General features: G+C 43.6%; 5 protein-coding genes across 15 annotated transcripts; 4 read left to right on the forward strand and 1 right to left on the reverse strand.

Moving 5' to 3' along the window:
* Positions 1-2,211: 2,211 nt before the first annotated feature.
* On the forward strand, positions 2,212-11,629 carry LOC118400284 (nuclear transcription factor Y subunit alpha-like). 9 transcript variants are annotated; one of them, XM_052473500.1, is made up of 9 exons: positions 3,639-5,092; positions 7,466-7,612; positions 7,747-7,878; positions 8,069-8,177; positions 8,379-8,521; positions 8,606-8,782; positions 9,009-9,116; positions 9,938-9,967; positions 10,869-11,629. In XM_052473500.1, the coding sequence occupies exons 1-8, from the start codon at positions 4,955-4,957 to the stop codon at positions 9,947-9,949; spliced, it is 966 nt and encodes a 321-aa protein (XP_052329460.1). In that variant the 5' UTR covers positions 3,639-4,954; the 3' UTR covers positions 9,950-9,967; positions 10,869-11,629. The 9 variants fall into 9 exon arrangements, 8 of the variants coding, with proteins under 8 accessions (XP_035652865.1, XP_035652864.1, XP_035652868.1 ...); XM_035796972.2 differs by lacking the exons at positions 3,639-5,092; positions 10,869-11,629 and adding exons at positions 2,212-2,484; positions 3,488-3,603 and having other exon boundaries at positions 9,009-10,478; XM_035796971.2 differs by lacking the exons at positions 3,639-5,092; positions 10,869-11,629 and adding exons at positions 2,224-2,484; positions 3,485-3,603 and having other exon boundaries at positions 9,009-10,478.
* Positions 11,630-11,871: 242 nt separating this feature from the next.
* Positions 11,872-72,461, forward strand: LOC118399875 (S-adenosylhomocysteine hydrolase-like protein 1). 2 transcript variants are annotated; one of them, XM_052473502.1, is made up of 17 exons: positions 11,872-12,407; positions 40,841-40,952; positions 41,046-41,189; positions 44,678-44,778; positions 48,400-48,502; positions 50,444-50,538; positions 50,672-50,778; positions 50,870-50,986; positions 57,050-57,113; positions 57,454-57,542; positions 57,629-57,699; positions 58,201-58,295; positions 58,490-58,588; positions 58,706-58,774; positions 67,172-67,250; positions 69,005-69,125; positions 69,323-72,461. In XM_052473502.1, exons 1-17 carry the CDS (start codon positions 12,219-12,221, stop codon positions 69,327-69,329), a joined length of 1,662 nt encoding a protein of 553 aa, XP_052329462.1. In that variant the 5' UTR covers positions 11,872-12,218; the 3' UTR covers positions 69,330-72,461. The 2 variants fall into 2 exon arrangements, with proteins under 2 accessions (XP_052329462.1, XP_052329463.1); XM_052473503.1 differs by lacking the exon at positions 11,872-12,407 and adding an exon at positions 27,301-27,445.
* Positions 72,462-77,164: 4,703 nt separating this feature from the next.
* Positions 77,165-86,434, forward strand: LOC118400285 (striatin-interacting protein 1 homolog). 2 transcript variants are annotated; one of them, XM_035796978.2, is made up of 21 exons: positions 77,165-77,499; positions 78,183-78,252; positions 78,359-78,433; positions 78,527-78,661; positions 78,810-78,930; positions 79,073-79,141; positions 79,225-79,331; positions 79,423-79,550; positions 79,662-79,844; positions 79,972-80,192; positions 80,344-80,409; positions 81,121-81,184; positions 82,839-82,910; positions 83,025-83,099; positions 83,206-83,303; positions 83,387-83,513; positions 83,693-83,793; positions 83,889-83,955; positions 84,153-84,257; positions 84,375-84,579; positions 84,782-86,434. In XM_035796978.2, the coding sequence occupies exons 1-21, from the start codon at positions 77,389-77,391 to the stop codon at positions 85,030-85,032; spliced, it is 2,451 nt and encodes an 816-aa protein (XP_035652871.1). In that variant the 5' UTR covers positions 77,165-77,388; the 3' UTR covers positions 85,033-86,434. The 2 variants fall into 2 exon arrangements, with proteins under 2 accessions (XP_035652871.1, XP_035652872.1); XM_035796979.2 differs by having other exon boundaries at positions 77,175-77,499; positions 84,785-86,434.
* A 12,587-nt stretch (positions 86,435-99,021) lies between these two features.
* On the forward strand, positions 99,022-105,388 carry LOC118400287 (potassium voltage-gated channel subfamily C member 2-like). The gene is made up of 3 exons (XM_035796980.2): positions 99,022-99,790; positions 101,914-102,790; positions 102,891-105,388. Exons 1-2 carry the CDS (start codon positions 99,200-99,202, stop codon positions 102,757-102,759), a joined length of 1,437 nt encoding a protein of 478 aa, XP_035652873.1. The 5' UTR covers positions 99,022-99,199; the 3' UTR covers positions 102,760-102,790; positions 102,891-105,388.
* A 1,092-nt stretch (positions 105,389-106,480) lies between these two features.
* On the reverse strand, positions 106,481-114,075 carry LOC118400288 (sodium-dependent neutral amino acid transporter SLC6A17-like). Its single transcript, XM_035796981.2, has 4 exons — positions 113,643-114,075; positions 112,234-112,393; positions 111,873-112,035; positions 106,481-111,734 (listed from the first exon to the last, which is right to left on the reverse strand). The coding sequence occupies exons 1-4, from the start codon at positions 114,073-114,075 to the stop codon at positions 111,390-111,392; spliced, it is 1,101 nt and encodes a 366-aa protein (XP_035652874.1). The 3' UTR covers positions 106,481-111,389.
* Between the last annotated feature and the right edge of the window lie 30,104 nt (positions 114,076-144,179).

The raw sequence follows: 144,179 nt of genomic DNA on the forward strand, positions 1-144,179 counted from the left end.
TCCTGTATTTGGCTCCATCCATCTTCCCATCAATTGTAACCATCTTCCCTGTCCCTGCTGAATAAAAGCAGGCCCAAACCATGATGCTGCCACCACCATGTTTGACAGTGGGGATGGTTTGTAAGGGTGATGAGCTGTGTTGCTTTTACGCCAAACATAACGTTTTGCATTGTTGCCAAAAAGTTCAATTTTGGTTTCATCTGACCAGAGCACCTTCTTCCACATGTTTGGTGTGTCTCCCAGGTGGCTTGTGGCAAACTTTAAACAACACTTTTTATGGATATCTTTAAGAAATGGCTTTCTTCTTGCCACTCTTCCATAAAGGCCAGATTTGTGCAATATACGACTGATTGTTGTCCTATGGACAGAGTCTCCCTCCTCAGCTGTAGATCTCTGCAGTTCATGCAGAGTGATCATGGGCCTCTTGGCTGCATCTCTGATCAGTCTTCTCCTTGTATGAGCTGAAAGTTTAGAGGGATGGCCAGGTCTTGGTAGATTTGCAGTGGTCTGATACTCCTTCCATTTCAATATTATCGCTTGCACAGTGCTCCTTGGGATGTTTAAAGCTTGGGAAATCTTTTTGTATCCAAATCTGGCTTTAAACTTCTTCACAACAGTATCTCGGACCTGCCTGGTGTGTTCCTTGTTCTTCAAGATGCTCTCTGCGCTTTTAACGGACCTCTGAGACTATCACAGTGCAGGTGCATTTATACGGAGACTTGATTACACACAGGTGGATTGTATTTATCATCATTAGTCATTTAGGTCAACATTGGATCATTCAGAGATCCTCACTGAACTTCTGGAGAGAGTTTGCTGCACTGAAAGTAAAGGGGCTGAATAATTTAGTTTTTTTTGTTAAAAAAGTTTGAAATATCCAATAAATGTCGTTCCACTTCATGATTGTGTCCCACTTGTTGTTGATTCTTCACAAAAAAATACAGTTTTATATCTTTATGTTTGAAGCCTGAAATGTGGCAAAAGGTCGCAAAGTTCAAGGGGGCCGAATACTTTCGCAAGGCACTGTACCTACTTGTTAACAAAATGAAGGAAGTTTCCTTTAAAATGATTCATAAATATTATCCTGCCAACCACTATATGAAGAAGTTTAAAGAAAACATCAACTCAAATTGTTCCTTTTGTAAGGACCTTGGCATTGTTTGGCATTGTATTGATGTAAGAAAACTGTGTCAAAACATCAGTAGATTTATAATTGAACACATTTATGAAGATCTTACACTATTGTGGAGATGTACTGCTTGAATTCTTTACCTACAATAGAAATAAGCTGAAACATTTTTATGTAATTGATTTAATTATTATTTTGGCCAAATTTCGTATTCACAAAAGTAAATTTACAAACAAAACATCCCATTTTCTAACCTTATAAAAGGCTTTGTGCTGCGTTCACGTACTAGTCGGAACTAGGAAACAAATTTCCGAAAGGCTAACTGGTTGAACACGGCACGTGTATAACTACAACCAATTATCAAAAGTCGGACATTTCGGAGTTGCCTAGTTCCGACTGGTAGACAAACGCGGCAATTGACTCGCGCCAATAGTATTACCAAAGACATGAAGACAGGCTGAAACTGCTTCTCCAATATAAATCCCTGATCACGCTTGTAGGCATTGTCATGGCAACGTTGGTCTGCTAAACTCATGCGCAGAGGTACGTCATCGGGTGTAAGGGTCGTCTTGCGCCGAAATGCGCACGCCGTCAAATCAAAGTAATAACATGTTCAACAACTTAAGAAATCGTCTCGAATCGAAGCCTTTAGATTTCGAGAAAATGAAAAACTCAGGAAGAATGTTTTCAATGGTTCACTTCTCAACCCCAAAACCCTGGCATGGTTTGTCGCGCGCGTTCCCGGAAATCTCGCGATGTTGCGCCTTTTTATTATTTTTTATTATTCATAATACAAAAATCTATTTACATTGCTACATCAAACATGTCTAGCAAACCAAACACAGGTATTAACAATACTCAAACATACAAAAATATATAAATAAAATACAAAAAAGAAACAATTTAAGTGCAATTATATTCACTTTGAAAATATCTTATTATAATGATTCATGGCGATGTTGCGCCTCCGGGTTTAGAAACTTGTTCTTCGGACGTCATTGAACACGTGATAATGTTACATAGTGCTTTGAATACTGCATCGGAGCTTCAATATCAATCATCCCATCACTAAAAATGTACAGTTGTCCCTCCCTTATGAAAAATGGTGGTGCTGTAGGCTACTCCATAAAGCCATCAGTTCCCGAAACCTTGGCCAAAACTTTCAGCTTCACCTCCCTCTCGCTTTATACTACACAACGCGCATGTGCATATATCGTGGGTTGGAGAAGAAGACGCTTGTTGTTGGTGGTAGTTTTTCATACAAGTGCCATTTTGTCTACATGTCGAGAGCGCCGTGATTGGATTTTGTGTGTGGGTATTGGAGCCAATCAGAGAAACCGGGCGGCGGACAAACGGTGAGAGGTTGCACGGCTGAGGAGGAATGTGATCTGGTAGCAGGGGATTGGTGTGTCATTGACCAACCAAATTACTAACTCCACTAGTTAAATGCTAAAATTAAAAGCTAGCTGGTTAGCTAAAATATAACTAAACCTTAACTCACTAATCACCATGGCTCATTGTTAGCTGCCTGGCTAGCTAGCTCTGTAAGATAACAAACGTTAACTAGTTACTAGTTATGTGTGGTGGCACAGTGACAAATGCCTGGTTGGGTGAGAGACAACAATGACCAATGACCAATATAGCTAGCTAGAATGCCACATGAAAACATAAAACAATATTCGAGGAGGTGCGTGACTCGTGAGCTAGCTAACGTTACTTAACTGGTCTACTGACTATTGGGCTGCTGCATACTCAGTTGAAAAATTTGACTAAAACCGTCAGTCACTACACTAGTAGCCTGTGATCAAAGTTGACATACCAGTTGTCTAGGACAATATTGTGATTTGGCAGATATATTTGTAATTTGTCTTAAAGTGGCAAGAAGAGTAGCCTATTTCTTGACCACCAAACAAACCATGTCCCTGGGCTCTGTCCAACTTATCTGCACTGATCTGAAAGAGCTGACCAGGTGAAAGCCTGCCTAATGATGAGATGTTTTTCCTGTCAACAAGTATTTCCAGATCAAGGGAAGGAGAGGACAGATTTTTTGACAATTGAAAATGAGTCCAAGAGAGTAATTTGTGAAGGCAGTCATATTCATCATGGTACTTACATGTGATTGTAGTATTTATTGGCACGATTATTATGAGCCTTAGCGAATATGACCTTACAAATTATAATAATAATTTGATAACAAGATAGGACGTCCTGTTCCATTTGTTCCACCACCATACTGTAAATGTGTTAACCTGTTGCTGAAATGCCTCATACATTCTTACTTAAGAAGGTGAAATTATCTTACTATCTGATCGAGGATAGTCATCTCATGCAGTTATGTGCCCCTCACATCTGTAGCAGTAGACTGAATTGAGGACTTTCAGAGTTCATTGACCATGGAGCAGTACACTACCGCCACCACATCTACTGGGGAACAGATAGTGGTTCAGACTGCCGCTGGGCAGATCCAACAACAGGTAAGAAGGAAGAGTTTGTTCACATCTGTTATGTGTGTTTGTGTATTGGAAGGGGTTTAGGAGAAATGTACCTACGGAAGAATGTTAATGCCATGAGTTTGGGCTAGGTTGTGGCTTTACTCATTGTGTGGTGAAAGTTCCTGGGCATTGGCCACAGTAGCTGTGTGTTAACCCATTCATAGAAGCAAACTACCTTTAGCGCCTATTGTATCAACGTCAACAAAACAAAGGAGATGATTGTGGACTTCAAGAAACAGCAGAGGGAGCACCCCCCTATCCACATCGACGGGACAGTAGTGGAGAGGGTAGTACGTTTTAAGTTCCTCGGTGTACACATCACGGACAAACTGAATTGGTCCACCCACACAGACAGCATTGTGAAGAAGGCGCAGAAGAAATTCTGCTTGTCACCAAAAGCACTCACAAACTTTTACAGAAAGAGAGCATCCTGTCGGGCTGTATCAACGCCTGGTACGGAAACTGCTCCGCCCACAACCATAAGGCTCTCCAGAGGGTAGTGAGGTCTGCACAACGCATCACTGGGGACAAACTACCTGCCCTCCAGGACACCTACACCACCTGATGTCAAAGGAAGGCCATAAAGATCATCAAGGGCAAGAACCACCCAAGCCACTGCCTGTTCACCCCACTATCATCCAGAAGGCGAGGTCAGTACAGGTGCATCAAAGCAGGGACCGAGAGACTGAAAAACAGCTTCTATCTCAAGGCCATCAGACTGTTAAACAGCCACCACTAACATTGAGTGGCTGCTGCCAACATACTGACTCAACTCCAGCCACTTTAATAATGGAAATTGATGTAAAAAAAAAAATGTATCACTAGCCACTTTAAACAATGCCACTTAATATAATGTTTACATACCCTACATTACTCATCTCATATTTATATACTGTACTCGATACCATCGACTGCATCTTGCCTATGCCGTTCTGTACCATCATTCATTCATATACCTTTATGTACATATTCTTTATCCCTTTACACGTGTGTGTATAAGGTAGCAGTTGTGGAATTGTTAGGTTAAATTACTCGTTGGTTACTACTGCATTGTCGGAACTAGAAGCACAAGCATTTTGCTACACTCGCATTAACATTTGCTAACCATGTGTATGTGACAAATAACATTTGATTTATTGAAGATTTTAATCTTCTGGCCAGGGGAGTTTTGTTAAGAGCCCCGACGACGTTCGTTCTGAATGTTAAAATTCATCGCTTGCAGTATGGTTTTGGAAACATAAGGAACGTTTCTTCCATATCAGCAAGAAGAAAAAAATGGTTAAATTAGTACACACCTTTTATAGGTTTAGTGTTCCCACGTGGCCATATCTCCATGTTACAGCTCTTGTTTACGGAATACAGACAGAAGACAGGAGACCTGTTCGTATTAGCTATCGTGCGAACACCTGTGTGTAAGCGGTTCGTCAATTTGAGGCACACACAGCATATGAATCTGTGTAAAACTGTTACAGTAAGTGTATATTCTTTATTTCAAAGAATATTTATTGCTGATATGAAAGATAATGGGCACATCATAATGTTTCGAAAACCATTTCCTAAGCTATGATTATTGACATTTTTAAACGGTGTCAGAATTGTTCACACGCAGACAACCGTGGGCGAAGCTAACTGCTGAAAACCATACGGAGAACACCGATCTCTGGCACAGTGACTGCGGTTCAGTTGCAAGCTGGGCCCCAGGCAGCCACCGGCTGAGGCCAACATGTTCAGACACTCCTATTAGTGTTGGGACCGCCGAGGTCCTACCATGTCTCTACCCCATTTACCCAGTTTGTCTCCCTGCTGGCGATGCTTTGAGTCATAATCCACAGTCCCCGCGGTTATATCCGCAAGACGAGTGGGTTTAGGGTCAGGTTGAATAAAGAGAAAACACCTTAAATGTATAATTATTGTGCAATGTATTATGTAAAGGCTACATTGAGGTTTTTCATTCATTATTTTAGGTTATCTGTTATTAGTGTGTATGCCTAGGCCCAAAAGCTTAACTGTAAGCGAGCCAAATAGCCTATAGGCCAGTTGCCAAATGCTTTTGGGAAAGGGCAGAAAAAGTTAACAACAATCCACAAAGGCATAAAGGACACTCTGAGTTTAATTCAATAAGATAAAAGCTGCAAAATTGTGACTTTAAAATAAAGAGAAGGGAGGGACAGAAAAGTAATGTTTGGGAAAGATTTGGTGAAGTGGTAAAAGAGGATGATAGCAGTGCCATCTATGTTATGCTTGATGATAGGATATACAAATTTGACAGTCACAAGACAGAACTTCAAATAGGCCTATGGCATATCAATGAAACTGTAGCCTACTGTTCGGATGGGTTAAATGAAAACTGAAATCTGGACACTGACTGTAGGTCTATAACTTCTCACAGCCTTACTATTAACTCTTGCAGAATTAAGTATTTCTTGCAGTAAAATTATACACCAAATGTAGGCTACATTTCGACATGGGAACATGAGTGGCGAAATATTATTTAATTCTTTCAGCATCTTGAGAGAATGCGAATGTGCAGTTAGATACTGTCTGTGGAGTGCTATCTTTATCAGCATCATAAAAGCTGATATTATTTCAAACACATAAAATATGCATCCAAGCCAAACTGAAATCTATTTCCTTACAGCAGATCAAACTGGTGTCATTTGGACATTTTGTACAGAAAATCTTTTCAGTTGAAAAAAAAAAGAAAAATCATTTTCTCTCCGGTCCGTCTTTGTTCCACGAAAGAAGCAGATATGACAGAGAACTTTACCGATTGAAGCATACATTCTATCGATTTATGACAGTATTCTGGTGAGCAAGGGTCTTCTAGGGCAACTCATAATGACAGAAGAAAAGCTGCATTATAATTATAAAAAGATGACTAACCAAAATGTCAGAAATTAAAATCAGAAATATATCTAAATCAGGCAACAACAACAAATCCTGAACCCCCATCAAAAAATAGTTCTGCAGTTTCTGACTGTAGCCTACAGAGCATTTTTTTTATTAGTGAGTTAAGGTCTGGTGCGAACTGCAGATTTTCACCTTATCACATATAGTTGGGCGAATTGGTTATTCGCCAAATGCGAGCGAGTGTGGGTGAATAAACCACGTAACACTGCTTCCTACATGTCGCCTCATCATATCCTCTGGGCCTCACTGCTACACTGTTGTGTACAGGTGCATGTCAACATTTTTGACACTACAGCCTCCTGTGTTCGTAGTGTTGCTGTCAGCCAGGTTGAAAAACTACATGCATGTCCCTCTCCAATATCAATCTTGCTATCTGTATTGTCTTCAGTCTGAGATTGTCAATTGTGTTATTCTCACATTGTCCAACAGGTGGTACAGTTATACCACAATCAAGTCATGAATCTATAGATATATGTGTATTTTGTAACCTACAACAATATTCTGAGTGGCATAAAATGCTCTCCTTGCTGAGTTTAAGATTGACCAGACTCCTACATTGCCTTTTCAAATCTCAAGTAAATATCCCGGTGAATATAGCATACACTGAAATTACAGTACACTCGGACCCTATTATGATTCCCTTCTTGTCATTTGTGTTTTCGTGTGCGCTCATTCAGCATCTTGTGGAGATCAAACTATCACAGCACCATGTTTATCTGTTTGCCGCCCTCTGGCCTGTTTTGTTCTGTTTTGTCTGTCTGTGGTCAACATGTGCTGCATGGAAGCTCTGCTGTGATGTAGAATGGTTGTTATGCATGGTTGCAGTTCCATTAGAGATATCTTGAATTAACCTCACTCTCCTTTCCATGTCTCTTTTACAATCTCCCACCTTTTTTCTATGTCTTTCACTCCTTCCTTCCCCTCTCTCTCCTAGGTGCAGGGTCAGCCTCTGATGGTGCAGGTCAGCGGTGGTCAGCTCATCACCTCATCGGGCCAGCCCATTATGGTCATGGGGGGGCAGGGAGGGCAGGGGCAGACCATCATGCAGGTGCCCATGTCTGGAGCTCAGGGGCTCCAACAGGTGACTGAACTGTTGTTCAACTGTACATCACACCTATCTGAAACCTAGCAGACATGTCTCTCTAACAAGATATTCCTGAACGAGATATGATAAAGCAGACTGGCTGATAAAGATTGTCCTGCTCTCTGCTGTAGATCCAGCTGGTGCAGCCAGGTCAGATCCAGCTCCAGGGGGGACAGACTCTACAGGTACAGGGTCAGCAAGGCCAGACCCAGCAGTTCATCATTCAGCAGCCCCAAACTGCTGTGACCGCAGGACAAAACCAGGTATAGACACTCACACACTCTTTATACAATATTTTGGTCTGTAATAGAACACATACTCGTAGTTTCCATTGTTCAGAAGAGGCCCACTTGTACATTTTTATGTAAATAGCTGTAATGAATAAAACATATTATGGACACCATAGAATCCCACCACACTGGGTGGTAATGATTGTTGATGTTTGTTTCTCAGGGCCAGCAGCAGATTACATTACAGCCGGGGCAGCAAGTGGCTCAGACTGCAGACGGCCAGACCATTGTGTACCAGCCAGTCAATGCTGATGGGTCCATTCTACAGCAAGGTAACACGTTCACACTCATAGCTGGGATCCCTACTGTGTGTTGATGGATGCTTAGTGTGCTGGCTATTGTCCCCTTCTGTTGATTATCAGCTGATTTAGAACTGAATCAGTGGCTGTATGCAAAGTGGTTCACACTCCACACTTCTGGATCACTAATCAATGATAGCTGATATTAACTTAACCCTTTTGCGGTTCCCCCAGGTATGATTACCATCCCTGCCTCTAGTCTGGCTGGTGCTCAGATTGTTCAGGCAGGCAACAGCACCAACACAACAAACAGTAGTCAGGGTACAGTGACCGTCACACTGCCTGGCAACATGGTCAACGCAGGTGGCATGGTCATGGTAAGGTCCCTAATGACATTAATACAGACTTGTTGGCATGTGTGTATGCTATGCATCAGTTTGACCAGTGTGTGTATGTGTTAGATGGTTCCGGGTGGCGGTGGCAGTGTTCCCACCATGCAGCGTATCCCCCTGCCGGGAGCGGAGATGCTGGAGGAGGAGCCTCTGTATGTCAACGCTAAGCAGTACCACCGCATCCTGAAGAGACGGCAGGCCCGCGCCAAGCTGGAGGCAGAGGGAAAGATCCCCAAGGAGAGGAGGGTGAGTGTCTGTGACATGAGCAGATGTATATATGTGTGGTTGTTGTTTTTATGAAGACAGAGAACTGCTGGGAGTGTGTTTAGACACAATATTTGTCTATAAGATTCTATGTGAGTTTGAGAGGGGGAATATTCCAGGATGACAGTTTTAGGATGAGGAAATGGTGTGGGCAGTAAAGGATGTGTTTATGTGCTTGTCTGTGAATGTGGTTTTACTTGTCCCTCAGAAATACCTGCACGAGTCTCGTCACAAGCACGCCATGGCGAGGAAGAGGGGTGATGGCGGACGCTTTTTCTCGCCGAAGGAGAGGGAGGAGATGGCTCTGGCCATGCAGGTGAGGAGGGCTCAGGGTGCCCTCAAACAAGAGGACGTGTTTGGAGGTGTTGAACTCAACTCTAATTGGCAACCTACTTCTGTTGCCTCCCTCAGCTAACCAACAAGTAGCAGCCATTTCCACCCCTCACTCTGTCACATGTCCACCGCAGCCACTCATTTCCCCTGCACTCTTAAAATGGTCATCATTGCTATCTTTGTATGTTTTTATTAGATTGGTTACCTTGTAGTTTTGTATCAAAGAATAGTATAGTTTTTTACAAGTTATGTTTTTTTTGTACTTGCTTGTTTTTTGAGTATATAGACAGGGGTGCTTTTAGATGCGGGCATATTTTTTTGTGTACCTTCTGTTTTTCTTTTGATGTATTCCAGCCACTTGATCCCTAACCATGTCTCTGGCAAACCACACTGAGTTCAAAAGCTCGTTCTTTCACATAGAGCTGTACATACTGACCACAGGAGGCTGCTGAGGGGAGAACACCTCATAATAATGTCCAGAACAGAAACAGAGCAGATGGAATGGCATCAAACACCTGGAAACCATGTGTTTTGATGTATTTGTTACCATTCCAATTATTCTGCTCCGGTCATTATCACGAGCCCATCCGCCCCATTTAAGGTGCCACCAACCTCCTTTGATACTGACTCAGTAAAATGTTCTCCAATGTCGTTTGAAATGTGTCTTGGCTTCGTTTGAGCTCTTGTTGTAAGCTGAAGAATGTTGGAATGTTAATGTTGCTTCCTTGCTGTTGTGTTTCCTTGTTAAACTTGTACCATGTTGTAGTGTAAACATCTCTGCTAACACCTGTGTTCATTTAACAGCTGCAGGGCTAGGATGGGAGTGGTGTAAAGGTACTGTATGAATTTAACACAAGATCACTATAAAACAAATATTTACTTTCCTAACCTTTGTCAATGCTGCTTCATATTATGAATGTCTTGGGTCAGACCCACCCCTCATTGTAGGTTGATTTATCCTCATTTTAAATATTAAACATGGTGCTATACATCCAACCATCCTTGGAGAACGAACAATAAACACCAATGCTGAACATACAGTAATTATACACACATTAAGCCTGAATTTGCAGCAGTTTTATATATGCCCACGCAAGGTTTTATTGAGAAGTTGGTAATGGCGAACCACATGTAACAGATTATGAATGAGGCTGTGTGTGTTTTCTGTGTATAATGTTTGTGTATGATTTCTGTTTTCTATTAGTTTTTATGATTGCTGACATTTTTCTGCGACTGCCACCTGTCTCATTGCCCATCATTCACATTTGTGACGTGTGTGTATACAAATAAACATGTCTCTTTCTGTTGGTATTGTTTTTAATATGAATAAAGACTTGGCTTTCAAGCTTTTCTAATTTTTTTTTACATGATGAAAAATCTGTGTCCACTAAACTAAAAATACTATTCAAAACAATTAAGATGTTTGAAAATGATGGATTTGATAAATCAATAAAATATTTACCAGTTTCTTGTAATGGCACATAAATGAATCCCTATCTAATACATTCAGCTGTGTAGATGGAAAAATTCATTTTGACCAATAACATAGTATCACCTCCCAGACCAAATCCTAACAAAAACATTAGTGAGCATTTAGATTAAGGTATAGTCTGATTGAAATCTAACCCCCAGACTGGATTATACTTTGACACTTTAGCAGCTTATACCTGGGAGAGATTCATGTTGTTGTGGCATGGTCATTACACAGGCTGACCAACCGCTCCTCTTCCTCCAGGTACAGGCGGCCCAACCACATGCTAGAGAAGAGGCAGTCGGGCAGGTGATCTGTGTGTCATAACCTCTAGAAGACCTGTGAGGTGTGTGTGTGCTCATGTGTTTGTCTCTGTGAGAATGGTTGCGGAGGAGTTGAGATCAGATGTCCCACACACCAATCAACCAGTGCTTTCCAACCAGTCCCAAGTCCCCTGTCTGGTAGAGAGCAGGACAGACTGGGTGAAGAGATTGCTAGCACACAGAGATACTGCACATACAGATATACTGTAACCATGGTAACACTGGAGAACAATTGGGCCTTCTGGAGGGAATGTCTTTTAAGAAACAGCACAAGTTCTACAAGAAAGTTTCTTCCAAAGCAACCTTGACTTGTTTCATGTCAGTTACTTTTATCTCTGGATGTGCCACAAGAACTTGATCAATAAACACACCATCCTATAGGCCACAAGTCCAAAGTGGTTATGATAGCCTTCTTCCTTTCCTGATGCTCTTCAGAAATATTAAATAGTTTTTCTTTTGTAAAGATAAGTTGTGTCCTCTGGTTCATGATAATATGCAACTATCATCACTTATTTTAAGGCTTTCAGACTTTTAAAAAATGATTTCCTGGTTATTCTATTTGAAAGGAGCAATAATCAAATGCCTAATTACCTGCATCAGTTTTTTATATTGTGTTGTAACAGTCTTGTAAGAGTGTAGATACTTTTAAAAAGCGTTTTAGCAATTATTTTATTGCATAAATAAAAGGAAACATCAAATGTTCTGTATGTGTTTAGAATGCCTCTGAAAATACAATGAATACATTTTCCGACTTCCAACATATTTTGTTTTGGAATTAATATTGCCAGAACTGTACTGTACACATACTGTATGTACACTGCATGATTTGACCAAATGCCCATGTCGCCTATACCTAAATCCGCCACTGGGGAGTAGGCTGGGAAGCTGATTCTCAATCAATGTTTTTAGAGCAACCTCAACAACGAGATGCTTGAGCAAACGAAGGCAGAGGAGGCTCGCATCCCCCGCCCACAATTTCAGGTGACAGCTAGGCAAAACAGGCCGTTCACAACTTGCTGCACGCCAAGGAACTGCGCAGGCAACAAACCGTTTTATGACAGCAATTACTACACTGTAGTTTGTAAATATAGAATTGCCAACTGATACACCAAACGGCTGTTAATTAATTGTTTCTAAATCGTGTGAATTGCAGTCTTCAGCTGCACAAAACAATCCCTCTTCCGCAATATACCGAACAGTGGGGAGAAACTCGAATCCTGTAGCTAACTTAACTAACGTTAGCTATACCACGGGCTAACGAATTTGTTGTACGTTTTAATTACTTATCGAAATGTCGGACACTCCGGGGGACGGAAAGTTGGAGCTGAAACAAGCCAGCAAAGAAGTAAAGGAGAGCGAGAATGTGGCTGAAAAATACTCAGCCATGACCGTGAGCAAGAACAGCGAAATTACCATGGGTGAACTGTCAGTGTCGTCTGCTGCGTTCAGTGCGGTCCCTATTCACAAACCCGTTAAAAAGGTAAGACACATTCATTACGTAGCTAGCTAGTGAACAACTTGCTACTTATGAGTTGATTTGGTTTCTTTTATTGTCTGGGTGGTCATCACATCATGTCCCATTTCAGGATGTCCCTTCTAAGCCTAACGTAATTCACATATGTTCACTTCGTTAGCAGCTTCTGAAGTCCAACCATTCATTTTCAATGCATTTACTATTTATTGTATGTGAACGCTGTTGGTGCAGTACGTCAGCCACCCCCATATACCCAGAGTAGGGCACAGTGTTAGATTAATTAGATTTGTTGGTCACAGGTTGTCAGCTACAGTTAGGCCTAGTATGCATTTGAAGTGAGGAAACTTCAAACAAACACATCTGCACACTTAATTCAACTTCAAGATCCCATTGAGAAGGCAGTACAGTACTTATTAGCAGTCTGGGGGCGATTCCTCAAGAATGTAGAGCAAAAAAGGAACGTGACTTTTTTGGGATTGTCACAAAATGTAATTCATAAAATGGTCCTTTGGAGGAATGCGTATTGACATATATTTGACATTTATATTTTAAAGCCTATTGAGAAATAATGAATCAAAGTTGGCCTATTTAAGACAATTTGACCCTACCCAGGAGCATTGCAAGACACCATTAATTACTGTTGAACTTAATGTTGTCATTTGAAACATCACTATGTTATAAAATCAGTAATACATTTCATTATGCAAGATCTAAATGTACATTTTATTATATGGTTTTGAAAATGATGTACATTTATATCACATTTATATTCAATGTAATTGTATTTTGTTGTTTTTTGGGGTACTTTTTACCCCTTTTTCTCCACAATTTTGTGATATTCAATTGGTAGTTAGTAGATGTCGACCGATTATGATTTTTCAAATTCGATACCGATTATTGTAGGACCAAAAAAAGCTAATACCAATTAATCGGCCATTAAAAGAAATAAATGTGTTTGTAATAATGACAATTACAACAATACTGAATTAACACTTGTTTTAACTTAATATAATACATCAATAAAATCAATTTAGTCTCAAATAAATAATGAAACATGTTCAATTTGGTTTAAATACCGCAAAAACAAAGTGTTGGAGAAGAACGTAAAAGTGCAATATGTGCCATGTAAGAAAGCTAACGTTTAAGTTCCTTGCTCATGACATGAGAACATATGAAAGCTGGTGGTTCCTTTTAACATGAGTCTTCAATATTCCCAGGTAAGAAGTTTTAGGTTGTAGTTATTATAGGACTATTTCTCTATACCATTTGTATTTCATTAACCTTTGACTATTGGAGGTTCTTATAGGCACTTTAGTATTGCCAGTGTAACAGTATATCTATCTTCCGTCCCTCTCCTCGCTCCTTGGGCTCGAACCAGGAACACATCGACAACAGCCACCCTCGAAGCAGCGTTACCCATGCAGAGCAAGGGGAACAACTACTCCAAGTCTCAGAGCGAGTGACGTTTGAAACGCTATTAGCACGCACCCCGCTAACCAGCTAGCCATTTCACATCGGTTACACCAGCCTAATCTCGGGAGTTGATAGGCTTGTAGTCATAAACAGCGCTGTGCTTACGAAGAGCTGCTGGCAAAACGCACGAAAGTGCTGCCGACCACCGCTCAGTCAGACTGCTCTATCAAATCATAGACTTAATTATAACATAATAACACACAGAAATACGAGCCTTAGGTCATTAATATGGTCGAATCCGGAAACTATAATCTCGAAAACAAGACGTTTATTCTTTCACTGAAATATGGAACCGTTCCGTATTTTATCTAAGGGGTGGCATCCATAAGTCTAAATATTCCTGGTACATTTCACAACCTTCAATGTTATGTCATAATCAATTAAAATTCTGGCAAATTAGGTGGCCCAAACTGTTGAATATACACTGACTCTGCGTGTAATGAACGCAACGGAAGTGACACAATTTCACCTGGTTAATATTGCCTGCTACCTGGATTTCTTTTAGCTAAATATGCAGGTTTAAAAATATATACTTCTGTGTATTGATTTTAAGAAAGGCATTGATGTTTATGGTTAGGTACACATTGGAGCAACGATACGCACCACATCGATTATATGCAACGCAGGACACGCTAGATAACTACACATGGTTGATGATATTACTAGTTTAACTAGTGATTATGATTGATTGTTTGTTATAAGTTTAATGCTAGCTAGCAACTTACCTTGGCTTCCACTGCATTCACGTAACAGGCAGGCTCCTCGTGGAGTGCAATGAGAGGCAGGTGGTTAGCGCGTTGGTCTAGTTAACTGTAAGGTTGCAAGATTGAATCCCCGAGCTGACAAGGTGAAAATCTGTCGTTCTGCCCATGAACAAGGCAGTTAACCCACCGCTCCTAGGCCGTTATTGAAAATAAGAATGTGTTCTTAACTGACTTGCCTATCTAAATAAGTGTAAAAAAACACTGACTTCCGATTTGTTATGAAAACTTCAAATCGGCCCTAATTAATCGGTCGACCTCTTGTACAGGTGCATCAAAGCGGGGACCGAGAGACTGAAAAACAGCTTCTATCTCAAGGCCAACAGACTGTTAAACAGCCATCACTAACATTGAGAGGCTGCTGCCAACATACTGACTCATCTCTAGCCACTTTATGAATACAATGTGTTGATGAAGCTCTTAATTTGGCTTTTGGGAAAAACACGAGATGAACTGTTACAAAAAAGACCCGCTAAAGAACACTCCGTAATGTTCACAACCACATATACTTTAAATTTGCCAAAAGTGGGAGGTGTCGTCAAACCCTGGCATATTTTATCATCGGACCCAGCTTTGCCGGCTGAATTTAAAAATCCACCACTTATTGTGTATAGGAGAGGTCTATTTACGCAATAAATTGGGTCATGCCATCTTCCAGCCGCATTAAATGTCCATGTGGGCTCTGTCAGTAAAACCTCCCGCTCTCTCAAACAGAGAATTAGTGAACATAAAAGAAAGAAACGACAGGGATTATCCAGTCGCAGTACATTTTAATGACCTAAAGTATGACATTTCTAACTTTTTAAAAATATTTTGTGGCACAGAGAAAGTTAAGATATCAGACAGGGGAGGTGATATTAATAAAATTCTTGAGTAAAAGAGAATGTTTTTGGATTTTCACCCTCCAGACATTATTTCCTAAAGGACTTAACCTCCTGGAACTACCCATCCCGGATCCGGGAGAATTGTCATCAACTACACTAATTAGCATAGCGCAACGGTCAAAAAATATTACTAGAAAATATTAATATTCATGAAATCACAAGTGAAATATAGTGAAACACAGCTTAGCCTTTTGTTAATCACCCTGTCATCTCAGATTTTGAAGTTATGCTTTACAGCCAAAGCAAGACAAGCGTTTGTGTAAGTTTATCGATGGCCTAGCATAGCATTATGTCCAGCTAGCAGCAGGAAGCTTGGTCATGAAAATCAGAAAAGCAATCAAATTAACCAGTTACCTTTGATGATCTTCGGATGTTTTCACTGACGAGACTCCCAGTTAGACAGCAAATGTTCCTTTTGTTCCATAAAGATTATTTTTATACCCAAAATACCTCCGTTTGTTTGTTATGTTGAGAAATCCACCGGAAATAGCGGTCACGACAACGGCGGAAAAAAAATCCAAATTATATCCATAATATCGACAAACATGGCAAACTTTTAAAACTTTTTTATAATCAATCCTCAAGGTGTTTTTCAAATATCTATTCGATAATATATCAACCGGGACAATTGGCTTTTCAGTAGGAGAGAGAGGAAAAATGACTACCTCTGTCTTTTACGCAAGAATCACTCAGAGCCCTCAGCTGGCCACTTACGCAATGTAGTTGTTTACGCTCATTCTTCAACATAAAGGCGTGAAACTACGTCAAAATGCTGTAGACACCTTAGGGAATACGTAGAAAAAGGAATCTGGTTGATATCCCTTTCAATGGCCAACAGGGGTGCATAGGAACACAACGGTTTCAAAATAAGAGGCACTTCCTGATTGGATTTTCCTCAGGGTTTCGCCTGCAATATCAGTTCTGTTATATTCGCAGACAATATTTTGACAGTTTTGGAAACTTTTTAGTGTTTTCTATCATAAGCTGTCAATTATATGCATATTCAATCATCTGGTCCTGAGAAATAGGCGGTTTACTTTGGGAACGTTATTTTTCCAAAAATGAAAATAGTGCCCCCTAGTTTCAAGAGGTTGAAATGCTTATTTATGTTATGAATTTGAACATGAATTATGTGCCTATTTAAGATTACTCTGTTTTTCGTACGATGTACCCAATGATTAATGAAAACTTGCTATGTCCTCATTGTGGTTTTACAGATGTGTTTAATACGTCTTATTTATACACTTTTGTAATATTTATGAAATGCATATTGTTATACTGTATTTGGCTGCACTTGTTTTTCCTTTGCCTCCAACCCCTTTCGATGTGTGGAACGGATGTGGGTGGGGCTAGGTCAACATAAGGGTGCACATTTTTTTTTAAATTCACAAAAGCTCTGACGAAGGCAGTGAGGCCGATACGTAAGCTTATTAAATATCAGTGATAATATCAAGAGCAGTGTGCGGTTTCCTTTTTCCTTCATCTTGTTCAACTGTTGCCATGCAAAAAGATTGCTAAGATGTGAGAGTGCCTTTTGAATTTTGCTACACTCGCATTAACATCTGCTGACCATGTGTATGTGACAAATAAAATTTGATTTGATGCTTGGGGTCATAGTCCATTTGGAGGACCCATTTGCGACCAAGCTTTAACTTCCTGACTGATGTCTTGAGATGTTGCTTCAATATATCCATAATTGTCCTTTCTCATGAGACCATCTATTTTGTGAAGTGCACCAGTCCCTCCTGCAGCAAAGCACCCCCACAACATGATGCTGTTATGGGGGTGCTTCACGGTTGGGATGGTGTTTTTCGGCTTGCAAGCCTCCTCCTTTTTCCTCCAAACATAGGGATGGTCATTATGGGCAAACAGTTCTATTTTTGCTTCATCAGACCAGAGAACATTTATCCAAAAAGTAGTCTGGCTTTTTTATTGAGGTTTTGGAGAAGTGGCTTCTTTCTTGCTGAGCAGACTTGATATCGGACTCGTTTTACTGTGGATATAGATACTTTTGTACCCGTTTCCTCCAGAATCTTCACACGGTCCTTTACTTTTTGGTAAAAACTAGGCTACGAAGGAGTGGCTTTGTAAGAAGCATTTCAAGGTCCTGGAGTGGCCTAGCCAGTCTCCAGATCTCAACCCCATAGAAAATCTTTGGAGGGAGTTGAAAGTCCGTGTTGACCATGCAACAGCCCCAGAACATCACTGCTCTAGAGATCTGCATGGGGGAATGGGCCAAAATACCAGCAACAGTGTGTGAAAACCTTGTGAAGACTTACAGAAAACGTTTGTGGCCTCCATTTCTTATATTGAAGAAGTTTGGAACCAGCAAGACTCTTCCTAGAGCTGGCCGCCCGGCCAAACTGATCAATTGGGGGGAGAAGGGCCTAGGTCAGGGAGATGATCCGGCGAATGGTCACTGACCGAGCTCCAGAGTTCCTCTGTGAAGATGGGAGAACCTTCCAGAAGGACAACAATCTCTGCAGCACTCCACCAATCAGGCCTTTATGGTAGAGTGACCAGACATAAGCCACTCCTCAATAAAAGGCACATAACAGCCCTCTTGGGGTTTGCCAAAAGGTACCTAAAGGCCTCTCCGACCATGAGAAACAAGATTCTCTGGTCTGATGAAAACCAGATTCAACTCTTTGGTCTGAATGCCAAGCGTCATGTCTGGAGGAAACCTTGCACTATCGGTTCGGGGAATCATGGTGGTGGCAGTATCATGCTCTGGGGACGTTTTTCAGTGGCAGGGCCTGGGAGACGAGTCAGGGTCGTGGGAAAGATGAACAGAGCAAAGTACAGAGAGATCCTTGATGAAAACCTGCTCTTGAGTGCTCATGTCATCAGACTGGGGCGAAGGTTCACCTTCCAACATGACAACGACCCTAAGCACATAGCCAAGACAACGCAGGAGTGGTTTCGGGACAAGTCTCAATGTCCTTGAGTGGCTCGAACTTGAACCCGATTGAACATCTCTGGAGAGACCTGAAAATAGCTGTGCAGCGACACTCTCCATCCGACCTGACAGAGCTTGAGAGAATCTGCAGAGAAGAATGGGAGATACTCTCCAAATACAGGTGTGCCAAGCTTGTAGCATCATACCTAAGAAGACTGGAGGCTGTAATCACTGCCAAAGGTGATTCCACAAAGTACTGAGTAAAGGGTCTGAATACTTATGTAAATGTGATAATAAAAAAAAAATCATATACATTTGCAAACATTTCTTAATCTGTTTTTGCTTTTTCATTGTGAGGTAAAAAAATGTGTTAAGTGTTAATCGTTTTTTGATAGTGTCTACACAATGGAAGAATAAAGGAGTGTTATTCCTGTTGACCTGAATGAGGTGTCATTATAGAAAATGTTGTGCTCTTTTAAACCTAAGTTAACTTGTAATTGTCATGTATGAGAAAATGAGCTTTATCTTGAATTCTCAGTAATCTACAGCAGCGTTCTAGAATTCTATTGGGGTCTAAAGTGTTAACAACCCGTGCTAGTTGTTGCTTTAGATCGTCCCTCTTTCTAAATTTCAAAAGCATATTATCATATCTGTCATGAAAGCGCTCTAATTTTTTGTGTGCTTTGGAGAACAGTGTTTTCCTGCTAATTTCATTTTGGGACATTTGCACTTACAGCCTGCTGCCGTGTGCACATTGCTGTGCTTATAATGTGAAGAAATATTTGTTTCTCGGGCAGAACGACAAGCTGACCAATCGAATAGGTCAACTTCTGTACTACGGGGGATAGTAGATTGACATAAGCTAGTGCTTTTTCTGTTCATTACTCATCTCGTTAGCTGACAAAGTAAATGTGGACAGTTCTTCTAACATCTCCCCGTCTTCCCTAGTAGCCTACTTCGGCGCTGTGAGGCCTATGAGAAGGACCCGATTGCATGACAGGCATTGTCTATTAAAAATAGAGATCTGAGAGAGCAATGTGAGTGAGCGGTGCTTCGGTGCAGGGCGATTGGCAGCCGGGAGAAGGGAATTATGATGACTATATTCAACCCAAGGGCACAACAGCCACTTTGGCCATCAGGCATGGATTGCAGCCACACAAGGGGGCCATGGCTGTCCATGGCTGATGACAAGACCGAGTTTTCTCAATGTTCATTGTCTCTCAAACCATCAAGGAAGGAGGATGTTGGCCTTTGGAATTTTGAAAATCAGTCTGCTTCCTTCTTGAAACAGTTTGTTAGAGTTTGTGCATATATTATTATGACATTTTGTCCCTTCTGTAAGGGTTTTTTCGGCTGTTCGGGCACACTCCATTTCTTCCCCCCGGGGCCAGCCGAAGTTTGGGAGTCGAAGGGGCGTGATTTTCTTGTTTTTCAAGCGAAGGTCTTTTAAGTGAGTATGTGAGCACACTCGTTCGGTTTGCCTATAAGCAAACTGTGTCTGCAAGTCTATCAAAAAGGGAACTACATGCACTGCAATTAATCCCAATTCTTAAGAGAGCCTTCACGATCCCTGCAATAAATCTTAGGGGTTGTAATTCACGACTCCGTTGTCTGAGAGGATTGAGTCTATCCTATGTACTGTGGGGGAGACAAGCTGAGAAACTGGAAATGGTACTCCCTCTCACTGGTCAGGAACTAATAGGATTGTTTTTGGGTTCTCCAACTCATGCCCTCTGCTACATTAGTAACACCTGCGCAATATCCCTGTGCAGCTCTATAAACCTCAATGGCTCTGCCAAGAAGCAGGTGACACATCCTGTGTCACCAGTGACTTAACAAAAAGTGCCCTAGTAGCTACTAAAACCTCTTGGCTTATAGGTTTGTTTATGCACAGATATCACAGAAATTATTGGAGGCCGTCAAGGCTTTTTAAAAGTCCTTATTACAAAAATATTGTCGGTTTCAGATGCAAGGATTAAATTCAAATTTCATAGTGCATAAATAATTTTTTAAACCTTAATATTTTTGCATTGACTCAGTTTTCAATTTTTTTTCTCTTTTTCAACAGTGTGTAGGTCTCTCTCTTTCATTTTGCATGGATATCATAGAAATAATCTTCTCGAAAACAGTAATAATTAGCATGGATCTCATTAGAGAGAATTTTCTCTGCCTCTGAATAGACATTAGCTTGGAGCTCTCTCCTGCGTTAGCTCCCAGGAGCAGCCTGTCATATTACGCAAGCCGGAGGTGTAATGTTACACTCAAATGCATGTGTACACACATACGCACACTCACAAAAAAACATGCAGACACACACACATTTTGTGGGCGTTATGCAATGCTGGGCCAGCAGGAAATGAAGCCTTCTGGGCTCTTCAGAGAGCGGGCGTAATAGAAATCGACATACAGTTTGAGTGGGCAGCTGACATAATGTGAGAGTTTTTGTTACGTTTACATGTATTGGCCTACTTGAATTGATCATTCCAGTGAAGTGTATATATTTTTCATTTTTAGGGAACTGAAAGAAACAGACCAGGAACTGTGGGTGACCAGTGATGCTGGGACTTGACCTTAGCTGTGTGTGGGTGTTCAGTTGGAAGTAATACAACACAACTGAGCCAATGTTGCATTTGTTTAAAGAGAATAGAGTATACAGCCACACATTACTCTTAAAAGCCACGCACTACTCCTGTCAGCCCGTCTGTTCCCCTCCCTGCTCTACCGCACCAAATGTCACTGATCCCCCGAAAACCATTTCCTCCCACCTAAATATGGCTAGTCTGTGGTCTTATCCACTATGAAAGCTTACAGCTGCTGATTCTCCATTCTGTCGTACGGTTGGGGAAAATAAGTTTTTGTATTTGTTAGACCTCATCATGCCACCTACCTGTATCTTTTTCCATTCCTCAATCAGGGATTTTTCTGACATTGAAATCGTTAAGGCAGGCCGCTTAAGCGTTTTTCAGGATGCCTAAATCCAAACAGTAACTTTTTTGGGGGGGGAAATGTATGAAGTATGTAGAAAAGATCATGGACATATATACACTGCTCAAAAAAATAAAGGGAACACTAAAATAACACATCCTAGATCTGAATGAATGAAATATTCTTATTAAATACTTTTTTCTTTACATAGTTGAATGTGCTGACAACAAAATCACACAAATTATCAATGGAAATCAAATGTATCAACCCATGGAGGTCTGGATATGGAGTCACACTCAAAATTAAAGTGGAAAACCACACTACAGGCTGATGTAATGTCCTTAAAACAAGTCTAAATGAGGCTCGGTAGTGTGTGTGGCCTCCACGTGCCTGTATGACCTCCCTACAACGCCTGGGCATGCTCCTGATGAGGCCAACTCCTGGACAGTCTGTGGTGCAACGTGGTGTTGGTGGATGGAGCGAGACATGATGTCCCAGATGCGCTCAATTGGATTCAGGTCTGGGGAACGGGCGGGCCAGTCCATAGCATCAATGCCTTCCTCTTGCAGGAACTGCTGACGCACTCCAGCCACATGAGGTCTAGCATTGTCTTGCATTTGGAGGAACCCAGGGCCAACCGCACCAGCATATGGTCTCACAAGGGGTCTGAGGATCTCATCTCGGTACCTAATGGCAGTCAGGCTACCTCTGGCGAGCACATGGAGGGCTGTGCGGCCCCCCAAAGAAATGCCACTCCACACCATGACTGACCCACCGCCAAACCGGTCATGCTGGAGGATGTTGCAGGCAGCAGAACTTTCTCCACGGCGTCTCCAGACTCTGTCACGTGCTCAGTTTGAACATGCTTTCATCTGTGAAGAGCACAGGACACCAGTGGCGAATTTGCCAATCTTGGTGTTCTCTGGCAAATGCCAAACGTCCTGCATGGTGTTGGGCTGTAAGCACAACCCCCACCTGTGGATGTCGGGCCCTCATACCACCCCCATGGAGTCTGTTTCTGACCGTTTGAGTAGACGCATGCACATTTGTGGCCTGCTGGAGGTCATTTTGCAGGGCTCTGGCAGTGCTGCTCCTTGCACAAAGGCGGAGGTAGCGGTCCTGCTGCTGGGTTGTTGCCCTCCTACGGCCTCCTCCACATCTCCTGATGTACTGGCCTGTCTTCTGGTAGCACCTCCATGCTCTGGACACTACGCTGACAGACACAGCAAACCTTCTTGCCACAGCTCACATTGATGTGACAGTCTGGATGAGCTGCACTACCTGAGCCACTTGTGTGGGTTGTAGACTCCGTCTCATGCTACCACTAGAGTGAAAGCACCACCAGCATTCAAAAGTGACCAAAACATCAGCCAGGAAGCATAGGCACTGAGAAGTGGTCTGTGGTCCTCCCCTGCAGAACCACTCCTTTATTGGGGGTGTCTTGCTAAATTGCCTATAATTTCCACCTGTTGTCTATTCCATTTGCACAACAGCATGTGACATTTATTGTCAATCAGTGTTGCTTCCTAAGTGGACAGTTTGATTTCAAAGAAGTGTGATTGACTTGGAGTTACATTGTGTTGTTTAAGTGTTCCCTTTATTTTCTTGAGCAGTGTATTTTAAAATCATAACCATTGTTAAATCTCAATCACAAATAAAAGCTAGACAGTCTGAGTGAATTGAAAATTCCATAAACAATTAATTTAGCAGTTGATTTTGTTTTTATGTTTGAGCAAAAGAACACGGCTTAAGCCATGGCAATGCATTGAATTGCAGGAAGTTAGCTTTAAAACTGCAACATTTTCTCTCAGCTCCATGAAGAAAGGTGTTTTAATTGCAGGAAATTGGCTTAAAAATGCAAAGATTTCTATACACCGCCAAGATGGGGGAGCCTCTAAAATGTTCTTTTAAATTCAGCCTCGCTGACCAGAGGATGAAAACAGAGTGGAGCGAGGAGGGGATTTAAAAATGTTAGCCTCTGCCTTCTCTCGCTCCAATTTCTCTCTGGTACTGCTCAGCTGCAAGCAGTACCAGACAGGTGTATAAAATGGAGCACACAGCCATTGCAATCTCCAAAGACCAAACATTGGCAGTAGAATAGCCTCACTGAAGAGCTCAGTGATTTTCAACATGGCACCGTCATAAAATTCAGAAAAAGAGATGTCCCTTTTTCAGCACCGTCTTGCAAAAATAATTGGTAAAAATCCAAATAACTTCAGATCTTCATTGTAAAGGGTTTAAACACGGTTTCCCATGCTTGTTCAATTAACCATAAACAATTAATGAACATGCACCTGTGGAACGGCCGTTAAGACACTAACAGCTTACAGACGGTAGGCAATTAAGATCACAGTTATGAAAACAGTACACTAAAGATGCCTTTCTACTGACTCTGAAAACACCAAAAGAAAGATGGGATGGACAGCTGATAGTCCTCACAGTGGCAGACCACATGTAACAACACCTGCACAGGATCGGAACATCTGAACATCACACCTGCGGGACAGGTACAGGATGGCAACAACTACTGCCCGACCTACACCAGGACCGCACAATCCCTCCAACAGTGCTCAGACTGTCCGCAGTAGGCTGAGAGAGGCTGGACTGAGGGCTTGTAGGCAACTATGTTGCCTATGGGCACAAACCCATCGCCGCTGGACAGGACTGGCAAAAAGTGTTCTTTAACAACTCGCATTTTTGTCTCACCAGGGGGTATGATTGGATTCGCGTTTATCGTCGAAGGAATTAGCGTTACACCGAGGCCTGTACTCTGGAGCGGGATCGATTTGGTTGTGGAGGGTCTGTCATGGTCTAGGGTGGTGTGTCACAGCATCATCAGACTGAGCTTGTTGTCATTGCAGGCGATCTCAACGCTGTGTGTTACAGGGAAGACATCCTCTTCCCTTATGTGGTACCCTTCCTGCAGGCTCATCCTGACATGACCCTCCAGCATGACAATGCCACCACGCACAGAACGAGCAGTATGGCTGATTTCCTGCAAGGCAGGAATGTCAGTTTTCTGCCATGGCCACGTCTGGGACCTGTTGGATCGGAGGATGAGGGCTAGGGCAAGTGCTAATGCGCGAGGAAACGTAAAAATGGTCTGTCCTTGGTTGCAACACTCACTACCGAGTTCCAAACTACCTCTGGATTAACGTCAGCACAATAACTGTTCGTCGGGAGCTTCATGAAATGGGTTTCCATGGCCGAGCAGCCGCACACAACCATAAGATCACCATGCACAATTCCAAGTGTCGTCTGGAGTGGTGTTAAGCTTACCGCCATTGGACTCTGTAACAGTGGAAACGCTTTCTCTGTAGTGATGAATCATGCTTCACCATCTGGCAATCCTACGGACAAATCTGTGCCCGAATGCATAGTGCCAACTGTAACATTTTTGTGAGGAGGAATAATGGTCTGGGGCTGTTTTTCATGGTTCAGCCTAGGCTCCTTAGTTCCAATAAAGAGATCTTAATGCTACAGCATATAATGACATTCTAGATGATTCTGTGCTTCCAACTTTGTGGCAACAGTTTGGGAAGGCCCTTTCCTGTTTCAGCATGACAATGCCCCTGTGCACAAAGTCTAGGTCCATACAGAAATGGTTTGTCGAGATCGATGTGGAAGAACTTGACTGGCCTGCAACCTCAACCCCATCGAACACCATTGGGATTAATTGGAACTTCGACTGCAAGCCAGTCCTAATCGCCAAACATCAGTTCCCAACCTCACTAATGCTCTTGTGGCTGAATGGAAGCAAATCCCTGCAGCAGTGCTCCAACATCTTGTGGAAAACCTTCCCAGAAGAGTTGAGGCTGTTATAGCAGCAGAGGGGGGTGCAACTCTATATTAATGACCATGATTTTGGAATGAGATGTTTGATGAGCACGTGTCCACATACTTAGTCATGTGGTGTACCATTTGGATAGGATGCCTAAATTGACTAACAATGGAGAGATTATAAGCAACTGGGATTTCCTTTACTTTATATGCACAGGTGAAGTCACTATTTCAACATTCTTCTTGATCCAGTGACTTCTTTAGCTTCTCGACTCTTACCCTCTGGTGACTTGTTGGCGACATGGAAACATTATTACTCATCCTTGCCTGAGTTGATACTGACAACTTCTTCTGTTAATTTGGGATTTCCTTCAAGAACCAGAAGTTTTGGTCTTGAGCTCTCTTTTGTTTCTGCCTCTTGGAACGCTGGTCAGTGTTATCCAGTTACAGGTGTGCGCAGTATACCAACTGAGCCGTGGTACTTGCTTTTGGGGGAGGCTTTTGTTTTGTGTATCGGTGTTGTTCACATACATCGTCAGTCGTGAGTGCAGCATCAGCTTTTTTCCCAGAACACTCTGCAGACGAATTGTCTGGAGATTAATTCCGGCAGGCGTCATGGAATCTATCATGGAGACTGCAGCGTGACCTCACTACTCGGTGGAAAGGAACACCTGTCCATCAAATATGACAGGACGTAGTGTGAGCTAAATCCAGAAGGCAACCCTAGAGGATGACCTTGGCTCATCCACAGTGAAGTCCCCTGACTGACCAGGGTTAAATACAGCTCATCACTGACTGATGCTAATTCCCCTTATCTAGCCTACCTAGAAGCTTGTTCTCAGAAGCCTGTTCTTAGAAGCTTTCTTTCAGAATCATCATATCCGAGTGATATTGATCAAACTTTGTGGTGAAATACTCACGACCTAGCACTTTTGGCATTTTGATACTTGTCTTCAAAAACCTAATTGATGGATATTACCCAGGGAAGCGTGAAGCGTGCTTAAATAAAAGCTCCCTTTGCTGCAGCAGTGCGTTTTAGTATGGATTATAATGTAATGAGGTCACTACTGATCCTCATCGTAGCATAGAGGAGCATGCTGACTTATTGGTCATTGGCTTGGCGGGTATTAGTATTAGCCGTGGGGAATTAAATGTCTAATGACTGACTGCTCATTCTAAAACCCATACTCTGGTGTGTACCACTACATCCTACACCCCATTTTAGTGTGTGTGTGTGGGGGGGGGGGTGTTTGTGTGTGTGTAAAAATAAGGTAGGTCAGAATAGTATTATTTTTTTAGGCTGGACCAGATCTGTGGGCCTGGTCAGATCTGCTGGAGTGATTTTAGGCTTATGGAAACAGGCTTTAATTCCCTTTCCATCATTTTTATTAGCCATCAACCTCAAGCTATCTATTAGCAAGCAGACACTGCTAGGATTACATTGGATGGAAAGGGTCACGATGCTCCCCAAATTAGTTTTTTTTTTTTTTCTGGTTATGGGTGTGGCAAGGGGCGCGTCTACATTTTAGAAGCAGTGTAGACTTTTTTTTACATTTTTAAGCCAATTTCCCGCAATCCTACTTTTTTTTCTCCTTGGACCTAAGATACATTTGTGCAGTTTTAAAGCTAATGTCCTTCAATTATACATATTCTGCCATGGAGCTGAGAGAGAATGTTGCAGTTTTAAAGCTAGTTTCCTGCAAGTCTATGCATTTTGCTATGGCTAATGCTGTGTTCTTTTGCTCAAACATAATAAAATCAATATAGCTAAATAGATTTTGGGGGGAATTTTCAATTCTCTTTGGTTATAAAAAATATATATATAGTTCCATTATCGTTTTTACGTACTTTATATCTGATTTGAGCCATTTACGTTTACATTGAGTCATTCCATTCCCGAAAATGTATTGTAAAAAATATAAGTATACATATTTTTAGACTGTTTGGACTTAGGCGACCCAAAAACAAATGCTTAGGCTGCCAGCCCAAGGATTACAATGGCAGAAAAATCCATGGAATAGAACATTAGCAGAGAGACGGTGAGAGGGAAAGACACAGAGACGATACTGCAAACAGCAGAAAACAACTCAAGTAAAGCACAGAAAAAAAGAGGGAAGATAATTTGTCAGGTGGCTGCTGGTGGGGGCTATGGCACGGCCCTCTTTTGCCCTCCTGGTGTGGAGATTTCCATGATAACAGGCGCTGTACGTAACAACCAGGAGAAGAGCTTGAGCACTGTAAGGGATGAACATGGAACCTGTACGGCAAGTGGGAGGCATGGAGCTGCAAGCCGGAGCCATGGCACAGGCACACAAACACAGGGTGAGTGAGATTGGCCAGAGAGGGTGAGAGGATGGTTGAGAACCGCTCCATAGAAACCCCCTATGACTGCTCTGCAGCCTGACCTTGCTAAGGAAGATTATTTGAATTTAGTGTCATTTTTTTTTAGTCTTTTTTGTTCTTCTTAGTTTGTTGGGAGAGAGTGGGAGCTTTCAACACCCTTAAAGTGATAAGTCTTATTGTAGAAAAGTTACAATGCAGCCAGCCATTTAATGAGGACTTTCTCAATTATGGTGGTTAAGGTAGAGAGCGACAATCTCTCCTAAGCATATGCTGTCAAATGTTCTTGTTTGTTTGCAGTTGATAGAGGTCAGCTTTCTGAAAGAGGATTATGGGTGTGTACTGAATTTTTCTGTTGTGCTGTCCCAGTTCTTTACACAAATGCAGTGGATAATTGACTGAATGCAATAGAACGTAGTAAGGCTGAGTCCCTCTTGCCTGTAGTCTGGAATGGAAACCCTCATTCTTATTCATAGCATAAAAGGGAATAGAATAAACTGAAGAATCTAGAGAAACAGTGAAAAAATGTGTGTTTAGAGTCTTGTCATGGACTCAAATTGAGCCCCAGTTAAAGGAAATATAGGGAATGGAGGGAGCATATCCTGTGTATGCCAAGTAGTAGAAGAGACACATACTTACTGCATCCCACACAATAAAATGCTCTTACACATACTGTATACCTTTACAACAACACATGAACCAAGAAAACAATCTTAATCTCTTTGTACTACTCGTGCTTTGGCAGAGTGCCTCTGGACTTTGAGACCTTGTTCTTTTTAACATGGAGTCTGTTCTGTCTCTGTTGTGGCTGAATTTAAGAAAGGATTGGGCTTGTGAACTTTGCGAGAATGAAAAGAATTGCATCCCAATCCATCCCTCCCTGCCTCGACTTAGGGAGGAGGATAGAGTTACAGCTGCTGATGTACAAGGTATTCATCTCAAATCTCAGGGTTGGTGGATTTAAAGCATGCAGAGATCACTGGCTCTTTCTAAAAAAAAAATATATATATATTTTTTAAAGGCTGTTTGTTTGGGAACCAGTGTCCTGCAGGCATACAATGTGATACAAGCACAAAATGCGCTGACAGTGGTAGATACAATCCAAACATAAACATGTCCATTGGTGATTCTCCGTATCCTGTCACTACCCAACCAGGTCTGCACCTGCATGTGGAGGCATGCACATTCAACCAGGACTGTGTGACCCCGACTCAACCTCCAGGGATAGGTTGCTACCCCGGGAATCTCTGGGACTCTGCCAACTTGGCACTTGTCCTGCCTCGACTAGACAGCAAAAACAAAACCTAAGATATTAATACTCACTATTATACTGTTTGTGTCAGACACACTGAGTAATCTGTGGGCTGCAATCATGAGGATGATCTGAATCTGTGTAGGCATATGTGTAAGTGTGTCTGGGACTCTGTGCATGCCTTGTGGTTCAGTCTCTGGAGTCTACAATGATCTGAGAAAAGGGACCTATGAAATAGGCTGCATTTTAAATTACTTTCCACCATTGTCAACTCGGTGTTAACCTTGAATAGAGCTTTATTGATTGGATTCACATGATTGCGTTTTGTCATTTTGCTATTGGTGCTTTATCCTTTATACAGACTCAATTGTTTGGGCAATGTTCTGGTGCAAAATGTGAAGTTGGTTAATTTATGGTCCCACTGCCCTCAATCTGTGTAAAGACCCACTGGCATGCTAACACCATATCCGGTGTTCCCCTCTGGCCTCCAGCCCCGGTTTAATATGCTTATGTTCTCACTGGATTCTTTGAATACTGGGGCGATTATCCCACATTCACCTCTGGCTCTGTTTAGACCTCCCCAGTAACCACACGCAGGACATAGTGGGTTAGCAAAGCATGCATTGGCTATGCAAGGGGTTATAGTTGTGTAATACCGTCATAGACCTTATCTGCTTACTACAGACTGCTAATGAGAGATACAAATATTCCACTTGTAGTTTTCAAAACGTTGGTAGTTACCAAAGAACGAAGAAGCTGTAGGACCTTCTTGCTAAGAGAAGAAACTCTGTTCATAATGTCATTGTATAGGATCGTATAATTCTTTTAAAGCACCTTGGTTTGAAAGAGGTGTTTTATCTCAAGCCTGTCTTAGCATTGTTGTGTTGCGTGACTTCATGACACTACCTGTATTTGTATGAAACCTCTCAAACACATCAGAAGGTGATTCTGTAAGAATGTGGACGTGAGCAGGAAGTCGTTTTGACACATTTCCCTTTAGGGAGCTAGTTCTGAGAGCTGTAAATAGGCCTGGACTTCAGATGTGGTTCTCTGTACATTGGAGAGGTGATTTGTTGTTTTTAAACTGGGCTCCATTGCAACACAAAAACATTGTGACATCGCAAATTAAGACCATAGCCATAGCCATTTGTACAGTAGTCTACATTTCATGGACAATATCATGTTCCTCTAACCATAATACTGTCCGACTGGGAATTGCACTTGGAATAGCCTTGCTAGTTCAGTGGAACTCTTAATTCTATGCTTTCCACACTAGAGGTCGACTGATTAATCGGAATGGCCGATTAATTAGGGCCGATTTCAAGTTTTTCTAACAGTCAGAAATCGGTAAGATTGAGCGCCCATTTTTTAAAATATTTTTAAAAATGTATTTATTTTTTTATAAAATAAAAATGGTTACCTTTATTTAACGAGGCAAGTCAATTAAGAACACATTCTTATTTTCAATGACGGCCTAGGAACGGTGGGTTAACTGCCTTTTTCAGGGGCAGAACGACAGATTTTCCCCTTGTCAGCTCGGGGGATCCAATCTTGCAACTTTACAGTTAACTAGTCCAACGCTATAATGACCTGCCTCTCTCGTTGCACTCCACAAGGAGACTGCCTGTTACGCGAATGCAGTAAGCCAAGGTAAGTTGCTAGCTAGCATTAAACTTATCTTATAAAAAACAATCAATCATAATCACTAGTTAACTACACATGGTTGATGATATTACTAGATATTATCTAGCGTGTCCTGCGTTGCATATAATCTGACTGAGCATACAAGCATACTTCGATACTTGTATCTGACTAAGCGGTGGTAGGCAGAAGCAGGCACGTAAACATGAATTCAAACCACACTTTTGTGCGCTTTGACAGCACCTCTTTGTTGTGCGTCAAGCTTTGCGCTGTTCATGACTTCAAGCTTATCAACTCCCGAGATGAGGCTCGTGTAACCGAAGTGAAATGGCTAGCTAGTTAGCGTGCGCTAATTGTCGTTGTGTTGCTGGTTCATGCCCAGGGAGGAGCGAGGAGAGGGACGGAAGCTATACTGTTACACTGGCAATACTAAAGTGCCTATAAGAACATCCAATAGTCAAATCAAATGTATTTGTCACATACACATGGTTAGCAGATGTTAATGCGAGTGTAGCGAAATGCTTGTGTTTCTAGTTCCGACAATGCAGTAATAACCAACGAGTAATCTAACCTAACTATTCCAAAACTACTATCTTATACACACAAGTGTAAAGGGATAAAGAATATGTACATAAAGATATATGAATGAGTGATGGTACAGAACGGCATAGGCAAGATGCAGTAGATGGTATCGTGTACAGTATATACATATGAGATGAGTAATGTAGGGTATGTAAACAAAGTGGCATAGTTTAAAGTGGCTAGTGATACATGTATTACATAAAGATGCAGTAGATGATATAGGGTACAGTATAACATGTACATATGAGGGTATGTAAACATTATATTAAGTATTGTTTAAAGTGGCTAGTGATATATTTTATATAAATTTCCTTCAATTCCCATTATTAATGTGGCTGGAGTTGAGTCAGTATGTTGGCAGCAGCCACTCAATGTTAGTGGTGGCTGTTTAACAGTCTGATGGCCTTGAGATAGAAGCTGTTTTTCAGTCTCTCGGTCCCTGCTTTGATGCACCTGTACTGACCTCGCCTTCTGGATGATAGCGGGGTGACCAGGCAGTGGCTTGGGTGGTTGTTGTCCTTGATGATCTTTATGGCCTTCCTGTGACATCGGGTGGTGTAGGTGTCCTGCAGGGCAGGTAGTTTGCCCCCGGTGATGCGTTGTGCAGTCCTCACTACTACCAGGCGGTGATACAGCCCGACAGGATGCTCTCGATTGTGCATCTGTAGAAGTTTGTGAGTGCTTTTGGTGACAATCCGAATTTCTTCTGGCTCCTGAGGTTGAAGAGGCGCTGCTGCGCCTTCTTCACGACGCTGTCTGTGTGGGTGGACCAATTCAGTTTGTCCGTGATGTGTACGCCGAGGAACTTTAAAACTTACTACCCTCTCCACTACTGTTCCGTCGATGTGGATAGGGGGGTGCTCCCTCTGCTGTTTCCTGAAGTCCACAATCCTCTCCTTTGTTTTCTTGACATTGAGTGTGAGGTTATTTTCCTGACACCACACCCCGAGGGCCCTCACCTCCTCTCTGTAGGCCGTCTAGTCGTTGTTGGTAATCAAGCCTACCACTGTAGTGTTGTCCGCAAACTTGATGATTGAGTTGGAGGCGTGCATGGCCACGCAGTCGTGGGTGAACAGGGAGTACAGGAGAGGGCTCAGAACACACCCTTGGGGCCCCAGTGTTGAGGATCAGCAGGGTGGAGATGTTGTTACCTACCCTCACTACCTGGGGGTGGCCCGTCAGGAAGTCCAGTACCCAGTTGCACAGGGTGGGGTCGAGACCCAGGGTCTCGAGCTTGATGACGAGTTTGGAGGGTACGTGCTAAATGCTAAATGGTGCTAAATGCTGAGCTGTAGTCGATGAACAGCATGCTCACAGGTATTCCTCTTGTCCAGATGGGTTGGGGCAGTGTGGTTGGGGCAGCGATTGCCAAATCGGCATACTCGGGGGGGGGATGCACACCGTGGAACCCTGGTCTGGACTCTCCACCGACGTGGCACCGATGGCAACTCCCAAACACCTTCCAGAACACTCCTGACCACGAAATTTTAGGATTGTGCCGGGCCAGCCAGGGAGTCCCCAGCACCACTGGCCATGCATGCGAATCAATAATAAAGAAACTGATACGCTCCCTATGATTCCCCTGCGTCACCATGTCCAGTGGGACCGTGGTCTCCCTGACCATCCCTGACCCCAATGGCTGGCTATCTAGGGAGTGCACCAGCGGAACCCCTAACTTAAGGGCGAGTCCGCGATCCATAAAGTTCCCAGCTGCGCCTGAATCTACTAGCGCCCTATGCTGGGAAGAGGGGAAAAAGTGAAGGAAAAAGGTTAAGACAAACATGTGGCCAACAAGGGGTTCTGGGTGAGTTTGATGCTGACTCACCTGGGGTGACCGAGAAGCGTTCCGCCTGCCATCTCTACTCCCAGACGGACCCCCCCCAGCACCGATCAGACGTGTGTCCTCTCCGACCACAGTTGGTGCAGGGAAGGCCTCCTCCTCCGGTACCCCTCGGTCGCAGCCCCTCCCAACTCCATTGGAATGGGAGCAGAGGGGCTGGGTGGTGGAATGCACAGAACCCTCTCTGAACGCCCGCGGGCAGCCAGCAGATTATCCAGTCGAATGGACATGTCAATCAGCTGATCCAGTGACAGAGTGGTGTCCCGACACGCTAGCTCCCGGCGGACGTCCTCTCGGAGACTACACCTGTAGTGGTCCATAAGGGCCCTGTCGTTCCACCCAGATCCGGCTGCCAAGGTCCGGAACTCCAGCGCGTAATCCTGGGCGCTCCTCCTCTCCTGCCTGAGATGAAAAAGTCATTCTCCCACCGCTCGGCCGTCTAGAGGGTGATCAAACACAGCACGGAAGCGGCAGGAAAACTGGGTAGTGCTCCCGCGCTGAGTCTGGGCCATTCCAGACTGCGTTCGCCCACTCCAGAGCACGACACCTGAGGCAGGAGATGAGGACACTTACCCTCTCTGCTCCTGAGGGAGTGGGTCTGATGGTGACCAGGTATAGCTCCAGCTGAAGCAAAAACCCCTGGCAACCCGCCGCCGCTCCATCATAAGCCCTCGGTAGCGTCAGACGGAGGGTGCTGGAGTCGGGAGTCCGGAACCGTGGGTGCCGAAGGTGGAGAGAGGAGACCACTCCTCTCCCATTTGTCCATTCTCTCCATCACTTGATCCATCGCGGATCCGATCCGATGGAGTACGGTGGTGTGGTGGAGAACCCGTTCCTCCATCGATGGGAGAGGGTTGGCTGCTGCTCCTGCTGACTCCATTCGATTTGTTTGCGCGATTCTGTAATGCTCCGGGTGTCGTGGGTGTGGAGTCAAATGCAGGAGACAGAGTTCGATGCTGTGCGTCTTTTAATAGCACCAACGCACCACAGGGTGCTCACAAAAGTTACGTTCCCAAAACACAGGGAATCAAAAAATACAATAGAAAAATTCACGACCAGGCACTAACGCATACCTTTACAACAGAGCCGAAGGTTACAATGAAATAATCCCGCACAACAACCAGGCGGGCCGGCTGTCTAATAAAGACAAACTAATCAACATAAACAGGTGCTACCACTAAACATACAAGGAGGGGGAGGAAAAATAATCAGTGGCAGCTAATAGGCCGGTGACGACGACCGCCGAGCTCCACCCGCCCGGGAAGGGGAAACACCCTCGGTCGGACTCGTGACAATTATAATGATGATCATTTTAATAATAACAATGATATCAAGAAAATGTATTATAAATATAATTTTTCTGGGAATTTGGAACAGTGCAAATACCAGAGCGGCTGTTCTAACGGAAAACAAGTGTAAAGCCTTTATTACAGCAAAGCAAAGATTTAAAAATAGCCGAATTTGTGAAATTGTTTATCCAACATGTTGTGGTTGCGTGAGGCGTGGTGCTCACGGAATCAGAAGGCAATTAAACAAACACTCAAAACAGGCAATATAAATAGAATCTGTCTTATCTCTGTAGATATACACTACCTGTCAAAGGTTTTAGAACACCTACTCGTTCAAGGGTTATCTTAATTTGGACTATTTTCTACATTGTAGAGTAATAGGGAAGACATCAAAACTATGTAATCATGTAGTAACCAAAAAGTGTTCAACAAATGTTTATTTTTTAGATTCTTCAATTAACCACCCTTTACCTTTATGACAGCTCCAAGCTCGTCATCAAGCTCGAGACCCTGGGTCTCGACCCCGCCCTGTGTAACTGGGTACTGGACTTCCTGACGGGCCGCCTCCAGGTGGTGAGGGTAGGCAACAACATCTCCTCCCCGCTGATCCTCAACACTGGGGCCCCACAAGGGTGCGTTCTGAGCCCTCTCCTGTACTCCCTGTTCACCCACGACTGCGTGGCCACGCACGCCTCCAACTCAATCATCAAGTTTGCGGACGACACAACAGTGGTAGGCTTGATTACCAACAACGACGAGACGCCTACAGGGAGAAGGTGAGGGCCCTCGGAGTGTGGTGTCAGGAAAATAACCTCACACTCAACGTCAACAAAACTAAGGAGATGATTGTGGACTTCAGGAAACAGCAGAGGGAGCACCCCCCTATCCACATCGATGGAACAGTAGTGGAGAGGGTAGCAAGTTTTAAGTTCCTCGGCATACACATCACAGACAAACTGAATTGGTCCACTCACACTGACAGCGTCGTGAAGAAGGCGCAGCAGCGCCTCTTCAACCTCAGGAGGCTGAAGAAATTTGGCTTGTCACCAAAAGCACTCACAAACTTCTACAGATGCACAATCGAGAGCATCCTGGCGGGGGCGTATCACCGCCTGGTACGGCAACTGCTCCGCCCTCAACCGTAAGGCTCTCCAGAGGGTAGTGAGGTCTGCACAACGCATCACCGGGGGTAAACTACCTGCCCTCCAGGACACCTACACCACCCGATGTTACAGGAAGGCCATAAAGATCATCAAGGACATCAACCACCCGAGCCACTGCCTGTTCACCCCGCTATCATCCAGAAGGCGAGGTCAGTACAGGTGCATCAAAGCTGGGACAGAGAGACTGAAAAACAGCTTCTATCTCAAGGCCATCAGACTGTTAAACAGCCACCACTAACATTGAATGGCTGCTACCAACACATTGTCATTGACACTGACCCAACTCCAGCCACTTTACTAATGGGAATTGATGGGAAATGATGTAAATATATCACTAGCCACTTTAAACAATGCTACCTTATATAATGTTACATACCCTACATTATTCATCTCATATGCATACGTATATACTGTACTCTACATCATCGACTGCATCCTTATGTAATACATGTATCACTAGCCACTTTAACTATGCCACTTTGTTTACTTTGTCTACATACTCATCTCATATGTATATACTGTACTCGATACCATCTACTGTATGCTGCCCTGTACCATCACTCATTCATATATCCTTATGTACATATTCTTTATCCCCTTACACTGTGTATAAGACAGTAGTTTTGGAATTGTTAGTTAGATTACTTGTTGGTTATCACTGCATCGTCGGAACTAGAAGCACAAGCATTTCGCTACACTCGCATTAACATCTGCTAACCATGTGTATGTGACAAATAAAATTTGATTTGATTAGCTTTGCACGCTCTTGGCATTCTCTCAACCAGCCTCACTTGGAATGCTTTTCCAATAGTCTTGAAGGAATTCCCCCATATGCTTTTTTAAATTTAACCTTTATTTAACCAGGTAGGCAAGTTGAGAACAAGTTCTCATTTACAATTGCGACCTCGCCAAGATAAAGCAAAGCAGTTCAACACATACAACAGAGTAAAACAAACATACAGTCAATAATACAGTAGAAAAATAAGTCTATATACAATGTGAGCAAATGAGGTGAGAAGGGAGGTAAAGGCAAAAAAAAACACTGCATCCAATTTGTTGAGTAGGGTATTGGAGACTATTTTGTAAATGACATCGCCGAAGTCGAGGATCGGTAGGATGGTCAGTTTTACGAGGGTATGTTTGGCAGCATAAGTGAAGGATGCTTTGTTGCGAAATAGGAAGCCAATTGTAGATTTCTTTGGATTGGAGATGTTCAATTTTAGTCTGGAAGGAGAGTTTAGTCTAACCAGACACCTAGGTATTTGTAGTTGTCCACATATTATAAGTCAGAACCGTCCAGAGTAGTGATGCTGTTTGGGGTTTTAGGCTGGGTTTCTGTACAGCACTTTGAGAGATCAGCTGATGTACGAAGGGCTATATAAATACATTTGATTTGATTTTGATTTGATGCTGGACGGGCGGGCGGGCAGGTGCAGGCTGCGATCGGTTGAAGAGCATGCATTTAGTTTTACTTTTATTTAAGAGCAGTTGGAGGCCACGGAAGGAGAGTTGTATGGCGTTGAAGCTCGCCTGGAGGGTTGTTAACAGTGTCCAACGAAGGGCCAGAAGTATACAGAATGGTGTCGTCTGCGTAGAGGTGGATCAGACACACCAGCAGCAAGGGCGACATCATTGACATATACAGAGAAGAGAGTCGGCCCAAGATTTGAACCCTGTGGCACCCCCATAGACTGCCATAGACCCGGACAACAGGCCCTCCGATTTGACACACTGAACTGTATCAGAGAAGTAGTTGGTGAACCAGGCGAGGCAATCATTTGAGAAACCAAGGCTATCGACTCTGCCGATGAGGATGTGGTGATTGACAGAGTTGAAAGCCTTGGCCAGGTCAATGAATACGGCTGCACAGTATTGTTTCATATCGATGGCGGTTAAGATATCGTTTAAGACCTTGAGCGGGGCTGAGGGGCACCCATGACCAGCTCTGAAACGGAGAAGGTGCGGTGGGATTCGAAATGGTTGGTAATCTGTTTGTTGACTTGGCTTTCGAAGACCTTTAGAAAGACAGGGTAGGATGGATATATGTTTGTAGCAGTTTGAGTCATGAGTGTCCCCTGCTTTGAAAAGGGGGATGACCGCAGCTGCTTTCCAGTCTTTGGTAATCTCAGACGACACGAAAGAGGTTGAACAGGCAAGTAATAGGGGTTGCAACAATTTCGGCAGATAGTTTTAGAAAGAAAGGTTCCAGATTGGCTAGCCCGGCTGATTTGTAGGGGTCCAGATTTTGCATCTGTTTCAGAACATCAGCTGACTGGATTTGGGAGAAGGAGAAATGTGGAAGGCTTGGGCGAGTTGCTGTGTGGGGTGCAGTGCTGTTGACCGGGGTAGGAGTAGCCAGTTGGAAAGCATGGCCAGCCGTAGAAAAATGCTTATTAAAATTCTCAATTATAGTGGATTTATCGGTGGTGACTGAGTTTCCTGTCCTCGGTGCAGTGGGCAGCTGGGAGGAGATGTTATTATCCTCCATGGACTTTACAGTGTCCCAGAACCTTTTTGAGTTTGTATTGCAGGAAGCAAATTTCTACTTGAAAAAGCTAGCCTTGGCTTTTCTAACTGCCTGTGTATATTGGTTTTTAACTTCCCTGAAAAGTTGCATATCATGGGGGCTGTTCGATGCTAAAGCAGAATGCCATACGATGTTTTGTGTTGGTTAAGGGCAGTCTGGTCTGGAGAGAACCAAGAGCTTTATCTGTTCCTGGTTCTAAATTTCTTGAATGGGACATGCTTATTTAAGATGGTGAGGAAGGCATTTAAAATAAATAACCAGGCATCCTCTACTGACGGGAGGAGGTCAAATTCCTTCCAGGATCCTTCCAAGTGTTTCTGGGAGCGTTTGACAGTGATGAGTGAAGGTCGCTTGACTGCTGACTCATTGCAGTTACTGAGGCAGTGATCACTGAGATCTTGGTTGAAAAGGTGTATTTAAAGGGCAAGTTGGTTAGGATGATATCTATGAGGCTGCCCGTGTTTACTGCTTTGGGGTGGTACCTGGTAGGTTCATTGATAATTTGTGTAAGATTGAGGGCATCAAGCTTAGATTGTAGGATGGCTGGGGAGTTAAGCATGTTCCAGTTTAAGTCACCTAGCAGCACGAGCTCTGAAGATAGATGGGGGCAATCAGTTCACATATAGTGTCCAGAGCACAGCTGGGGGCAGAGGGTGGTCTATGGCAGGTGGCAACGGTGAGAGACTTGTTTTTAGAGAGTTGTATTTTTAAAAGTAGAAGTTCAAATTGTTTGGGTACAGACCTGTTTAGTAGGACAGAACTCTGCAGGTCATCTCTGCAGTAGATTGCAACACCCCCTTTGGCCGTTCTATCTTGTCTGAAAATGTTGTAGTTTGGGATGGAGATTTCAGAGTGTTTGGTGGTCTTCCTAAGCCAGAATTCAGACACAGCTAGGACATCCAGGTTGGCAGTGTGCTACAGCAGTGAATAAAATAAACTTAGGGAGGAGGCTTCTAATGTTAACATGCATGAAACCAAGGCTATTACGGTTACAGAAGTCATCAAAAGAGAGCGCCTGGGGAATAGGAGTGGAGTTAGACACTGCAGGGCCTGGATTAGTGGGGTTCCAATCCAATTGGCAAAATAGATATAGTTAGCAGCCTATAAGACAGCTAACGATTAGCGGGCCGCAGATGGGCGTTCAGGTAACGTCGCGACAGAGGGGCCAGTTGGATAACTCCCCCGGGCAGATAACGTCGGTTGTCCAGTCGTGAAGGCCCGGTGGGGCTCCGTGTTGGCAGTAAAACGTGTCCGGATAGTTGATTGTAGCCCAGGAGTGGCTGATGGAACGCTTCAACTGGCTAGCTCCGGAATAATTGATGTTTGCTATATATGAGCGCATTTGTTGGCTGCTTTTCCTTCACGCTGCACTCCGACTCATCCCAAACCATCTCAATTGGGTAGAGTTCGGGTGATTTGTGGAGGCCAGGTCATCTGATGCAGCACTCCATCACTCTCCTTCTTGGTTAAATAGCCCTTACACAGCCTGGAGACATGCTGGGTCATTGTCCTGTTGAAAAACAAATTATAGTCCCACTAAGCACAAACCAGATGGGATGGCGTATTGCTGCAGAATGCTGTGGTAGCCATGCTGGTTAATTGTGCCTTGAATTCTAAATATATCACAGACAGTGTCATCAGCAAAGCACCCCCACTAAACAAAAATCTCAAATTTGGACTCCAGACCAAAGGACAAATTTCTACTGGTCTAATGTTCATTTTCTCGTGTTTCTTGGCCCAAACACGTCTTCTTATTATTGGTGACCTTTAGTAGTGGTTTCTTTGTAGTAATTCGACCATAAAGGCCTGATTCACGCAGTCTGCTCTGAACAGTTGATGTTGAGATGTCTGTTACTTGAACTCTGAGACAATTATTTGGGCTGCAATTTATGAGGCTAGCAACGCTAATGAATTTATCCTCTGCAGCAGAGGTGACTCTGGGTCTTCCTTTCCTGTGGCGGTCGTCATGAGAGCCAGTTTCATCATAGCGCTTGATGGTTTTTGCGACTGCACTTGAAGAAACGTTCAAAGTTCTTGAAATGTTCCGGATTGACCGACCTTCATGTCTTAAAGTAATGACTGGCTGTCGTTTCTCTTTGCTTATTTGAGCTGTTCTTGCCATAATTGGGACTTATCCCTATTTGGGAAAAGACCATCTTCTGTATACCACCCCTACCTTGTCACAACACAACTTTCTGACTCAAATGCATTAGGGAAAGAAAATCTACAAATGAACTTTAAGAATGCACACCTGTTAATTGAAATGCATTCCAGGTGACTACCTCCATGAAGCTGGTTGAGAGAATCCCAAGAGTGTGCAAAGCTGTCAAGGCAAAGGGTGGCTATTTGAAGAATCTAAAATATATTTTGATTTCGTTTGACTTTTTTGGTTACTACATGATTACATATGTGTTATTTCAATAACTTCAATAACATTCTACAATGTATAAAATAGTGAAAAATATAGAAAAACCCTTGAATGAGTAGGTGTTCTAAAACTTTTGACAGGTAGTGTATATGGATTATTTATAAAGCCAGGCACATTTAACAGTTCGGCTATTGATTCCAGACCTAATTAAATTGGTGTTACCTCACTTTTCTTAGGCAATAAGGCAAGTGCTGTTTCTCGTCTCCTTATTCTGCTGCCTCCACCGCGTTGTTCTCAACACCAATATGCTGTATGCTGTTTTACCTTTGTTATTATGCACATAGCAACATGGTCTAGGAAAAGGCGCCAATTCAACAGCACGCTGATGTGTTTCAGAACCATGGACAGCGACGACTATCCAACGCGGGAGAAAACGCATATGTTATAAAATAATATTTGTATTTGTGTTGCACTATAGTTCTTACGTCATATAACAAATTAATTGCTGTAGTGCGTGCCATCCCCACTTCCTCCACAATGGAATAGTCTACTTAGACAGGCATTAATCAGACTGGTGTCTTGTACACCATGAATTATAATTATTTGAATTATTTTGCTACTGCTCGACTAATGATATCTCGGTCAACCAATAATCGACCAGTAGATTAAATGGGGTCGGCCCTATTCTAAATTGTACCCTCTTTTGCACCTTCAGCAAATCCAGTTTGTGGAAGACAAGCAGGAGTTCAGCAGGTTCCCTACCAAAGCTGGCCGACGCTCGCTGTCTCGATCCATCTCTCAGTCATCCACGGACAGCTACAGCTCCGGTACTACACAAACAAACACACATACATACATAGATATGTATGGATTGCTTGACCCTTTCTTGCTGACTTTCCGTTCTCTGTCTCCTTTCCCAGCTGCGTCCTACACAGACAGCTCTGACGATGAGACTTCACCACGGGACAAAACACAGCTCAACTCGAAGGGCACCAGTGACTTCTGTGTGAAGAACATCAAACAGGCCGAATTTGGTCGTCGCGAGATTGAGATTGCAGAACAAGGTACAGTAACATGACTCAGTAACCTGTCACCTTCACCTCTCACATACAGAACAACACAAGACGATAAGAAGTGAATAAACCTAAAAACGTTCCTAGGGGGCTCCAGGTGTAAGGTACTGGTTGTTGGTTATTTAAAGCATGTTCTTGAATTTTGCTGTTTTATGGAATGAATCAATTAGACTAATCAATGGTTGACAGTCTTTGATCATAGGTAATATTAGGACATGTTAATAAAAACCACTACTGGCATCAATCAGGATGAAAAGAGCAACAAAAACATTTCTGTGAACAACCGACAGTAAAGTATATCTAAATATTGCTCTTGCCAGGACTTTGGGCCTGTTGCTCAGAAATGTACTAGAGTTCCACCCTCCAAGACCAGGATTGGCCATGTCAGATTAACCAATACACTGATTGAAGGGGAGAATCTGGGATAAGAAAATAACAGCTTCTCTCAGTTCTGTGAATGGCTGACATCCTCTAGCAGCTAGAGTCTAGCTAGTTATCTATATTAAGCTTGTTATCTTTAGTCAGATTGACCTCGACCAATCGGTCTGCAGATATGGCTTTTGCTCTTAAGGGCTTAATAGATGACTGCTGTGTCGTGTTATTAGGCTTTTCTTTGGTTTTGCTGATCAGTCATTTGAAGTGTAACTCACACAAGTCACGTCAGAGAGAGAAAAACATTATGCAGAAAAATCTAAGATTCACTGGTTCTAACTATGGTTGTGGCGGTCATGAAATGTTGACAGCTGGTGATTGTCAAGCAAATAACTGCTGGTCTCACAGTAATTGACCTTTTAATTACAATTAACACGTTTAGCATCTCTTGGCTTCCACGCATAGCCTGCAAGTCACTGATGCAGACCTTTGGTCTAAAGAAACATGATATGAGGAAAATTTAGTCAATTTCAGAAGAACAGAATAGCAAACTTTGAATTGTCCTTATGTTAGGCCCAGATCTGGCTATGCCATAGCTGTGGGCTACACTAGTTCATTTAGCAAACAACATTTGCTTAAAATTCTGTGGCATTATTTTATAGTATAAAGAATCCAATTGAACATAGCTGAATAAAATAGAAAGGATATTTTCTCCAAGCTATTTCCGAGGGAGTGCGCACATGCGGCTAATCTGTGTTGAGCGGTTAACAAAGAAACGGGTCATCCTACATGCTTAATTTAGTTAATTATGCAAATGTTGTTGTGATACAAACATTGGGCTATGTGTTTTGATTTTTAATACATTCTAATGCTGCATGATGCGACTCTAATGATGACTTGAAAAAAGTCATGGAAGGCATGGGCTCTGCTTTGTTGATTTTGAAGGATGCACACACTTCATCAGTCTCTCATTCACAATTTGAGAAGCGCTTGATAATATGCTCCCCAGGCCTCGAAATTCCAGCGGCATCCTCCTTGTGTGGCAGTAATGCTCCCTAAAAAAATCCATGCGTTTTGCGGCCAAAGTGGCCGATGTGCCCTTGGGCTGAATATAATAATTATCATTCCCTTCTCCCGGCAGCCACCTCTCACTCACATGGCTCTCTCAGATATCTCAGTTCTTTATAAGCCAATGCCCGTCATTCGATCGGGTCCTTCTCACAGCCATCTCAGCACAGAAGTAGGCTTGAAGTGAAGACAGACACATCAGGGACGCAACTGTGCGCGTCCCTCTTATTGAATTCCGCGGTGCCTATTGAAGATGTTAGAAGAACTGTCCATATTTACTTTGACAGCCAACCAGATGAGTAGGTCTAACGAACAGCAAAAGCACTAGCCTATGTCAATCTACTATCCCCCATAGTACAAAAGTTGACCTATTCTATTCCTTCTGTGTGAGAAATAAATATTCCAAATATACTCTGTTTGATGCGATAGATCCCAAATTAATACAACCATTCGGATCATTTTTTCTTTTTAAAGCAATGAGGCTGATGCAACAATTCAGAACATTTAGCTTAAAATGTTCATAAACTATTAGGTTATTTCTTCAGATTATAAGTGTAGCAATGCGCACAATTAGCGGGAAAACACTGTTCTCAAAAGTAACCGCAAATTTGATTATAATGCTTTATTATAAAGGTGTATTTCTGTCGTGAAAATTATCTTCCTGAAACTCACGCGCCACCTTTGTATGCCAGTTAGGCTCAACACCGGTTTTGAAGCAGATTGTGCTTAATTTTTGGAAGTTATTTGCCCGTTTTATTTGTGATACAAATCTTATCAACAAATATAGGCCTATGGGCTAGGCTACATGAGAAGTGTGACTATGATTTGAATACGTTTTTAAATTATTTTTATTATTTTTTTTGCCTTACTGCGCACGCTGGGCATCATTCATAAGTTATAATACATTTCAGGTGTGGCTGAAATAACCAAATCCCTTCATTTGAAGGGGTGTCCACATACTTTTGTGTATAGGTGGGAAATTAGTTTTGATATAGAATGGACCATTATCATGCACCTGTCTCGGAACAGGGGCAGGGGAAAAACAACAAATGTTATTCATGCACTTAAATATCGAATGGAGGACGCTTTTCCCATGGTTCATTTTCATGCCAGCCAGGTAGGCTGTACTCCTGTGGTAAAGTAAAGCAATGTGCTTAATATTAGGAAAGTTAAAAATAAATATAGTAGTCCTAGCCTATAGAAAGCTAATTGGATCCGCCTATTTTTAAGAGGCCATCAAAACTCTCTCTTCTCACGCAATTGCATAGCCTATAGAAATGTTGTGCACCATAAGCTTATGGGCTTTCATGAAGTGTTGGATTTTCGATTACGTTTGTGTTGTCAGAGTGATTAGAGGGACAATAGAGTGCTGAGTACCATGCAGTTAGCAAGCTTGGTAGGCTACTAATGACCTGCAGCATCAGAGCTCGGAGAATCCTAGTTACCGTGACTAAACGGTCATGTAGAATTTGACTGAGGTTATGACTCCTGACCGCCTGTGTGGTGGTAATACGGTACCGTAACAGCCCTTGGCCTAACCACTAGTTGACACCTTTGATGAAGCTGACCTTCAGTTTTTGCCATGTAGCAAATTCTTTGTCTAAAGTTCTCATTTTATCATTGCGTTTGATTTCAGACATTACTCCCCAAATAATTTAGATTTGATGTGTTGTCCTTGGCCTAAATGTTTTTTTTATGTGCAGCATGGCAGCTGAATCTACACCCCTAACACTGTCAGCACAACTCCAGAGCTTGATATGGAGTGATCATCATTGTCCAATATGCATTGGCAGGTTGCAAAGTCATAGCTTATTTGAGGTAATTTGAATTTTACGACGCTCAGAAGGTTTTGGTGTAGGAAATTCTTTGAGTCCTTTAATTTTGAGAGATTTGTGTGGAAGATGGGAGAGTTGGAAGGGCTTTATATTCAGACCACTTTTCTGTTTATCTACTCTCTGAATGTAGCTAATATGTTTGGAATCTCTTTTTCTCCATCTCCTTCACTCTCTTTATCACCCCACTTCTATCTTTCTCCACAGATATGTCAGCATTAATCTCCCTCAGGAAGAGAGCCCAGGGAGAGAAGCCACTTGCTGGGGCAAAAATTGTTGGCTGCACTCACATCACTGCCCAGACTGCAGTAAGAAAACTCTGTCTTCTTACCTATCCTAATATCTCTGCCAAGGCTACAGGAGGACATTTTCTCCGTATAAAGTAGGATTTGAAGGTCACAGCGTACACAGAGACTTTTGCAGTAACCAAGTTGGCCCTGTTGTTTACACTAACACTGTCTCCAATACCCAAGCTTTGCTGCAATGAGACACGTCTCCCTCTGACATACCCAAATATCAGTGTGAAGACTTCCCCACAGTATCGCTACTACAGAATAAGGTTGTGCGGTATACAGATTTTCTTATCTTCATACCGTTCTTCTCTCATCCCGGGATTTACGGTATTACTAGCTTAGTACACAAGGGCAGAAAAATTCTAAATGAACGAACGAGCGCAATCGAGAGAGAAATGAATTGCAAAGACAGGCAATCCAGCTCCTAAAATTATACATGTATAGGTAGGAGCTACCGAATGTCATTTTTGGTGTGTTTTGACATTTTATAAGAGAATTTGAAAGAGACATTGTGCAAATGAACAGTACTGGCACTAGAGCAGAATGTGTACACACTGTCTGTGTGGAGTCTGGAGTCGCTAAGGCAATGCTCTGAGAAGATTGGCAAGGAGCAGTTGTGGAAGAAGCAGACGGGCAGAGAATGGAGAGGAGAAAGAACGCATGGAAATCAGAATGGTTTGTTGGAAGGGCTTTGACTTCTCAAACACGGCAGAAAGCCAACACAATGATACCCCATCACCATCACCTTATTAATTCAGCCACTTACTTAGATAGCTAGCAATTTAAACTTAGGGGTCGTGTTAATGCAGAATTCTTAGTTTTTTTCAATTTTTTACCCCCATTTTCTCCCCAATTTCATGGTATCCCCAATTATTAGTAGTTACTGTCTTGTCTCATCGCTACAACTCCCGTACGGGCTTGGGAGAGACGAAGGTTGAGAGACATGCGTCCTCCGAAACACAACCCAACCAAGCCGCACAGCTTCTTAACACACCGCGCATCCAACCCGGAAGCCAGCCGCACCAATGTGTCGGAGGAAACAGCGTACACCTAGCAACCTGGTCAGCGTGTACCGGCTCACCACAGGAGTCGCTAGTTCGCGATGAGACAAGGATATCCCTACCGGCCAAAACCTCCCTAACCCCGACGACGCTAGGACAATTGTGCGTCGCCCCATGGACCTCCCGGTCGGGGCCGGCTGCGACAGAGCCTGGGCTCGAACCCAGAGTCTCTGGTGGCACAGCTAGCACTGCGATGCAGTGCCTTAGACCACTGCGCCACCCGGGAGGCCAAATTCTTAGTTTTCTACACAGAAAAAAAAAAAAAATTCAAAAGAAATATATTGCTGCATTTTGTAAGCACAAATCTAAAATGCTTCTTATTGTAATTTCTGCTTGGCATCAGACAAATCTTGGATGAGAATTCACAAACTGGCGTTCTATCAGCAGACAGTGCTGTGACTGACTTTTCTCAGGTACTTTTCTCAGCATAGACGCACTCCTTTTCTCTGGTAAAATGCCAGATGAACCTTAAGGAAAAACATTAAGAAATGTACCTGGCTACATTATTTCTAAGATAAGAAAATACCTTGCCTTTTCATCGTAAGCCCAATTAGCCTACTTGTGTGTGGCTGCCAGTCAAATAGCTTTTCACTTCTGTTGTCGTCTGATGAAAATGAAGGTATTTTGCCGAATGTGTTTCACTAATGTATTTTCTGTGAAGGACAACTATAGTTGCATGTCCCTGATCACTCTATTGAAGCAAAGAAACACTGACTTTCCATATAAAACACAACCGCTGTCAATACACAGCTCGACTCATGTGCTTACAATTTCTCCAGCTGTGCCATTTACAAAATAACGTGACTGGCTCAACTGTTCTGGGGAACTACAGAGAACTTCATTATGTAAATAATGTGACCGGTGAAATGAACACAATCTGCTTTATCTTCTAACATATTGCACAAGTTGACTGCAGGTATTTACTTAAAAAGTTACTATAAATTTGAATGTATAGATAAACTTATAAAATAACGGTATTGAAAAACCATCCTGTGGCTATTTCCAAAAACGGTATATGATATACCGCCCAAGCCTACCGCAGAACCCAACCACCACTGCTCTAACTGCAGCATTCGGCTCTGTGGCTAATCATGGTAGCTGGCTCATCTCATGACAGCCCGTAAATAATGTTCAGTGTCTGTATACCCCATTTGCATCTACGATTTAACAAGCAGATCGAGTATATTGATGCTGTGAATAAGCTTTTATATATAGTGCCTTTAGAAAGTATTCACACCTCTTACAGCCTGAATTTAAAATTGATTAACTTGAGATTTTTCGTCGCCGAACTACACACATTATACACATTTTTTTAATTAATATAATAGGAAAAGCTGAAATGTCTTAAATCGGTAAGTATTCAAACCTAAATATTCAGGTGTAAACATTTGCTTAATAGGTCACAAAATAAGATGCATGATTTTTGAATGATAACATTATTTTCTATAACGTCCCTTAGTCGAAAAGTGCAATTCAAGCACAGGGAGGTTTTCCAATGCCTCGCAAAGAAGGGCACCTGTTGGTAGATAAAAAATTAATTAAAAAAGACACTGAATATCCCTTTGAAGTTCTCAATTACGCTTTGGATAGTGTGTCAATATACCCAGTCACTACAAAGATACCAGTGTCCTTCATAACTCAGTTGCCGGAGAGGAAGCAAACCACGTGGTATTACACTATGAGGCCAATTGTGATTAAAAGCGTTGGAGTTTAATAACTGTGATAGAACACTGAGGATGTAGTTACTCCACAATGCTAACCTAAATGACAGAAGCCTGTACAGAAAGTAAGTATTCCAAAACATTTTTTTTTTACTTTTATTTAACTAGGCAAGTCAGTTAAAAATAAATTCTTATTTTCAATGACGGCCTAGGAACAGCGGGTTAACTGCCTTGTTCAGGGGCAAATTACAGATTTTTACCTTGCCAGCTCGAGGATTCGAACTTGCAACCTTTCTGTTACAAGTTCAACTCTCTAACCACTAGGCTACCTGCCGCTACTTAAGTAATAGTGCAAAAAATATGGCAAAAAAATAACTTTTTGTCCTGAATACAAAACATTAAGTTTGGGTCAAATCCAGCACAACAAATCACTGAGTACCACTCTTCATATTTTCAAGCATGGTGGTAACTGCATCGTGTTCTAGGTATGCTTGTCTTCGGCAAGGACTAGGGAGTTATTTAGGACAAAAATAAATGTAATCAAGCGAAGCACAGGCAAAATCTTAGAGGAAATCCTGTTTGTCTGCTTTCCAACAGACACAGAGAGACAAATCCTCCTTTCAGCAGGAAAATAACCTAAAACGAATGAATAAAATATAATATAATATACTTTGAAATTAGAGTATTGTGTGTACATCATTGACCAAAAAGTACAATTAAATCCATTTTAATCCCACTTTGTGAAACATGAGCTCAGTGTGAATATTTGCTGAAGACTAAATATACTGAGTTTTACTGCTCTCTTTTGTGTACTGTAAAGCTAAGGCTATTTATGATACAGAGATGTAAAAGTAATATGTTTTTTATTTTCTTGTTCCTCTCTCATTCAACCCCCTCCTCTCTCTTGCCTTCAGGTGTTGATTGAGACTCTGGTGGCCCTGGGGGCCCAGTGTCGCTGGACAGCCTGTAACATCTACTCAACACAGAACGAGGTGGCAGCTGCCCTCTCAGAGATCGGTAAATAAAAGCTTTCAACATCAATACTTTACTGCTTTGTTACAGTATGAGCTTCTATATGGAAAAGAATGAGAGGCAGATTGTACTTCATAAGATGTTTTTGAAAGTTGTGGTTCATCACATTCATATGAATTAGTACTATTTCTGCATACTATGCATACTTTAACTTGTATTAATATGTAATGAATTACATGATTGTTAAATGGGTGTTTCTTGTAAGGGTGCTAAGAGTTGAGTGATTTGCTTCCCTGTGCCCTTTGAAACCAAGGAGACGTTTTTCGATATGTTCTCAATAAAGTCTTGGAAAACACAGAGACTAGAGAACATCAGGCTTGCCCTCTAGTTATTGAACTACAGAACCAAGACATGCATATCTCTTGGGTTGCTGGGTGATTGTTAAGTATATGTGTTTCCGTAGTGGGGTCTCTTTGTTCATGGCCTGTTAGACGGAGAGGTTCACTAGAGTCAGACTGCATTAAAGTAGTCACACAGCTCAAGCTGGGAGAGGAACTGGCACACAGGCTGTGGGCTGATTAACTTGTCCTACGCACACAGTATCCTCTGACTGTTTACAACCCACTCAGCAGTGTTGACATTTTCTACGAGTGAGTTATGCCAGCAATCTTCATACCATACAGCAAGCCTGCCAGAAACCTACTGAGATGGAGACTTGACCAGATGAAAGGAGTAGATGGTAGTACATAGGTGTATACTTACAGACACAGAGACAGGAATGAGGTTGGAGGACTAGAGATGAGGTTAACTAAGAAAAAGTAAGTGGGATAGAGATCCTAAGCCCAGGTGCTGTATAGCGTGTTTCTAGCTGTATGGTCATACAGGACGAGTAGCGTAGCAGAGGAACCATAGAGCCTTCAAAGTCTACCTACCCCTCAAATCCAATAGCAGGAATCAGAATTGTGTTTTAGTGTCCACTCTTTTTTTAAACTTTATTTTTATTTTTTACATAAGCTCTCCCTTTCCCACATAGTTGTGTAAAGCTCCATCTGTCAGAGTATCTCTTTCTAATAAACAGTTGGTCCAGGTCTTTTATGGAGAGAAATCTCCCGGCTAACAGATGAAAGGGCTGTGTCCTCTGGCAGCTTCTGTTCCTGCCTGCTCTGCTCTGCTCTGCTCTCTCTGGGGTGGAAATGACCAGGAGGCCTTCTGTCCTGCTGCAGCTTTCACCCGATGTTTGGTCCTCTTCTAGAAATGACAGGATAACAGCTTTTGAGACACGAGACCCATCTTATTATCCCCTCTTGGTTTAGAGAACAGACATACGGAGGGTTTTACTCACACCCTCTGTGTTATGAAGCCTGAATTATGATGTTATTAGCATGTCAGAAAGGAAGTAAAATGTTAGGTCAGTTCACAACAATTGGTCATGAAGACACATAACAGTATAGGACTACTGTGTAACTAAGCCTAATAAGCTACTGTAGCGATTCTACATGATTGTTCAGTACTGATGTCAATACTGTTACGGCTGCTATTGATACATGTTTCCTGAATGATTATGAGAGTGTGAAGTTAGATTTAATGTTAGAGAGCTGAAGTCTTTAGTGAGCAGGGTTGTGTAAGTGTACTGCCTGCTGGAGGAGCCTACAGCGCTGTTCTAGGCTCTGGTGTTGTGGTTGGATTGTTGTGCAGGTCCAGATATCTGGAGTTAATCTGCAGGCCATTATATTAATATGGCTTTAGAGCAGATTATACGGACGTCGAGCACCATGCGTTCAAACGTGATCAGTTCTGCTCTCTCTGGAATGAAGGGTCTTTGGGTCACAAACCAATGCTTTTGCTTATATAAAAGGTTCAGGACCCTGTGCGGTTGTTTAAAAAGGGATTTTGATTTGTCTCTGTTTTGTAATATCTGTCTGATCTGGAGAAATATAGTAATTTCTAAACCCCTCTATTCTCCCAACTACCTTGTGATTTGTGCAGGTGTGGCGGTTTTTGCCTGGAAGGGGGAATCGGAGGATGACTTCTGGTGGTGTATCGACAAGTGCGTCAACATGGAAGGCTGGCAGCCTAACATGGTACCCATATAAGTCTATAATTTATCCTCCCTTAACAACAAGGAAAATTTCCTTGTAGTCCATTTTGTGTTACTGACATGTGTCTGTTGTCACTGTTTGAGAATGTTGTCCCTTCTTGCTGTGTCTGTGGTAGATCCTTGATGATGGAGGGGACTTGACCCACTGGGTGTATAAGAAATACCCCAACGTCTTCAAGAAGATCAGGGGCATTGTGGAGGAGAGTGTGACTGGGGTCCACAGGTAATTTTATTTCTGATTACAGTACAGTCACACACGCAAGACCAGCGGGCAACTCTGAGCTAAGTTACTTAGTCATCTCTTTGTCTTTCAGGTTGTACCAGTTGTCCAAAGCAGGCAAACTGTGTGTGCCAGCCATGAACGTGAATGACTCTGTGACAAAGCAGAAGTTTGACAACCTCTACTGCTGCAGAGAGTCTATCCTGGATGGGTAGGTGTTAAATTAACTTTTAACTTCTTATGGCATAGGGGACGCTTGCGTCCCACTTGGCCAAAAGCCAGGGAAAATGCAGCGCGGCAAATTGAAATCAAATTATATAAAAATCAAACTTTCATTAAATCACACATGTAAGATACTAAATTAAAGCTACACTCGTTATGAATCCAGCCAAAATGTCAGATTTTTAAAAGGCTTTTCGGCAAAAGCATAAGAAGCTATTATCTGATGATAGCACAACAGTAAACAAATAGGGTAGCATATTTCAACCCTGCAGGCGCTACACAAAACGCAGAAATAAAATTTGAAACATGCCGTACGTTTGACGAGCTTCTTTTGTTGGCACTCCAATATGTCCCATAAACATCAAAATTGGTCCTTTTGTTCGATTAATTCCGTCCATATATATCCGAAATGTCAATTTTTTTGGCGCATTTGATCCAGGAAAAAACAGCTTCCAAATTGCGCAACGTCACTACAAAATATTTCAAAAGTTGCCTGTAAACTTTACCGAAACATTTCAAACTACTTTTGTAATACAACTTTTGGTATTTTTAAACGTTAATAATCGATCAAATTGAAGACTGGTCTATCTGTGTTCAATAAAAGAAGACAACAAACCAAGCTACTTTTCAAGTCTTGTGCAACTCTCAACAGTGTTAAGCAGTTCCTAGATGGCCAGACTTCTTCATTGCACAAAGGAATAACCTCAACCAAATTCCAAAGACTGGTGACATCCAGTGGAAGCGGTAGGAACTGAAAACAAGTTCCTAAGAAATATCGTTTCCCAATGAGATCTCACTGAACAGACAGACTTTAAAAAATAACAATTCTGAACGGTTAGTCCTCTGGGTTTTGCCTGCTACATAAGTTCTGTTATACTCAGACATGATTCAAACAGTGTTTTCTATCCAAATCTACTAATAATATGCATATCTTATATTCTTGGCATGAGTAGCAGGAAGTTGAAATTGGGCACGCTATTTATCCAAAAGTGAAAATGCTGTCCCCTATACCTTAAGTTAAGCTAAGCTTCACTACAACAGTGTTCTTTGCACTACATAACAATGTATCGATTCGATTTATTTTGTAGATACTGTACATACTGTAGATGTACTGTACATAATCAGGGCAAGGCGCAAGGCGGGCGACCGGAAACATGACCGAATACAAACAGTGTAGCTATTCCCTCCGCAAGGCAATCAAACAAGCTAAGCGTCAGTATAGAGATAAAGTAGTCGCAATTCAACAGCTCAGACACGAGAGGTATGTGGCAGGGTCTAAAGTCAATCACGAACTACAAAAAGTTAACCAGCCCCGTCGCGGACCACGATGTCTTGCTCCCAGACAAACGAAACAACTTCTTTGCTCACTTTGAGGACAACACAGTGCCACTGACACAGCCCGCTACCAAAACCTGCGGGCTCTCCTTCACTGCAGCCAACGGGAGTACAACATTTAAACATGTTAACCCTCGCAAGGCTGCCGTCATTAAGCTTGAGACCCTGGGTCTCGACCCCGCCCTGTGCAACTGGGTCCTGGACTTCCTGACGGGCCACCCCCAGGTGGTGAGGGTAGGAAGCATCTCCACCCCGCTGATCCTCAACACTGGGGCCCCACAAGGGTGCGTTCTCAGCCCTCTCCTTTACTCCCTGTTCAACCATGACTGCGTGGCCATGCACGCCTCCAACTCAATCATCAAGTTTGCAGATGACACTACAGTGGTAGGCTTGATTACCAACAACGATGAGACGGCCTACAGGGAGGAGGTGAGGGCCCTCGGAGTGTGGTGTCAGGAAAATAAACTCTCACTCAACGTCAACAAAACAAAGGAGATGATCGTGGACTTCAGGAAACAGCAGAGGGAGCAGCCCCCTATCGACGAGACGGTAGTGGAGAAGGTGAAAAGTTGTAAGTTCCTTGGCGTACACATCACGGACAAACTGAAATGGTCCACCCACACAGACAGCGTGGTCAGGAGGCTGAAGATATTTGTCTTGTCACCAAAACACTCGCAAACTTTCACAGATGCACAATCGAGAGCATCCTGTCGGGCTGGTACGGCAACTGCTCCGCCCACAACCGCAAGGCTCTCCAGAGGGTAGTGAGGTCTGCACAACGCATCATCGGGGGCAAACTACCTGCCCTCCAGGACACCTACACCACCCGATGTCACAGGAAGGCCAAAAAGATCATCAAGGACAACAACCACCCGAGCCACTGCCTGTTCACCCCGCTATCATCCAGAAGGCGAGGTCAGTACAGATGCATCAAAGTGGGGACCGAGAGACCTGAAAAACAGCTTCTATCCCAATTTAATAATAAAAATTTGATGTAATAAATGTATCACTAGCCACTTTAAACAATGCCACTTCATATAATGTTTACAAACCCTACATTACTCTTCATATATGTATATACTGTACTCTATACCATCTACTGCATCTTGCCTATGCCGTTCGGCCATCGCTTATCCATATTTTTAGTTACATATTCTTATTCATTCCTTTACACTGTTAGATATTGTTAGATATTACTGCGTGGTCGGAACTAGAAGCACAAGCATTTCGCTACACTCGCATTAATATCTGTTAACCATGTGTATGTGACAAATCAAATTAATTTGATATACTGTACATACATAAAATCACATACACTAGACAATATAATAGCGCCGGAGGGGATGGCTTATGACCGAAAAGTGCTTCTGGACATCAGAACAGCGATTTCTCACCTCGAACTGGACAAGGTTCATGAGTCCGACTAGAAGTTTATTGAGTCCGTTGCGAAGGATATACAGCTTTCTGGAGAGCAGGCCCAAATCCCCGTCATTCACCTAAAGAGAAGGCAGAGATACAGATGGAGAAGGTCGGGGTGCCTTGTGTGGATTCAGAGACGAGTGAGTAAATCGTCACTACCATCAGTTCTATTGGCCAACTTGTAATCACTGGAAAACAAACTTGATGATCTACGGTCGACTACCCTACCAACGGGACATCAAAAACAGTAATATTTTATGTTTCACTGAGTCGTGGCTGAACGACGACACGGATAATAATGAGCTGGCTGGGTTTTCCATTAATTGGCAGGACAGAGAAGCTACGTCTGATAAGACGAAGGGCGGTGGTGTGTCTGTTTTTCAGTAACACCTGGTGCGCGATGTCTAATCTTAAAGTCGTCTCGGTATTGCTGTAGACCACACTATCTACCAAGAGAGTTATCATCTATATTATTCGTAGCCATCTATTTACCACCACAAATCGATGCTGGCACTAAAAACGCACTCAACGAGCTGTATAAGGCCATAAGCAACCAAGAAAATGCTCATCCAGAAGCAACACCCCTAGTGGCCGGGGACTTTAATGCTGGCAAAATTAAATCAGTTTTACCTCATTTCTACCAGCATGTCACATCTGCAACCAAAGGAGAAAAAATTCTAGACCACCTTTACTCCACACACAGAAACACATACAAAGCACTCCCTCACTCTCCATTTGGCAAATCTGACCATAATTCTATCCTCCTGATTGCTGTTTAAGCAGGAAGTACCAGTGTACAGGAAGTACCAACTTAAGCAGGAAGTACCAGTGACTCGCTCAATACTGAAGTGGTAAGATAACACGGATGCTACGCTACAGGACTGTTTTGCTAGCATAGACTGGAATATATTCTGTGATTCATCTAATGGCATTGAGAAGTATACCACCTCAGTCACCGGCTTCATCAGTAAGTACATCGACGACGTCGTCCCCACAGTGACCGTACGTACATATCCCAACCAGAAGCCATGGATTACAGGCAACATCCGCATCGAGCTAAAGGCTAAAGCTGCCGCTTTCAAGGAGCGGGACACTAATCCGGACGAAATCTCGCAGTGCCCTCAGACAAACCATCAAACAGGCAATGCGTCAATACAGGACTAAGATTGAATCCTAATACACGGGCTCTGACGCTTGTCAGATGTGGCAGGGCTGGCAAACTATTACGGACTACAAAGGAAAACCTAACCGCGAGCTGTCCAATGACGCGAGCCTACCAGACGATCAACATGCCTTTTTTATGCTCGCTTTGAGGCAAGCAACACTGAAGCTTGCATGAGAGCACTCTGGAAGGACTGTGTGATCACGCTCTCCATAGCCTATGTGAGCAAGACCTTTAAAAAGGTTCATTCACATTCACAATGTCGCGGGCCAGACTGATTACCAGGGCATGTACTCGGCGCATGTGCAGAGCAACTGGCAAGTGTTTTCACTGACATTTTCATCCTCTCCCTTTCCAAGTCTGTAATACCTACATGTTTCAAACAGACAACAATAGTCCCTTGTGCCCAAGAATGCAAAGGTAACCTGCTTAAATGACTACCACCCCGTAGTACTCGTGTCAGTAGCCATGAAGTGCTTTGAAAGGCAGGTCATGGCTCACATCAACACCATCCTCCCGGAAACCCTAGACCCACTCGCAATTCGCATAAACAAATCCTCAGATGACGCAATCTCAATCACACTCCACATTGCCTTTACCCACCTGGAAAAAAGGAACACCAATGTGAGAATGCTGTTCATTGATTACAGCTCAGCGTTCAACACCATAGTGCCCACAAAGCTCATCACTAAGCTAAGGACTCTGGGACTAAATAAATCTCTCTGTAATTGGATCCTGGACTTCCTGATGGGCCGCCTCCAGGCTGTAAGGGTAGGCAACAACACATCTGCCATGCTGATCCTCAACACCGGGGCCCCTCAGGGGTGCGTGCTTAGTCCCCTCCGGTACTCCCTGTTCACCCACGACTGCGTGGCCAAGCACGACTCCAGCACCATCATTAAGTTTGCTGATGACACAACAGTGGTAGGCCTGATCACCGACAACAATGAGACAGCCTACAGAGAGGAGGTATGAGCAAGACAAAGGAGATGATTGTGGACTACAGAAAAAGGAGGGCCGAACATTTAACATCAACGGGGTTGCGGTGGAGCGGGTCGAGTTTCATGTACCTTAGTTCATTGGTAATGTGGGGACCATCATGGTCAAAACACACCAAGACAGTTGTGACGAGGGCACGACAACACCTTTTCCTCAATGTTCTACAGCTGCACCATTGAGAGCATCCTGACCGGTTGCATCACCGCCTGGTATGGCAACTGCTCGGCATCCGACCATAGGGCGCTACAAAGGATAGTGCGTACGCCCCAATACATCACTGAGGCCAAGCTTCCTGCAATCCAGGACCTATATACTAGGCGGTGTCAGAGGAAGCCCCCATCAATTGTCAAAGATTCTAGCCACCCTAGTCATAGACTGTTTTCTCTGCTACCGCCTGGCAAGTGGTACCGGAGCATCAAGCCTAGGTCCAAAAGGCTTCATAACAGCTTCTTCGCCCAAACTATAAGACTGCTGAAATGGCCACCCGGACAATTTACATTGACGACCCCCCCTTTTTTTTTTTTTTGGTTTCTACACTGCTGCTACTCGCAGTTTATTATCTATGCATAGTCACTTTACCATTACATACATGTACAAATTACCTTGACTAACCTGTACCCCCGCACATTGACTCTGTACCAGTACCCCCTGTATATAGCCTCGTTATTATGTAATTGTATTGTTACTTTTTATTATGTTTTTTACTTTAGTAAATGTTGGATTTAGTCATATTGTCTTAACTCTATTTCTTGATCTATTGTTGGTTAAGGGCTTGTAAGTAAGCATTTCACGATAAGGTTTAAAACAAGCACCTTATAAAACTGCACCAGCACCAAAAATGCTGTTTTGACAAGTAGCAATAAATCACTGATACCTGTTGTATTCTGCTGTTCTGTCCTGTTCTGCTGAATTTTTCTCCAAGGCAAAATATGATGCATTTTCTGTGTCCCAGCCAAAGCATCTCTGGCCTGTGTAAGCCAATAAATCAGGCTAACAACATGGCCTGTGTGGCCTCCAATGGCCTGGGAAATTGCTTTTATAGACGACTACTGCCCATTTAACTCAACCTGTGGTTTTAACACACCACATAAAGGCTGACTTCCTGAATCCTATTGTTTCCCTTGTTTCTGTCTGCAGCCTGAAGAGGACCACAGATGTGATGTTTGGAGGAAAGCAGGTTGTTGTATGTGGTTATGGAGAGGTAAGGCGGTTTCATACTGTACATGTAGTTCTGTATAAATAGTCAGTCTGTTCCGGCTATGCTAAACCTGCTATAATGAGAATATGTGCACTCAGTGTAATGATTATCACATGTACAGTACATGTTAGTACATCAATATACTGAAGAGTTCAATGTCATCTCATGCTAAGTCATTGTGTATTTAGTCTAATGTAATCCGCCTCTAAAGAGTCTAATGTGGACGTCAAGGTTTACCAGTATGCATGTTCTGTAGGGGGTCATTTGTAGCCTTTTCTGTTTATCAAGGTCAATGTGGTGTGGTCATATTATGTAATGCTAATGCAATGTGCTGTCCCTGCAGGTTGGGAAAGGTTGCACTGCCGCACTGAAAGCCATGGGATCCATCGTCTACGTCACAGAGATTGATCCCATCTGCGCCCTGCAGGCTTGGTGAGGGACAGCCAGTAGGAAACAGAGCACTTGTCTCTCCCCCTTGGTTCTGATTAACCGCTCTTTCCCCATGTGTGTCTTAACAGCATGGACGGCTTCAGGGTGGTCAAGCTGAACGAGGTCATCCGCCAGGTGGACGTCATCATCACATGCACTGGTAAACAACATCAAACTACTGTGTTTATGTAATCAATAGTGATATTATTTTGGACAATTATATATGATTTGTAAAAAATAAAAATGTGTATTTTGTTATTTTATATATTTTATTATTATATATAAATACACACACACACACACACACACACACACACACACACACACACACACACACACACACACACACACAAAATATATAAATAAGATTTATTTCTATTTTATTTATTTATTTATATATATATTTTATGTATTGAAATATTTTATATATATATATATTATATATATTTATATATAATTATATATATAATGTATAAAATAAATATATCAATAAATAAAATAAATATATATACACAAATTAAATAAATAAGTAGACAATTTATTTTTATTTTTTATATACACACTCTTCATGGCCCTTTGCATCACCTAATCACCCTGAGGGTTTGTGCTAAGCCCTATACGGAGATAAGTTTTAGACTGGGGGTTTTCTCTGGTCTCCTAGGGAATAAGAACGTGGTGACTAGGGACCAGCTGGACCGCATGAAGAACGGCTCCATCGTGTGCAACATGGGACACTCCAACACTGAGATTGACGTGGTGAGGAACTTTGATAAACCAATTTGTTGCTACAGTAAAACGTAAAAATCAAGGGAAGGAATATTTTAAGTTTTCCTAGGAATATGAAGTTCATGATGATGATTTCAAATGATTTGCATATTTAGACTTTTAGAGTGTGAGTGAGAGTGCGTAGTGTATTTTCATGACCCTTGTGTGTGTGACCTGCTAACCAGGCAAGCCTGCGGACCCCAGAACTGACCTGGGAGAGAGTGCGCTCTCAGGTGGACCACGTTATCTGGCCTGACGGCAAGAGGGTCATCCTGCTGGCCGAGGTGGGAAGTTACACACACACACACACACACACACACACACACACACACACACACACACACACACACATGCACATATACTCCCACATAGCAAATTACACGTTTGTGTGTCTCCCTCAGGGTCGTCTTCTGAACCTCAGCTGCTCCACAGTTCCCACCTTCGTCCTGTCAATCACAGCCACGACCCAGGTAAAAGACACTCCCCACAGTAGCCAGACAGAGTAGTCTTGATTTTAAATCAAGATCTGGTTTTGGTATTTTTCATTTAAATGTACGCAGCCTGGATTTGGGCTAAATCAACTGATGCTGATGTAATTGTGTTTTCTGAAACCTGGCTCAGCAAGTCTGTTTTTGTTGTAACTTTAATGTGTTTGAGTTAATGTTTAAGTTTATTCTTTGAGCTGTATCTAAAGATATTTATCCTGTTAGAACTCTAGGGGCAGTATTTCATTTTTGGATAAAAAGATAGCGCGATATTTTGTCACGAAAAGATGCTCGACTAGAATAGTTGATAGTTTTGGAAAGAAGACACTCTGACGTTTCCAGAACTGCAAAGATTTTCACTGTGAGTGCCATAGAACAATATCTACAGGCAAAACCAAGATGTTTGAGTGACCAGGAAATCAACAGGATTTCTGAAGGCACGTTTTCCATGATCTCCTTATATGGCTGTGAATGCCACAGGAATGAACGGACACTTCCTATCGTTCCCCCAGGTGTCTGCAGCATTGTGACGTATTTGTAGGCATATCATTGGAAGATTGGCCATAAGAGCCTACAATTACCATGTGTCTTGCATGGTGTCTGCGTGGAAATTGGTGCGCAAAAGTCAGGTCCCAGTATTTTTCCATCCGAATCAGAGAAGAATGCACGCTTCTAGGACTGGCATTTCAATGAAGAGATATATGACAAAACACCTTGAGGATTGATTCAAACAACGTTTTCCATGTTTCAGTCGATATTATGGAGTTAATTCGGAAAAAGTTGACGTTTAGGTGACTGAGCTGGTAGCCAAATGCATAGTAACAAAACGGAACGTTGTGACAAGCATCTTTCAGGAAAAACTGGACATCTGCTATGTAACTGAGAGTCTCCTCATTGAAACATCTGAAGTTCTTCAAAGGTAAATTATTTTATTTGATCCCTTTGCTGGTTTTTGTGAATGTTGCGTGCTAAATGCTAACGCTAAATGCTAAGCTAGCTATCACCACTCTTACACAAATTATTGATTTTCTCTGGTTCTAAAGCATATTTTGAAAATCTGAGACGACAGGATTGTTAAGAAAAGGATAAGCTTGAGGACAGGCATATTTATTTCATTTATTTTCAGAAATCGCTAATGTTGCGTTATGGTAATGAGCTTGAGGCTGTAGTCACAATCCCGGATCCGGGATGGGGCGGCCTAACAGGTTATTTAGATTTATTTGCATATGTAATTGTATTAGGTTGTGTTGAATTACGCTTTTTGACTGCAAGTCCCAGAATGCCTTGCGAGAGGAATGAGTGATAACGCGCCAATTATGTGCAGGTGCTAGTGATTGTAGCTGATTTTTCGACAGCATCTTACCTGAATTGCTCTGTACCAAAACAATTGTTGTTAAATGTAACGTAAACAAGTATTCTTACTAAAAGAAGCTTTCGTATCAAACCCGACGTCCCGAGTCATTAATTTGAAGTTAGTTAATCTAAAATTTGGTGCCGAAACCCAGGCTATGAGCTGCGACGAAGAAGTGGCTAAAATGGCTGAGGAGGAACGTCGGCATGAAGCAGAAAGAATGAGACGAAAGCGGGGTACCATTCGAGGCGCAACAACGTGGATTTTGAATCGGATTGACGTGGAAATATCCCAGTCAAATCCGGATACCGATCACTTGAGTACATTGTTGGAATTGTTATCAGCTAAGGAGGACAGTTTGTTTGAACTCAATCGTGGAATTGAACAGTTAACGCCATTGGACGGATTGGAGGCAGAGATTGCAATGTAAGATTGCATGCACAGAGGATTATAAAGAACGCATTATCATGCTGAAGAGTCGTGCACAAAGAGTGATAACGAAGAAACAGGACGTCAATCCACTACCAGCCCGGGTGAGTGACGCTAACTCAGTAAGGCTACCGAAGTTGATTATTGAGAAATTCTATGGAGATGTCAGTATGTGGCAGGAGTTTTGGAGCCAGTATGAGACTGCTATTCACAACAATGATTCACTGTGTAAAAAAGAGAAGTTTATCTATCTGAAAACATATCTCACTGGACCAGCTGCAAAGGCAGTAGCAGGACTGATGTTAACAGACAGTAACTATGATAATGCAATCACTCTACTCAAGAGCAGATTTGGAAGGAAAGACCTTGTGATTAGTGCTCATATGTCAAAGCTGCTGAATCTCACACCTGTGAAGAAATCCTCTGATCTAAATGCATTGAGGCAGCTATATGATGAATGTGAAATTCAAATTAGGAGCTTAGAATCACTGGGTGTAGTGTCAGAATCCTATGGAAGCCTACTATTCCCAATCTTACTGCAGATGATTCCAGAGGACATAGCTCTTGACTATAGTCGTCAGAGGGGAGTAGATGATGAATGGAAAGTGTCTGAGATTATCAGTTTCCTACAGAAAGAGGTTCATAGCAGGTGAGAGTGCTACAAATGACAAGATCATACAACCAACAGAAAGAGAGCAAACCATGGAACAAGTCATGCTTCTCCAATGAAATGAAACCAAAAAGACCCAACATGCCCTCTGCTGCAACACTGCATACAGCCAGCCAGAAGGAACAGCAAACGTGTCTATTTTATGACAGTGCAGACCACAAATCAGAAAACTGCCCTGACTACAAGATTGCTACACGCAAAGAGAAACTAAAGAACATGGGAAGATGCTTTGTATGTTTAGGACAGAGACACATAGCAAAATTCTGTAAAGTCAAAGATGTGTCATGTGCAACATGTGGAAGCAGACATCACATTGCGGTGTGTACCAGTAAGAGGAGTGAGGTGCAACCCCCTACTGTTTCTGTAGATGACCAATTCTCCTGAATTGAAAACAAAATGGGAGGAGAGTACGACAACTGACCACCCGTTGACGTTACAAACACAAGGATTAGTGCTGAAGGTTTTAGGTTTAGTATGGAGGCCGGAAACGGATTACTTTGTGTTTAACCTCAGGCCGTTACTGAGCATTCTAAGGCAAAAGGAAAACACAAAAAGAAGTGTTCTGCAGTCGTCTGCACGTATCTTCGACCCTCTTGGTTTCTTAACTCCCTTCACCATCAGGATCAAGTGCATGTTCCAGGAAATGTGGGAGAGGGGACTTAGCTGGGACGAAGAATTACCACCTGATCTGACACGAGAATGGCAACAGTGGTGTTCAGAACTACCCCAGTTACACCAGCTCACCATAGCAAGGTGGTACAGAACAGACATGCAGCCACAGAATAACCACACCCTGAAACTACACGTGTTCTGTGATGCAAGTGAAAGGGCTTACAGTGCAGTAGCTTACTTGCAAGGTGAGTCACAAGACAGGGAAACAACAAGTCTAGTCGCATCCAAGTCCAGGGTAGCCCCACTTAAGAAAATGATGCTGCCACGCCTGGAGCTCATGGGAGCTGTGATTGGAGCGAGACTAGCAAACAACTTGATGACCACACTGAAAATGGAAGAAAACCAGATCAAAATGTGGACAGATTCGATGATCGTGCTGCATTGGATTTGCAGCTCAGCTCAGAAATGGAAATAGTTTGTTGCGAACAGAGTGACGGAGATCCAGTCCTTGACCAATCCAGAGTCATGTTCACATATTGAAGGGAAAACTAATCCAGCTGACCTCCCTACCAGAGGACAAACTGTTCGAAACTTGACACAGAGCGAGCTATGGTGGAATGGACCCAGAATTCTGACATCACCCAATCAGTCCGAAGAGACTGATGATAACAAGGTTCCGGATGAGGTGAAACGGCACAAACAGCACAGACAGCACTGAACCTGTGTTGGAGCTTGAAAGGTACAGCAAACTGAAAAGAGTGTTCAGAGTCACCGCCTGGATAAAGAGATTCATTGCCAATGCTCGTACAACCATAAAGATGCAAGGTGAACTGACTGCTGACAAACTGTTCGATGGAGAAAGGTACTGGATTAAGGTAACACAACAACAGAATTTCGGACAGGAGATAAAACTACTGAAGGCAGGGAAAAGCCTAAACAATGACTGTAAAATCAGAGAACTGAAACCTTTCCTGGATGAACACGAACTGCTCAGTGTAGGAGGAAGGCTGCAACAGTCAACTTCACATTCAGAGAGCAGCACCCATGGGTTCTGCCCAATAAGTCCAGATACTCAGAAATGCTGATACAGTACCACCATGAGAAGGTGATGCATTCTGGAGCAAGTGACACTCAGCACCCAACGTTACACAAGCGGGAAATGACACGCAGATGGAAGTACAGGCAGAGACTTGTGACCAGTTTATGGAACAGTTGGCGGAGAGACTACTTGCTGGATCTAAAGTCAGCACACCGCTGTGACACACCACAGCCCACCCCACTGAAGGTGATTGAAGAACTGTTTCCAGGCCGAGATGGCTTAGTTAGATCATGTTCAGTTCGTACTGCTTCAGGGACTTTGTGGAGGAGACCTATTCAATTGATATACTGCCTAGAGATCTAGATGAACACAATTGTTCATGGGGGGGTGTTGTTGTAAGTTGAATGTGTTTGAGTTAATGTTTACGTTTATTCTTTGAGCTGTATCTAAAGATATTTCTTTAGATTTATTTGCATATGTAATTGTATTAGGTTGTGTTGAATTACGCTTTTTGACTGCAAGTCCCAGAATGCCTTGCGAGAGGAATGAGTGATAACGCGCCAATTATGTGCAGGTGCTAGTGATTGTAGCTGATTTTCCGACAGCATCTTACCTGCATTGCTCTGTACCAAAACAATTGTTGTTAAATGTAACGTAAACAAGTATTCTTACTAAAAGAAGCTTTCGTATCAAACCCGACGTCCCAAGTCATTAATTTGAAGTTAGTTAATCTAAAAGTTTTTGATAAGGATATTTGTATAAGTGGTTACAATGTTTATCGCACTGATCGAGTTAAGGTGGGGGTGTGGCTAAAAATGTAAAAACTAAATTCCCTTTAAGTGTGGCAAAGTCTGAAACTATTTGTAAACAGTTGGAATTTCTTGCTTTGAATATTGAGGTTTCAAAGGGTCTCTCTATAACTGTGATTGGCTGTTATAGACCCCCCTCTGCTCTCGGTGATGCATTTTCTTATTCGACGCACCTTATGTCTTAACTTCTTTACAGTGAAATGATCTTGATTGATGTCAACTGGTGTTGATTAAAGCCGGTGTCTGATTTTTAAATGTTTTGTAATTCTATGAATCTACCCAGTTGATTAACTCACCCACTCGCCCAAATCTTAAATTCCCAGATAAATCTACCCTGATTTGATTTGATATTGACAAATGTTCCACATAAATATTCTGCGGTTGGTGTTTTTTGTAATGATTTAAGTGACCATTGTGCTGTTGTTGCTGTTAGAAATACTAAGGTTCCTAAGACAAACCCACGTTTTATTCGTAAGAGACATTTGAAGTGTTTTAATGAACAGGTTTTCTTTCATGATTTGTTTTATTTTGACTGGAGTAAGATTGAGCTTATCCCTGATGTGGAAACTGCCTGGAAATTCTTTCATTATGTTTTTTTCCAAATAGTAAACAAACATGCCCCATTCCGCAGGATCAGGGTTAAAGGGCGGGATAATCCATGGTTTTCTTCTGAGTTGTCTTGTATTATTCACAACTGTAATCTAGCCTGGGCTAAAGCAAGGAAATCACGTTCTGATGCTGATTGGCTTATTTTTAGGCAGTTACGAAACAAGTGTTATTTTCTTCTCAGGAAGGCCAAGTCTGAATATTTTATGTCTGTTACCACTGATAACCTGAATGAGCCTAGAAAGTTTTGGAAGGCTATTAAGTCGATGTCTGGTAACAGTAATGTTAATGTAATGTTAATGAATTACCGTCATGTGTTTTGAAGGACTCTGTTGCTGTATATGACAAAACTGAAATGCTGAATTGTTTCAATGAGCACTTTGTATCATCTGGTAGGCTGTTTGATTCAGTGTACTCTGTCTTTGTACAACCCTGTGTGGATGAACCAGTGAGAGCTGGTCAAACCTTTAGCTTTTTGCCATTCTCAGTGCAGATGGTACATAAAGCCCTGAAATCCTTAGATCAAAAAAAAGAAAGCCTGCAGGTCCTGATCTTTTGGATCCCTGCTTTTTAAATCTTGCAGCTGATTTCATAGCTGAACCACTGTTCAATCTAACCCTGGAATGTAATGAAATTCTGAAAATCTGGAAATCAGCATTTGTCCTACCACTTTTAAAAGGGGGGGATCCAACTCTTTTAAATAATTATAGGCCAATCTCAAAGCTGTCACCCCTGGTGAAAATACTTGAAACCCTTGTGAGTGAACAGCTAAAATAGTTTTTATTTACTAACTCTATTTTATCAATGTACCAATCGGGTTTCAGGAAGCAGCATAGCACAATTACAGCAGCCATGAATATTTTAAATGATATCACTGAAGCCCTGACAAAAAACAGCACTGTCTCACTTTTTATTGATCTCTCTAAGGCTTTTGATACAGTTGATCGTGCTATAATAAGGCAGAGATTGTCAAGTGTAGGTCTTTCAGAGCATGCAGTTGCATGGTTTGCTAATTATCTGTCTGATAGAACTCAGTGCACTCAATTTTATGGGCTTATGTCAAATTGTCTAGTCTTTAATGGCTCTTGGTCCTCTCTTATTCACTATTTATATAAATGATTTAGACAAAAATGTCAAATGCGCAACTTCATTTTTGTGCTGATGATACTGTTATTTACTGTTGTGCCTCGTCTCTTACAAAAGCTTTCCATAACTTGCAAACCGCTTTTTATACTGTTCAACATACCTTGTGTCAATTGAAGCTTATCCTCAATACTGACAAAACTAAATTAATGGTGTTTTCTAATGCAAGAAATAGACTTCTGAACCTTTCACCTATTACTACCTTTCAGGGCAAGAAGATTGAGGTTGTAACCTCATATAAATATCTTGGAATTTTAATTGATGATGGCCTCTTTTAAATTGCATATTCAACAACTTACAAAAAAATTAAAGCTGAAATTTGAATTTTATTTTAGGAATAAGGCCGGTTTTTCTTTTGAAGCCAGAAGGAGGCTAGTATCAGCTACATTTATTCCTTTACTAGACTATGGGGATATTTTATATATGAATGCTTCCGCTTAGTGTTTGAGAATAATTTACACCCTTTACCATGGCACTTTGAGATTTATTTTAAACTGCAAAACCCTTATGCACCACTGCACTTTGTATACCAGGGTTGGCTGGCCTTCTCTAGTCACTCGTAGGCTCAGGCACTGGTATACTTTTATTTACAAAGCCATTTTGGGTTTACTTCCTTTTTATTTGGGCATTTTTATTGTTCAGAAATGTGGTGGGTACTCTCTTTGTTCGCTGGACTTTATCCTGCTAACTGTTCCAAATGTCCGAACTGAATTTGGTAAAAGGGCTTTTATGTACTCTGCGCCATCGTCTTGGAACGCCTTACAAAATACTTTTAAACTGGAAGAACTTGTCCAGATTGGTATTTTAAATCACTGATGAATGATTGAGACTGATTGCCTGACCTGTCAATGTTTTTCATTTGCTGTTTTTGATTTTGTTATACTCTTGTGAATTCTATGATGGGTTTTTTTCTTGTAGTTTTTCATGTCGTTTGTCTGTCATTTTTGTAAAGACTTGGTGCTGCCTATCTTGGCCAGGACGCTCTTGAAAAACAGATTTTAAATCTCAATGAGCCCTTCCTGGTTATATAAAGGTTAAAAAAAAGTAGTGCTGCAGATAGCAGCAGGTAATACAGACCCTCACTGCCTCTTTCAACCCAACACTAGCTACCAGATAGGAGTCTGTGGGTTATTATGTGGTCTATTCCCTCCCATAATTAGGCCACCGTGGTAGATGATAAGAGTGTGCCTTGACCTCAGTGTCATCTCTAATAATAAACCTACCGGGAATGGCTAAGGAGGGCTTATCTGAACTGAGCATGTCTCATGTAGATTAGATAGAGCTAGGACAGGGGAAGCAATGGCATAGTGTAGCCATCTCCCCTAGTGCATGTTTCATTCAGTGACAATTTGTGCATCGAATAACACCTTTCATTTGGCACATTAAGAAAAGTATATTTACATGCACAGCTGTATACTTAGACTGCTGTCATGGCATTTCTAAAAGGGTTCAGGGGTTATTCGACGGTTCCAGGAACGGTGTGGGTATTTATAAAGTGTTTGAATGTAAGTTGAATTGCTATGCTTTATCTTGGCCAGGTCCCAGTTGCAAATGAGAACTTGTTCTCAACTAGCCTACCTGGTTAAATAAAGGTGAAATAAAAGTAACGGGGCTCTGTGTGTTCACACGAGTACATTGTATAATGTGATTATTGATATGTCTATTTCTGAGATTGTGTGTGTGTAGACAGATGATTGTGTATGGTGCTTAATTTCTCCAACAGGCTCTGGCCCTTATTGAGCTGTACAATGCTCCAGAGGGCCGCTACAAACAGGATGTCTACTTGCTGCCCAAGAAGATGGGTGAGTCCTTATTATATCCTCATGTGTTTGGAGCGTTACATGAGAATACAGAGAAATAGTGGTTGTAGTGGTAGTTATAATTATTATGTTATGGTCTAGCTAGCTACTCAATTCCACGCTTCAAAATTTCTTCGATCACGTGGACTGGGATATGTTCCGGATAGCGTCGAACAACAACATTGATGTATACGCTGATTCGGTGAGCAAGTTTATTAGCAAGTGCATCGGTGGTGATGTACACATAGCGACTGTTAAAACCTTCCCCAACCAGAAACCGTGGATTGATGGCAGCATTCACGCAAAACTGAAAGCTCGAACCACTGCTTTTAATCAGGGCAATGCAACCGGAAACATGACCGAATACAAACAGTGTAGCTTTTCCCTCCAAGGCAATGAAACAAGCTAAGCATCAGTATAGAGATAAAGTAGAGTCATAGCGGCTCAGACACGAGAGGTATGTGGCAGGGTCTACAGTCAATCACGGACTACAAAAAGAAAACCGCCCGTGCCACCGACATGGCCCGCTACCAAAACCTGCGGACTCTCCTTCACCGCAGCCAACGTAAAACATTTAAACGTGTTAACCCTCGCAAGGCTGCCGACCCAGACGACAACCCTAGCCGTGTCCTCAGAGCATGCCCAGACCACCTGGTTGGTGTGTTTACAGACATATTCAATCAATCCTTATCCCAGTCTGCTGTTCCCACATGTTTCTAGAGGGCCACCATTGTTCCGGTTTCCAAGAAAGCTAAGGTAACTGAGCTAAACATCGCCCCGTAGCACTCACTTCCTTCATCATGAAGTGCTTTGAGAGACAAGTCAAGGATCATATCACCTCCACCCTACCTGACACCCTAGACCCACTACAATTTGCTTACCGCCCCAATAGGTCCACAGACGACGCAATCGTGATCACACTGCCCTAACCCACCTGGACAAGAGGAATACCGATGTAAGAATGCTGTTCATCGACGACAGCTCAGCATTTAACACCATAGTACCCTCAACTCATCATTACGCTTGAGACCCTGGGTCTCGACCCCGCCCTGTGCAACTGGGTCCTGGACATTGACTGGCCGCCCCCAGGTGGTGAGGGTAGGAAACCTCTCCACCCCGCTGATCCTCAACACTGGGGCCCCATAAAGGTGCGTTCTCAGCCCTCCCGTACTCCCTGTTCACCCATGACTTCGTGGCCATGCACGCCTCCAGCTCAATCATCAAGTTTGCAGGCGACACCACAGTGGTAGACACAGTGGTAGACTACCAACAACGACGAGACAGCCTACAGGGAGGAGGTGGCCCTCGGAGTGTGGTGTCAGGAAAACAACCTCGCACTCAATGTCAACAAAACAAAGGAGATGATCGTGGACTTCAGGAAACAGCAGAGGGAGCAGCCCCCTATCCACATTGACGAGACGGTAGTGGAGAAGGTGGAAAGTTTTAAGTTCCTTGAGGTACACATCACAGACAATCTGAAATGGTCCACCCACACAGACAGCGTGGTGAAGGCGGCGCAGCAGCACCTCTTCTACCTCGGAGGCTGAAGAAAATTGTCTTGTCACCAAAAACACTCAAACTTTCACAGATACACAATCGAGAGCTGTTCAAACCACGTCCACTGGTTTCTGAGGCCCTACTTATTTCCTCTGATGACATGAATGTGGCATTCCATTACATTGACACGAATTGTTACATTGAATAAAATAAAACATTTGATCATTTCTATAATTGTATGTGTGTTGTGATTGTCTCAGATGAGTATGTTGCCAGCCTGCACCTGCCCACCTTTGATGCCCACCTGACTGAGCTTTCAGATGAGCAGGCCAAGTACCTGGGTCTCAACAAGAATGGCCCATTCAAACCCAACTACTACAGGTACAATCATCCATCTAAGATCCCTTTAAATGACACCCAAATATCAGATTTATGTATGATTTATCTGCAATGGATCCCCACAGCCACAACATACATGTTCTCATTGGTCCAATCGAGTTAAGGTAAAGTAAATGTTTGTATGTTGTACAGTACAAACATTTGACTGCTAGGTTTATGTTAATGTTTGGGTTTCACAGGTATTAGCTTGCATGACTGGACCACAACTCTGCACTCCTTGACTTGGACAAGGCCTGGATGACCAGAAGATCATGAAATCTATATTTTATTTTTTAAAGACACTGTTTCTGTTTTCAAATCAAGCTCTATTCCGTCATCATCTTAAGTAAATGTTACCCTGTTTCATTTGCTGTTTTGTGTGTTTAGTTTCACCATCAGTTCTGTAAATACACACTTCTAAGAAACCAGCACGCAGGATCCCACTGGACATGAATGACTAATTAATTGAAAGTACAGCACTTAAACTCTGCTCTCTGCTAGAGATGTATTTTTTTCTACAGAAGTCTGATTTCATACCCACTCTCCACTAGAATAGACATTTTTTCGGTGGTTTATCAGTAGTTTGTTTTATGTTTATATTATTGTGCCAAATGATTGTGTAGGGAAGGGGATCATTGTGATTGAAATTTTATTTGTTTTCTGCATTGATGTCGCTACAAGCTTCTCAAATAATTACATTCCAGCCAGGGGAACAGGGAGAAATGGACTCTACACTAGAAAGTCCCAATCGCATTTAAAGGTCCAATGCAGCCGTTTGTATCCTAATATCTAATCATTTCTGGGTCACAATTAAGTACCTTACTGCGATTGTTTCTTTTTTTTAAACTATTTTAATTGAAAACAGCTTCTTAGCAAAGAGCAATTTCTCAAGCAAGAATTTTGCTAGGACTGTCAGGGAGTGGTCTGCGTGGGTTGGGGAAAACTGAAAACTAGCTGTTATTGTCAGAAAGGTTTGGAACTCTCTTATTAGTCTATTGACTAATTTACCGTCTGGTGATGTCATCAGGCAGGCCAAACTCCATCACACCAAAACAGGCTGAAACTTCAGGCAGTCTTTCAAACAGCTCTTACTCTAAAAGGGCATTATTGTAATTTTAACAATTCCACAGCCTTATTCCAACCTCAGTCTAGAAATATATATATATATATAAAACAAAGGAAATTAAGTGTTTGACTGCACTGGGCCTTAAACACATTGTCACGTTTCCTACTGGAAACATGATACCCACATAGATGTTTATTACCAGCTGTTAATTTTACTGCTCTATCCTCTCTCCCTTTGAAACAGAGCTGAAATGTGATTGAATTGAAAATATGATTACTTTTACTGACTGAATCTCCTAAGGCATACATGTATGCATGCATGTACAGTACAGAAATGTAGTTATCTTCACCAACATGTAGATACAGAAAGGTATGTGTAACCAGAAGAGCGATTATCCAATGTGGCACTGGTTTTGATTGGTTCTCACATGGTTATAGGGTAATAACACTGAAATGTTTTGCATTAAAGGACTCTTATCAGACTCAAATGACAATAGTGGAGTTGACATTTCTCCATCTCTGGTCCTAATTATGTGGAAATGCGTTTATTGAAAATATTTTTGAAATATTGTAGATGGCTGATAGTTTATTGTTACTGGTATCATTTTTTGTGTGGTGAATCCTGTTTTTTCTTAATGTTCCTAATCACCATGTTGTCCTTCTCTGTTCTCTACATCCATACCTGCGTGTTTTCATGTCACCATCACATGGTCACTATTGTCAGTTTTTAGCAGAAAGAATAACCTTACACAGCCAACCAACTCTCCATAAGGGAGAGTTGCTTTTCAGTGGAGTAATGATGATCATCAGACTGCAAACTGCATGTTTTATGGTGTTTTTTTTGTTTCACCCGCGGATAGTATTACAGAGGGTAAATAATATGTATGTATTACCTGTGCATTTAACAGACCACTGTCACCCTGGTCTGTTAACATGGGACACCGAGTCCATTGAATACAGACCACATCTGTGCATACAATTTTAGTTTTTGCTGAAGTTTCCAGGCTTTTCTGTCCTTCCATTTTAGCTGTGTGAAACAGATACTGTTTTGTTTGTGTATACGTTCGCTGATGCAACTGTGAGATAAAGCACTTTCATCTTTGCACTACTTAAAGCTGTTGGGCATTACAAGCAAGGACTTATGCGTGAGAAGATCATTGTTGGCGGGACATTGGCGTCGTAACGTTGGTTACTGGTCAAGTGACAGTGCCTTGTGACTCATCTGCTACTGTACATATTCATCACTTGTAGGATTATGTCCATCTGCTCTCTTCCTCTTTGGAAGCTGTCCAACAGTGTTCTGATTCTGCAATATAATCGCTGTGCACAAATCTAGTGGTCACTTATAAAGATTTGTACTTATTGGGGGGGGGGTACCAAAACTGCTTGATGTGTCAATATTTTAAAGTTACTTCCATTGTGAGTTAACAAAGTAGTTTGAATTCACTTGTTTTGTACATACCATTGTTTTTGAAAGTACAGTACATTTTTCCATTTCTTCCCTTGGGTATGGTATGTATAGCACTACCGAAAGCATGCCATAAAGTAAAAAGACTCGATCGCCCAGAATTCCTTTACATGCACTGCATTGATTACAATGCCTCTATCAAGTTCAGTTTTAGTTAAATGAATCTTCCATATTTTGTATTCATTCATACTGTCATAACGATAAGGACTCGCCAGATGTCCTAATAACTGACAAATATAGTCAGTTTATGAAACATTGTCTAACAGGAGAGAGTTCTTACCTCACCAGCTCTCAAGTCCAGGGTCATTTGGCTGTTGTATGCAACAGTGCTCTGCAATTTCACTTCAACCGACGTAAATAGTGAAGAACTCTAGTGACATATAATTATTATGCTTATGTGATTGATTTGTAACCATTTTTAATAATTTCATCTCGAAAATACCATATACCAAGTGACAAGTTTCACTTATTGACAACAGTATTCAAAACCAAGTGATGCGTGAGGAGCTGAAATGTTGACCCTTTATTATTTGAAGCAAGGATCACTGAGACGTACATGATGCGAGAATCGCTTATGTATCTCTGGTTTCGACAACTAATGTTTTAGCTGATTATTTGAGCTTTGCAAATGAAATCATAATGTTAGATTATACAGTACTATATTATTTTTCTGTGTATTATTTGGTGTAGTCTGGCTGAGTCTCAATTCAAATTGATTTACTTGAATGCTCTCCGATGCTGTTTCTGCTTTCTGTTGGTTGATGTATACCTATCCCTTTAATAAACTTTTCTGTGTTTGAATTAAACTGCTCGTGCAAAAATGTTGTCCCATTTCTGTAACTGACTGTATGGGGGTTTTCCACTTTGCATAATATTTTCTAACACTGTTAGAAATTGTATTAATGTAGTAAACAATGCTTTAAACAACAAAATATAGATTAAACTATAACAAATATTTGATTTGGCTGCTTCAAATAATGTAAGACTGGGCCAACAATGACTGTGTATTTCAGTCCTAGCTCCTGATACGTCTACAGCAGCTATAGGTTAACCCGCTTCACTGCCCTCCAAACACGGCAGAGGAAATCTCCCTCCATGGGTGATTTATGATCACTAGCTTTTTGGAGCTTTGACTAACTCATCTTAGATAACAACCCAAAGCTGCTGTGCCAAGCAGAAGTGCTTCCACACATCTTCACCCAGCACTGGCATGGCAGGGTCAATTGGAAAGATGTACACAAGTGTGTCAATAATGTGTAGAAAGAGGTCAAGATCATTAACCTTTAACTAGGCAAGTCAGTTAAGAACAAATTCTTATTTACAATGACGGCCAAACTCTAACCCGGACGATGCTGGACCAATTGTGTGCAACCCTATGGGACTCCCAATCACAGCCAGTTGTGATAGCCTGGAATCGAACCAGGGTCTGTAGTGATGCCTCTAGCACTGATATGCAGTGCCTTAGATCGTTGCTCCACATTATGGTCCAGTAGTTATGTTCCAGTTTTGTGCTCATCTTCTCTGCAGTGCTCTCCACAGTCACCAGGTCTCACAGGGTATCTTCCAGAGTAACCACTGGGATGGCACTTCATCATGGCTCTCACAATCAGACAGGTGATATCTCTTTCAACTTCTGGTTTCAAGTATAAGTTGACCTCTTCTCCACTGGCCACTGACATTCCAAGGATGTCAGACAGGTGCTTCTCCAGATCATCCAGTAAGGGCCAGTCCCTTAGGACGAGTGTGGAATCCTCTGGTGCACCACATTAGATTAGGTTCAGAAGTTTGGTCACAATGGTGTATATGGTTGGAAAACCAATCCCAAGAAGTTCTCCATGGACAAGAGAAGCAGAAGTTTATACCGGAGGAGGGTCCAGTCTTGCAGTCAAATGTGATCGGCTGACGGACACTTCGAGTGACCGCTGTCATAACAGTCCCAGAAGCCTCACCATATCCAGCAGCCAGGGCTTTTTTCAGGGCAGCCACACTCAGCAGGTAATCAAGTATGGAGTGCACATTCCTGACCCCACAGGCCTGAAGAATAGGACCTGCATCTGCTTTGTATCATTTAAAACATCTGTGTTGTGCAGAGTACCCAGCCTGGGTTGGGTTTCCCAAAAGCATCTTAGCACTAAGATCATCTTATATCCATTTAATTGGAATTAAGACAACCTTAATGCTACGATGCTTTTGGGAAACCCAGCCCTGGTCTCATAGACTATACATAACATAGTAAACATACATCTGGGACACTTAAATGAGTATGATATGTGAAGTTTGGTATGGTTACATAGAATCCGGGACACTTAAATTAGTGAGTGATTGGTAGGGGTGGGCGTATAACGCAAACATCTAGCAACCCAAAGGTTGCATTTTAGCTAATTAGTAACTTTGCTACTACTTACTAATTTTTAGCTACTTTTCATGTTAACTAACTCTAACCTTAACCCTTCAACCTAACTCATAACCCTAACCCCTAGCCTAGCCAATGTTAGCCACCTAGCTAACATTAGCATTAGCCACCTAACTAATGTTAGCCACAATATATCATTTTTTAAATTTGTAACATATTGTATGATTTGCAGTTCGTAACATATCTTACAAATTGGAATTTGTAACATACAAAATGGATGATGGACATCCACAAAATAACTACATAGCATACGAAACTTAACATATCATACTAATTTGGGTATACCGACCGGATTTACATTTACTATGTTTCGTCTACCCCTGAGTCCAGGTTGGAGTACCATCAAGGTCCTTCAGAACAGATATCGCCATCCACATCATCAGGTCGACAAGTGCCATCCATGCTGGTGATCCCTCTCCCTCAGGGGAGTCTGCAGGGTTTGCTCCAACTCTGAGAATCACTGGTGACAATTTACACCACCTTCCAAGATGCACTCTGTAGATGGGAGGCTGGGAAGTAGATCAAGTCACTGTTGTTGTCCTCAGTGGCCTTGGAGTAAGCTTCTGGATGAAAAACCAATTGGTTCGCTTTGAGTCACAGTCTGCTCTCTGCTTGTAGTATTTATGCTACAGCAAGACAGAAAATAAAGGCCACAAGTTCAGAGACCATGAATACTACAGGAAATAATGGAACTGATAGCTAATAAACATCTGTATCAAGTGAAGTGACATACTCACAGGTTAAGAGAGGAAAGGGAGAAACACTGACCCTTCAAGGCTATTAGACTGGGAGTTCCTCAGTGAGTAGGCCCGAAGAGAGAGATCCAGATAGGATGAGTTTTAGATTTCTTGTGCTTATTGCTATGATTACCAACTGTACTGCACTGATTGGGTGTAAGAGATTTTAGTGCAGAAGATCTACAGGGAGTTTTGAGATGAATGGTTCCATCCTTCCAGGCCTGGAGTAGGATATTTTTTGGGGGGTGTACTGAATATGTGTAGCACAGGCTGCCGATGGTACCTTAATTGGGGAAGATGGGCTCTTAGTAATGGCTGGAACGGAATTACTGAAATAGTATTGAACACAAACACATGGTTTCCATGTGTTTGATACCATTCCATTTACTCCATGCCAGACATTATTATGAGCCATCCTCCACTCAGCAGCCTCCTGTAATGTGTAGGCGTTTCTTTTCTTCTCCTTTTCCATTTTGTTTTGGACAAAAATGTTCAATTCACACTCCGACCTGTAAAAGGCAGCAATACGTAAGTAAGTCTGCGTCGGGGAAGAGATTGCTGAGGGTGTGAATGAGAGTGCGAGTCATGAACCAGAGGCGGAAGAAAGGCTCCAGGCTCAAACCTGTCTGCTGAATAAATACCTAATGGTGTTAAAGAGTACAAAATAACTACTGAGTGTGAGTTCCTGTCTCCTGTTACTGGTGACCATGGAGGGAGTGACATCCCACTGGGCACACACTGTTTGAATCAACGTTGTTTCCACATCATTTTTAGGAAATTACATTGAACCAATGTGGAATAGACTCTGAATTGACATCTATGCCCAGTGGGTTGGAGTTTTGAAGTGAGCTTGACCAGGGTGAAGTAGAGACTTCCAATATTTTCCCTGAGGAGCCTGAGATGATTTTGGACTGGTAGGAGTGACATTTTCTTTTTATGTGGATTCCTGCTTTTTGGCTGACCCATACATTGTTTCAAACTGGGTAAAGGACAAACTGGGAACGGTTACATCTGTGAAAGTTTTTGTATAAATGTTTTTTGCATCCTCCGGCCAGTGGCAGCAGGTGTTCCGCGTCATGCATCTCAGGGCTCAACCTGTGTCGTTCTTTGTTTTCCGGAGCAGGGCACCGCTCAAAGGAGTGATCAGTGGGGTGGCATTGAGTGTAAAGGTGGTTGAGATGAGAAATAATATTCCTGGTGTTTGTCATGCTTGTAGTTTGGTGAGACACAGACCCGGTGGAAATAGTGAGACAGAGAATACGCAGTCTGTCTTTTTAAGCTTTGATATGGACTTTCTACCTGATAAGGTCAGGCTAGGGTATATTAGCTATTCGGTGATGGTGTTTGTTCTGAACCCACTACGATGCTCTAAGTGCCAAGGATTTGGACATGTGGCAGCAGTATGTAGAAGGGAGATTCCACAATGTGAAAAGTGTGCAGGAGGGCATAGTCAGAGGGAGTGTGAAGTATAGATCTTCTCGGGTCAAAACAATTGGACCCGGACCCGAGGACAATCAGACCAGAACTCAATCTATTTTTTAAAAGGGGGACCCAGACTCGAACGGACCAGAGAACATTCAGACCCAAACCCTAATGGACCCGACGACAACCAGACCTAGGCCAAAACCGTACCCTAACGGGTCTAGACAAGAACCGAGTGACAAAAAAACTATGTCTATCATCCTAGTTGCTCTTCTGGTTAACGAATGTCTTTATTTGTTGGTTAGGTCTTCTATAAGTCAATAAATTCACCTTATTCACATAAAATAAATATGCTATAGACTACGCAGAGCTGTGGTCGGGTCCATTTGTGTCCACTCAGGACTATCAGCTAGTTTACACAGACCCGAGACCTGATGACACTCAGACAGGACCCGACCCGGACCCAAGGAAAAGGAGTTTTCGGGTCTTGGCATTCGGGTTTGGTTTGACCTTTATCAAATCAAATAAACTCAAATCAAATTAAATCACATTTTATTTGTCACATACACATGGTTAGCAGATGTTAATGCGAGTGTAGCGAAATGCTTGTGCTTCTAGTTCCGACAATGCAGACCTTTAGTGTGAAGTTGGGGTTGAGAAATCACTGTGTGTAAACTGTGGGGGTGCCCATACAACTGAGGATTCGAAGTGCCCTGTATGAGAGAGACACATTGAGATTGCCAGAGTTTGAGTGTGGAAGAATATTTCATATGCTGAGGCAGTAAGGAGAGTAGAGGATAGCCCAAGGATGAGGGATTCGACTAGGACCCCCCCAGTGAGTAGGCCTGAGAGAAAGATCCAGAGAAGATGGGGTTTTATTAAGGTTGGATTTATTGTGTTTATAGCCATGGTGATCAACTGCATTGCACTCATGGAGCGGAAATTGATGTGGTAGTTGCAGCAGCATAAAAATATTGGTGTGTGAGAGATTTTAGTGCACAAGATCTACATGGAGTTTTGAAAGAAGGGGTTCCAACTTGCAAAAGGGAGCAGTACTCAACATAGTGTCTAGTCGGCCTGAAATTCACACGAAGAAGAAAGTATGCGTCTCGTCATCCGGAAAGCCACACAAAAAAGGAAAACTTTGTTGGTCAATCAAACATGGACGTTGGTGGTAATGGTGGTGGATTGATTGTTAACAATAAACAGAGGGCTATGTTACCCAACAAAAGTAGGGGCGAATTTGTCCGTAATCAAAGAAAAGACTCGGAGGTAAGGACAAAAAAAATACTGGTTTACTGTATTACGTTCTGCATCATAAATGCATGTTTTGTGCTAGCAACAAAGCCGAACGGTAGCTGGCAACTAGCGCGTTAGCCGATACATGCTAACTAGATATGTATTTATCCCGTGGTCCGTTCTCACCCATTACAACTGTTCTGATGACCAACAGTAAGCTAGTCAAGAATTGTGGCTCGCTTTCAGAATTGTTAACCCTGAACACGGAACTGCCACTTGTCCAACGCTACCTGTTAGCTAGCTAGGTAACGTTTGCTACAGTAGTTTTCTACTTGCTATAGCTATCCAGCTACTGTTTAAATATAGCTCAAGCCTTCTGCTATTCAGAACTCGTTACTATAGTAGATATATTACACTATTATATATTACACTATTAGGGCACTTCGGATCCCTAATACCCCCCCAGGGGGTGTCGAACGCGTACAACAGGGATACTTGACATTTCAAACACCCTTGATCCTACAGCCTACTGTGAGTTCACTGTATTGAATACAGTCAAATCCAAATGCAATGGACTTGCTCCATCTGGCTGCAAACTTAAAACAATATTTCCCTAAATAAAAAGACTACGGACATTGGAATGTGCCCACATTTTCGTCTCTTTGTGGTCTGAAATAGCAATACAGTAGTGTATTTTTGTCTGTGTTCCGACATAGGGCTTCTCTGAGTCTCCAGACCTCGAGTTTGAGTATGCAGATACAGACAAGTGGTCTGCTGAACTGTCAGGTGAGGTATTTCTGGACAACCTCCTTTATAATTTTTTAAAATAGTGACCTCTATGACATATTCTCTTGTGAATTTGGTACCAACTTTGCCTACTTATCTTCTCCAGAGCTATACAGTTACACTGAAGGACCAGAATTTCTTCTCAACAGAAAATGCTTTGAGGAGGAATTCCGAATTCATGGTACATACCTTATCGACTTGAATGCGTTGTCTTCCTCCAGTGTGCTTATATAGTACCTCTGACTGAGTGTGTTTTGTTCCTGCCCTGTCTCAGTGTCTGATGATAAATGGACTGAGCTGGACGTGTCTCAACACAGAGCTCACGCCATGCGTCTACTGGACGGCCTGGAGGTGATCACCAGGGAGAAGAGGCTGAAGGTGGCCAGGGCCATCCTTTACATGGCTCAGGGTAGGTCATCAGCTCTCAAGGCTTTAGCAGCATAAGTTGACTAAGGAAGCCTGTGAAGAGGTAGCTGTTGCCATATGTTTTTATAGTGAGGCAGCCAGCAAACAATGTTTCAGCACTTAAGTCATGTTTCCTATCTGTGGCTCTACAGGGACATTTGCAGAGTGCAGCTCTGAGGCAGAAGTGCAGCACTGGATGAGGTACAACATCTTCCTGCTGCTGGATGTTGGCACCTTCACTGCTCTGGTGGAGCTGCTCAACATGGAGGTTGAGTAAGTTGGAACTACAAATCAGTGAGATGTCATTGTTTTTGGGATGAAATTGTTTGCTATACAAAATGTTGTCAAAATCAGGTAGCTGATTCTTATTTCTCTCCTCTTCTCCCCTCTCTCTCCTCTGCTTCTTCGCTCTCAGTAACAGTGCTGCCTGTAGCAGTGCAGTCAGAAAGCCAGCAATCTCCTTGGCTGACAGCACAGACCTCAGGTAAGATTACACACAGACTTTCCTGCAGCTCTATATAGTTATACACAAGTGTATTGGAGTCCTCTGATGCTAGTGTTCCTCAGGGTGCTGCTCAACATCATGTATCTGATGGTGGAGACCATCCAGCAGGAGGACCCAGCTGACTCACCTGAGTGGAGGGCCACCAGGGAGACCTTTAAAACAGAGCTGGGTAAGAGTGTGTGTGTTTTTATTAGATAGAAGGGTTTTGTAGAGGAGTAATTTTGGACTATAGTCTTTGCTCTTTCCCCCCTCTCTCCCAGGCTCTCCTCTGTACAACAATGAGCCCATCTCTGTCATGCTTTTTGGCATGGTGACCAAGTTCTGCAGTGGCCACGCACCCCACTTCCCCATGAAGAAGGTTCTTCTGCTGCTGTGGAAGAGCATACTGGTGAGAGAGGGATTTTATCTTATTTAGCTGATTTTGGCTATTGTGTTAGCCAGGTACTTTGGGCTGGCATATATATTAGTCTCTTACAACATGCCTTCTCATCTTCTCCAGTTCACCCTCGGGGGGTTTGAACAGCTCCAGAACATTAAGGTGCGTAAGCGAGAGCAGCTGCGCTTGCCCCCCCTCCCAGAGGACAGCATCCGGGTCATCAGGAGCATGAGGGCAGCATCGCCTCCAGCTTCTGCCTCTGACCTCATCGAACAGCAGCAAAAACGGGCACGTCGTGAACACAAGGTAACCTCTACTGTGCCTGAATTAAATCTCAATGCAAGGCAACAAAGTGAAGGCAGCCCCCTGTTTGACACCTGCTCAATGTAACATTGTCAGGCTCATATGAAAAGTACCCTTTCCTCTCCATTAGTCCCTGACAAAACAGGACAACCTGGATGCCTTCAATGAGAAGGACCCCTACAAGTCAGATGACCCTCGTGAAGATGAGGATGACAACGATGACAATGACAACTCCATGGAGGTGGAGCCTTTTCCCATGGAGCGGGATGAGGTCATGCCCCCGCCCATCCCACACCCCCCCTCAGAGAGGGTGAACTTCCCCAAGGGTCTGCCCTGGGCACCCAAAGTCAGGTACGGTGCGGGGTACTTCTGAGGGAGACCTCAAGAAGACCATTTGCTACAGATTAATGCTGTGTCTTTAGATGTACTTTGTGGTTTTATGTGTCTTGTATAATATGCCTAATAGTGTATGACTATTTTTTTGTTTTGTTTGCTTTTATAGGGAAAAGGACATAGAACATTTCCTGGAATCAAGTAGAAGCAAATTTATTGGCTATACGCTTGGAAAGTAAGTTCAATTGGTGTTTCTTTTTCTTAATTTAAAGATGCACTATGCATAAATCGCTCTGCCATTTCCAGATTGCTAAAATTTGAATGGTTAACCTAATTTTTCTGTGACAAAACAAGCAAGTACAGTAGAATATTATTGTTCCCTCTAAAGCGCTGTGAAATATCTTTTCCATAACCAAAAATATATTATTTTCAACTGTTTGAAGCTGGTGTACAAAACCGAAAGTAAAAGATGCAAAACATAACGTGAGAACGTGAAGTATAGAAATAGCTCACATAGAACAGATCTACCGCTTCTTAGACTTGCTTTCAATGCGAATAACAGATCTATAACACTTTTCTATGTGAATTTGGTTGGGTCGCCCAAGAGGATACTACGGGATTTTGACAACGAGGCCCTTTATCTACTTACCCACGGTCAGATGAACTTGTGCATACCATTTTTATGTTTCTGTGTTTGAAGGAAGTTGCTAACCCGCGCTAGCGCAAACCATAGTCTTCCAGTCATTGCACTAATGCTAGTTAGCATTGGCTCGTGAAACTACCTCTTAACTTCCTACATACTGGACGCAGATAAATAAAAATGATATCCACAAGCTCATTGCCCAAATCTTGAAGTATTCCTTTAACAGAGATTTACTATTCGTTTTGAAAAGTAGTTTCCTGTCGAGGATCCTTGACCTAGATTTCGTGGTTATTTGTATTGCAGTGACACAGATACAGTTGTCGGCCTACCCAGACCCATCCATGAAAGCATCAGAACATTGAAGCAGGTATTATGCAGTTCTCAACATGTCTCAAGCATTGTTAAACATGGATAGATGTTCTTGCTTAATAATCCTGCTTTGTGCCTGAAAGAGAGCGGCTCAAATTGGGCTGGTCTGTGACTCACTGACACGTTATTATTCAGAAGAATAGGGCAACCTCAGTGTCACACAATTGAGAACTTAATTTCCAGAGGATATGAGTTGGATGTGGTTCTGTACAAAGAGATGATATGAATGAATATATACAGATGGCAATACAATGAATGGGTAATTGGATACAGTAGCACAAGCAATATTATTGTTATCCCGCTAAAGTCTGTGCATTTGTTTGGGGGGGGATCTACTAAGCTAATGTGAAATTGTTTTAATATGTCATACCAATGATCATTTTGCTATTTGATTTAACTGATTTGATATAACGTTCAGTTTTGCCTTACTGCGTTTAGCCCATAGAAACACGTTGAATAACATTCATACATGGAAAAACAGTCAAAAAAGGAAGTATATTGTAAAGTGGGACCCATATTTAACCCCATTTTCTTGCTCAACACTACTTCCATTCATTAAAAAAAAAAATAATAATAACAGTTCCGGGTTACGTTTTGATGAGTCTTGTGACTTGCCAAGCATGCCAATTGCCCACTCCCTCAACTTGATGTAACCTTTATTTAACTAGGCAAGTCATTTATTTTTGATACATCTGTGGCGTTGTGTGACACAACTCCACATTTTAGTGGCTTTTATTGTCCCCGGCACAAGGTGCACCTGTGTAATGATCATGCTGTTTAATCAGCGTCTTGAGATTCATCCACCTGACAGGTGTGACATAATCTTTGCAAATGAGAAATGCTCACTAATAGTGATGTGAACCAAATTTGAGAACGTTTTTGTGTGTATGGAGCATTTCTGGAATCTTTTATTTCAGCTCAAGAAACATGGGTCCAACACTTTACATGTTGCTTTTGTATTTTTGTTCAGTATAGTTAGTAGCCCAAACCGTTCGGATGCTACAGACGTTTTTGTGAGAAGACAGATTTTTTTTGTGATGTGCCCTGGTCTAAGAAACACCACTGTTGCTCTGCCACCTTCCACAGCAGATGCGGAAGGCCTACATTGGCGGATTGAGATGCAGCCCGTGCAGAACCATATCTATAATGGATAAGAGCGTCTGCTAAATGACTTAAATGTAGATGTAAATGTATAACTTAAATAGACAGCTTTTTATGGAAGATTTTTTATTATGGTAATTCGATTTCTGCGTGGACATCGATTCTAGGGGGATAGGGATGTACGAAAAGGACTGTATAACACCTAGCACAACTACTATGAACAACTAACAATACAGATTGGAACCGTAAACAGCAAACACAAGTTACAATAGTTACACAAACTCAACTTTGTCCACTCACTCCATTACACATGTCCACTTGGAGAGAAACTGAGGAGTCTCTGACCTTTGAAGGGCTGTCCGGTGTCTGGCCCTCTAGCAACCTGACCCTAGCACCCTATCAATGGCATGGTCACTGGGATTTTGAGGGGCATGTTTATCATCCCCCAGTCTCTCTGGCACTGTTGCGGGATGGGTGGCGTGAGGTGATGAGAGAGGGACCTCACCACTGGTAGTGGGAAGACCGTGACAGTGTTCTCCATTTCCTTGCAGCATAAGTACATCTCTATAGCTGAGATTCAGATTGCCAAGGAGGATGAGTTTCAGAAAACTCCATTGTCAGGGGTGAGTGCCAATGCATATCACTGACCTATCACTGGGATATATGCAGGAATATTACTGTCCAAGAGAAAGGGCAACAAGTGTTTATTTTTTTTTTTAAGTATTGTTTGTTTATAGGGGGAAGAGGATGTGGAGATGTGCTCCACTGAGCTGCTATACCAGGGCATTCTTCCCAGCTTGCCTCAGTACATGGTGAGTGTTCTGCTCCCCTTGTATGCTGATGAACATAGATCTCCAGTCCATTTCTATGACCTCTAAACCCTTGGTAAAATTGACCTGTGACTCTTCTCCCTATCAGATTGCCCTGCTTAAGATCCTGCTGGCTGCAGCCCCCACCTCCAAGGCCAAGACAGACTCCATCAACATCCTGGCAGATGTGCTGCCTGAGGAGATGCCGTGAGTCAGCTGTTCGTTTTGAAAGGGAGCTGTATTCAGTTGAGCTCCAATTGAAAGGGTTTGATTTGATACTGTATCTGCAGGACCACGGTGCTCCAGAGCATGAAGCTCGGTGTAGATGTTAACCGCCACAAGGAGATCATTGTTAAGGCCATCTCTGCCATCCTGCTGCTGCTTCTCAAACACTTCAAACTCAATCACATCTACCAGGTACTGGCAACCCACACTCAACCACTGCCACCAAATACAGTCAAACTCTGACTTAGCCTCATCTGCCAAGTATTGACAACCACTTAATAGGAGTGGTCATTTCTCACAAGCACCTCCAACTTGTGAATGGTCTTACCTTGCCTTACCCTTCAGTTTCTTGTGGGATTTTTTTTCAACAGTTTGAGTACATGGCTCAGCACCTGGTGTTTGCCAACTGTATTCCTCTCATTCTCAAGTTCTTCAACCAGAACATCATGTCTTACATCACAGCCAAAAACGGGTACGTTGGTGGATTTGAGCCATTTCAAGACTCGGATGATCAAGAAGTTCTGACCTTTTTTTAGTAATCATCTCTCTCACCACCATCTCCTGCAGTATTTCTGTGCTGGACTTCCCTTACTGTGTGGTGCATGACCTTCCGGAACTTACTGCAGAGAGTTTGGTAAGTTGCACACTCCATCCCTCACATAATTGAAATACTTATTGTAATATGAGCTGCTGAACTTAAACAAACACCTAGGAAATGTTGTTGTAGAAGAGGTGAGGAAAACACCAGGGTACCTAATGGAAGTGTTACAGTAGTCAAACATTGGAGGTGAGGTGTTGGTACCAATTGGTTGGTTTGTCTGTGTTCTTCAGGAGGCTGGAGACATTAACCAGTTCTGCTGGAGGAACCTGTTCTCCTGTATCAACCTGTTGAGGATTCTGAACAAGCTGACCAAGTGGAAGCACTCCAGAACCATGGTGAGGGAGAGACCCACCCACCCAAAACAATGCAGAGTTATTCTTATTCACTAGGAGAGACATCAGTCTGCGATTCTTTTAGATCATAATTTCATACCTTGCACTTCTCTCTGTCAGATGCTGGTGGTGTTCAAGTCTGCACCTATCCTGAAGAGGGCACTGAAGGTCAAACAGGCCATGATGCAGCTGTATGTCCTCAAGCTGCTCAAAGTGCAAACCAAGTACTTGGGCCGCCAGTGGAGGAAGAGCAACATGAAGACCATGTCTGCCATCTACCAGAAGGTCCGCCATCGCCTCAATGACGATTGGGCTTACGGTAACGGTGAGTCGCTGTCAACACAAATCCCATTGAGTTTTTCAGTCAGTGATTGACATGATATGATTGGGAGCCTCATAGCTGCTATCATAGACGTAACCGTGAAACATTTCCTCACAATGACTGTGAACTGCTAAATGTAAGCACCCCTACGTTTGTCAAGTTACCCCATTACCCCAAGTAATGAGCTTCCATGTTTCTTTGACAGCAGACCTGGATGCGCGGCCCTGGGACTTCCAGGCAGAGGAGTGTGCTCTGCGCGCCAACATTGAGCGCTTCAACAGCCGCCGCTACGACAACAACCAGAGCAACCCTGACTTCCTGCCCGTGGACAACTGCCTGCAGAGCGTTCTGGGACAGCGTGTCGACCTGCCGGAGGACTTCCAGATGAACTATGACCTCTGGCTGGAGCGGGAGGTCTTCTCCAAGCCAATATCCTGGGAAGAGCTACTGCAATGAGAACAGGGCTGGGGTTGGGTGTTGGTGCTATACACCTCCCCAAGGTGGTAACAATAGTCTATATCCCCACCTCTTTAAGTGTACCTCCTATAAGTGCAAATGTTGCTGAACAAGCATATCTCTTACTTAAAGACAGCATTCATAGAGCACTGCATTTGTTTGTGAAAACGATGCAGACATGAGTCCCAATAACAAACCTTATCCTTGCATTGTTGTCAACTCATGCAGAGAGGAGTAACAAGTCAGTAAGTTCTATTTAGGAGGTAAAGGGTCAACAGCAAAGCCACCTAAATGTGGACCTTCTGCATTTCCCCTACACAGTTGGACCAATCATTTATAATCCCTGAATCCAGGCACGAGACCAGGGTTTCCCAAACTTGGTCCTGGGGCCCCCCCTGGGTACATGTTTTTGCCCTAGCACTACACAGCTGATTCAAATAATCAAAGGTAGATGAGTTGGTTAGTTTAATCAGCTGTGTAGTAATAGGGCAATAACCAAAACGTCCAGGATCAAGTTTGGGGAAACCTTGGGGTAGATTTATCCCATGTAGAACCCTTTTTTGTTTTGAACTGGACCTTTTTACAGAGTGCTATAGGTCTTATCAGCCTTGTCAAACCTCCCAGGGTGTGGATGTTAACCCTTTGTATTCTGGACTTCTTACACACTTAACCCCACTTCTGGGTGGCGGCCCAGTACTTTGCCCTTCAAGCACTACAGTATAGTATGATAACCCTTAGGAACAAGTGCAAAATAAAAAGTGTTCTGTTTGTAAGGGAGGAGTTGCTTGAGTGTGTACAGTATGTGTCTGACTTATGGTTACTGCTTTAACCTCCTGTTGATCAGGCTTTTGAGTCCTTTTTGATGTTCCACTGTTACTCTACGCACTGAGTGTCCATTGGCTTGTATGAATCACACACCTGTATTGCAACCCAGGCGGAGACCGTTTGGTATTAAGACATTTTAATTACATTTACAGAGTAACGTTTTATCCTAAAGTAACAGGAAAACGTGCTGGCGCACTCCACAACCTGGTTGAATAAGAACTTGGAAAATGTACTTTATTGTGTGTGTGTACAGTATTTTTGAGAGAGTGGGGAAAGAAACAAAATGAGCCCTATGTTAGTTATTATTTGTGGTTCTCACTTAAAGCTAACAGGTGTTTGTTTTTTTACTCAAGGGAACAATTTTGCACCTGATAACTCCTCAGATTTAAGATAATTTTATAGTTGCATTGTGCTTATACTTATTTGCTGCTTCTATTGTTTTTTGGTCTTATGGTTATTACATCTAAGATGGAGAAATGAAAACAGATGTTGGGGGGAAAAAAACTTATAATGGCTTTTGTCAATCTGTTTAACATTGTATGACTAAAAATACTGGATAAAAAGAATGCTCCCTCTTGCTCTGTCATTCTTGTTTTTGCTTTATATAATGGAGTAAAACAGATTTCTGTCAAACATCTCGATTTTTTTTCCCTTATAAACTCAGCAAACAAAGGAAGAAATCCCAAAGAAATCCCTTTTCCAGGATCCTGTCTTTCAAAGGTAATTTGTAAAAATCCAAATAACTTCACAGATCTTCTTTGTAAATGGTTTAAACTGTTTTCCATGCTTGTTCAATGAACCATAAATAATTAATGAATGTGAACCTGTGGAACGGTCCCTAAGACACTAACAGCTTACTAACGGGAGGCAATAAGGTCACAGTTATGAAAACTTAGGACACTAAAGAGGACTTTCTATTGACTGAAAAACACCAAAAGAAAGATGCCCAGGGTCCCTGCTCAGCTGTGTGAACGAGCCTTAGGCATGCTGCAAGGAGGCATGAGGACTGCAGATGTGGCCATGGCAATAAGTTGTAATGTCTGTACTGTGAGACGCCTAAGACAGGACAGACAGTTGAACGTCCTCGCAGTGGCAGACCATGTGTAACAACACCTGCACAGGATCGGTACATCCAAACATCACACCTGCGGGACAGGTACAGGATGGCAACAACAACTGCCCGAGTTACACCAGGAACGCACAATCCCTCATCAGTGCTCAGAGTATAGGCTGAGAGAGGCTGGACTGAGGGCTTGTAGGCCTGTTGTAAGGCAGGTCCTCACCAGACATCACCGGCAACTACGTCACCTATGGGCACAAACCCACCGTCGCTGGACCAGACAGGACTGGCAAAAAGTGCTCTTCACTGATGAGTCGCGGTTTTGTCTCACCAGAGGTGATGGTCGGATTTGCGCTTATTGTCGAAGGAATGAGCGTTACACCGAGGCCTGTACTCTGGAGCGGGATCGATTTGGAAGTGGAGGGTCCGTCATCGTCTGGGGCGGTGTGTCACAGCATCATCGGACTGAGCTTGTTGTCATTGCAGGCAATCTCAACGCTGTGCGTTACAGGGAAGACATCCTCCTCCCTCATGTGGTACCCTTCCTGCAGGCTCATCCTGACATGACCCTCCAACATGACAATGCCACCAGCCATACTGCTCGTTCTGTGCGTGATTTCCTGCAAGACAGGAATGTCAGTCTTCTGCCATGGCCAGCGAATCCCATTGAGCACGTCTGGGTCCTGTTTGATCGGAGAGTGAGGGCTAGGGCCAATCCCCCCCAGAAATGTCCGGGAACTTGCAGGTGCCTTGGTGGAAGAGTGTGGCAAATCTGGTGCAGTCCATGAGTAGGAGATGCACTGCAGCACTTAATGCAGCTGGTGGCCACACCAGATACATTTACATTTACATTTACATTTAAGTCATTTAGCAGACGCTCTTATCCAGAGCGACTTACAAATTGGTGCATACACCTTATGACATCCAGTGGAACAGCCACTTGCATCTAAATCTTTTTTTTGGGGGAGGGGGGGGGGGGTGAGAAGGATTACTTACCCTTACTTACCCTATCCTAGGTATTCCTTGAAGAGGTGGGGTTTCAGGTGTCTCCGGAAGGTGGTGATTGACTCCGCTGTCCTGGCGTCGTGAGGGAGTGTGTTCCACCATTGGGGAGCCAGAGCAGCGAACAGTTTTGACTGGGCTGAGCGGGAACTGTACTTCCTCAGTGGTAGGGAGGCGAGCAGGCCAGAGGTGGATGAACGCAGTGCCCTTGTTTGGGTGTAGGGCCTGATCAGAGCCTGGAGGTACTGAGGTGCCGTTCCCCTCACAGCTCCGTAGGCAAGCACCATGGTCTTGTAGCGGATGCGAGCTTCAAATGGAAGCCAGTGGAGAGAGCGGAGGAGCGGGGTGACGTGAGAGAACTTGGGAAGGTTGAACACCAGACGGGCTGCGGCGTTCTGGATGAGTTGTAGGGGTTTAATGGCACAGGCAGGGAGCCCAGCCAACAGCGAGTTGCAGTAATCCAGACGGGAGATGACAAGTGCCTGGATTAGGACCTGCGCCGCTTCCTGTGTGAGGCAGGGTCGTACTCTGCGGATGTTGTAGAGCATGAACCTACAGGAACGGGCCACCGCCTTGATGTTAGTTAAGAACGACAGGGTGTTGTCCAGGATCACGCCAAGGTTCTTAGCGCTCTGGGAGGAGGACACAATGGAGTTGTCAACCGTGATGGCGAGATCATGGAACGGGCAGTCCTTCCCGGGAGGAAGAGCAGCTCCGTCTTGCCGAGGTTCAGCTTGAGGTGGTGATCCGTCATCCACACTGATATGTCTGCCAGACATGCAGAGATGCGATTCGCCACCTGGTCATCAGAAGGGGGAAAGGAGAAGATTAATTGTGTGTCGTCTGCATAGCAATGATAGGAGAGACCATGTGAGGTTATGGCAGAGCCAAGTGACTTGGTGTATAGCGAGAATAGGAGAGGGCCTAGAACAGAGCCCTGGGGGACACCAGTGGTGAGAGCGCGTGGTGAGGAGACAGATTCTCGCCACGCCACCTGGTAGGAGCGACCTGTCAGGTAGGACGCAATCCAAGCGTGGGCCGCGCCGGAGATGCCCAACTCGGAGAGGGTGGAGAGGAGGATCTGATGGTTCACAGTATCGAAGGCAGCCGATAGGTCTAGAAGGATGAGAGCAGAGGAGAGAGAGTTAGCTATAGCAGTGCGGAGCGCCTCCGTGATACAGAGAAGAGCAGTCTCAGTTGAATGACTAGTCTTGAAACCTGACTGATTTGGATCAAGAAGGTCATTCTGAGAGAGATAGCGGGAGAGCTGGCCAAGGACGGCACGTTCAAGAGTTTTGGAGAGAAAAGAAAGAAGGGATACTGGTCCGTAGTTGTTGACATCGGAGGGATCGAGTGTAGGTTTTTTCAGAAGGGGTGCAACTCTCGCTCTCTTGAAGACGGAAGGGACGTAGCCAGCGGTCAGGGATGAGTTGATGAGCGAGGTGAGGTAAGGGAGAAGGTGTCCGGAAATGGTCTGGAGAAGAGGGGAGGGGATAGGGTCAAGCGGGCAGGTTGTTGGGCGGCCGGCCGTCACAAGACGCGAGATTTCATCTGGAGAGAGAGGGGAGAAAGAGGTCAGAGCACAGGGTAGGGCAGTGTGAGCAGAACCAGCGGTGTCGTTTGACTTAGCAAACGAGGATCGGATGTCGTCGACCTTCTTTTCAAAATGGTTGACGAAGTCATCTGCAGAGAGGGAGGAGGGGGGGAGGGGGAGGAGGATTCAGGAGGGAGGAGAAGGTGGCAAAGAGCTTCCTAGGGTTAGAGGCAGATGCTTGGAATTTAGAGTGGTAGAAAGTGGCTTTAGCAGCAGAGACAGAGGAGGAAAATGTAGAGAGGGGGGAGTGAAAGGATGCCAGGTCCGCAGGGAGGCGAGTTTTCCTCCATTTCCGCTCGGCTGCCCGGAGCCCTGTTCTGTGAGCTCGCAATGAGTCGTCGAGCCACGGAGCGGGAGGGGAGGACCGAGCCGGCCTGGAGGATAGGGGACATAGAGAGCCAAAGGATGCAGAAAGGGAGGAGAGGAGGGTTGAGGAGGCAGAATCAGGAGATAGGTTGGAGAAGGTTTGAGCAGAGGGAAGAGATGATAGGATGGAAGAGGAGAGAGTAGCGGGGGAGAGAGAGCGAAGGTTGGGACGGCGCGATACCATCCGAGTAGGGGCAGTGTGGGAAGTGTTGGATGAGAGCGAGAGGGAAAAGGATACAAGGTAGTGGTCGGAGACTTGGAGGGGAGTTGCAATGAGGTTAGTGGAAGAACAGCATCTAGTAAAGATGAGGTCGAGCGTATTGCCTGCCTTGTGAGTAGGGGGGGAAGGTGAGAGGGTGAGGTCAAAAGAGGAGAGGAGTGGAAAGAAGGAGGCAGAGAGGAATGAGTCAAAGGTAGACGTGGGGAGGTTAAAGTCGCCCAGAACTGTGAGAGGTGAGCCGTCCTCAGGAAAGGAGCTTATCAAGGCATCAAGCTCATTGATGAACTCTCCGAGGGGACCTGGAGGGCGATAAATGATAAGGATGTTAATATCAACATTTGAAGGAGATGTATCTTTTGTGCCACCGATTTAGTCCGACTTTAATTCTAGTTTGTCTACGCATGAATAATTTATATTTTTATTTATTTTATTTAATCTTTATTTAACTAGGTAAATCAGTAAATAACAAATTCTTATTTACAATGACTTCCTACAAAAGGCAAAGGCCTCCTGTGGGGACAGAAGCTGGGGTTAAATAAAAAAAATTGGACAAAACACACATAATGACAAGAGAGACACCATAACACTACATAAAGAGAGACCTAAGACAACAACATAGCATGGCAGGAACACATGACAACACAGCATGGTAGCAACACAACATGGCAGCAGCACAACATGGTAGCAGCACAAAACATGGTACAAATATTATTGGGCACAGACAACAGCACAAAGGGCAAGAAGGTAGAGACAACAATAAATTGTGCGAAGCAGCCACAACTGTCAGTAAGAGTGTCCATGATTGAGTCTTTGAATGAAGAGATGGAGATAAAACTGTCCAGTTTGAGTGTTTTTTGCAGCTCGTTCAAGGCGCTAGCTGCAGCGGACTAAAAAGAGGAGCGACGCAGGGATGTGTGTGCTTTGGGGACATTTAACAGAATGTGACTGGCAGAATGGGTGTTGTGGAGGATGAGGGCGGATGAGGGCTGCAGTAGGTATCTCAGATAGGGGGGAGTGAGGCCAAAGATGGTTTTATAAATGAGCATGAACCAGTGGGTCTTGCAACAGGTATACAGTGATGGACAGTTTACAGAGAGTATCAAGTGCATTGATGTGTCCTTTAAGGAGCATTAGTAGCAAATCTGATGGCTGAATGGGAATGAACATCTTGCCGCTCGAAAGCACCCTTATCTTCCAATCTATAAATTACGTCTCCGTAATCTAGCATGGGTAGGATGGTCATCTGAATCAGGGTTAGTTTGTCAGCTGGGGTGAAAGGAGAGGGATTATGACAGAGGAACCCAAGTCTAGATTTAACCTTAGCCTGCAGCTTTGATATGTGCTGAGAGAAGTCAGTGTACCGTCTATCCATACTCCCAAATACTTATATGAGGTGACTACCTCAAGCTCTAAACCCTCAGCGGTAGTAATCACACCGGTGGGGAGAGGGGCATTCTTCTTACCAAACCACATGACCTTTGTTTTGGAGGTGTTCAGAACAAGGTTAAGGGCAGAGAAAGCTTGTTGGACACTACGAAAGCGTTTGTTGTGGAGCGTTTAACACAAAATCTGGGGAGGGGCCAGTTGAGTTTTTTGACCGTATCAGCTGCATATAAATGGATGAGAGAGCTTCCTACTGCCTGAGCTATGTTGTGGATGTAAATTGAGAAGAGTCTGGGGCCTAGGATCGAGCCTTGGGGTACTCCCTTGGTGACAGGCAGTGGCTGAGACAGCAAATGTTCTGACTTTATACACTGCAATCTTTGAGAGAGGTAGTTAGCAAACCAGGCTAAAGACCCCTCAGAGACACCAATACTCATTAGCCGGCCCACAAGAATGGAATGGTCTACCATATCCAAGGCTTTGGCCAAGTCAATAAAAATAGCAGCACAACATTCCTTAGAATCAAGGGCAATGGTGACATAATTTAGCACCTTTAAGTTTGCGGTGACACATCCTTAACCTGAGCAGAAACCAGATTGCATACCAGAGAGAATACTATAGACATGAAGAAAGCCAGTCAGTTGATTATTGCCAAGTTTTTCCAACACTTTTGATAAACAGGGCAATATAGAAATTGGCCTATAACAGTTAGGAGTGCCTGCCTTCCAAGCAATGAGAACCTCCCCAGAGAGGAGAGACAGGTTAAAAGGGTCAGAGACAGGCTTGGCGATGATCGGGCTGCAACCTTAAAGAATAAAGGATCTAAACCATCTGACCCAGATGTTTATTGGGGTCAAGTTTAAGGAGCTCCTTTAGCACCTCAGTCTCAGTGACTGCCTGAGGGAGTAACTTTGTAGCGGGGCAGGGGACAAAGAGGGAGGAGCATCAGTGCTAGTCGCATTAGAAGGGGTGGGAAATGAGGAGATGTTGGATGGGCAAGAAGGCATGGCTGAGTCAAATAGGAATCCTGACTTAATGAAGTGGAGATTAAAGAGCTCAGCCATGTGCTCCTTGTCATTAACAACCACATCATCAACATTATGGGACATGGACAGCTGTGAGGAGGAGGGTTTATTCTCCAGGTATTTAAACGTTTTCCAGAACTTCTTGGGGTTAGACCCACAGAGAGAGAACTGCTCCTTAACTCCTTAAAGTAACTAACTTTGGCCTTCCGGATAGCCTGAGTGCACTTATTTCTCATTTGCCTGAATGAGAACCAGTCAGCCTGAGTATGCGTGTGCCGAGTGCGTGTGCCAATATGTTGGATTCACGTCTCCATCTCAACCAAGAATCAAAGTTAAAGAATAGAACTGAATCAAATAAACTTTATTTACAGAGCATTTAAAGTTTGATTAGATGTAATTCATATTCTTTAAATGACATTTTTGGTTGAGATGGAGATTTGAATGCAACATCAATTATTTGTAGATCAACTGGAATAAATGCCAGACTAAGTCAGTGGCACAGATGGAACACATCTCCTTCAAATGTTGATATTTGTTTGTGTTGACAATATCCAGTTTGTCTACAAATTAATAATTGACTAAATCTAATCTAATCAAACTTTAAATGCACTTGAAATCAAATTAGATTCAAAACCATTCTTTAACATAGATGTTAGGTTGAGATGGAGACGTGAATCCAACATATTAATGATTAACTTAAAGACTACATTTCAAATCAACCAAAGCTTGAAGCCCTGGGCCTATATGTATTGTCTATTTTTAGTTGAATCCTGGGTTGAATTGAAACAATAGTTGTTGATGCTTTATAGGCCTAAACCAGTGGATGCTGCTGAGGGGAGGACAGCTCATAATAATGGCTTGAACGGCGCTAATGGAATGTCATCAAACACATTGAAACCATGTGTTTGATACCACTCCACTGATCCCGCACAGCCATTAACACGAGCCTGTCCTCCCCGATTAAGCTGCCACCAACCTCCGGGGGCCTAAATAGCATCAGTGATGATACATGATTGATAAAGTATGGTTACTTTTCATTTGCTCTGTTGAACCTACCCTTTGGAATGACTTCACTGGCAAGAGTGAATATATTTAGTTATAAACAGATATATCAATAATCATTCTTATGATAGCACATTGGTAGTAGTCAGTTACACATGTCAGGATTTGGCCAGGTTTGTTCCGGTTTTTGGTCACTAGATGCCCCCATTGTGCCTTTTGACCTTTTGTTTTCCCTTGATCCCCATTATTATTTGCACCTGTACCTCGTTTCCCCTGATTGTATTCAAACCCTTTGTTTTACTCAGTTCTTTGCTCTGTGTTTGTATGTTAGCACCCAGCCCTAGTAGTCTGTGAGCTCTTGTTGATCCTTGTGGAGTTCTGTTTTTTGTTCTTGTTTGTTTTTGAGTATCTTTTGAGGCTTTTTGTGCTGTGCCTTCCACCTTGTGGATTTACCTTTTTGTCTTGGAGGATTGCCTTTGTTCTTGTGGAATTCCTTTTGAGGTTGTGGAGTTACATGTTTTCCTGAAGAACTTCACTTTTTACTTCATTAAATACACCGTCTCAAGTACTGCTGTGTCTGCCTCATCTTCTGGGTTCTGCTGACTATTCGTGGCTCAGTTGGTTTAGTGACTGTTTCTCACTCCGGAGACCCGGGTTCGTAACCGGGTCATGACAACACAGCTAAGCAGGACTGGGCTTGTTTAACACCCTGGATGGGAGACCAAATGAATAGCTGTAAATACAACACATTCAGAAAGTATTTAGACCCCTTGACTGTTTTCAAATTTTGTTACGTTAAAACCTTATTTTAAAATGGATTAAATTGTTTTTTTCCCCTCATCAATCTACAGATGAATCCATAATCCACAATGAAAATGCAAAAACAGGTTTTTAAAGTACTAAAATTGAAATATAACATTTTCATAAGTATTCAGACACTTTACTCAGTACTTTGCTGAAGCACCTTGGGCAGCAATTACAGCCTTGAGTCTTCTTGGTAATGACGCTACAAGCTTGGCACACCTGTATTTGGGGAGTTTATCCCATCCTTCTCTGTAGATCCTCTCAAGCTCTGTCAGGTTGGATGGGGAGTGTCGCTGCACAGCTATTTTCAGGTCTCGCCAGAGATGTTCGATCGGGTTCAAGTCCGGGCTCTGGCTGGGCCACTCAAGGACATTCAGAGACTTGTCCCAAAACCACTCCTGTGTTGTCTTGGCTGTGTGCTTAGGGTTATTGTCCTGTTGGAATGTGAACCTTCATTCCAGGCTGAGGTCCTGAGTGCTCTGGAGCAGGTTTTCATCAAGGATATCTCTGTACTTTGCTCAATTCATCTTTCCCTCAATCCTGACTATCCTCCCAGTCCCTGCCACTTAAAAACATCCCCACAGCATGATACTGCCACCATCATGCTTCATCATAGGTATGGTGCCAGGTTTCCTCCAGATGTGACGCTTGACACGCTTGGTATTCAGGCCAAAGAGTTGAATCTTGGTTTCATCAGACAATCAGACTACGTTTCTCATGGTCTGAGAGTCCTTTAGCTGCATTTTGGCAAACTCCAAGCGGGCTGTCATGTGCCTTTTACTGAGGAGTGGCTTCTGTCTGGCCACGCTACCATAAAGGCCTGATTGGTGGAGTGCTGCAGAGATGGTTGTCCTACTGGAAGGTTCTCCCATCTCCACAGAGGAGAGCTCTGTCAGAGTGACCATCAGGTTCTTGGTCATCTCCCTGCCCAAGGCCCTTCTCCCCCGATTGCTCAGTTTTGCCAATCGGCCAGCTCGAGGAAGAGTCTTGGTGGTTCCAAACTCGAGTCTCATAAATACCTATGTAAATAAGGTATTTCTGTTATATTTTTAATATATTTGCAAAATTTTCCCCAAAATGTGGAAAAGGGGAAGAGGTCTGAATACTTTCCATTAGGATGTGCTGCCCAGCCTTTAGTTTTTTTTTAATGTGGATATAAAGTTGAAGATCTGACTTTGTTTCAAGGTACAAATTCATCACATCTTATACAAGGTTTGTCTATGTTGAAAATTGCTTAAAAACCTATCAAATCGAATGTATCTTCCACATACATTCCATGTCACAATAAATTGACAAATTACATTGAAATTACATTGATTCAACCAGTTTGTGCCCAGTGGGTAGTAGATAGATGTAGGGTCTGGTTCTGAAGGTTTGCAACTGTGTGCATGATGATATGGTGAATTGTCACGATTAATAACAATAACTCTTTCAGTTTCATGTCTCTCTATCTCCCTCTCTCTTATTACCAAAGAGTTGGCCCTCTCTTTCAACCCTCTCAGAGCCCCAAAACTTGTCCAGTGTCTCGACAGATCCACACCTCCCCTTTGAGGCCATAAGAACTGCCGTTTCAGAGTTTGGGGATCGGCTGGAGTCATTCTGTGAGGAAGAAATCAATACAGTGTCTCAAATTGGTCAGTTGAAGAGAGGAATGGCAGGCAGGCAGGCAGGCAGGCAGGCAGGCAGGCAGGCAGGCAGGCAGGCAGGCAGGCAGGCAGGCAGGCAGGCAGGCGGGCAGGCAGGCAGGGAGGCAGGCAGGCAGGCAGGCAGGCAGGCAGGCAGGCAGGCAGGCAGGCAGGCAGGCAGGCAGGCAGGCAGGCAGGCAGGCAGGCAGGCAGGCAGGCAGGCAGGCAGGCAGGCAGGCAGGCAGGCAGGCAGGCAGGCAGGCAGGCAGGCAGGCAGGCAGGCAGGCAGGCAGGCAGGCAGGCAGGCAGGCAGGCAGGCAGGCAGGCAGGCAGGCAGGCAGGCAGGCAGGCAGGCAGGCAGGCAGGCAGGCAGGCAGGCAGGCAGGCAGGCAGGCAGGCAGGCAGGCAGGCAGGCAGGCAGGCAGGCAGGCAGGCAGGCAGGCAGGCAGGCAGGCAGGCAGGCAGGCAGGCAGGCAGGCAGGCAGGCAGGCAGGCAGGCAGGCAGGCAGGCAGGCAGGCAGGCAGGCAGGCAGGCAGGCAGGCAGGCAGGCAGGCAGGCAGGCAGGCAGGCAGGCAGGCAGGCAGGCAGGCAGGCAGGCAGGCAGGCAGGCAATACATTTATAAAGGATTTTATGATCTGTCTCAACAGTGGCTGGTAATGGAGGTTCCCAATCTCCAGTCAGACCTGAGCAGGTTCCAGTTGACTGTTATCCTGAGTGTTTTAGAAAATCAGTCGCAGTTTACTTGACCTTAAGTAATGAGAGTTAGTTAGTAACTACAACCTTAACCACAACTGAGCATGATCAATGACATATTACGCCTTTTCTGCCTTTCTCCTGACTGACAGTTATCAGTGCTGCACAGACCCTAGAGCCTACGACCAGACCTGAGTTTCTACAGTGTGAGTCCTAAGTCTTTTAGTCACACACACAGACATGCAACACATCTAAAATCCCCTCAACCTGTACAACACCAACTGTAAAGAAACATAATAATTAAGAGATTTTAGTTTTAAATGGGTCTGAACCAACCTCATGAGAATGCTGTTTGAACATGACTATGAACATCATTTTACGATCCTCTGATTCCTCAGATGCCTGTGATCTCACTCTGGACCCCAACACTGCCCACAAGGACCTCTCCATCTCAATGGAGGACAGAATGGTGAGGTGGGACCCTAAAAAGCAGAAGGTCCCAGTCCAACCTCACCCTGAGAGGTTTACAAACCGTCACCAGGTGATGTGCAGGGAGGGGTTTGAGGCTGAGCGCTGCTACTGGGAGGTGGAGATGGTGGGGAACAAGGCTGAGATTGCCCTGGTCTACTGGGGCATAAACAGAAAATCCCGCTCTAAGACATCCGCTTTTGGGGGCAGTGACCAATCCTGGAGCCTCGACTGTTCAAAAGGATATTCTGTGTCCCACAACAATAAAAGTATTCTACTCAGTGCAACCCCCAGCCAGCACAAAATAGGGGTTTACCTGAAATTCAAGGAGGGCACCATAGCATTTTATGAAGTCTCAGATAGGATGAAGTTTCTCTACAGAACCCAGAAATACACATTCACTGAACCCCTCTACCCAGGGTTCTGGCTTGGGGACGAGAGTCCCATCACACTATGTAATCTGAGGCATAAGAGATTCTAACCATGAGATAGAGAACAAAACACCCAGGAAGAGTTGGCTGTGGATAGAAGTTTAAAATAAAGCTATGCATTCGGAAAATTAATGCATGAAAATTCAAAACTGTTTTGTTTTGTCATTACGGGGTATTGTGTGTAGATTGATGAGGGAAAAAACATTTCATCCACTATAGAATAAGGCTGTAATGTAACAAAACGTTGAAATAGTGAAGGGGTCTGAATACATCCCGAATGCACTGTACATCCCGGAGAACATTTGAAAGGTTTTAGATTGCTGTTAGGTTTTGGGGAATCTTATTGTCTAAATAGATTGTAAACCTCTAAATGTTTTCATGGTTACCCTCTTTACATTTGTAATATCTTTTTTTATAAACAGTTTTATAAATATACATATAAAAACAGTGAATAAAGAGCAAAAGTGTTGGTTTATTATACAGCTTTTATGTCATTCTTTCTCTGACTATTTCTCTTGGAAACACACTAGAGGGCAGTGTCATGTCCCTTATACAGCAGGAGGACACGAGACGAGGTCATTAGCCCAATAGATACTGCTTTACGCTTTTAGTCAATGTTGAGGTTCAAAGAATGTGAAGAGTTTGTGAACCATTTGCACTTCAATGAATGACTTATTAGTTCATCCTTATAGTAAAGGTGACAGTGACAGCAGTTGTTCACTGATGGAGAAACTGTCTTAAAACTGTCTTACATATTGTGAGGTTGTTCTTTTCCAGAGATTTATGTTTGGATGTTTTACCTATTTTGACATATATTGATATAAACTTTAAGATGTAAAGAAATGAAGCCGTACCCCTAACCAGCCTGGTCTTTAGACTAGACATAACCTACTAAATGTAAATCCGATGCACTCAAGATGATATGATATGTTACGTTTGGTATGGCTACATAAGACAAATTGTTACTTAAAGCAAAAACAAAAGTAGGGTGGTTGGTCAGGGTGGGGGTATAACACGAACGTCTAGCAACTCAAAGGTTGTGAGTTCAAATCTCTTCTCCTGACTGTAACCCTCTAACCTAACTCCTAAACATAACCCTAGCCAGCTAGTTAACCCTAGCCAGCTAGTTAACCCTAGCCAGCTAGTTAACTCTAGCCACCTAGTTGGAATTTGCAACATATCATGTTTTGCAAATTCGGGAACATATTGTACGTTTGACCAATTCGTAACATAATACACCTTTTTAATTTGTAATATATCATATGAAATGGGTGTTGGACATCCACAAATTAATACATACCATACAAAATGTAACATAACATACTAAATGGAGTATCTCAGATTTACTTAAGGAATAATACGAAATGCTTAGAGACCAGGTTTCCCTAACTAACAGAAGTGGACAAAAACTTTGGAATGCAGAAAGGGGGCTGCCTACAGGGCGGGACTACACTGTAATAGGCTCTGAGGAAATAAATAGGAAGGAAAGATCATTATTTCTTCCCAAACTTAACTACCAAAGGAGAGAGATTATAGCCTGCCGTAATGCTGTTTTTCTTTACCCCTGGGCCTGAGAAACCTTTTAAATCTCTTCAAAAATGTTGGCGCAGACGAGGACCGTAGGCTAAACAACATTCCTGGACGTGCAATTCTCTCCCCTCCAGGTCATGATCAGCTCAACGTATTTGTCCTCTCAGGGCCATACTTCAGCCCATGGCCTCGACAGGACTTCATTGAAAACATATCTAAGGGAAGACTGGGACACAAAAGGGGATGTCATGAAAAAGGTTGTGATCAACGTTGGTGGCATGCGTCATGAAACTTACATGAGCACTCTGAAGAGCTTGCCTGGTACCCGTTTGGCTAAACTGATGGATCATGACCCAAGTGGTGACCTTGAATTCTTCTTCGACAGACATCCAGGTGTTTTCTCCAATGTTCTGAATTATTACAGAACCCGTAAGCTTCACTGTCCAACAGATGTCTGCGGTCCCCTTTTTGAAGAGGAGTTGGCTTTTTGGGAGGTCGACAAGGCGGACGTGGAACCTTGTTGCTGGATAACATTCTGCCAACATAGGGATGCCGAAGTGGCCCTTGCAGCGTTCGGGCCATCTGACTCAAAAGAGCACCACAATGAAGAGTTTTCAGAGTCATTCGATGTTGAGGACAACCCAGCTAATTCTCAGAGCTGCTGCAAAAGGTGGAAAGCAAAAATATGGGCTTTATTTGACGACCCATTCTCGTCTAAGGCTGCCAAGGTTTGTATTCTTTATTCTCTCCCAATTAAAAAAAAATGTAGTTTTGATAGGGACTGAATCAGGCTAGTCAGTGTGAGGCTGGGTAATTCCCTCTGGACATTCCTACCAAGCTGTGGAGAAGGTGGTGTGGTAGCAGGCAGGCTCTGTTTACTGCAGTTATAAACCATATGGCTTTTCCATAAACCAAACAGCTCTAATGACTGTGCAGAGCAGGCAGCAGGCATAGATACGGATCACAGCAGTGAAACAGAGTCACTCATTTTGAAGAACAATAAACACTTGCACTGGCTTGGAGATGCACGTGGAAGCAGCTCTGAAAGCCTCAAGCACATCTGATGAACCACACCTCTTTAAAGGCTGTGGTTATGAATACTGAGTTTGTGCCCGTGCTCTGCCCCTCTGGAAACCTAATTCTCAAACCTATACATCCAGATCACCTTCTGTGCATGTGTTAATTTGCGTACACATTTTTTGCTTTGTTAATGTAGTCTATATCACTACCTCATATTCTGAGCAGCTGAAATAAGAATCCCTCTGTGATTTGAACGAATATTCAAGGCCTTTATGAAGGCTACAACCTTCTCTGTCTGCTGTTATGGATATTGCAGTTGCACAAGCAGGACGCAGTCCATACATGTTGCATTGGAGTAAAAACAATCTGTGTTTTGTGGGATGCTGGAGGCCAATCTTCGTAGTTGCTGCCATTTCATTGCCATTTGCCAGAGTTGCTGAAATAGAACACTACTACTTTGGCTGCCTGTCCGCCTCCTGTTTAGCCAATGTTTACAACTATGATTTTAAAAAATAACACTAAATTGCTAATTAGACTATATGTCTGTGTCCTGCTTGTGTTTGATATGCTGCCTAAATAGCTGCATGTAACTCCCCACTTGAGTTATGTCTTGGGGCAAAAAATGTATGTATGTATGTATGTATGTATGTATGTATGTATGTATGTATGTATGTATGTATGTATGTATGTATGTATGTATGTATGTATGTACCTGTATGTGCCTAATTCCCCTCCTGAAAAAATAACATGAAAATGTGCATATGCTTAATAGCCTACTGAGGCATGGAATCCAATAAATAGTTGGAACATGTCAACCATGCCCTTTGTGTACAACATAAGATTTGTGGGCTACACCTGGGGTGTAATCATTTGCCAAACAATAGTTTTTATTGAACAAATTCAGGGAGATCACGCCCCGTTTTGGTTGCTTCCGTTTAGGAAAAGTTTTGCAACAGAATCAGCCATATCCATATCTTTAAACCATGTACTTCACAAATACAATTTAAAACAAACAATAATAAGATAGAAATTCAAGTAATCACAGACAAAAAGGGCAAAAAAACAACTACCACAAAAGGTAGTAGCATAAACCAAATGTAAAAAAGAAGTAAAGGCACACCTGGGGTGTGCAAAAATAAAACAAAAAATCCACTGTTTCTACTACACTCAGATTCTCTTGTCGGCTGTTCCATAGGCTAGGACTGTAATAATAAAAGCAGCTTCACCAGAATTGAAGCTTCAGGGTGAATCTCAATTCTATGTTCTTCTTACATATGTTTTCCTTTCCTCCTTAAAACAGAGAATATTAGTGTGCAGGAACTTCAGATGTTCTGCTCCAATGTGCTTTGAGAAGGAGAAGGGGGGAGAAGATGTGAGGAATTAAAAAATGCAATTGAGATTCACCCTCAGAGTAATATATAGTAATATATGCCATTTATCAGACGCTTTTATCCAAAGCGACTTACAGTCATGTGTGCATACATTCTACGTATGGGTGGTCCCGGAGATCGAACCCACTACCCTGGCGTTACAAGCGCCATGCTCTACCAACTGAGCTACAGTCCCTTGAATGGTTCAGTAATGTAACTCTCATTAGCTCATGTCACTCAAATGAAGGTACTGTGGCTCCATATGAAACAGCAACCATGGGATTGAGTCAGTTCAGGAGACAACAGCCTCATCTCACCAACCAATAGCCTTTTCAATACAATGTATGTCCAACACGCCAATCAAACCTAGAAGACAAATAAATCAGTGTGTTGTTTTTGTCTTTAATCATTATGAGATGATCCACTCAGAGTCATATGATAACCCTTCTTGTCATTTGCAGGTCATTGCGTTTGTTTCCCTCTTCTTCGTCCTCCTTTCCATCACAGCTTTCTGTCTGGAGACACATGAGAGCTTCCACACGTTAGAGCAACGCACAGAGCTGGTCAATAATGGGAACCACACAGAAGAGGTGACGTACTATGAGATAGTGACCGAACCTACTCTGACTGTGGTGGAGGGTGTCTGTGTGGTGTGGTTCATATTTGAGTTCCTGGTCCGTTTCACCTGCTGCTCCAACATACTGGTGTTTGTGAAGAACATACTAAACATCATTGACTTTGTGGCCATCCTGCCCTTCTTCCTGGATGTGGGGCTGGGTGGGAATGCCCTGGGCTTCCTGCGTGTGCTGAACTTTGTGAGGATCCTAAGGATCTTTAAGCTGATGCGCCACATGGTGGGAGTGCGTGTGTTAGTCTACACACTAAAGGCCAGCGTTCAAGAGTTCTGCCTCCTTGCTGTCTTCTTTGGAATTGGAATGCTAATTTTCAGCACCCTGGAATTCTACGCAGAGCGAGTACATGGTGACCCTGAAGACCCAACTTTGTCTGCGCACACCAATTTTAAGAACATCCCCTTAGGCTTCTGGTGGGCGGTGGTTACCATGACAACCCTGGGCTATGGGGACATGTACCCGGAGACCTGCTCCGGCATGGTAATTGGAGCCCTGTGTGCTCTGGCAGGTATTCTGACCATCGCCATGCCTGTCCCAGTCATAGTCAATAACTTCCGCCTGTACTACTCCCTGGCCATGGCCCAACAAAAGCTCCCAAAGAAGAAGAAGAGGCAACACCTGCCCCTGTCTGGAATGCTTAGCCAGCCATCCCCAAGTGGGGAGCAGGTAGAATGATGCCTGTTATCAGGGGAGCGCTCTTGTTCAGGTATTTTATAATATTTGTATATTCATATTTGATTATATTAATATCCCTATTTTTGTTGCTTAGAAAACAAGATCAACTTTTCTCTCTCTTTCCCTCTTAGAGTGAATCCCGGCGTTAGTCTGGCTATGAGACCCTGGATGTAGAGACTGGATCCTGATTGTACCATTACACCGGATTGGGACATTATAGCTATGTTATACCATCAATAACATTATAACATTTTACATTTGAATATCTTTATAGACCATTGCATGGGTAAAGGACTAACAATATTTGTTTGTGTGCATTCAAGGTAGTATGTATTATTGGTTTATTCGGATCACCATTAGCTTTTGCAGAAGCAGCAGCTATTTTTCCTGGGGTCCACACAAAAACATAAAACACAGCAAGTAACAAAACACTGATGTACTGGTAGACAAGAACAGTCACACAAATGTAAAATGATACAATATACAGTTAGTATTCCAAACATCAAGAACACCTTCCTAATATTGAGTTGCACCCCCTTTTGCCCTCAGAACAGCCTCAATTCGGGGCGTGGACTTTGTCGGGGAAAGGTGTCGGAAGTGTTCCACAGGGAAGCTGGCCCATGTTAACTTCAATGCTTCCCACAGTTGTGTCAAGTTGGCTGGATGGCCATTGGGTGATGGATCATTCTTGATACACACGGTAAACTGTTCATTCACAGTTGAGAAACTGAGTGTAAAAAACCCAGCAGCGTTGCAGTTCTTGACACAAACCGCTGCCCCTGGCACCATACCCATTCAAAGGCACTTACATTTTTTGTCTTGCCCATTCACCCTCTGAATGGTACACATACACAATCCATGTCTCAATTATCTCAAGGCTTAAAAATCCTTCTCTAACCTTATATACACTGATTAAAGTGGATTTAACAAATGACATCAATAAGTGATCATAGCTATCACCTGTATTCACCTGGTCATGGAAAGACCAGGGGTTCTTAATGTTCTCTACACTCATTGTACAAACAACACAATTAAATAATAATGTGTGTATAGATTGTTTGTGTTAGAGTGTGATAGAGTGTGTGGGCATGTGTTTGTATGTGTGTCATTTCACAGTCCCTATTGTGCCATGAGATGTTGTTTTATCCATTTGTTTTATGTAATTTTGCTGTTTGCTTGAGTATTAGGAGATGGAAGGGAGTTCCATGCGATCATGGCTCTGTATAATACTGTGCATTTCCGTGAATTGTTTTGGACATGGGGACTGTGAAGAGACCCCTGGTGGCATGTCTTGTGGGGTATGTATGGGTGTCTGAGCTGTATCTTATCTGATTATGCAACTTTTATACCAGACATAACCCTCCCCATCTTCACAACTTTGTCAAAATGACTTGACCATGATAATTGACCATTGAATGTTACCTAGGAGTTCAGCTTCCTCAACTTGCTCAATGGTCACACCCTTTATGCACAACTCCATTTGAGGTTTAGGTCTTAGAGAATGTTTTGAACCAAATACAATACTTTTGCTGACATGTAGAGTTTTTAATCATATTCAAGTTTCAGTCAAGTAATTTAAACTGAACAAAAATATAAACACAACATATGAGGTGTTGGTCCCATGTTTCATGAAGCTGAAATGAAAGAGCCCAGACATTTTCCATGAGCACAAAAAGCTTCTTCCTCTCAAATTTGGTAAACAAATTTGTTCACAGTTCGTCCGTGTAGTGAGCATTTCTCATTTGCCAATATAATCCATTCACCTGACAGGTGTGGCATATCAAGAAACTGATTAAACAGCATGATCATTAAATGGGTTGGGGACAATAATTGGCCACTCTAAAATGTGCAGTTTTGTCACACAACACAATGCCACAGATGTTTTGAGGGAGCGTTAAATTGGCATGCTGACTGCCGGAATGTCCACTGCAGGAATAACCACGCCAGCCCAGGACCTCAACATTGGCTTCTTCACCTGCGGGATCGTCTGAGACGATATTCTGAAATGAAAAAATATTCTGATTGGCTGGACCTGGTTGCCAAATGGGTGGGCCTATGCCCTCCCAGGCCCACCCATAGCTTTGCCCCTGCCCAGTCATGTGAAATCCATTGATTAGGGCCTAATTGATTTATTTCAAGTGACTGATTTACTGTAAGAGTAAGATCGTTGAAATTGTTGCATGTGTTAATATTTTGGTTTAGTATAGCTATACTAATTCATTTTACATTAATTGAGCATTGATTTAGACATGTACTTTCCTATATGTGAAACAATGAGTTGAAACAATGCTATTTCTGTAATTTGATCAATACTTGCCTGGTTAATTCTTATTCATGATTTGTTTAGGTGAGAGTGTGAAATCACATTGATATTTGAAACAAAATGGATAATTTATCAGGGGAAATTGAAACACAGATGAAATGCATTTATCTTTGATATAAAAACATTACAACTTCTAACAATATTAACACTACAAATTAAAACATTGCAATTATAGTTACTGTATATTCAATAGTTTCTACGTTTCTGTTAAGTAATTTTCTAATTATATGTCACAGTTGGGTGAGAGCGTAACATCACCACAATATCTGTCTGTAATAATCATCCGAAATAAAAATGTCTACTGCCTGTGTTCTGATGGGTTAAGCCTGTGTTCACAGCTGTGTCCTCTTGTTGAAGGGTTGTACATTGGCTTCTGAGAAGCCCTTAAGTTCTCTGCCAAAACATCCATTATGAGGGAGGACAGCACCATTTCCTCTTCCAGAATAACAACAGCTGTGTACAGATATTTGTCATCTGTTGGCCTCCAAGGGATTGCTTCACAAATATGTACAAAGGGCGTATTTACATTGCATTGAAATGTGAATGAATTATGATCCTTGTGAACCATGACAATACTTTCCTCTTTGTACAGTATATATTACTTAATGAGAGTGAGGACGTGTGATTGTGTTCTGCTGGGAACAGGGTTATGTCCCAATATGGGATATGTTGAGTGCCAAATGATTAAGCTTGCGCAATGCTAGGGGACCTTATGTTCCAATTGTAAAGAGAACGGCAGTGTTTCAGGCCATCCAAACTACAAGTATCTTATCTACACATCTACACACGTAAGGCTCTCCAGAGGGTAGTGAGGTCTGCACAACGCATCACCGGGGGCAAACTACCTGCCCTCCAGGACACCTACACCACCCGATGTTACAGGAAGGCCATAAAGATCATCAAGGACATCAACCACCCAAACCACTGCCTGTTCACCCCGCTATCATCCAGAAGGCGAGGTCAGTACAGGTGCATCAAAGCTGGGACCGAGAGACTGAAAAACAGCTTCTATCTCAAGGCCATCAGACTGTTAAACAGCCACCACTAACATTGAGTGGCTGCTGCCAACACACTGTCATTGACACTGACCCAACTCCAGCCACTTTAATAATGGGAATTGATGGGAAATGATGTAAATATATCACTAGCCACTTTAAACAATGTTACTTACCCTACATTATTCATCTCATATACATACGTATATACTGTACTCTACATCATCGACTGCATCCTTATGTAATACATGTATCACTAGCCACTTTAACTATGCCACTTTGTTTACTTTGTCTACATACTCATCTCATATGTATATACTGTACTCGATACCATCTACTGTATGCTGCTCTGTACCACCACTCATTCATATATCCTTATGTACATATTCTTTATCCCCTTACACTGTGTATAAGACAGTAGTTTTGGAATTGTTAGTTAGATTACTTGTTGGTTATCACTGCATTGTCGGAACTAGAAGCACAAGCATTTCGCTACACTCGCATTAACATCTGCTAACCATGTGTATGTGACAAATAAAATTGGATTTGATTTGATTTGATTTGAGCGTGTACTAAAAGTTCAATACAAATCACTTGACAGGTCCTTTATGGTTTATTGATATTTTTGGTGATGTCCCAAAAAACATTGTTACTCTTTTCACGTGTAGTTTCAATAACGTACAATCGTCATGATGGAAGAGAGAGTTGGTTTTGGTTGGGCCTGCGATTCAATGTTCAACTTGTGCTTGGTAAGTCCCTGCACCCACTTATTATAAGAAGGAAACTACAAACTCACTAACACATATTCATAGACACAAATACACATACCCACTCTCACACACTCATATTATGTTGAGAGTCACTGTAACACTTTAGCTACAAAGGGGCAGTTCCTAACACAAGTAATTTTCCCTACAGAGGTTTTAGCCTCCAATCCCGTTGCTGTTACTGCAGCAGATAATATAATACAATGCTTTAACAAAGACTGTACCCACTCTAGGGCAAACACTGAGCATACCAACATGCAGAAAACAAAAACATAACAATACTCTTGAGATTCAAGTGAAAAAGTCCATTCATATTCACCACATCCAATTGTCATTTCCTCCACATTAACTCTCATCAAAACAGTTCTTCAGTGTTAAGACATTTATATACTTCACAAGTTTTGCTCTATCTTTAGAATAATTGGATTATTATCGGGTGTAGAATCTTACAGACGTAAGAATATTTACAGACGTTTAAAGTGAGGGATTTTGACTCAAATAAAGCTTGACTAGAACTTCAAGCAAAGACTGGTTGTATATTAACCTACTGCATAGATATGCTTATCCATGTGTTCTTGTCTGGAGGGCCACGCCTCTCTACAAGCAGCTGAGAGAGGAACACATGAGAACCAGAGTGCTGCACATGTAGCTCGTCTGAGTTCGACAATACATGTTCTCAAAACGAGGCTACATTAGGATCACACAAGGTTAACATACTGTACCCACCCCCTCGTCGCACTCCTTTTACACTCCCATAGTCATAGATAAGGTACACCAACTACAAAATAGAGAAACTTCAAATATACAATGAAATATACACAGGATGAAAAAGTACACTCGGTCACGTTTACAGATAAAATCTTAATTAGTATTAAACATTATGCGCACCAACATACACAGATAGAATATTATGCAGTAATATAAATGTAGTCCATTTAATCATCAACACCATGGCTTTGAACATTGTGATAAAAATACAAATAAAGCAATCCTCTTCATAAAAGAAAGCTAGCTAATGGAACCATTTTGACTTCACAGCTATTTGTAATTCAAACGACGATAAGAGTGACAGGCCAAGTGGGCATTTTACTTTATGAAAGTGGGTCACAGGTTTTTTTGGGGGGAGGGGGGGGGGGCATTTCCTTCCTTCCCTGCCATTTCAGATTGTCAAATGTACTTTTTTTGTTTGTTATGGCAACAACAGATGGTAAAAGCTTTGCAATCTGTGTGATGAAACTGTGTAAATACTTGTGGGAAAAGGTCTTGGCAGATATTAAACTAGCACTGTGTGCTTGTGTGAGTTCTCTATCTGGTTTTAATACTGCACTTCTGTAAGAGGGTTGAAATTGTCCAACGGAGAACTGTGCTCTTGGTTTAAATTAAGACAAACTTACATACTAAGCATGAAGCACTGCCATTCTGCTCATGAGTATCAGTAAATAGAGATTTGAGGATCAACCATGGGAAGGTTTATATTCCTCAGTAAAATGGAGATTGCTTTTACAATCAGACTTCGATCAGATTTGGTCAAAGCTCCTTAAATCATCACGTCTGCTGTAATACATTCCAATTTGTGCCTATAAATACTACAGTCTTTCTTGTGCCGATGAATTATTTGTAAGAAGGTTATGTCAATACATTTTTATATGCTTGGTAGTAATTTATTGCAAAGATTTCTCATAATATGAGATCATCAAAAAAAGTTTTGTGCCTGGGAGGGACTCCTTTTGTACTCTTCATCTGTGCTATTTGTAGTGACTGGACAAGTCCTCTTTCACCGTCTACATCAATAGCAGCACATTATACAATGCGTTTCTTCCTGGATTTCTGCTCTGAAAGTGATTGTGATCTGTTCATTCTTCTCCATGGTGTATGTACAGGACGTAGGCAACAGGCAGACTCTTTGGTGGAGGTACTGAAGTTTCTAAGACACTAGCTACTGTATGCTTGGCCTGGAGTATCACACTATATAACTCCTACATGATGAACATGGAGAGTATTGGCTTGAAGTAGACAAGATACAGTAGGACACTGACACTAGATGAGACAGTGTTGCTTATGTGAAGAGCCTAGCATGAATGCTAGCAAATAGACAATGAAGACAGTGTCTTTACAGCAGCCTTGCACATAGTCTTTCAAAATATACAGATCCCTCTGGACTGTTGGTATTGTAACCAATGCCAATCAATATTCTTCCTGTCGCTAAACACTTAGCTGAAGCAGGTAGAGCATTGAAACGAAAGAATGTGTGTCAAGAGTAGTCGTCTGCTCAAGTGCTTCAGTGGCACACTAAATTACAAAGAAACGTTGTACATAAAATCTAGGGAAAGCATAACTACACTCTATCATATGATATAGAGGACTGATATGGAGGACTGCAAAGCTTAAAAGGATTCAAACCTGCCACAAATATATACAGTGCATTCGGAAAATATTCAGAGCCCTTCACTTTTTCCACATTTTGTTACGTTACACCTTCATTCTAAAATGTATTGCATATTTTTTTTCTTCATCAATCTACACACAATACCCCATAATGACAAAGCAAAAACAGGTTTTTAGATATTTTGGCAAATGTATTAAAAATAAAACAGAAATACCACATTTACATAAGTATTCAGACTCTTTACTCAGTACTTTGTTGAAGCACCTTTGGCAGCGATTACAGCCTTGAGTTTTCTTGGGTATGACGCTACAAGCTTGGCACACCTGTATTTGTGGAGTTTCTCCTATTCTTCTCTGCAGATTCTCTCAAACTCTGTCAGGTTGGATGGGGAGCGTCGCTGCACAGCTATTTTCAGGTCTCTACAGAGATGTTCGCTCGGGTTCAAGTCTGGGCTCTGGCTGGGCCACTCAAGGACATCCCGAAACCACTCTTGCATTGTCTTGGCTGTGAGCTTAGGGTCATTGTCCTGTTGGAAGGGGAACCTTTGCCCCAGCCTGAGGTTTCATCAAGGATCTCTCTGTACTTTGCTCCTTTCATCTTTCTCTCGATCATGACTAGTCTCCCAGTCCCTGCCACTGAAAAACATTCCACAGCATGATGCTGCCACCATCTTGCTTCACCGTAGAGATGGCGCCAGGCTTCCATCAGACATGACGCTTGGAATTTAGGCTTCTGTCTGACCACTCTACCATAAAGGCCGGATTGATGGAGTGCTGCAGAGATGGTTGTCCTTCTGGAAAGTTCTCCCATCTCCACAGAGGAACTCTGGAGCTCTGTCAGAGTGACGTACTTCTGTCAGGGGAGACGTACTTCCTTCTGTAGCTCAGATGGTAGAGCATGGCGCTTGTAACGCCAGGGTAGTGGGGTCGATCCCCGGGACCACCCATACGTAGAATGTATGCACACATGACTGTACGTCGCTTTGGATAAAAGCGTCTGCTAAATGGCATATATTATTATTATATTATTATATTATATTATTATATATTTACCATTGGGTACTTGGTCACCTCCCTGCCCAAGGCCCTTCCCTTAGATTGCTCAGTTTGGCCGGGCGGCCAGCTCTAGGAAGAGTATTGGTGGTTCCAAACTTCTTAAATTTAAGAATGATTGAGGCCACTGTGTTCTTGCGGCCTTCAATGCTGCATAAATGTTTTGGTACCCTTCCCCAGATCTGTGCCTCGACACAATCCTGTCTCGGAGCTCTACGGACAATTCCTTTGACTTCATGGCTTGGTATATTCTCTGACATGTACTGTCAACTGTGTGACCTTATATAGACAGGTGTGTGCCTTTCCAAATCATGTCCAATCAATTGAATTTACCACAGGTGGACTCCAATCCAGTTGTAGAAACATCTCAAGGATGACCAATGAAAACAGGATGCACCGGAGCTCAATTTTGAGTCTAATAGCAAAGGGTCTGTTTTTTAAATATTTCTAATACATTTGCAGACATTTATAAAAAACAGTTTTCGCTTTGTCATTATGGGGTATTGTGCATAGAGTGATGAGGACAATAATAAGTTACAGCCTTATTCAAAGGCTGTAACTTAAAATGTGGAAAAAGTCTGAATTCTTTCCGTATGCACTGTATAGATACTCACATTCAGTTTCACTTAATGCCAACGTAAATATGATTTTCTCTACATTCCCCTAAACTGTCTGCAATAAGCAGAGCAGAGCAGAGCATAATAAGAATACTGCTGCCTGGCCTCAAGACCAGAACATACTGCGTGTCCAGCACTGAATACACTCCATTAGGGATAGATACACACCACTGTAATATCTCAGACACCTGACCATGTGGTTCCTTGTCAAAGCAGCCCCTGCTGCGGTAAACTCTAACATCTGGGTCTGTTGGAGAGCGGGAGAGGGGTGTCCTGTGACTTGGGTCACTCATAGCGTGAGGGTGGAGGTGTTTTGGGCAGTGCTGCAGGTCCCTCTGGTGGTGAGACTCTGTAGGGTTAAATGTGAGTTGGCCTGTAGGAGGGTGATCATTAGGGGTTTAGGGGCAGGCTAGGGGCAGGAACATGAAGAGGATAGACAGTGATCATGAGTCGGACTCAGGGACAGTGGAGGTGACGGGGGTGGTGGGGGTTATGGGGCCACCGTCCGGTAGCAGCTGTTGGCGGACGAGGAGTTGGAGTTCTCCAGGGGTTTGGTGCCTGGGGGGACTAGGTTGGCTTGGGACGGGGGCTTGGGCAAAGGTGTCTCTCTTGGGTTCTTGGCCAGGATGAAGTGCGACTCGTCCACCTCCTCCAGGTTGGAGATGTCCATCATCATGCTCTTGCGGTAGGAGACGGACAACTTGTTGGAGCCATCAGACATCAGGTTGAAGTGGCGGGCGATGAAGACGATGGGGAGAGGAAGCATGGCCATCACAATGAGGGAGAAGCACATGGCCAATGCCCAGGGAGGGTAGCTCTGGAAACGCTCCTGAGCCTATAGAGAGAGAAACAAGGGAAATAAGGGGGGAAATAAATACTCCTGGTGCGGACTTCAATTCTGTATCAAGGCTAGTACACAAAATGTCAAGTGTCTATATGAAACTTTTCACTGTTTTCCAACAGGTTGACTGACCAGTTCCTCCACCCATGCATTGTACACTGGCGGGCTGATGGCCATCTCAATGACAGTAGCCATAATGAGAACAATGAGACAACAAGGGGAGACGTACTTCCACATGTAGAAATAGAAGGCATGGGGCCGGAAACCCAACATATCCTCCAGGTCCTGCATAAACCTTACACACACATACAGGTGGGTTTAAAATAGGTCCAGACAAATCCTTCAGTTTACAGTATTCACATCTTTGACTCTTTCTCTTCACCCTCTTATCAAACTTTCCTCTTAAATCATATGAAAACACACATTGCAATATCAGTGATGATCAGTGTGTCTCTCACAATATGCGGCTCTCTGGGGAGACGCCATCCTGTACCTCTTGGTGCCGTAGATCCAGGCCACTGACACATTCTCTAGGATGACCACGACAGTGAGTGGCAGACCAGCAGAATAGTCATCAAACATGATGACAAAGTAGTTCCCAGAGCGCTGGACGAAGAGCAGGCCACAGATAAAGGCTATGATACAGCAGCACACTGAAAACAGATAAACAAATAAAACTACACTTTATGGAACAACGCAGATTATGAAAAGACACACACACACACACGCTAACATGCACTCTACACACACGTACATTGTAATATTGTTGTATTGTGGTATTATACACAGTGGTAGAAAGTACTTACTGGAAGTAAAAATACATTCAAGTACTACTTAAGTAGTTTTTGGGGTATCTGTACTTTACTCTACGATTTATACTTATTTTACTTCACTACACTCCTAAAGAAAATAATGTATTTTTTACTCCATACATTTTCCCTGACACCCAAAAGTACTCGTTACATTTTGAATGCTTATCAAGAGAACATCCCTGGTCATCCCTACTGCCTCTGATCTGATGGACTCACTAAACACACATGTTCCGTTTGTAAATTATTTTTCAGTGTGGCCCTGGCTATCCGTAACTTTAAAAAACAAGAAAATGGTGCCGTCTGGCTTGCTTAATATAAGGAATTTGAAATTATTTATACTTTTGATACTTAAGTATATTTGAGCAATTACATGTACTTTTGATACTTAAGAATATTTAAAACCAAATACTTTTAGACTTTTACTCAAGTAGTATGCACTTTTACTTGAGTCATTTTCTATTAACTAAAGTGTCTTTACCTTTACTCAAGTATAACAATTGGGTACTTTTTTCACCACTGATGATACATTTTGTATTGTAGATATGTAGTGGTCATGTAGTGTTGTGATAATGTGTTGTATGATGTACTGTTTTATCATTTAATTGTTTTGTGTAACTGCCTTAATCTTGTTTGGATCCAAGGAAGGGTAGCTGCTGCCTTGGCAGGAACTAATGGGGATCCTTAATAAATACAAATACAGATACAGAGAAATAGACAGAGGGAATTGGAGCAAGATGAGGTAGCTAAAAGCATTAGTCTGAAAGTGTGCAGTGTCTGCAGCTTTTATATAGCGTCTTCCTCACAGGTGAATTGGTAGTGGAGTTGAATAACCTTCACATTATGTAAAACCTTTTGTCTCCTTGGATGACAGTCTTTACTGTATGTATGCAACATTGTTGTTATTGCTATTACTTTGTAATCAGCCCTGAAAGGACTACAACAATAGAACAAAAAATGAGTCATCCTTAATAATCTCAGAATTTGTGAGTCTAACCTAGTTCCCCAATCTGTCTGGGTGAAAAGTGCTGAATTTGTGTATGAAACTATGAGAGAGGAGAATGGGAGAGCCATAGTTGGTTTTAGGGCTGACCTGTGAAGAGCTCCTTCTGGATCTTGTAGGTGTCGAGGACGGGCGTGGTGATGCCTGTCATGGTGCCGATCATACTGCCCAGGCCCAGGTTGATGAGCATGAAGAAGAACATGACGGACCAAAAGGGAGAGGCCGGGAAATGAGTCTTGGCCTCTGTGAAGGCAATGAAGGCCAAGCCTGTACCCTGCACTGACAGGAAGCTGCCTTCCTTCACCGTCTTGATGACACCGTAAATCTCAGTGTAGTCTACGGTGGACAGCTGGGAGAAGTTCACGTGTGGCAGAATGAGATCATGACTCAGCACGTTAGAGTTCAGGCAGCCAATGATCTTCTCTGCATTTCTGAAGGGACCACCGCGAATCATGTTAGTGCACAAGATGAAACGTACTGCAAAAGTCCTGACTCTGATCACAGAGAGGGCACGATAATACATGTATGGTGTGAGCAAAGAGTGGTTTCATTCTGGATTAGACATCATACATTTCCTCCACTATCACTAGGGGAGAAGAGGGTAAGTTGAGCCATTTTTTACATTCAGCATCACTCCGTCAAGGGAAATATAGTTTTCTTTCTAACAAAGATACCTACATATATTTTAAAATGTTGTGAATATTGTTTGGATGTGCCAATTTGTAGGTAAGTTCTGTGCATTTCAGGCTACTAAGCCCATGAAACTGGTCTGCGAGATTCTTGATATGTTTAGCAAGCTCAGACTCCATGTCATCAGATAAGACCTTGTGTGCCTCTGCTACTCTGTCACAGCCTCTCTTTTGCACAGGTACAGGTACCGTTTTTTGTTGTTGTCAATGCACCTCTTCAATGTCATTCAGTCAATTTTTTCATCCCTTGCCTCCTGCTCGAATGGACTTCTTCCTTTCTCTCACTTCCTTGGCTGCTCTCTCAAGAACCTCAAGGGGGGCGATACCCCTGCCCTTTATATGTCTGTATGCACAGGATATGATGATTTCTTCTCTGTAACAATAAAATGCACTTGAATTCATACGCATGACACATTGCAAAAATACTATCAGTTTTATGCATAAAACTGACCAAATGTAATCATCGTTTGTATGGGGTATGGTGGCCATTGGCTCAACTTACCCCAAGGCAAACATTTTGACTATATTAACCCACACAGCTACAGGGATACACTTTCATGCTAGGTTTAGGACCTCATATGGTAGCTTATAAAGACCCCAACTGATGTATAAAACAATCTTAAAAATATATACTTTGATTTAGATACAAGCATCATGACACAATAACTTATAACACAATACACTCATTTGACTTTGTGAAAACCAGTTTTCAGTTTTTTGGACCTAACTTGCATACCACTTTTTCGATGTGGTTTCTTCATTCATACTCTATGAAATTATGACCTCGTCCTAAATATTTGGCCACATGATTCATTTTGTGTATGGTTTCCTAAAAACAAGGGTGGCTCAACTTATCCCTTTGACTCAACTTACCCTACGTCCGATAGGGCAGTTGATTTGAACTCACACTATGACACACTTCTCATTCATAAGGTTTGCCTTGAAGCCCAGCACAGCGAACACCACCAGAGTAGCCAGGAGGGAGGTGACAAAGTTTATAAAGGAGACGAGCATGGCGTCAAAGTGTCAGTTGTTGTCTATCTTGTTGTAGCTGGAGAAGGTGATGACTCCTCCGAAGCAGGCCAAGGGCAGAAAACACCTGTGTGGCTGCCTCTCTCCACACCTGGGGCTCCAGCATCTTCTCCAGCTTGAACACACTAGAACACACTGATGGACTGGTTGGGGCCTGTAAGTAAACATTTCACTGTAAGGTTGTATTCAGCGCACATGACAAATAAACTTAGATTTGATTTGGTTTTAATTATTAGAAATGTTTATAAATTATATAGGGGTAGTGTTGGAGAATTTCCAGTCATCTGGTGATTTTCAGTACCTGTACTGTTCTCTTTGAAGTAGAAATCGATATAAGGTTAAATATTAGACATGTGTAAGCAGAATGAAGGCTGAGCCTATGTGAATGTACAAAGCTGGATCAACATCAAGTTAACCATTAGACATGTAAAAAACAGAACGTAAGCAGAGTGGACGAGGCAAGGTAGACCAACACAAGACGTGACTGGTCTGGGCCATATCTGATCTTGTGAAGGCTACTGGACATGCACATTGGTTAATCATACATAGACAACATCGGCCTGAACTTGTGAAGGACTCCAGTTCAGTAGGACTCCAGTTCAGTAGGACTCCAGTTCAGTAGGACTCCAGTTCAGTAGGACTCCAGTTCAGTAGAACTCCAGTTCAGTAGGACTCCAGCTCAGTAGGACTCCAGCTCAGTAGGACTCCAGTTCAGTAGGACACCAGTTCAGTAGGACTCCAGCTCGGTAGGACTCCAGTTCGGTAGGACTCCAGTTCGGTAGGACACCAGTTCGGTAGCACTCCAGTTCGGTAGGACTCCAGTTCGGTAGGACTCCAGTTCGGTAGGACTCCAGTTCAGTAGGACTCCAGTTCAGTAGGACTCCAGTTCAGTAGGCTAATATTCCAGAGCAATTTTTTGTCATGTCATGTCCTTTAAAAGTACGGCCTGTCATATATCTTCCCTACACTCTTTTGACTCTCCCCCATGCCCCCAGCCCCTCACCCCACGCACCCTGCTCCTCTCCCCATTGTCTCCTGCCACTCTTCCCGACGCCCCCTGCCCCTCTTCCCACACCCAGTGCCCTTCTCCCCCACACCCCCTACCCCTCTCCCCCATTCCACCTGCCCCTCTCCCCTACAAACCCTCCACTTCTCCTCACAGCGTTTCCTACCTTCCCGGAGGATGCGATACCTCTGATGACAACCAGGCAGACGATGATCCAGGCCACCAGCAGAGACAGGGTCATCTTGACGTTCAGGCCGCCGCTGTCTGCGATGGTGCTGGTAGTGTTCAGGGTCTGGCAGTACCAGAAGTAGGTGGTGGCCGAGCTTCTCTCACACTCAGGATCCACGACTGCAGAGGGGTGAGGGGGAGGGTCAGTGAGGGGGAGGGAGAGAGAGGGGGGAGAGTAAAGGGATAGAGGGAGTAGAAGGGTGAAGGATAGAGAGCAGAGAGAAATATAATAAGGAAGAGAATATTTACACAGGGACCAAATCCCCTCTGCCCTCTGGATTGGCTCTCCCAGACTGATATTAGTAAGGTAAACCAACCTGGAGTCAGGGGTAGACGTAACAGGGGCAGAAGTAAATGAAAATGACGGGACACTGAAATTAGTATGATATGTTACGTTTGGTATGGTATGTATTCATTTGTGGATGTCCATCATCCATTTCGTATGATATGTTACAAATTACAGTTAGTATGATATGTTATGAATTACAGTTAGTATGATATGTTATGAATTACAGTTAGTATGATATGTTACGAATTGAGATTTGTACAATATGTTCCCGAGTTTGCAATACATATGGTATGTTATGAATTTCAATTTGTTGTGAGTAACGTTAGCTAGATGGCTAGGTGCTAATGCTAATGTTAGCTAGGTGGCTAACATTAGCTAGGCTAGGGGTTAAGGTTAGGGTTAAGGCTAAGAGTTAGGTTAAAGGGTTAGGGTTAGCTAACATAATAAGCAGTTGCAAAGTAGCTAAAAAGTAGTTAGTAGTTGCAGACCTCATTTAATTTTCGCCTTAAGTAACCTTCTGTCTTGTTTGGGTTTCCATTTACTATGTTTAGTCTATGAGACCAGCCTGGGTAAACAAGTTCATTATTTTACTTGGTATGCACAGTGTGAGCACTCATTCAGGACTCTTTAAATGTATCTGTGCTCATATTTTCACCTTTTATAGTTAAACCTTGGGGAAATGATACATTGATTTAAGTCTGGAAAAAGCAGTCTTGCAGATGTACTGCACAAATACACACACATGGACACACATGCATGCACGCACAGAAATGGCATGCTCAACTAAGTGTACCAGTCTCTATTTATGTCAGGTAGATGGCAATGTTCTGCAGAGGAAATAAAGATAGCCTCCTCCATAATTATATTTTTATCCTCTCTTACTTCCTCGCTCTATGAATGATGGCATTCAATGTTATATTCAGTAACTCTGTCGATCTGCACCCCTCTCTCTCTCTCCCTCCCTTATCTCGTGCATCTCCCTCCTTTCCTACATGTCGCTCCAGAAGCACCAAACTGTATTAATAGTGAAAGCTACAGTAGGTCTGAATGACCTTGGTCTGTGTTCTTTAGGTGATTTGACACTGTCGGTGCCAATGTGAACCACAGTCTATCTGATGTGGTTAGTGCAGACATGTAACCCCGGGACCAGGCCAGAGTGGGTGCAAAGCAGTGTGGTCCTGGGGTCTCACACACCTGCATGAATGATGGGGTCTACCATTCACTACGACCATGGCGAGAGGTCACTTTTTAACACAGGATTAAAGACAATGCTACAGACAACCTTTAATGCCACTAGGAAAAATTAATATACCACTATACTGTAGTGTCAGAGGTTACCTGGCATGGTGTAGTAAACCACCATTAGTTAACAGTGATGTACAATTAAACCTATGGGGAATCAAAGTATTGTATGATTACACAATACCATGATGACTTGCTAAACCATGCCTTATGCCTCTGTCTCAGCGTAAGAACCATGCTCACTGGTGGCTGACTGTCTCATACTGCTGAGACAGGTAAGGGGCAGAGGAGAGGAGAGGAAAGGAGAGGAGAAGTGAGGAAAGGAGATCAGAAGAGAGGAAAGGAAAAGAGGAGGAGACGAAAAGAGAAGAGAGAAGAGGAGAGGAAAGAGAAGAGAGGAAAAGAGAAGAGAAGAGAGGAGACGAAAAGAGAGGAGAGGAAAAGAGAAGAGAGGCGATGAGTGATTTTATTATCACCACTTCTAATCTAATAGAACCTTAGAGGACTTAAATCTGTGTCAAATCAAATCAAATCAAATCAAATTTTATTTGTCACATACACATGGTTAGCAGATGTTAAATGCGAGTGTAGCGAAATGCTTGTGCTTCTAGTTCCGACAATGCAGTGATAACCAACAAGTAATCTAACTAACAATTCCAAAACTACTGTCTTATACACAGTGTAAGGGGATAAGGAACATGTACATAAGGATATATGAATGAGTGATGGTACAGAGCAGCATACAGTAGATGGTATCGAGTACAGTATATACATATGAGATGAGTGTGTAGACAAAGTAAACAAAGTGGCATAGTTAAAGTGGCTAGTGATACATGTGTTACATAAGGATGCAGTCGATGATGTAGAGTACAGTATATACATATGCATATGAGATGAATAATGTAGGGTAAGTAACATTATATAAGGTAGCATTGTTTAAAGTGGCTAGTGATATATTTACATAATTCCCATCAATTCCCATTATTAAAATGGCTGGAGTTGGGTCAGTGTCAATGACAGTGTGTTGGCAGCAGCCACTCACTGTTAGTGGTGGCTGTTTAACAGTCTGATGGCCTTGAGATAGAAGCTGTTTTTCAGTCTCTCGGTCCCAGCTTTGATGCACCTGTACTGACCTCGCCTTCTGGATGATAGCGGGGTGAACAGGCAGTGGTTCGGGTGGTTGATGTCCTTGATGATCTTTATGGCCTTCCTGTAACAACGGGTGGTGTAGGTGTCCTGGAGGGCAGGTAGTTTGCCCCGGTGATGCGTTGTGCAGTCCTCACTACCCTCTGGAGAGCCTTACGGTTGAGGGCGGAGCAGTTGCCGTACCAGGCGGTGATACAGCCCGCCAGGATGCTCTCGATTGTGCATCTGTAGAAGTTTGTGAGTGCTTTTGGTGACAAGCCGAATTTCTTCAGCCTCCTGAGGTTGAATAGGCGCTGCTGCGCCTTCTTCACGACGCTGTCAGTGTGAGTGGACCAATTCAGTTTGTCTGTGATGTGTATGCCGAGGAACTTAAAACTAGCTACCCTCTCCACTACTGTTCCATCGATGTGGATAGGGGGGTGTTCCCTCTGCTGTTTCCTGAAGTCCACAATCATCTCCTTAGTTTTGGTGACGTTGAGTGTGAGGTTATTTTCCTGACACCACACTCCGAGGGCCCTCACCTCCTCCCTGTAGGCCGTCTCGTCGTTGTTGGTAATCAAGCCTACCACTGTTGTGTCGTCCGCAAACTTGATGATTGAGTTGGAGGCGTGCGTGGCCACGCAGTCGTGGGTGAACAGGGAGTACAGGAGAGGGCTCAGAACGCACCCTTGTGGGGCCCCGTGTTGAGGATCAGCGGGGAGGAGATGTTGTTGCCTACCCTCACCACCTGGGGGCGGCCCGTCAGGAAGTCCAGTACCCAGTTGCACAGGGCGGGGTCGAGACCCAGGGTCGAGCTTGATGACGAGCTTGGAGGGTACTATGGTGTTGAATGCCGAGCTGTAGTCGATGAACAGCATTCTCACATAGGTATTCCTCTTGTCCAGGTGGGTTAGGGCAGTGTGCAGTGTGGTTGAGATTGCATCGTCTGTGGACCTATTTGGGCGGTAAGCAAATTGGAGTGGGTCTAGGGTGTCAGGTAGGGTGGAAGTGATATGGTCCTTGACTAGTCTCTCAAAGCACTTCATGATGACGGAAGTGAGTGCTACGGGGCGGTAGTCGTTTAGCTCAGTTACCTTAGCTTTCTTGGGAACAGGAACAATGGTGGCCCTCTTGAAGCATGTGGGAACAGCAGACTGGTATAGGGATTGATTGAATATGTCCGTAAACACACCGGCCAGCTGGTCTGCGCATGCTCTGAGGGCACGGCTGGGGATGCCGTCTGGGCCTGCAGCCTTGCGAGGGTTAACACGTTTAAATGTCTTACTCACCTCGGCTGCAGTGAAGGAGAGACCGCATGTTTCCGTTGCAGGCCGTGTCAGTGGCACTGTATTGTCCTCAAAGCGGGCAAAAAAGTTATTTAGTCTGCCTGGGAGCAAGACATCCTGGTCCGTGACTGGGCTGGATTTCATCTTGTAGTCCGTGATTGACTGTAGACCCTGCCACATGCCTCTTGTGTCTGAGCCATTGAATTGAGATTCCACTTTGTCTCTGTACTGACGCTTAGCTTGTTTAATAGCCTTGCGGAGGGAATAGCTGCACTGTTTGTATTCAGTCATGTTGCCAGACACCTTGCCCTGATTAAAAGCAGTGGTTCGCGCTTTCAGTTTCACGCGAATGCTGCCATCAATCCACGGTTTCTGGTTAGGGAATGTTTTTATCGTTGCTATGGGAACGACATCTTCGACGCACGTTCTAATGAACTCGCACACCGAATCAGCGTATTCGTCAATATTCCCATCTGACGCAATACGAAACATGTCCCAGTCCACGTGATGGAAGCAGTCTTGGAGTGTAGAGTCAGCTTGGTCTGACCAGCGTTGGACAGACCTCAGCGTGGGAGCCTCTTGTTTTAATTTCTGCCTGTAGGCAAGGTCACGTTCTGACCTTAGTTCCTTTGTTTTGTCTTTGTTTTAGTATGGTCAGGGTGTGAGTTGGGGTGAGCAGTCTATTTTTGTTTTTCTATGTTGGTTTTTGTGTTCGGCTTGGTACGGCAAGGGACCATGGGCACAGGCTGGAGAATATCGCTGCCCCAAGGCTGAGCTGGAGGCAGCGAAAGCCGAGAGGCTCTGGTATGAGGAAGCAGCAGGCGGCGCGGCTGGAAGCCCGAGAGGCAGCCCCAAAAGTTATTGGGGGGGGCACACGGGGAGTGTGGCGAAGGCAGGTAGGAGACCTGCGCCAACTTCCCGTGAGAGAGGGACCGGGCAGGCACCGTGTTATGCTGTGAGGCACACGGTGTCCCCGGTGCGTGTGCATAGCCCGGTGCGGTACATCCTCATATCGGCCGGGCTAGAGTAGGCATCGAGCCAGGTGCCATGAAGCTGGCTCAGCGCATCTGGCACTAGCCTTACGCATGGTGTCCCCGGTTCGCCAGCACAGCCAAGTGCGGGCTATTCCACCTCACCGCACTGGCCTGGCTACGGGGAGCATTCAACCAGGTAAGGTTGGCCAGGCTCGGTGCTCGAGACCTCCTGTGTGCCTTACCTCCACCAGCCCTCCGGTGGCAGCCCCCCACACCAGGCCGTCTCTCAGTCTTCTCCCTACAGGTGCTCTCTTCTCCCTACAGGTGCTCCCATCTGTCCTGAGCTGCCAGAGTCTCCAGTCTGTCCTGAGCTGCCAGAGTCTCCAGTCTGTCCTGAGCTGCCAGAGTCTCCAGTCTGTCCTGAGCTGCCAGAGTCTCCCGTCTGTCCTGAGCTGCCAGAGTCTCCCGTCTGTCCTGAGCTGCCAGAGTCTCCCGTCTGTCTTGAGCTGCCAGAGTCTCCCGTCTGTCCTTAGCTGCCAGAGTCTCCAGTCTGTCCTGAGCTGCCAGAGTCTCCCGTCTGTCCTGAGCTGCCAGAGTCTCCCGTCTGTCCTGAGCTGCCAGAGTCTCCCGCCTGTTGGAACTGAGGGGCTCCTCACCACCAGTCCATCTCACTGCTAGTTGATGCCACACTTTCAGTGTAATGGCATAGTGTGTGTGAATGTTAATACATACAGTATACAGTACTAAGAGGCAATTTCAATATCTTTTTCATTCAGGTCTATATAGGCAGGAGGAGTATGTTATTGTCTCATGTTCCTGACAATCTTCTGAGCCTCCATGTCAACGAGGACAGGCAGAAGCTAAATAAAACAAGGTCAGGAAATCCATAAATTATTCAAGTGCACTCTTTCATACATTTTCACTGTGATCTCTTAAGAGGTAAAAGAGCCATCCCTTGCCTCTCCCACGGCACTCTCAGCCACATGGAACTCCAACACACAGTCTCCGCCTCTCTTTCACAATCTAGTACATTATCCAGTTTACTCATCTTTATAGTCCTATTTTTTAATCTGTTACTTACTCATACAAATGTTTGTCACATTCTATGGAATGAAAAATGTGAGATTGTGAGAAATGTGAGCTTTCTCCATCATAGTAACACAGAGAATCAGAATATTTGTTTTAAGTTGTGTGAGGTGATGCAGACAAGGGGAACAATGTTTAGACAGGCTTTGCTCAATTACAATTCAAGGCATATCTATTGTGTCCCCTGAAAGAGAGTTTGCCTCATTAGAAATGGCAAAATCCAGATCAACAGATTCACACAAAGTTTGTTTCCATTCCATAAAGCAACTGAGGAAAAACACAATTTCTACTGTGTGTAATACTTCGATGAAGAAGAAAAATGCAATTTTTGACAACTCAGTAAAGCATCAACTCAGTAAAGCATCAACGTTGAGTGACTCTGTCAGAGAGCTGAAAGTTGTAATAGAATGGTTGTTTTACTTGACGTTTTCAAATTAATAATTTTACAGAGTTTAGAATTGTTTATATTGAACTTTTATTTTTAGGGGGGAAAATATGTTTGTTTTGAGAATACAGTGCATTCGAAAGTATTCAGACCCCTTGTGTTACCTATAAGCCTTATTCTAAAATTGATTAAATTGTTTTATTTAACCTTTGTTTAACTGGGAAAGTCAGTTAAGAACAAATTGTTATTTACAATGACGGCCTACCCCGGCCAAACCCGGATGACGTTGGGCCAATTGTGCGCTGCCCTATGGGACTCCCAATCACGGCCGGATGTGATACAGCCTGGATTCAAACCAGGGACTGTAGTGATGCCTTAGACCGCTGTGCCACTCGGGAGCCTCTCCTACGCAATACCCCATGATGACAAAGCAAAAACAGGGTTTTAGAAATGTAGATATCACATGTACATACGTTTTTGGACCATTTACTCAATACTTTGTTGAAGCACCTTGCGCAGTGATTACAGCCTCAAGTCTCCTTGGGTATGATGCTACCTCTGTCAGGTTTGATGGGGAGCATCGCTGCACAGCTATTTTTCAGGTCTCTCCATAGATGTTTTATTGGGTTCAAGTCCGGGCTCTGGCTGGGCCACTCAAGAACATTCAGAGACTTGTTCCAAAACTACTCCTGCGTTGTCTTGGCTGTGTGCTTAGGGTCGTTGTCCTGTTGGAAGTTGAACCTTCGCAACAGTCGGAGGTCCTGAGCACTCTGGAGCAGGTTTTCATCAAGGATCTCTCTGTACATTGCTCCGTTCATCTTTCCCTCGATTCTGACTAGTCTCCCAGTCCCTGCCGCTGAAAAACATCCCCAACGCCATACCACCACCATGCTTCACCTTAGGGATGGTGCCAGGTTCCCTCTAGACGTGATGCTTGGCTTTCAGGTCAACGAGTTCCATCTTTGTTTCATCAGATCAGAGAATTTGGTTTCTCATGGTCTGAGATTCCTTTAGGGGCCTGTTGGCCAACTTCAAGCAGAATGTAATGTGCCTTTTACTGAGGTGAGGTTTCCGTCTGGCCACTCTACCATAAAGGCTGATTGATGGAGTGCTGCAGAGATGGTTGTCCTTCTGGAAGGTTCTCCTATCTCCACAGGGGAACTCTGGAGCTCTGTCAGAGTGATCATCAGGTTCTTGGTCACCTCCCTGCCCAAGGCCCTTCTCTCCCGATTGCTCAGTTTGGTCGGACGGCCAGCACTAGGAAGAGTCTTGGTGGTTCCAAACTTCTTCCATTTAAGAATGATGGAGTCCATTGTGTTCTTGGGGACCTTCAATGCTGCAGACATTTTTTGGTTCCCTTCCCCAGATCTGTGCCTCGACACAATCCTGTCTTGGAGCTCTACGGATAATTCCTTCGACCTCATGGCTTTCCAAATCATGTCCAATCACTTGAATTTGCCACAGGTGTACTCCAGTCAAGTTGCAGAAATATCTCAAGGATGATCAATGGAAACAGAATAAACCTGAGCTCAATTTCGATTCTCATAACAAAGGGTCTAAATACTTAAGTATTTTTTAACATTTTTTAAATTTGCAAACATTTCTAAAAACCTGTTTTCACTTTGTCATTATGGAGTATTGTGTGTATATTAATGAGGAAAAACATTTATATAATCCATTTTAGAATAAGGCTTTAACGTAACAAAATGTGGAAAAAGTCAAGGGGTCTGAATAGTTTCCGAATGTTGTCAAATCTGTCAGTGGCTTGTCAACTCCGTCACTGATGGCTAACACCCTTAAGATCAATTTTCTTGTCAATATTCTGAAAAAATTATTGAATTACTGTTCTGCAACATATGCGTAAACTATTGAAGGATTTTCTGTGCTCAGCTTGGGGGATAATGTTTGCTTTAAATAAATAAATAAATGTTGTTTTATGTTTTAAATCTAGAAAAACATGCCAGAATGCTAACATAATTAGCCATGGAGCATTTAATAGTGCTATTAAAGAAAACTCAAAGAAGTTTGGACATGTGTATTACATATTGAATAATTTACTGTTAGAATTAAACAATCAAGGCCTTTAAACACTTGTTGGAAAATAATTATAAAAAATAAATGCTTTTTATGGTGTCTGATTGAGTTGACATAAGTCCATTTTAAGGTATTGTTTTTTCGCTTTATTCAACCCACCCACCCTTCATCCACACAATATTTAATGACCCTAAACCCATCCGCGGACTGCAGGTTATGAGTCAACCTCACTAGCATGTAATTCAAACTTGTAGTGTATTTGAGGTTTAAAAAGGCTTCTAAAGTTTGTAATTTCCACTTTAAAATGTCAAACTTGATTTGCCCTAATGAAAAATGTATCAACCCCTACAAATGTATTCAATTATAATCCACATAGTAATTCACATTTCTGTTGCTGCAGGATTATTTTCCTGCTGTAGCAAACTGCTGAAATGAAGACCCTACATCTGTAGAAACATACGTGTTTCACTGCACCTGTGAAAACATCTGTAAGTATGTTTACCGGACCAATAAACGTTGATTTGATCAAAATATATATTTCAAATATTGTTCACATTAAGGAAAATATTTCAGAAAAAAAGTTGAGATTGTCCAGTCTTTCAAGATTCTCCGAGCTGATGATTGGAAGGGGATCACTTAACAAACTGATTTCCAGCCTCCACATCAACCAAGAGATGATATAATAGGCAACTTAACCAAAGACACCCTCCTCACTGTCCCTCACCATTAGACTGGACACCCCTATCCCGCCCAGGCGGGGGCACACATAGTTCCACACCTTGATGCTCCCACGTCGGATCTTCTGGCCCACAGCCAGCTCCAGGAAGAAGAGCGGGATGTCGATGAGGATGATGAAGTATGGGACGAGGTAGGCACCTGAAAGAAAGTGGTCAAAGTGTTCCTGCTATATTCCTTACAATCTACTATTAGGTACATGAGTACTATTAAAGTAATAAGAATTGTGGAAAATGTGGAAAACCTTCCCTTGCACAAGTTTTGACTGGCTCCCCTGTTGAATCAATGAGAGACTTAATATTTACTGTTCTCTGAGCTGATTCTAGAACACTAATTGCACTTAATTGTGTCTCATTACAAAGGCTGTGGGGAAGGGGAGAGGTAGACAGACTGGGTGACAGACAGACAAACCCTATAGTTGGTGGTCATGAAATATCAGGCCCACTCAGTGAGTCAGGGAGAGGCCAGAGTTCTGAGCCTCAGGAAACGATGGTGTCTGTCTGTTTGTACTTGACAGTTCTGCATCACTTCAATATGCAATAGCTTTTTGTTTGCCGACACCTTCGAAAATGTTATATATTACTCTCTCACCCTGGGGGGGGAATTTGGTTCTTCCCAGCTTAATCCAGGAGAGGCTTAATCAGGATGCTACTGTGTTTGATGTGCAGTGGGTGAGTCATCAACAGTAAGATGCAAAGGCTTACGCTGGAACACTATCACTAATACTCATCCTTCAGGAATGCCAGTTACATAGCCCAGATCTCATAATGGATTGACTATTACAGCACACAAAAAACAAGGTCCTAGAATGAAGGAAGACAGAAAGAAGTACAATCAATCATGTACATAGAATGTAGTTCAGGAAAGGAAATGTAAATCCTGCATGCTGCTCTTGGTCCCGAGCCAAAGTGTCCTCAGATCAGTTGACACACCCTGTCCTCATTTAGCCAGATCCAATCAATCACAGCCTATCTGAACTTGGGTCAACTCAGAGCCCTGATATACTGTATAGCATGCTCACTGAGGTAAAGATGTGTGCAATCCAAGAGAGAGGTAAATAAGGAGAGAGAGGAAAAGGGCAGGAGGCCCAGGTGTTATCCACTCAACACCATTTAATGTGGCTGTAAATGGCTGTCAGGAGGCAAATTAGGGGTTGAAAGATGGCTGTCCTTCTGGGCACACGACCAGGCTGCTTGGTTATAGGAGTCTTTAAACCCTGCCTATTAGCAATATATCCGGAAGAGAGGGCATGTGAAAGACAACCCAGTGAGCACTATCCATGCCAATGTCCATGGATGTTTTTTTTGGACCAGACTAGATTTATCCCAGAGATAGACGTCTATGATGGTTCAGATTTGGTCCGGACCGGAAGTGATTTGGCTGAACATAGAAGTCTTCCACCGGGCACAGGCATCAGTTCAACATTTAGTTTTGATTTACATTTGGTTGAGTTGTCAGCCTCCCATGAATTCAACATGAAATCAACAAAACATTCCCCCATTGATTACTTTTTGCAAATCCAATCAGTTTTTCAAGTTGACTCAACATCACTCACATAGATTTTTGTTGTTAAAATCACATGGAAACAATGTTGACTCAATTTTTACCCAGTAGGCTATGATTGGTTCAATCATAGAAGTCTGTTTCACAAGTTTGGACAGTACAGTACAGTTCAGTACAGTAAAGTAGAGTACAGTGAAGTATAGTACAGTAATGTACAGTAAAGTATATTTCAGTACAATACAGTAGAGTACAGTGCAACAGAGTATAGTACAGTAGAGCACAGCAGAGTACAGTACAGTTTTAGAGTAATGTAAAGTAGAGTATAGTATAATTCAGTACAGTACAATACAGTACAGTGGGGCACAGAAGAGTCAAGAACCGTAAAATGTACTATATTGTACTGTACCCTACTGGACTTTACTCTTATCTATTGTCCTGTACTGTACTGTAGTCTACTGTACTAAACTCTACTGTGCTTTAATGTACTGTACTGTACTGTGCTGTACTGTGCTGCCCAAACTTGGGAGACATTGACTTCCGGTCTGGACCGACCAAATGTGCTACTGTTTGGGGGCGGAGCTCATTGGCAGCCCACTCCCTCTTGGCAGCCCAGTCTGACTGTGATGGCTGGCCAGTGTAGCTGTCATGTTGTTCTTTCAGTCTGGGTCAGTGAGTAGCCAGGTGAGTAAACACTGAGCACAGGTAAAATCCTAGAGGAAAACTTGGCTCAGTCTGCTGGGAGACACTGGGAGATGATTTCACCTTTCAGCAGGCCAATAACCGAAAATATGATTTATATTTGTTCTTCTACAGTTCTACTTAGAAACACTTCATGTACTTCTTTTAAAAAATGTCAATGTAGAGCCCTGAACTATAATAACAAGTAAGCCATATCACTCAGCATTTTGTGGCAGGGCACGCACTTTGTTGATTCTTGATGTTCAGTTGTAGAACTGTTCATCTGTTTTTACTATTGGATATACATAGTTTTGTCATGACTTTGCCCTGTTGGGTGAAGTTCATTAAAAAAAAACTTTCACTCTTTCCCCCCACAGTTTTATGATGCCCCCACCCCCCATAAATACCTTTCCCCCTTCTCTCTCAACTCTACAAAAATGGACTTATGAAAATCTATTGTTACCAGAGAGAGAGACTTTGCAATACAGTAACATCAAAAGGTTGAGTATGGAACAATATTTCTGTAATCCAACCAGTTGAAAGTATCTGTTGGTACTTAAAACATTAATATTAAAGAATATTTGTTACGTTCTGACCTTTATTTCCTTTGTTTTGTCTTTATTTAGTATGGTCAGGGCGTGAGTTGGGGTGGGCACTCTATGTTCGTGTTTCTATGTTTTTTTCTATTTCTGTGTTTGGCCTGATATGGTTCTCAATCAGAGGCAGCTGTTTATCGTTGTCCCTGATTGAGAACCATATTTAGGTAGCCTGGGTTTCACTGTTGGTTTGTGGGTGTTTGTTTCCTGTGTCAGTGCCACACTGGACTGTTTCGGTTGGGTTTAGTTCATGTGATCGTTTATTGTTTTGTATTTCATAGTGTTCAGGCTTTTCTTATTAAAATCGTCATGGACACTTACCACGCTGCGTATTGGTCCGATCCTTGCTACACCTCTTCAGGCAAGGAGGAGGAAATCTGCCGTTACAATATTAACTAAGACAAAATTATTTATAACTGAATTTTTCCAGTATAATATAGGTTCAGCAAATCCCCTTCATGTTTGGGATACCTTTAAATGTACCTTCAGGGGTCATTCAATTCAATATTCATAAATCATTTTAAAAAAGCAGTTTCTGGCTAAAGAAACAAGGGAAATCCATGAACTAAAAGTACAGGTAGCTAGCAATAAAAACGATACTACAAAATAAGTTAGAGTAAAAAAAAACAAGTTAGAGGAAAAACAACAAACTTGAGGAACTTATTCAAGAACGATCTAATGTAATCTACTACAAAAATCAAGCAAACTGAATGGAATATGGAGAAAAATGAACAAAATTCTTCCTGAATCGTCAATACAAGAACACTAACAAAAATAATTTGCAGAAACTTGTTACTGAAGACAGAGTCATCTATGATTCTCTGAATGATATTTTAAAAGCGGAAGCTAATTATTTTACATTTAAGTCATTTAGCAGACGCTCTTATCCAGAGCGACTTACAAATTGGTGCATTCATCTTATGACATCCAGTGGAACAGCCACTTTACAATAGTGCATCTAAATATTTTAAGGGGGGGGGGGGGGGGTGAGAAGGATTACTTTATCCTATCCTAGGTATTCCTTAAAGAGGTGGGGTTTCAGGTGTCTCCGGAAGGTGGTGATTGACTCCGCAGTCCTGGCGTCGTGAGGGAGTGTGTTCCACCATTGGGGAGCCAGAGCAGCGAACAGTTTTGACTGGGCTGAGCGGGAACTGTACTTCCTCAGTGGTAGGGAGGCGAGCAGGCCAGAGGTGGATGAACGCAGTGCCCTTGTTTGGGTGTAGGGCCTGATCAGAGCCTGGAGGTACTGAGGTGCCGTTCCCCTCACAGCTCCGTAGGCAAGCACCATGGTCTTGTAGCGGATGCGAGCTTCAACTGGAAGCCAGTGGAGAGAGCGGAGGAGCGGGGTGACGTGAGAGAACTTGGGAAGGTTGAACACCAGACGGGCTGCGGCGTTCTGGATGAGTTGTAGGGGTTTAATGGCACAGGCAGGGAGCCCAGCCAACAGCGAGTTGCAGTAATCCAGACGGGAGATGACAAGTGCCTGGATTAGGACCTGCGCCGCTTCCTGTGTGAGGCAGGGTCGTACTCTGCGGATGTTGTAGAGCATGAACCTACAGGAACGGGCCACCGCCTTGATGTTAGTTAAGAACGACAGGGTGTTGTCCAGGATCACGCCAAGGTTCTTAGCGCTCTGGGAGGAGGACACAATGGAGTTGTCAACCGTGATGGCGAGATCATGGAACGGGCAGTCCTTCCCCGGGAGGAAGAGCAGCTCCGTCTTGCCGAGGTTCAGCTTGAGGTGGTGATCCGTCATCCACACTGATATGTCTGCCAGACATGCAGAGATGTGATTCGCCACCTGGTCATCAGAAGGGGGAAAGGAGAAGATTAATTGTGTGTCGTCTGCATAGCAATGATAGGAGAGACCATGTGAGGTTATGACAGAGCCAAGTGACTTGGTGTATAGCGAGAATAGGAGAGGGCCTAGAACAGAGCCCTGGGGGACACCAGTGGTGAGAGCGCGTGGTGAGGAGACAGATTCTCGCCACGCCACCTGGTAGGAGCGACCTGTCAGGTAGGACGCAATCCAAGCGTGGGCCGCGCCGGAGATGCCCAACTCGGAGAGGGTGGAGAGGAGGATCTGATGGTTCACAGTATCGAAGGCAGCCGATAGGTCTAGAAGGATGAGAGCAGAGGAGAGAGAGTTAGCTTTAGCAGTGCGGAGCGCCTCCGTGATACAGAGAAGAGCAGTCTCAGTTGAATGACTAGTCTTGAAGGTCAGAGCACAGGGTAGGGCAGTGTGAGCAGAACCAGCGGTGTCGTTTGACTTAGCAAACGAGGATCGGATGTCGTCGACCTTCTTTTCAAAATAGTTGACGAAGTCATCTGCAGAGAGGGAGGAGGGGGGGGGGAGGAGGATTCAGGAGGGAGGAGAAGGTGGCAAAGAGCTTCCTAGGGTTAGAGGCAGATGCTTGGAATTTAGAGTGGTAGAAAGTGGCTTTAGCAGCAGAGACAGAGGAGGAAAATGTAGAGAGGAGGGAGCGAAAGGATGCCAGGTCCGCAGGGAGGCGAGTTTTCCTCCATTTCCGCTCGGCTGCCCAGAGCCCTGTTCTGTGAGCTCGCAATGAGTCGTCGAGCCACGGAGCGGGAGGGGAGGACCGAGCCGGCCTGGAAGATAGGGGACATAGAGAGTCAAAGGATGCAGAAAGGGAGGAGAGGAGGGTTGAGGAGGCAGAATCAGGAGATAGGTTGGAGAAGGTTTGAGCAGAGGGAAGAGATGATAGGATGGAAGAGGAGAGAGTAGCGGGGGAGAGAGAGCAAAGGTTGGGACGGCGCGATACCATCCGAGTAGGGGCAGTGTGGGAAGTGTTGGATGAGAGCAAGAGGGAAAAGGATACAAGGTAGTGGTCGGAGACTTGGAGGGGAGTTGCAATGAGGTTAGTGGAAGAACAGCATCTAGTAAAGATGAGGTCGAGCGTATTGCCTGCCTTGTGAGTAGGGGGGGAAGGTGAGAGGGTGAGGTCAAAAGAGGAAAGGAGTGGAAAGAAGGAGGCAGAGAGGAATGAGTCAAAGGTAGACGTGGGGAGGTTAAAGTCGCCCAGAACTGTGAGAGGTGAGCCGTCCTCAGGAAAGGAGCTTATCAAGACATCAAGCTCATTGATGAACTCTCCGAGGGGACCTGGAGGGCGATAAATGATAAGGATGTTAAGCTTGAAAGGGCTGGTAACTGTGACAGCATGAAATTCAAAGGAGGCGATAGACAGATGGGTAAGGGGAGAAAGAGAGAATGACCACTTGGGAGAGATGAGGATCCCGGTGCCACCACCCCGCTGACCAGAAGCTCTCGGGGTGTGCGAGAACACGTGGGCGGACGAAGAGAGAGCAGTAGGAGTAGCAGTGTTATCTGTGGTGATCCATGTTTCCGTCAGTGCCAAGAAGTCGAGGGACTGGAGGGAGGCATAGGCTGAGATGAACTCTGCCTTGTTGGCCGCAGATCGGCAGTTCCAGAGGCTACCGGAGACCTGGAACTCCACGTGGGTCGTGCGCGCTGGGACCACCAGATTAGGGTGGCCGTGGCCACGCGGTGTGGAGCGTTTGTATGGTCTGTGCAGAGAGGAGATAACAGGGATAGACAGACACATAGTTGACAGGCTACAGAAGAGGCTACGCTAATGCAAGGAGATTGGAATGACAAGTGGACTACACGTCTCGAATGTTCAGAAAGTTAAGCTTACGTAGCAAGAATCTTATTGACTAAAATAATTAAAATGATACAGTACTGCTGAAGTAGGCTAGCTGGCAGTGGCTGCTATTTTAGGCAGATGTTCTCTTTTCCGTCTCATCGTCTCCCACTGAATGAAGATTACAGTAAGGAATTCTTTCCAAATAATATAAAAAATTGAAAATTAACAAAATGTACAGAAAGATCAGTACGAAGGCCAAATTAGACTGTGGGAGGGCTCTCGAATGGTTGAGGGGCAGCTATTGGGGAACTGTGGGGGGGATCTTGGAGGGTTCTGGTTTCACAAGATTGTGATCATGAAAAAGGAAACTATGACATATATTTTATGTCACTATCATGCACACGCACCCTCACACATAAGGATGGCTCTGTTGCGGAAAGACTGATACATGTTTGATAGTGTCATGATGCTGTATTGTTTGTCCTTCATGTTCTAATACTTTAATGTTACCCCTTCCTTGTGCTTTTTAAATAAATAATGATAAAAAATAAATAATATATATATATTTTTTAAAGAATATGATGTCAGATCAGTTGTCTCAGACATTATTACTGATGACAGGACAACATAAATTGTAAAATGGAAAGTCTACACATTCTAGTTATCAGATTCACATGGAATTGTTGTGCAATTTAAATGTTTAAATATGAAACTATTTGTGAAAAGATTCAATTTAATTTTAGCCTTCTAAATGAGAGAATTGTTTTCATAAGTAAACTATGCTCACTCAGTGGCCTCGCCCAAGTGAACAGACATTGGTTGGAGAGGGATGAAACAAGCCCTTCTCTTCTCCAGTATTGTAACGATTGTCTTCCTCTTCTGATGAGGAATACAATGGACGGGACCAATGCACAGCGTGGTAAATGTTCATGTTACTTTATTAGAACAAAAACAAAATAACAAAGAGTGTGAAACGAAACCGAAACAGTCCTGTAAGGTGCAGCAACACAAAACAGGAAACAACTACCCACAACCCATAGTGGGAAAACAGGCTGCCTAAGTACAGTGGGCAAAAAAGTATTTAGTATAAGCATAAGTTCTCCCACTTAAAAAGATAAGAGGCCTGTAATGTTCATCAAAGGTAAACTTCAACTATGGCAGACAAAATGAGAAAAAAAATCCAGAAAATCACAATGTAGGATTTTTTATGAATTTATTTGCAAATTATGGTGGAAAATAAGTATTTGGTCACCTACAAACAAGCACGATTTCTGGCTCTCACAGACCTGTAAAAACTTCTTTAAGAGGCTCCTCTGTCCTCCACTCATTACCTGTATTAATGGCACCTGCTTGAACTTGTTATCAGTATAAAAGACACCTGTCCACAACCTCAAACAGTCACACTCCAAACTCCACTATGACCAAGACCAAAGAGCTGTCAAAGGACACCAGAAACAACATGGTAGACCTGCACCAGGCTGGGAAGACTGAATCTGCAATAGGTAAGCAGCTTGGTTTGAAGAAATCAACTGTGTGAGCAATTATTAGGAAATGGAAGACATACAAGACCACTGATAATCTCCCTCGATCTGGGGCTTCACGCAAGATCTCACCCCGTGGGGTCAAAATGATCACAAGAACGGTGAGCAAAAATCCCAGAACCACACGGAGGGACCTAGTGAATGACCTGCAGAGAGCTGGGACCAAAGTAACAAAGCCTACCATCAGTAACACACTACGCCGCCAGGGACTCAAATCCTGCAGTGCCAGACATGTCCCCCTGCTTAAGCCAGTACATGTCCAGGCCCGTCTGAAGTTTGCTAGAGAGCATTTGGATGATCCAGAAGAAGATTGGGAGAATGTCATATGGTCAGATGAAACCAAAATAAAACTTTTTGGTAAAAACTCAACTCGTTGTGTTTGGAGGACAAAGAATGCTGAGTTGCATCCAAAGAACACCATACCTACTGTGAAGCATGGGGGTGGAAACATCATGCTTTGGGGCTGTTTTTCTGCAAAGAGACCAGGACGACTGATCCGTGTAAAGGAAAGAATGAATGGGGCCATGTATCGTGAGATTTTGAGTGAAAACCTCCTTCCATCAGCAAGGGCATTGAAGATGAAACGTGGCTGGGTCTTTCAGCATGACAATAATCCCAAACACACCGCCCAGGCAACGAAGGAGTGGCTTCGTAAGAAGCATTTCAAGGTCCTGGAGTGGCCTAGCCAGTCTCCAGATCTCAACCCCATAGAAAATCTTTGGAGGGAGTTGAAAGTCCGTGTTGCCCAGCAACAGTCCCAAAACATCACTGCTCTAGAGGAGATCTGCATGGTGGAATGGGCCAAAATACCAGCAACAGTGTGTGAAAACCTTGTGAAGACTTACAGAAAACGTTTGACCTCTGTCATTGCCAACAAAGGGTATATAACAAAGTATTGAGATAAACTTTTGTTATTTACCAAATACTTATTTTCCACCATAATTTGAAAATAAATTCATTAAAAATCCTACAATGTGATTTTTTGGATATTTTTTTTCTCATTTTGTCTGTCATAGTTGAAGTGTACCTATGATGAAAATTACAGGCCTCTCTTATCTTTTTAAGTGGGAGAACTTGCACAATTGGTAGCTGACGAAATACTTTTTTACCCCACTGTATGGTTCTCAATCAGAGACAATGATCAACAGCTGCCTCTGATTTGGAACCATACCAGGCCAAACACAGAAATACAAAACCTCGAATACACAACATAGAATACCCACCCCAACTCACACCCTGACCAAACTAAAACAGAGACATAAAAAAGGAACTAAGGTCAGGACGTGACAACTATAAAAGCCCCCGTAACCCAAGTCACGTCAGACTAAGCAAACCCCAGCGTGAGCTGTGGTTGCGAATGGATGAATATCCACTCTACATAACAAGATTTACATAAGACCAGATCATGTGGAGGTGACGATCACCATGCTGGAAGGATGAATTTCTACTAGACCAGTTAGAATAAGGCGCAAGCTGATTATGGCAAAATGGGATAAACTTTGAACTCTTATTCATTAAAGAAGAAGTGATACATCCTAGAAGTTGAGTTCTAAGCTATGCTACCATAAGATTTTGTATTTATGGTAGCATCGCTTCTCAAGGTCCGATAGAGACGAAATCTCCGTTGTCCCTCAGTTTTCCCGCTCTTTCATTCAAACCCAACCCCCTTCTTTTGTGTAAGCAGTTGTCATATCGGTTTCGTCCGCTAGGGACTTTTTCTTTTATTACATGATTAGTAATCAATGTATGATCCATCCTGTGTATATGTACTTCTGTGTGATTATTTAGGTATTTAGTAAATCAATAATTAAGCCAATTTTTGTATTGCTGATTGAACTTGTTATCCAGGGTTCATGAAGATAACCAATAATTTTACGGCGTTCAGATGAGACTGAATAAGGTGACGATTCATAATTGACTACTATTGATATAAAAGACCTTCAGATCTTTAAGAGTTTATTTGGAAAACAGCAGCTCTATAAACACTCTTCCATGGTGCCCCAGGTTATTAACGAGTTAATTGTTGCATGGCTTAATTTAATCATGTAATCAATCAAGCATTAGGTGATCGGTTTGATAAAATAGCCTGTCATATAATTTAATCAGTCAGAGACACAACATTATTGACACCACGTACGAGGAATCTAAAATAGAATGACGCTTTCATTTAGATTCAGCCTATATAAAATTGAAAAGCAGATTACATAATACGACCAGTTTATTAAATACATTATTGGAGTGGTAGACAGGAAGTGGTGAGCCGTGTGTGTGTTCTGGAGGCTGCCTCCATGTTGTTCTCTTTTCAGGTTCTTCCAAGTAAATGAGACATTTTGAACATTCCCATGTTAACCTAGATGAACCAACTTCTCAGGTTAATTCAAGTTTAATTTCCGGAAGGCCTATCCAGGTATGATTAATCATTATCATTGATTAATTAATTTGCTTTTGCAAAATTCACTCATGTCCAACTCCCACATTACTGATACAGTACTGATAGTTCATTAACGTCTATACATTGATTAAAATCGTCTTTGCAGCTTCCAACGAATTCCAAAACCAAATATTGAAAAAATTTTAATTTATTTTTTCTCTACATTTTTCAAATAATGTGCAAGCTATCAGAGGTGGTCACCATCTAATTAGTGAACCTCCTCTCACGCCCTGACCTTAGTTATCTTTGTTTTCTTTATTATTTTGGTTATAGGTCAGGGTGTGATGAGGGTGGTATGTGTGTTTCACCATGTCTAGGGTTTTCTGTATATCTATGGGGTTTTGGTATTGTCTAGGTAAATGTAGGTCTATGGTGGCCTGAATTGGTTCCCAATCAGAGACAGCTGTTTATCATTGTCTCTGATTGGGGATCCTATTTACGTTGTCATTTTCCATTTTGTTTTTGTGGGTTATTGTCTATGTGTAGATGCATGTCAACACTCGTTAGCATTAGCAGTACGTTCATTTTGTTTAGTGTTCTTCGTGTTCTTCGTAATTAAAGAAGAATGTATTCAAATCATGCTGTGCCTTGGTCTCATCGTTACGATGAACGTGACACCTCCACCCATAAAAGGATTGATCTCAGCAGCGATTCCAAACATGCCATTAGCGGAAAAACTGCAGAAATTGCGAACAATGCTCTCCAAAATCAACCATCTAACACAGGCTTTGTAACGGTTCTCTCTACTTTAGCCCTTATGTATCACCATCAAAGATTGGCATGGGTCCAATACTGCAGTGCACAGCTGAAGCACGTGTAAGACATGGCTGACATGAGGGGATAGGTGGAGAGAACCGAGCAACTATTGACCAAAGCAGGAAATGAAAACATTCTGCTAGCCGAGGAACTGCGTTTGAATCTGAACAATTAAAAGTAATTGCAAATAATTATGATGATGAACGAGCACAAACTCTTCAACAAAATCGTTGTCTCCAGGAACAAATCGATTTAGCCAAAACTAAATAGGATGTAGTACACTCCGAACTAGAGAAATCTGTCGAGTTATCTTGATAACATGCAGGCAGTTTTGTTGAACATTACTCAAAGAAACAATGTTCTACTCTCAATACTACAGACCAAAGACGATCAGTTAATGAACACAATGACTAAGTTGGATGACAAATCAGTAGAAGACATTGAAGTCTCTGACCAAATTAATTACATGTACATTTAGATTAAAGTCATTTAGCAGACGCTCTTATCCAGAGCGACTTACAAATGGGTGCATTCACCCATCTAAATCTTTTAAGGGGGGGGGGGATGAGAAGGATTACTTTATCCTATCCTAGATATTCCTTAAAGAGGTGGGCTTTCAGGTGTCTCCGGAAGGTGGTGATTGACTCCGCTGTCCTGGCGTCGTGAGGGAGTTTGTTCCACCATTGGGGAGCCAGAGCAGCGAACAGTTTTGACTGGGCTGAGCGGGAACTGTACTTCCTCAGTGGTAGGGAGGCGAGCAGGCCAGAGGTGGATGAACGCAGTGCCCTTGTTTGGGTGTAGGGCCTGATCAGAGCCTGGAGGTACTGAGGTGCCGTTCCCCTCACAGCTCCGTAGGCAAGCACCATGGTCTTGTAGCGGATGCGAGCTTCAACTGGAAGCCAGTGGAGAGAGCGGAGGAGCGGGGTGACGTGAGAGAACTTGGGAAGGTTGAACACCAGACGGGCTGCGGCGTTCTGGATGAGTTGTAGGGGTTTAATGGCACAGGCAGGGAGCCCAGCCAACAGCGAGTTGCAGTAATCCAGACGGGAGATGACAAGTGCCTGGATTAGGACCTGCGCCGCTTCCTGTGTGAGGCAGGGTCGTACTCTGCGGATGTTGTAGAGCATGAACCTACAGGAACGGGCCACCGCCTTGATGTTAGTTGAGAACGACAGGGTGTTGTCCAGGATCACGCCAAGGTTCTTAGCGCTCTGGGAGGAGGACACAATGGAGTTGTCAACCGTGATGGCGAGATCATGGAACGGGCAGTCCTTCCCCAGGAGGAAGAGCAGCTCCGTCTTGCCGAGGTTCAGCTTGAGGTGGTGATCCGTCATCCACACTGATATGTCTGCCAGACATGCAGAGATGCGATTCGCCACCTGGTCATCAGAAGGGGGAAAGAACTAATGATGAGAGAACTCAGGTGATGAAGATGTAAATATTGATTTCTAAGCAAACGGTGGAAATCTCATCACTGAATCTCTCGCTCCGTACTCAAGACCTCTATTTGCAAACAATGACAGATAAGTCTGAGACCGAAAGGAGCAAGTGCGACACTCACGTGTCCAAAATCAGTACTCTAAGCACTCAAGTGGACTCTGCAATGCAGCAGAATACCACCCTTAGGTACAATATGGTGGAATTCCAGAATGGTCACGTGCTACAGTGTGACTACCCAAACAAGCCCGGAGTCCGGTCCTCAAAGAAGTGAAGACGATAGAAGGTTTCAGACTTCCCTCATGTGTTCCTCAGTCTTCTCCTTTTGGCCATTCGGCACTGAGTAATATGGCGCCTCTTTGCCAACAAAGCCAAAGCTTGACTTCTCCTCTTGGCCTTTCGGCCCCAATATCCCCACAGGATGAAGCCAACCCTCTCTACCCGCTTGGTGCGGAATGCCTCTGACAAACATATCAAGAATGTCCCCACCTTTGACACTGTTCTAGGTCAGCCAAACGATACTGAGACGTTCCTAGCTGACATAGAGGACACATTGGATGGCTACTCGAACTCTAAGGGTTCTGACAGGGTTTACCTGTTGAAGCGAACGTTGAATAGACATATGACGAGGTTCATTCGTCTATAACAGTGTCTCCTGACCCCTCCTGTCTCAGCCTCCAGTATTTATGCTGCAGTAGTTTATGTGTCGGGGGGCTAGGGTCAGTTTGTTATATCTGGAGTACTTCTCCTGTCTTATCCGGTGTCCTGTGTGAATTTAAGTATGCTCTCTCTAATTCTCTCTTTCTCTCTTTCTTTCTCTCTCTCGGAGGACCTGAGCCCTAGGACCATGCCTCAGGACTACCTGGCATGATGACTCCTTGCTGTCTCCAGTCTACCTGGCCGTGCTGCTGCTCCAGTTTCAACTGTTCTGCCTGTGATTATTATTATTTGACCATGCTGGTCATTTATGAACATTTGAACATCTTGGCCATGTTCTGTTATAATCTCCACCCGGCACAGCCAGAAGAGGACTGGCCACCCCATATAGCCTGGTTCCTCTCTAGGTTTCTTCCTAGGTTTTGGCCTTTCAAGGGAGTTTTTCCTAGCCACCGTGCTTCTACACCTGCATTGCTTGCTGTTTGGGGTTTTAGGCTGGGTTTCTGTACAGCACTTTGAGATATCAGCTGATGTACGAAGGGCTATATAAATACATTTGATTTGATTTGACTTGTGTGAAAAGTGCAAATCAATCCCAGAACAACAGCAAAGGACCCTGTGAAGATGCTAGAGGAAACCGATACAAAAGTATCTATATCCACAGGAAAACAAGTCCTTTATCGACATAACCTTAAAGGCCGCTCAGCAAAGAAGAAGACACTGCTTCAAAACCGCCATAAAAAAAGCCAGACTACCTTTTGCAACTGCAAATGGGGACAAAGGTCGTTGTCACGGCTGGCTGCATGACTGGACCAAGGTGCAGCATGGTAAGCGTACATTTTATTTATTTAAAAATGACGCCGACAAAACAAAGAACAAAACCAAACCGTGAAGCTTTGGGCTATGTGCCCTGAACAAAGTCAAAATTAACTTCCCACAAAACAGGTGGGGGAAAAGGGTACCTAAGTATGGTTCTCAATCAGAGACAACGATAGACAGCTGTCCCTGATTGAGAACCATACCAGGCCAAGACATAGAAATACAAAACATAGACAAAAGGACATAGAATGCCCACCCTAGTCACACTGTGGCCAAACCAAAATAGAGAATAAAAAGCCCCTCTATGGCCAGGGCGTGACAGTCCCCCCCTCCCCCCCTCCCCAAGGTGCGGACTCCGGCCGCAAAACCTGACTCTACTGACAGAAGACCCTCGTAGAGGGCGCCACTGGACTGAGGGGCGCCTATGGACTGAGGGGCGCCTCTGGACTGAGGGGCTGCGGCTCTGGACTGAGGGGCTGCGGCTCTGGACTGAGGGGCTGTGGCTCTGGCAGCTCCGGACAGGAGGGCGGCTCTGGCAGCTCCGGACAGGAGGGCGACTCTGGCAGCTCCGGACAGGAGGGAGACTCTGGCAGCTCCGGACAGGAGGGAGACTCTGGCAGCTCCGGACAGGAGGGAGCACCTGGAGGGAGGAGACGGGGAGACAGCCTGGTGCGTGGGGCTGCCACCGGAGGCCTGGTGCATAGTGGAGGCACCGGATACACAGGGCAGTGGAGGCGCACTGGCGGTCTAGAGCGCAGAGCCCATTCTGGCTGGATGCCAGCTTCCCCCCGGCAAATGCGGGACGCTGGAACCGAGCATACCGGCCTGTGAATACTCCGCCTCCGTACCGTGCCCAACACCCCATAGCACGGGGCCTAACCAGTCCCATGCTCGCCACGGTAAGCACGGGGAGTTGGCTCAGGTCTGCTTCCTGACTCTGCCACACTCCCCGTGTGCCCCCCCTAAAAAATGTTGCTGCCTTTTTGCTGCCTCTCGGGCATCCTTGTCAGCCATGTTCCCACATATCGCTGGTTCCTCTCTCCGGCTGCCTCTGCTCTCCGAGCTGCCTCTGTCACGAGTGGCGCTCGGCGGTCGTCGTCACCGGCCTATTAGCTGCCACTGATTGTCTTTCCTCTCCCTCCTTGTATGTTGATTGGTAGCACCTGTTTATATATGATTAGTTTGTCTTTATTAGACAGCCGGCCCACCTGGTTGTTGTGCGGGATTATTTCAGTGTAACCTTCGACTCTGTTGTAGAGGTACGTGTTAGTGCCTGGTCGTGACTTTTCCGTTGTACATTCTCATTCCCTGTGTTTGGGGCCGTTACTATTGTGAGCACCCTGTGGTGCGTTGGTGCTATTAAAGACGCACAGCTTTGCACTCACTGTCTCCTGCGTTTGACTCCACACACCTACGACACCTGAAGCTTTACAGAATCCCGCACCTAAATCAAATTGAATGGAGTCAGCAGGAGCAGCAGCCAACCCTCTCCCATCGATGGAGGAACGGGTTCTCCACCACACCACCGTTCTCCATCGGATCGGATCGGAGGAGTGGTCTCCTCTCTCCACCTTCGGCACCCCCGGCTCCGGACTCCCCATCACTCGACTCCAGCACCCTCCGTCTGACGCTACCGAGGGCTTATGATGGAGCGGCGGCGGGTTGCCAGGGGTTTCTGCTTCAGCTGGAGCTATACCTGGCCACCGTTAGACACACTCCCTCAGGAGCGGAGAGGGTGAGTGTCCTCATCTCCTGCCTCACGGGTCGTGCTCTGGAGTGGGCGAACGCAGTCTGGAATGGCCCAGACTCAGCGCGGGAGCACTACCCAGAGTTTTCCTGCCGCTTCCGTGCCGTCTTTGATCACCCTCTAGACGGCCGAGCGGTGGGAGAATGACTTTTTCATCTCAGGCAGGAGAGGAGGAGCGCCCAGGATTACGCGCTGGAGTTCCGGACATTGGCAGCCGGATCTGGGTGGAACGACAGGGCCCTTATGGACCACTACAGGTGTAGTCTCCGAGAGGACGTCCGCCGGGAGTTAGCGTGTCGGGACACCACTCTGTCACTGGATCAGCCGATTGACATGTCCATTCGACTGGACAATCTGCTGGCTGCCCGCGGGCGTTCAGAGAGGGTCCTGTGCGTTCCACCACCCAGCCCCTCCGCTCCCATTCCGATGGAGTTGGGAGGGGCTGCGCCGAGGGGTACCGGAGGAGGAGGCCTTCCCTGCACCAACTGTGGTCGGAGAGGACACACGTCTGATCGGTGCTGGGGGGTCCGTCTGGGAGTAGAGATGGCAGGCGGAACGCTTCTCGATCATCCCAGGTGAGTCTGCATCAAACTCACCCAGAACCCCCTGTTGGCCACATGTTTGTCTTAACCTTTTTTCTTCACTTTTTTTCCCTCTTCCCAGCATAGAGCGCTAGTCGATTCAGGCGCAGCTGGGAACTTTATGGATCGCGGACTCGCCCTTAAGTTAGGGGTTCCGCTGGTGCCGATAGATTCGCCTTTCCCCGTGCACTCCCTAGATAGCCGGCCATTAGGGTCAGGGATGGTCAGGGAGACTACGGCCCCACTGGACATGGTGACGCAGGGGAATCATAGGGAGCGTATCAGTTTTTAAATTATTGATTCGCCTGCGTTTCCAGTGGTGCTGGGGACTCCTGGCTGGCCCGGCACAATCCTAAAATTTCGTGGAAACAGGGGGTTCTCCAGGGGTGGTCAGAGGAGTGTTCTGGAAGGTGTTTGGGAGTTTCCATCGGTGCCACGTCGGTGGAGAGTCCAGACCAGGGTTCCACGGTGTGCATTCCCCCCGAGTATGCCGATTTGGCAATCGCTTTCAGTAAAGTGAAAGCGACTAAATTACCACCTTATCGACCGGGAAGGGATTGTACGATAGATCTCCAGGTAGATGGAGACATATGTCACGGAGTCGCTGGGACAGGGGTACATTCGGCCCTCCATTTCACCCGTCTCCTCGAGTTTCTTTTTTGTGAGGAAAAAGGAGGGAGGTTTGCGTCCGTGTATTGATTATAGAGGTCTAAACGCCATCACAGTGGGGTATAGTTACCCTCTACCTCTCATCGCTACGGCGGTGGAATCATTCCACGGAGCGCAGTTCTTCACAAAACTGGATCTCAGGAGCGCGTATAGTCTGGTGCGTATTCGGAAGGGAGACGAGTGGAAAAACGCATTTAGTACCACATCAGGCCACTATGAGTACCTCGTCATGCCGTATGGGTTAAAAAATGCTCCAGCCGTTTTTCAATCCTTTGTAGACGAGATTCTCAGGGACCTGTGCGGACAGGGAGTGGTTGTTTATATCGATGACATTCTGATCTACTCGGCCACTCACACCGCGCATGTGTCTCTGGTGCGCAAGGTGCTTGGTAGACTGCTGGAGCATGACCTATACGTCAAGGCTGAGAAATGCGTGTTCTCTAAACGAGCCGTCTCTTTTCTGGGATATCGCATTTCCACCTCTGGGGTAGTGATGGAGGGTGACCGCATTAGGGCCGTGCGTAATTGGCCGACTCCAACCACGGTAAAGGAGGTGCAGCGGTTTTGGGTTTTGCCAACTACTACCGGAGGTTTATCCGGGTTTTGGCCAGATAGCGGCTCCCATTACCTCACTGCTGAAGGGGGCCCGGTGCGGTTGCAGTGGTCAGCAGAGGCGAACGGAGCGTTCAACAAGTTGAAGGCTCTGTTCACTGATGCGCCCGTGTTGGCGCATCCGGACCCCTCTCTAGCATTCATAGTGGAGGTGGACGCGTCCGAGGCTGGGGTGGGTGCCGTGCTATCGCAGCGCTCGGGTACGCCGCCAAAACTCCGCCCCTGCGCTTTCTTCTCAAGGAAGCTCAGCCCAGCGGAGCGTAACTATGATGTGGGGGACCGGGAGTTGCTAGCGGTGGTTAGAGCTCTGAAGGTGTGGAGACACTGGCTTGAGGGGGCTAAGCACCCTTTTCTCGTCTGGACCGACCACCAGAACCTGGAGTACATTCGGGCAGCTAGGAGACTTAACCCACGTCAGGCAAGGTGGGCCATATTCTTCACCCGGTTCCGGTTTACTTTGTCTTATAGACCGGGCTCCCAGAACATAAAGGCTGATGCACTGTCCCGCCTTTACGACACGGAGGATGGGTCCACCGAACCTGCTCCCATCCTTCCCGCCTCTAAGCTGGTAGCACCAGTGGTATGGCAGGTGGACTCGGATATCGAGCGGGCCTTACGGGCTGAACCCGCGCCTCCTCAGTGTCCAGCGGGGCGAAGGTACGTGCCGCTTGGTGTTCGGGACAAGCTGATTCGGTGGGCTCATGTCCTACCCTCCTCGGGTCACCCTGGGGTGACGAGGACAGTGGGGAGCCTTCAGGGGAGGTATTGGTGGCCTACTTTGGCGAAGGACGTTAAGGGTTATGTCTCCTCCTGTTCAGTGTGCGCTCAGAGTAAGGCTCCTAGGCACCTTCCTAGAGGGAAGT

Source organism: Oncorhynchus keta, chromosome 21 (assembly GCF_023373465.1).
Source record: "Oncorhynchus keta strain PuntledgeMale-10-30-2019 chromosome 21, Oket_V2, whole genome shotgun sequence".
Classification (NCBI taxonomy): domain Eukaryota; kingdom Metazoa; phylum Chordata; class Actinopteri; order Salmoniformes; family Salmonidae; genus Oncorhynchus; species Oncorhynchus keta.

Coding starts and splice junctions, on each gene's coding strand:
- LOC118400287 (XM_035796980.2), top strand. CDS start 99,200: ATGATCAGCTCAACGTATTTGTCCTCTCAGGGCCATACTTCAGCCCAT. Junction 99,791..101,913: donor TCTCGTCTAAGGCTGCCAAG/GTTTGTATTCTT, acceptor TGTCATTTGCAG/GTCATTGCGTTTGTTTCCCT.
- LOC118400284 (XM_052473499.1), top strand. CDS start 4,955: ATGTTACAGCTCTTGTTTACGGAATACAGACAGAAGACAGGAGACCTG. Junction 7,879..8,068: donor TGACCGCAGGACAAAACCAG/GTATAGACACTC, acceptor TTTGTTTCTCAG/GGCCAGCAGCAGATTACATT. Junction 8,522..8,605: donor ACGCAGGTGGCATGGTCATG/GTAAGGTCCCTA, acceptor TGTATGTGTTAG/ATGGTTCCGGGTGGCGGTGG.
- LOC118399875 (XM_052473502.1), top strand. CDS start 12,219: ATGTCGGACACTCCGGGGGACGGAAAGTTGGAGCTGAAACAAGCCAGC. Junction 12,408..40,840: donor TTCACAAACCCGTTAAAAAG/GTAAGACACATT, acceptor TTGCACCTTCAG/CAAATCCAGTTTGTGGAAGA. Junction 57,543..57,628: donor ATCTGCGCCCTGCAGGCTTG/GTGAGGGACAGC, acceptor GTGTCTTAACAG/CATGGACGGCTTCAGGGTGG.
- LOC118400285 (XM_035796978.2), top strand. CDS start 77,389: ATGGACGTTGGTGGTAATGGTGGTGGATTGATTGTTAACAATAAACAG. Junction 79,142..79,224: donor GCTGACAGCACAGACCTCAG/GTAAGATTACAC, acceptor AGTGTTCCTCAG/GGTGCTGCTCAACATCATGT. Junction 80,193..80,343: donor CCCTGGGCACCCAAAGTCAG/GTACGGTGCGGG, acceptor TTGCTTTTATAG/GGAAAAGGACATAGAACATT.
- LOC118400288 (XM_035796981.2), bottom strand. CDS start 114,075: ATGTATTATCGTGCCCTCTCTGTGATCAGAGTCAGGACTTTTGCAGTA. Junction 112,394..113,642: donor CCAGAAGGAGCTCTTCACAG/GTCAGCCCTAAA, acceptor ATCTGTTTTCAG/TGTGCTGCTGTATCATAGCC. Junction 111,735..111,872: donor ATGCATGGGTGGAGGAACTG/GTCAGTCAACCT, acceptor CTCTCTCTATAG/GCTCAGGAGCGTTTCCAGAG.